General features: G+C 41.9%; 2 protein-coding genes across 2 annotated transcripts; both read left to right on the top strand.

Annotated features, from left to right (window-relative positions):
- Nucleotides 1-31,922: 31,922 nt before the first annotated feature.
- EPCAM (epithelial cell adhesion molecule) lies at nt 31,923-47,951 on the top strand. The gene is made up of 9 exons (XM_047782131.1): nt 31,923-32,274; nt 35,914-36,021; nt 36,303-36,543; nt 37,938-38,003; nt 39,118-39,181; nt 41,033-41,134; nt 42,425-42,625; nt 45,257-45,301; nt 47,492-47,951. The coding sequence occupies exons 1-9, from the start codon at nt 32,199-32,201 to the stop codon at nt 47,531-47,533; spliced, it is 945 nt and encodes a 314-aa protein (XP_047638087.1). The 5' UTR covers nt 31,923-32,198; the 3' UTR covers nt 47,534-47,951.
- Nucleotides 47,952-54,116: 6,165 nt separating this feature from the next.
- MSH2 (mutS homolog 2) lies at nt 54,117-134,967 on the top strand. The gene is made up of 16 exons (XM_047782130.1): nt 54,117-54,415; nt 62,566-62,720; nt 66,708-66,986; nt 68,166-68,312; nt 71,343-71,492; nt 71,976-72,109; nt 85,232-85,431; nt 97,891-98,000; nt 118,600-118,723; nt 120,403-120,553; nt 121,971-122,068; nt 124,667-124,912; nt 126,487-126,691; nt 128,846-129,093; nt 131,215-131,390; nt 134,504-134,967. Exons 1-16 carry the CDS (start codon nt 54,205-54,207, stop codon nt 134,672-134,674), a joined length of 2,805 nt encoding a protein of 934 aa, XP_047638086.1. The 5' UTR covers nt 54,117-54,204; the 3' UTR covers nt 134,675-134,967.
- Nucleotides 134,968-144,179: the final 9,212 nt, after the last annotated feature.

Raw genomic sequence — 144,179 nt, 5'->3', positions numbered from 1 at the left:
TTCCACATTGGGCTCAACTCTGAAGCGGGTACAGTTCAAGAACCCATGAGCCCTCATGGAGGTTTCTACCCCCTCCTCCCAGGAGCCACCTTCCCTGTCCACGTCATTCTCGTGGGCTTTTACTGGATCATTTCAATCGTCCCACTGCAACTGTGCAGTATGGAGCAACACTGCATGCTTGAAAGGGTGATGCCAGACTTTATTACACACTCCCATGCAAACTTCGGTGTGTCATATTTACATATGCACTGGCTCTTCCCAAGGAACTCAAAGCCATTTATGGTCCCTGTCTCTCACGGGAGCGCGGAGGTGGAGAAGATTCATTCTTTCTGAGGGAACAAACAGGAAGAAACCTCCAGGCTGTCTTTGGTGTAAGAGTTGTCCAGCGTCAGTCATGGCCAGCAATCTGCTTTGTAGACAACATTTCGAGTTGATATGTCTAGGGCCATTTTTTGAAGTATGTGTGGGATGATCAGCCTCACTCCAGAGCCACTGTTGTGCTATTGAGTTAATAAAGCTCCTTAGGGAGTTCCCATGGCAGCTCAGCAGGGTTTGAATCTGACTAGTATCCATGAGGACGTGGGTTTGATCCCTGGCCCTGCTCAGTGGGTTAAGGATCCCAAGTTATTGTGGCTGTGGTGTAGGCCAGCAGTTGCAGCGCCGATTCAATCCCTAGCCTGGGAACTTCCATATACTCCAACTGTGGCCCTAAAAAGCAAAATTAGTTAATTAAAAGACTACTGAACTTGAGGAAAGACTTATCAAAATTTTCCAAAGTTGGAGTTCCTGTTGTGGCTCAGCAGTTAACGAACCCAACTAGCATCCATAAGGATGCGGGTTCTATCCCTGGACTCACTCAGTGGGTTAAGGATCTGGCATTGCTGTGGCTATGGTGTAGGCTGACAGCTCCAGGTCCAGCTGGACCCCTAGTCTGAGACTCTCCGTATGCCACGGGTGCGGCCCTAAAAAGACCAAAAAAAAAAAAATTCCCACATTTGCTACCATTTAAAGTAAAAATTAATAGGGAGTTCCCTTGTGGCTCAATGGGTTAAGGATCTGGTGTTGTCACCACTGTGGCTCTAGTTACATTTATGGCTCAGGTTCGATCCCTGACCCAGGAACTTCTGCATGCTGAAGGCACAGCCAAATAACAACAACCAACCAATCAATCAAATAATCACAATGTCTTATGGGGTTTGTAACATAGGTATAAGTAGGATGTGTGATGTTGGTAGCTTAAAGCATAGGAGAGGAAAAATGGAAATGCATCATTGTGAGGTACTTATATTTTACATGGAGGCATATGATAACATTTGAAAGTATTCTGGGATGCGTCATTTAGCCAAGGTTGCACATACAGTAGAGCTGGGATTCCAAACAAGGATTCTAGGATATGGCACTATGGCACAATGGGATCAATCGGCGGCTTGGGTGGCATCTTGGAAGCACTGGGGTGCAGTTTTGATCCCCAGCAAGCAGGATAGGTTAAGGATCTGGCATTGCCAAGCTGCGGCTTAGGTCGCAACTGCAGCTGGGATTTGATCCCCCACCCAGGAACTCCATAGGCCAAGGGGCGGCAAAAAAATAAAATAAAAAAGGATTCTAAGTGGTGGAGTCTCTCATGGAAAGAGAGGATGAGAGAACAAACTTACACAGCCTGAGATTCACACATGCTCTAAGACAGAGTTTCACCAATGGCTGTGAGAATTCAGTGCTTTCATCCCTGTAAGGGGTAGAATTATGTCCCCGAAAAAGATAAGATCAAGTGCCAATACCTGTGCCCCCTCCCCCCCGCCCCAAACCTGTGAATGTGACTTCATTTGGAAACTGGGTCTTTTGCTGATGTAAGCAAGTTAAGATATGGTCCACCTGGATTGGGGGGGAGGGTCCCAAATCCAATGACAGTATCCTTATAAAAAGAGGAAATTTGGACGCAAAGAGGGATGACACAGAGAAAATGCCACGTGGCAGTGGAGGCAGAGACTGGAGTAATTACGCCTATGGGCCAAGGAACAGCAAGGACGGCCACCATCACCTGAAGCTGGAAGAGACCCAGAAGGACCCTCCCCGGTGGCCCTCAGAGGGAGCATGGCCCTGCTAACACCCGGATTTCAGACTTCTAGCCTCCAAAACCATGAGATAATCCATTTCTATTATTTTAATCTCTAAGTTTGCAATAACATCATATGGCAGCCTTAGGAAACTAATACAGTCCCTAAAACATTCTTTTCCCTGATGTCCCCAATCTTTACAAAGTTAAAAAGCTCTGAGGTTTCCAGGCTTAAAGTGAATGTTGAAAGCCAGGCTCTATATTGACAAAATAAACCCGCCTCAGGAGCTAAGAACCATGAAAGAGGGAACTGGTTGGACCGGTTTGCTCCTAAACCCAGTGACTTTAATCCCAACCAGGTCGAATGGTAAAGTTAATGGATTCAGGGAGTGAGCCCGAGCAGCTGGGTGGTGTGTGTGTGTGTGGGTTTGTTCCTGTACTAGGCCCTCTGGGGAAAAGCTGGAGCAGTCAGAAGGCTTGCATCTTTGAAGAGCTCTTTCTAACAGGACTGGCCGGAGTGCAAGGTGTAATGGCATAGGTGAGTGATGCGTCAAGCTGTGAGTAACAGGCTGCAGGGGGTCAAAATCGAGACAGTGATTCATTCCACCCCGAGGAGGGTCAGCCAGACCACTACTCAGAGGAGGAGGAGGCGATTGTCACCAAATAATGCCTGACTGTGGAGTCCACAGCCACTGGGGAGAAACCTGTTTTATGAGTTGATCAGAGACAAACAGAGGAAAGGAAGTCTGCCAGGAATGCCAGTGTTCTGGGGATGGGAGGGTATAAAAACTATCCATGCCCTGCTTGAGTGGGGACAACTGGCTAGGCTCTTGGAATCTTCCCTTCTGGTTTGCCACTTAAAGTCAGTGTTCCTCCCACCTTCTGCAGAGGATGAGGAAGGTGGCAAAGGTGGGGAAGGCACAGGGGCATGTGGATCTGTTCATGACCCCTGAATATTTTGTTCAAGAGTTGCCGGTGCAGGAGGTCCCGTTGTGGCTCAGCAGTAAGGAACCAGACTAGTAGCCACGAGGATGCAGGTTGGATCCCAGGCCTTTCTTAGTGGGTTAAGGATCCAGTGTTGCCGTGAGTGAGCTGTGGTATAGGTTGCAGACGCAGCTTGGATCCCGATTTGTTGTGGCCATGGTATAGGCCGGCAGCTGCTGGTCCATTTCAACCCCTAGCCTGGGAACTTCCATATGCTGCAGATGCAGGCCTAAAAAGACACACACACACACACACACACACACACACACACACACACACACACACACACGCACACACGAGCTGCTGTAAGGAGGGGTCAAGCCCTTGTCTAAGGTGCTCAGTTTCCAGGGTAAGAATATAGCCTACATGTCCAAAAGCTCCATCTGCTCTGCTCGTAAGTGACGCTCCTTGGCCATACTTGGGCCTTCCCAGTGGTCATGGCCCACAGTCTGGGAAAGGTCACCCAGGGAGGAGACCATGTCAGCCCTGAAACAGATTTGACCCTTTGCGGGGAGGAATTTTCATGTCCCAGAATGTGGTCTAGAAGGGAGGCGAAGGTTCCAATGGGCATATTCTCTTAGTCCTATTAATCCCTCACCCCATGGGGATGGGACATGGCTGGAATGGGCCTAGAGCAGGACCCTCTAAAGGCTGGGACCCCAAGCTGACTGACCCTTAGATTTATTCAAATCCAAAGTAGAACTGAGTAGGAGTGCTCTTTTTTTTTTTCCCCCATCTTTTTGCTTTTTCTAGGGCCACTCCTGCGGCATACGGAGATGCCCAGGCTAGGGGTCTAATCAGAGCTGTAGCCACCAGCCTACACCACAGCCACAGCAATGCAGGATCGGAGCTACGTCTGCAACCTACACCACAGCTCATGGCAATGCCGGATCCTTAACCCACTGAACGAGGCCAGGGATCAAACCCGCAACTTCATGGTTCCTAGTCAGATTCGTTAACCACTGCAGCACGGCGGGTACTCCTGGGTAGGAGTGCTCTTAAACTTAACGTGAATTAAGTTTTTTTTTGTTTTGTTCTGATGGCTGGATGAAATAATCAATCATCCAATAGCCTATATGAAGAATATCATGGAAGCTAACTTATCTGAGGCAATAGTTCTCAACTGGAGGTGATCTTGCCCTCCAGGGACATTTGACAAAGTCTAGAGACATTTGGGGTGTCACAATTGGGGGATGCTACTGGCATCTAGTGGGCAGAGGCCAGGATGTTGCAAAATATCCTACCTTCCTACAATCCTATAGGACAGCCCTGCCTCCCCCAACAAGCAATGATCCAGCCCCAAATATCAGTAATGCTAAGGGTTTGATAAGGAATTTTTAGTATTTTTGTTGCAGGAAGGGGGACCATTTTCAGGACGCCAAAGTGGGCTCTTGTCTAACATTCAGAAATGTATTGTCTGAAGAGACAAACTTGCTGATTTTATGGGGAAGGGGTCCCCAGGCAGAGAGCAGCGGGGTAAGGGAACCCAGGAGAACTGATTTGCTATGGGGCCCCCTCCCAGTCAGTCTTCAGGGTAGCACCTTGTTCCTTATCACGGCCTCCTGCTGTGAGATAACTCCTCCCACCTAGATGGGCCATTTCAGTCAATGGTCCCCTAACTTGAGCAGGTGCATTTGGACCTGCCTGCTGCAAGATGCTGAGCCTGGAAAGTATAAGCTCACAAGCAGTCAGAACTCCTAAAGAAGGACACAGAGTGACTGCTTCCAGAAAAAAATGGACCCGTAGAAGCAGAAAAACAACTTGATGGTGAACTTGGGACTGTACTGTTGACCTCAGCAAATGGACTTGAGGCTCCTCCATTAGCCATGCGACATTCCCTTGAGACCAACCTGTCCTGAACCATGGGTCCCCTTTCCTTGTGCAACTCTGTCATCGCCACCACCACCACCACCATCCCCCTTGTCTTTGGTCTTCGCAGGAGCAGCTCTCGTTCAACTAAATCTCCAAGGCTGAAACTAGTTGGCTGAGTTTTCTTTACAGCCTAGCACTATGGCTCACAGTGTGACCATTTCTTTATCAGAGTGTACCCCTCAGGACACAGACAGAATTTGGACTTAGGTCTGTGCAGTCAACTAGTACAATCTCCCCAGAGCAGCCAAGAATCTGGGAGGGATGCTTTGGGCAACATTTTACCAACTGTTTGTGGCTTCCCTTTCATCCAGAGGAGGAAATGCCGCTCAGAACCAGTTGAGTTCTAAACACCAACCCCGGAGTTCCCGTCGTAGCTCAGTGGTTAACGAATCCGACTAGGAACCATGAGATTGTGGGTTCAGTCCCTGGCCTTGCTCCGTGGGTTAAAGATCCGGCGTTGCTGTGAGCTGTGGTGTAGGTCTCAGACGTGGCTCAGATCTGGCATTGCTGTGGCTTTGGCGTAGGCTGGTGGCTACAGCTCCAATTCGACCCCTAGCCTGGGAACCTCCTTATACCGCTGGAGCAGCCCAAGAAATGGCAAAAAGACAAAAAAAAAATAAATAAATAAACACCAACCCCGTCTGCTTCTTCCCCAGGTTCCTGACAACTTTTTAAGCTAAGAATACTTCAGCCCACTTAAGTAATTCTTCTAGATGTAAACTAATCAGTAGCTGTGTTCACGCTGAGCCTGTGAGCAGGACGGACCAAGTTCACCACCACCTCTTTGTCTACATCCTAGGGCCTGGGATCCCTGGTGGTCTAAAAGCTTTTCAGGTTCCTAAACCTTCCTCTATTTGCAATAATATTTTTCTCTGAAATTTTTCCCAGTAATTAAGCAAAAAAGTACTTTTATTTATTTATTTAATTTTTTGTTTGTTTTTAGAGCTGTACTCGTGGCATATGGAGGTTCCCAGGCTAGGGATCGAATTGGAGCAGCAGCTGCCGGCCTACACCAGAGCCACAGCAACACAAGATCTGAGCCACATCTGGAACCTACGCCACAGCTCACGGTAACACCGGATCCTTAAACCACTGACCAAGGCCAGGGATCGAACCTGCAGCCTCATGCGTGTTAGATTCGTTAACCACTGAGCCATGATGGGAATTCCCCAAGATGCACTTTTACTGACACAGTCAATTCTTAGTTATTCTAGGAGGAATCCTCCCGTTTTAGAAATCACCAGCTTCTTTTTTCCCATTGTTCTTCATTCATTCATTCATAAATATCAGGCCCTTAAGCTTGGATGTGAGGGGCATTTTCCTGTATAATATTATCCAGGTGACCCTGAGATGTGACATTTCAATCAAGGAAGGGAGAAAATTGTTAATGAAATATGTGCCATGCCATTTCACCAGTGTGTAAACAACATCCAAGGGAAATAATTTTTTTTTTTTTTTTTGCACTTTAGGGCTGTACCCATGGCATATGGAAGTTCCCAGGCTAGAGGTAGAATTGGAGCTGTAGCTGGATCCCCTGAGCAAGGCCAGGGATCAAATCCGAATCCTCATGGATGCTAGTTGGATTAGTTTCTGCTGTGCCACAACAGGAATTACCACAAATAATTTGTTATACTTCAGTTATTTGGGTGATACATGAAGGAAACTTAAATATGATAGAAAGAGAAGAGGATTCTGAGTGCCTGGTTATTTCTCAAAGCATGTTGATCTGGTGTGCATTGCCTATGAGGATTTTGTTTCTGAGGCACCACTATGGGAACTCCCTCTTTCCTTTCTTTTTTTAGGGCCACACCTATGAAAGTTCCCAAGGGGTTGAATAGGAGCCAAAGCCACTGCCCTATGCAGCCACAGCAACACCAGATCTCAGCTGCGTCTGCGACCTATGCCACAGCTTGAAGCAACACTGGATCCTTAACCCACTGAGCAAGGCCAGGGATAGAACCTGCAGCCTAATGGATACTAGTCGGGTTCTTAACCCACTGAGCCACAAGGGGAACTCCCACATCTGTCTTTAAAGATGTGAGAACTGGGAGTTCCCGTGGTGGCGCAGTGGTTAACGAATCCAACTAGGAACCATGAGGTTGTGGGTTCGGTCCCTGCCCTTGCTCAGTGGGTTAACGATCTGGCGTTGCAGTGAGCTGTGGTGTAGGTTGCAGATGCGGCTCGGATCCTGTGTTGCTGTGGCTGTGGCGTAGGCCAGTGGCTACAGCTCCGATTGGACCCCTAGCCTGGAAATCTCCACATGCCGCAGGAGAGGCCCAAGAAATAGCAAAAAGACAAAAGAAAAAAAAAATGTGAGAACTGGAATTCTCATTGTGGTGCTGCAGAAACGAATCCGACGAGCAACCATGAGGTTGCAGGTTTGATCCCTGGCCTCTCTCAGTGGGTTAAGGATCTGGCGTTGCTGTGAGCTGTGGTGTAAGTCGCAGGTGCAGCTCAGATGCCATGTTTCTGTGGGTCTGGCATAGGCTGGCAGCTGCAGCTCTGATTCAGCTCCTAGCCTGGGAACCTCCATATGCCGTGGGTGCATCCCTAAAAAGCAAAAAATTAAAATTAAAAAATTTAAAAAATAAAGATCTGAGAACTGCTAGTGAGCATCAGTTTTATGGAGAAGTGCAACAAAGCTTTCTTTCTGCAATAAGAATATATTAGCTTATGGAGTTCCTGTTGTGGCTCAGTGGTTACCATGGAGGTTGCAGGTTCGATCCCTGGCCTTGCTCAGTGGGTTAAGGATCCGGCGTTGCCATGAGCTGTGGTGTAGATTGCAGACGCGGCTCAGATCCGGCGTTGCTGTGGCTCTGGTGTAGGCCAGCAGCTACAGCTCCGATTAGACCCCTAGCCTGGGAAGCTCCATATGCCACGGGAGCTGCTCAAGAAATGGCAAAAAGACAAAAAAAAAAAAAAGAATATATTAGCTTAATGTTGCTTTTTTAAAAACGTTTCCACTGACCTTAAAAACACAGAAATCTAAGAAACTGGATTCTGGAGTTTGAGGATGTGGGAATCCCAGGATTTTGGACACACAGCTATACGGACAACAAAAACAAAAGGGAAATGAAAAAAAATAGGGCAGCTGCCAGAAAGACAAGAATCCTGGTCTCTGCAGGGAGCCTGGGGACAGCTAGGAACACAGCCCCGTTTGGGCCACGTGACCCTTCTCTCAGTCTCCCCCGGGGCCTAGGAGACAAAGGATGGGAGGGGGCTTGAGGACAAAGAGCTGTAGAAACCAGCCCTGGGGTGAGAGTTTCTGCTCTCGTTTTTTTATCTCACAGAAAGGAAGTTAAAAATTAACCCAAGCTTGTAAGAGGACTCCAGTCTGTAAAGGTTGGGTGGAGACCTTTAGGGATCCCTGCTCCTCCAGTCTGTTGGCTGTGCCAAGACCAGAGAGTGGAGAAAAAAGGCGTTCACAACAAACTCCAGCCCCTGCCCTTCCGCCCAGGAGGGTCTCCCCTCCCACCTGCTGGGATCTCTGGGCAAAACCCTCCCCCTCCCTCCATCTAAGCATTTGCGCCTTCCGCCCGCGGTGCCTGGGCTGAATGCAAGCCTCACAGAAGAGAAACTGCAAGAGAGTGTCACTTGACAGCCAAATGGTGGCAAAGGAGATCGTTTGTTGTTGTTGGATGTTGTTCAGAAAAATGCAAACATCCTGTTGATGAGGGCAGCCTAGAACCCAGGAGGAAAGAAGGACTGAGATTCAGGTCTCTGCCTGGCGGTGGAAACTGTTTCCTCTGGGTACAGTGAAATTGGTTCCTCTAGCATCATATTTATGAAGATAGTCATTATTCGGAATGTTTCTCTTCTCTCTCTCTCCACCGCCCCCAACACCTCCGTATGTGCTGACTGCTAGGTGCAGTTTAGAAATCAAACCCCCGCCAAAAAAAAAGTGGGTTAAGGATCCAGCGTTGCCATGAGCTGTGGTGTAGGTTGCAGACGCGGCTCGGATTTGGCGTTGCTGTGGCTGTGGCATAGGCTGGCAACTACAGCTCCTATGAGACCCCTAGCCTGGGAACCTCCATATGCTGTGGAAGCGGCCCCTAGAAAAGGCGGAAAAAAAAAAAATCTTATCTCTGTTAAACAGACTCTGAATTTAAATTTTGGAGAAAAGGAGTAAAAATCTCAGTTCTACAGCTCTGGTTTGAATTTGTCAAGTCTTTTTTTTTTTTTTTTTGGTTTTTAGGGCTGCACCTGGGGTATATGGAAGGTCCCAGGCTAGGAGTTGAATCGGAGCTTCAGCCTATGCCAGCCACAGCAACACAGGATTGTTAACCCACTGAGCGATGCCAGGGACGGAACCTGCATCTTTATGGATACTAGTTGGGTTCGTTACTGCTGAGCCACTATAGGAACTCCTCAAGCCTTTTTTTTTTAATTTATTTTTATTAAAATATAGTTGTTTACAATGTGGTGCCAATTTTTGCTGTATAGCAAAATGACTCAGTCATACATACTTACCCTTTTTTCTTTTTTTTCTTTTTTTCTTTTTTTTTTTGCTTTTTAGGGCCACACCTTCAGCATATGGAGTTTCCCAGGCTAGGGGTCAAATTGGAGCTGCAGCCACGCCAAGCCTATGCCAGAGCCACAGCAACATGGGACCCGAGCCACGTCTGCCACCTGCACCACAGCTCACTACAACACCGGATTCTTAACCCACTGAGCGAGTGAACCTGCATCTTCAGGGATCCTCGTCGGGTTCGTTAACCACTGAGCCATGAAAGGAACTCCTACATTTTTTATATTATTTTCCATCATGTTCTATCCCAGGACCTTATTGCTTATCCATTTTAAATATAACAGCTTGTATCTACTAACCCCAAACTCCCAATCCATCCCACTCCCTCTCCCCTAGTCCTTTTTTTTTTTTTTTTTTTTGGCCTTGCCTCTGGATATAGACATTCCTGGCCAGGGACTGAACCTGTGCCAAAGCAGTGAGTTGAACCACAATGGTGACAATGCTAGATCCCTAACTGCTAAGCACCAGGGAACTCCTATTGAGTCTTTTTATCAGTGGTTTTCTCTTGGGCTCCCACCAGCTCTCTTCCCCTCTGATTTCTCTTCCTGCTGAAGGAGAGGAATCTTGGAGTTGCAGGCTCTCCTGATCCTCTTCCAGTCCTAGCATGAGGATGTCCATCCATACAGGCAGCCTCTTAGAAGTGGCCCAGTAGGCAGGTGTAAGGAAGCAACATGTTATATGTTTTCTCTGGTTGCTTATTAGTCTATCATTAGCTCTAAGGGCACCATTTTCCTTTCATTTTTTTTTGAAATTGAGATGTAATTTACAAACAATAAAATGCACAGATCTTAGAGGTAAGGTTTAGGGAGTTTTGACAAATGCACATACTAGTGTAACGCACACCTCTATCAAAATAAAGAATGTTTCCATTACCCCCCTCACCCCGCCCACCCTGCAAATTTCCTTATGCTTCTTCTCAGTCACTCCCCTCCCAACCTCGATCCTGGCCAAGGAAACTTTCTTCTGATTTCTTTCACTTTAGGTTGATTTTGCCTGTCTTAGAATTCCACATAAAGGGAATCATATAGGAGTTCCCGTCGTGGCGCAGTGGTTAACGAATCCGACTAGGAACCATGAGGTTGCAGGTTCTATCCCTGGCCTTGCTCAGTGGGTTAACGATCCGGCGTTGCCGTGAGCTGTGGTGTAGGTTGCAGACACGGCTCGGATGCCACATTGCTGGGGCTCTGGCGTAGGCCGGTGGCTACAGCTCTGATTCCACCCCTAGCCTGGGAACCTCCATTTGCCGTGGGAAGCAGCCCTAGAAAAGGCAAAAATAAATAAATAAATAAATAAATAATAAAAATGGAATCATATAGTACGTAATCTTGTTATCTGGCTTTTATTGCTTAGCAAGATGTTCTGAGAGTCATCCATGTTGCTTTAAAGGTACTTTTGATAACAACCCCCACAATTTATTGGGTTCCCCCCTTCCCCATGTGGAGGCTGATTTTAGGCACTGTGCTTGTGTTGAGAACATGTACAGCTTTGTTCTGTGTCAACTTAGCTGAGCTGGAACTACGGAATTCCCTTCCCTGTGTATTCCAGGTAAGCATCAGCTGCAAGGAAAATTTGTGTGGTGTTTGAAAGATGTACAAGGAGCAGCAGCCACGTTCTTCATGCTCTGAAGGTAGAGGTGGGGCACCGGGCACTGAGGCAGTTCTCACACTCTGCTAGTTCACGGGCATGAGGCAGTGCCCAGCCTGTGGCTCTGCCAGCTCCAGCCAGTGCTCCCTTGGCTTCTCCACCATCTGGGTCAAGTGTGTGTGGCTCCAGTGAAGGTAACAGCATCTCTGGCAGGGCACCCATTGCATGAAAGTGGCAAACATCAGACCTGGGTTTTAGTTTGTCCTCATGAGTTCCTGCTGTTCCTTGCTCTCTTTTATGTCCAGCTTACTTTTCTGTCAGTACAGGGACCTACAGAGACCGAAGGCTCAACACTAGATACATTGGCCACAGCCCTGCTGTCTTCTGCCAGTTTCCACAATGGTGCAATTGTGTATAATCCCCATGATACCTTCTTTATTCTGTATCATTCACAACGTGTCTGCTACTCTGCTCAGATTCTGATGGATTCAGGAAGAACTAGAAGTCAGGATCCATGTGAGCAGTGCATCCAACATGAAAGCCAGCCTTCTAGCACCTTAGATTTGGAACTCAGCAGTCCTTTGCCGGGGCTACCTCTTGGGCTCTGAGAACCCCTGGAAGGGCTCCACCTCTGTGTCTCCCAGCACCAACGCCCACCCGTGTTTCCCATCTTCCCACTGCCTTCCCTTCACTACACTTGCTCCTGGACCTCATTGAGACTGCCTGCCTGCCCTCGACTGCTCCCTTTTATCCCAGTCCACAGCCTCCTTCTGGCTTCGCTTTATTGCTTCTCCAGGCTACACCTCATAGACAGTCACCTGAATGTCTTCGTTGCCAGCAGCTTTAATGCTGTTGAAAAAAAATTTCTAAACTTGGAAACTAAGCAAGAGGACGGCTCCATGTCCTGCCCATATTTAGCAGGGTTAACAGGCCTATCCATGATTATTTAGTTATCTAGAAGAAAGAAATCCAGGGAGTTCCCGTCATTGTGCAGTGGTTAACGGTGCAGTGGTTAACGAATCTGACTAGCAACCATGAGTTTGCGGGTTCGATCCCTGGCCTTGTTCAGTGGGTTAAGGATCCAGTATTGCTGTGAGCTGTGGTGTAGGTCGTAGACGCAGCTTGGATCCTGGTTGCTGTGTCTCTGGCGTAGGCCGGCAGCTACAGCTCCAATTAGACCCCTAGCCTGGGAACCTCCATATGCCACAGGAGCAGCCCTAGAAATGGCAAAAAGACAAAAGAAAGAAAGAAAGAAAGAAATCCAAGTTTGCTAGTTACTACTGATTACATCCCAGGCACTGTGAAATTACATGTTAATTTACTAATTTTTGCCCAGTAGAGATGCACAAGATTTCTGTCCAGTGGAAAAGATACACTATGGTCTTGTGCCCTGTTGGCCATCAGTCAGTTCTGTATCTAACTCAGCCAACATATTCCAATATTCTTTTTTTTTTTTTTGCTTATAAATACCCAGTTTCTCATTGCTTTTGGAACAAGCTTTACCATCTCACTGGTTCCCTCATTAACTGATTAATCTTGGATGCATGTTTATTTCATATTTATATCAGCATCACATCTTTAAATTTTAAAAAATATAGTTTGACAATACCTTCCCTCTGTGTCCATTTGGAGCATCAGCTGTATAAACCACCCACATACAACGGTATGTGTCTGGCCATTTGCACCACACTGTTCTGGGATGTGGTTTTCCTCCAGCGGTGTCCAGCAAGGCCAGATGTGGATCAGGCAGTCATGGTTGCTCTGCAGTAGCAAGAACTATCTCTATTTCCCATATCTTCACCTTCTTCCTTGACTCCTTCCCCTCAACCACCAAATATGCTCAAATTTTGCCCATGTTTAAAAAAAAAATATTCTTGAAGTTCTTGTTGTAGCTCAGCTAGTTAAGAACACAATTTGTATCCAGGAGGATGCGGGTTTGATCCCTGGCCCTGCTCAGTGGGTTAAAGATCCAGTGCTGCTGTGAGCTGCAGTGTAGGTCGCAGACGTGGCTGGGATCTGGCGTGGCTGTGGCTGTGGTGTAGCCTGGCCACTACAGCTTCGATTTGACTCCTAGCCTACTTCCATATGGCATGGGTGTGGCCCTAACACAAACAAACAAAAAAATCATTCTTGACCTAAGTGCCTCCAAGAAAACACCATGGTTGCTGCTTCGGTTATTACACTTTTTTTTTTTTTTGCTTTTTAGGGCCACACCCCCAGCATATGGAGGCTCCCAGGATAGGGGTCGAATCGAAGCTGTAGGAGGTTCTGACCTGTCTGGCAGGATCAGTAAACGTTTCTTAGCGAGAAGAATGATCATACTGATATTTGAAGGATGAGCAGGTATTAATTAGACAAAATTGAGGAGGCAGGACATTTTGGACAGGGGGCAGAGCATCAGCAATGCCCCTGAAGGAGTGGGGTGGGGGGCAGAGTGTGCCGGAGGAGGGGAAAAAAAGACTAGAGTGATAAGGGCTCCATGGGGCTGGACAAGGAGGCAGGGCCCCACCACCAGGGCCCTGGCTGTGTTAGGAATTAGGATTTCATTCTTAGAGCAATGGGAGACCCCTGGAATGGGGATGGAGGAGATATATGTTTTGGAAGATTCTTTGGTGGTTGTATAAAGAATGAGCCTGAGAGGAGTTCCCATTGTGGCGCAGTGGAAACGAATCCGCCTAGGAACCATGAGGTTGCAGGTTAAATCCCTGGCCTCCTTCAGTGAGTTAAGGATCTGGCTTTGCTGTGAGCTGTGGTGTAGGTTGCAGACATGGCTCAGATTCTGAGCTGCTGTGGCTGTGGTGTAGGCCAGTAGCTGCAGCTCTGATTCAACCCCTAGCCTGGGAACCTCCATATGCTGCAGGTACAGCCCTAAAAAGAAAAAAAAAAAAAAAGAGTCTGAGGGGTACAGGAGTGGAGGAGTGGATTAGGAACGAGTGGCTAGTTGAGACCCAGATTCAGTTGATCCCTTGACTGACTACATCTTTATCTCACACCATGCTCTCTCCCACACACACCTTCATCCTCCTCCAGTCCTCCTCGGAGGTCTCAATTCCCCTTTTCTCCCTCTATCCCAGCCTTTATTTTAGTGTATAATTATTGTCTCCTTCCTTAGCCTGAGCACTTCTCAATGGCAAATGACTGTGTCTCCTTCAGCCCCTCCCTTCCTCACTTTCCCTCCCCGCCCCCTGCCACTACCCAGTGTTTTTAGCCTGATGATAGATGCATAGAAAAATGTCTGTGGACCTGAAGTGTATCTTCCTCCAGTTTTCACCCCAAGGTCAGGGAAAAGCTGTGCTCATTGCCTCCACCTCTTCCTCTCCCGTTCGTTCCCACCTGCTCTGCCCCCCACATACACCAGGGAAACTTCTTGCTAAGGTCATCACAGCCTCCTGGTGGCCAAACATGATGGACAATATTAGTTCTTGTTTTAGCTGCCCATTAATTTCTTTCTTTTTTCTTTTCCTTTTTTTTTTTTTTTTTGTCTTTTTAGGGCTGCACCCACAGCATATGGAGGTTCCCAGGCTAGGGGTCGAATTGGAGCTGTAGCCGCCGACCTACGCCAGAGCCACAGCAATGCCAGATCCGACCTGAGTCTGTAACCTACACCACAGCTCACGGCAACGCCGGATCCTTAACCCACTGAGCAAGGCCAGGGATCGAACCCGCAAGCTCATGGTTCCCAGTGGATTCGTTTCCACTGCGCTACAATGGGAACTCCAGCTGCCTGTTAATTTCTTTCAACTGTTCCTCCCTTTTGAAAACCCCTCCATCCTAGTCTACTCCACAAGGCCTCTCTCTTCTGGTACTTTAACCCTCTGATTGTTTCTTCTCAATAGTCTTTAACCACCCTGGTTCTTCCATCTGTCCTTCAAATTGGTGTTCCCAGAGGGCTAGTCTCAGCTTTCTTTTCCTCTCTTTCTGGGTGATTAATTTACACACACTTACAATTTCATTTAGGACTTTAGATCTTGATGACTCTAATATCGCCTCATCTATCCATCCTAAAACATTCTTCTTCGCTCCAGGCATGTGTTTGCAACAGCGCACTAAATGGCTCTACCTCAGTGTACAACAACCTCCCGACTCAACGCTGAACTCATTCTCCCTTTAGAATTCACTGCCAAAGCTGCTTCCTTCCCTTTAGTCCTGGTCTCTGTAAACGGCACAATTATCTACCCCGTCCTCATGTGCAGAAACCGAGACTCCTCCGATATTGCTCCTTTTTCTTACTTCCTACATCCTGTTGACTCTGCCTCTCATAGGTCTGCGCCCTCTTCTCCAGGACCTCCTCCCGGTCAGCATCAGTTCAGGTCTTTGTTTGCTCTCTCCTTTTCTATGGTCTCCCTGCCCCTCCAATCAGTCCTCTGTACGCTACCAAAGGAATTTTTCCACACATGTGACCTCAGCACTCCCTGGATTAGTCACCGCTTAGATAAAATCAAATGCCCTTAACCTCATCCACTTGGCCTCTACTTCATCCGGCTCTCATTATCATGTATGCACTCTTCACTCAGCGGCATTCAACTACCTTTAGCTTCCAAACTGTCTCACCATGCCGTGCCCCCATCTTTAGACTTTGTATAAGCTGATCCCCCTGTTCTTTTCTTTTTTTAACTCTTTACCTTTTTTTTTTTTTTCTTCAGGGCCACGGGTGCGGCATATGGGGTTCCCAGGCATAGGGGTCAAATCAGAGCTGTGCCTGCGACTGGCACCACAGCTCATGGCAACACCGGATCCTTCACCCACTGAGCAAGGCCAGGGATGGAACCTGCATCCTCATGGATGCTAGTCGGGTTCGTTAACCCCTGAGGCACAACGGGAACTCCTGCCCCTCTGTTTTGAATGCCCTTTCCCCGTGTGTTGACCTGACAAAATTCCTGTTCGTCTTCAGGACAATTTGAGCATCTTCTTATCTGAAAAGGCTTCACTGTGCTCTCAGGGTAACTTGACATTTCTAAACCATACCACGTACCTTCTACTGCCGTCATCTTGACCTGCCTGAGTCCTGACTATGAATTCCTTGAGCTGCCTGACCCTGTCAGGTATGGAAAATATTTGATATAATGTTAAATATTCAATATACAAAACTATATACCATGTGATCAAAAATTTTTAAACGAAATGTTCTGCAACATTCTAAATATGAATAAGCAAATATTCTAGAAAAATAAATACATATATCTGGAATTATGGGTAATTACGGTTTTCTTCTTTTTGTATGATTTTCTTCTCTATGCTTTTAGATAGTCTTCCAAGCATATATGTATTTTTTAACTATAAATCATAGCATTCCCACTGTGGTGCAGCAGGATCGGTAGAGCACTGGGACAGAGGTTTGATCTCCAGCCCTGGGTTAAGGATCTGGCATTGCCACTGCTGAGGCATAGGTCACAACTACTGATCAGATCTGATCCCTAGCAGGGGAATTCCATATGCCACAGAGCAGCCAGAAAAGAAAAAAAAAATTATAAATCAGCTTTGGGATTGTTTTTGTTTGCTTGTTTGTGTTTGTTTTTGTCTTCTGCCTGCTGTGTGCCCCCTGGGGGTATACAGAATTTCCTGGGCCAGATATTCAACACGTACCACAGCAGTAACAATGCCAGATCCTTAACCACTCGGCCACCAGGGAACTCCTTGGTTGTTTTGTTTTGGGTAACATCTGATTATCAATTGATTTAAAAGATTGATTTAAGCATCTGCAATGATGACTTCAACCTTGACTTCTGGTTCAGTACTGATGGAACTGATCTGCTTAACAGTCTCAGACAGACTGTGCAGGACAATGAGCCGCTTGTGGATTTTCATCTGAAAATGATCCCAAGTCTTAGAACCTTCACCACAAGTAGTTTTCTCTGTAGTTACTCTCAGAGTCTTAGTAGGCATCCAGAGGAGTCCTTTCACTTTGAGATTGTTTTCCTTTGTGCCTCCGATCAAGTTAGCACTTACCTTCTCCAAAGACTTCACGTTGCAATTGGTTAGAGTGAGTCTAACTCAGTGAGTGAACTGACACCTCTGGCTCCACGGGAGTCTTTCTGGTGTCTTTAATAGCCATGGCTGTGGCACAGCTTGTTCCTTGGTGAGAGTGAGCTTGTGGCCAGGGCTCCACTGTAGCAGTGACCAGCGACTGTGTCTTCCTCAAAAAGCCAGTTTTGTTTTTTTCGACCCAATAGGATTGAGAGGAAGCTCAAGTCTACGTAGAGATGAGATCCATCAAGAAAAGCTGACTGCCCAGCAGGTGTCTGCTGTCGATCTTCACCTCTAAGTTTCACATCTACTGGAGATGCATCAGTTACCAGCATCACTAGGAAACTGCTTCCATGGAGTTCCTGTTGTGACCCAGCAGAAACGAATCTGACTAGTATCCATGAGGACGAGGGTTCAATCCCTGGCCTGGATCAGTGGGTGAAGGATCCATTGTTGCTGTGAGCTGTGGTGTAGGTTGCAGACTCGGGCTCGGATCTGACGCTGCTGTGGCTGTGGTGTAGGCTGGCAGCTACAGTTCCGATTTGACCCCTAGCCTGGGAACCTCCATATGCCGCGAAAGTGGCCCTAGAAAGACAAAAAAAGAAAAAAAAAAAGGAAACTGCTTCTAGCAGCCGGGCATCACTCTTGGGCAGTAATACGCTGGGTTCCTGCCTGCTCTGCTATGCTCTCCCACTCTCTCTACTCTTGGGAAACGACCTGACTGCCCTGCCTGTGTTTATAAAGTGAAGGCAGTCATGGTAATACCTGACATCGATTTCAAAATAGGAAAGTCCCCTGTACAGATGAGTGCTCAATTACAAGCTTCGTTAGGAGTTGGTCAGAAGTTAATAAGTGCCAGAGTTTATCTGATACACAAATAAGCATTTCTGTTAGCCTTCATGACTTACACATAAACTTTAGGGTTGACAACAGCATTCAGTGAATTAATGCACATATTCAAGTTATGATTTCACAAGTTTTTGAAATGTTGTCGTTTAAGGTCTAAATTGTTACAATTTCTTAGAATTGGACTTGCAGGAGTTCCCGTCGTGGCGCAGAGTTTAACGAATCCGACTAGGAACCATGAGGTTGCGGGTTCGATCCCTGGCCTTGCTCAGTGCGTTAAGGATCCAGCGTTGCTGTGAGCTGTGGTGTAGGCTGCAGACTCGGCTTGGATCCTGCGTTGCTGTGGCTCTGGTGTAGGCCGGCGGCTACAGCTCTGATTCCACCCCTAGCCTGGGAACTTCCATGTGCCGCAGGAGCGGCCCTAGAAAAGGCAAAAAGACAAAAGAAAAAAAAAAAGAACTGGACTTGCAGGAGAAATTAAAATATAATAATATGGTGCTTAATTGTTAGCCAAAATGCTCTCTCAGGTGAAATGCATACTCACTGGTCTGCCATGAATGTGTTCAAATCAGAATCACTTTCTTTGCTGGTAAGGAGAAGGTCAGTATCCGGACCGAACTTTGGAGCCCTGAAAGAAAAGCAATTAACCTCCCCGGAAAGCTTCTTCTTAGGATTTGTTTAGAAACTTCCCAGAATTTTGGCACCACAATGTATCTTTCTTTTGGAAAGCTCAATGGTGTACTTGTATCATTGTCCGGTATTAATAAGTAGCTCTTTATTTTTTAACTTCACCTGTGTCTGATTTCTCCCAACCAGGCTGGAGGTTCTTGAGAACAGGCCCTGTCTTTTACTTCCTGGATGCCATTAAAGCTTAGTACAGAGTTGTATAATTTAAGCACTTAGTATTAAGCATAAGTATTAAGTAAACAAGTTACAAATTAATCCCATTTCAAAGCCCTGTGCTTTACTGAAAAGCCACGCTAATGTGTGCTCAAGGACAAAGATTTAATAAAATGATTGTATTGCCATGCAAAGACAAAAAAAAAATGCTAACTTAAACACTTCCCTCAAAGACATGCTTCTGTGCCTAAGATTCCTAACATCATTTGCATCTTTTGCATAAAAATGGTCTCAAGAAGGCCTGTATTAAAGTGTAAATATCTAGGAGTTCCCGTGTGGCTCAGTGGATTAAGAACCCAACATAGTGTCTGTGAGGATGCAGGTTAGATCCCTGGCCTCGCTCAGTGGGTTAAGGATCCGCTGTTGCCACAAGCTGTGGCATAGATCTCAGCTACAGCTCCGATTCAAACACTAGCCCAAGAACTTCCATATATCGCCGGTGTAGCCATAAAAAGAAAAAAAAAGTAAATATCTAACCTGGGAGATGTCACTCACTGGCACATTGTCTTTAATAGTTTCCTAGCAGGGAGGCTGGGCCTAGGATTGTGTCCCAGGAAAGAGCCAGAGAACCTAGCGTCCCACTGGGTTGGGGTGCAGACTGGGTGGACCACCCCATTGTCAGCTGTGACAGATGAGGGGTGGAGCCTAGAGCAGGAGTCCACTGGGCTGGGCCTCTGTAGGGTAGGGCCAGGAGTGCCTAACCAGGCCAGAGGGCATCTCCTGAATTCATCTGTAGCACAGAGCCTTTGCAAACTAACCCAGCACTGCTGGGTATGAACCAAGTATTAGAGTGATTGCCCATGACCAAGAGGGACAAGGGACTGGCCCAAGGTTACACTCAGAGTGTTGTCTGACTGGGGACCAGGAGCTAGGTCAATGCTCTTTGCAGGCTGCTCGACTTTCAGAAATGAGTGCTGATTCGGAGTTTCCTTCGTGGTGCAGTGCAAACGAATCTGACTAGGAACCATGAGGTTGCGGGTTCAATGCCTCACTCAGTGGGTTAAGGATCTGGTGTTGCCGTGAGCTGTGGTGTAGATCGCAGACGCAGCTTGGATTTGGCGTTGCTGTGGCTGTGGATAGGCTGGCGGCTGTAGTTCCGATTAGACCCCTAGCCTGGGAACCTCCACATGCCACGGGTGTGGCTCTAAAAAGAAAAAAAAAATAAGTAAGTGCTGATTTCATTGCAGTTGCAATGAGAACCAATGCAGGAAAGCAGTAGAGAATCAATCTGGGAGGGTTTTATTTACTTACTTATCTATTTATTTTGAAGCAAAGAAAGGTTTATTATAGGGGCAAGCAAGAACGGTGGCTCATGCTCAGAAACACAAACTCCCAGAGGGCTTTGCAAACTTAAGCCCTCAAGAGTGTGGTGTGGCCCTTGACCCACAACCAATATAATGTCTTTTTTTTTTTTTCCGTCTTTTTGCCATTTCTTGGGCCACTCCCACAGCATATGGAGGTTCCCAGGCTAGGGGTATAATCGGAGCTGTAGCTGCCAGCCTACACCAGAGCCACAGCAACTTGGGATCCGAGCCGCGTCTGCAACCTACACCACAGCTCACGGCAATGCCAGATCCTTGACTTACTGAGTGAGACCAGGGAGTAAACCCTAATCCTTATGGATACTAGTCAGATTCGTTTCCACTGTGCCACAACAGGAACTCCCAAGGTTTTTTTCTTTTTCTTTTTTTTTTTTTGGCCTCACCTGCAGCATGTGGAAGTTCCCAGGCTAGGGATCAAACCCAAGTCAGAACAGTGACCTGAGCCCCTGCAGTGATAACAGTGGATCCTTAACCCACTGTGCCACAAGGGAACTCCCAAGATTTTCTTCTATCAGCGGTCTGCTAGGGTGGTGGGCAGGAGTCAGAAGTCATCAGCATCCCAAAGTGAGTGGGAAGGTCATGGCTGCCAGACAGGGTTCTCTCCCCTCTACAAACCCCCAGCAGGAAGCAGACAGGGAGGGTTCCTATGGTTAAAAGGGCTTGGCTGCTTTATCACCTTCATTCTTATGAGCGTTTTTTACAACAAGGAAGCAAAGTACAAAATATTTTATAGCCTCTGGGTTAGAAAGTACGACATCTCATTTCTAAGAATGAAGGCCCCCTGTAAAGATAAGGCCTAGAACTCATTTGTGCCACAAATGTTTATTTCGCTAAGTTTTGGCTTCTAAGACATAAGCTTTGGGGTTGATGGCACTGAAGCTATGCAGTATGGGGAAACAGTATGGGTTTTGGGGTCACACAGACCTTGGGTTAAGCCTTAGCTCCACCTTTCACCAGAGAGATTTGGGGCGTGACTTTGCTTAACCAGTTCTCTCATTTGTAAAATGGAGATAAGCGATACCTCTCTGTGAAGATTAAATGAGATAATGAAGAAAGCACCTTATGAGTATGGACTGAATGTTCATTTTCTTTGCTCTTCCTTCCTTTTTTTTTTTTTATTTCCCCCCTTTATTTATTTTATTTTTTGTCTTTTTGCTATTTCTTGGGCCACTCCAGTGGCATATGGAGGTTCCCAGGCTAGGGGTCTAATCGGAGCTGTAGCCACTGGCCTACACCAGAGCCACAGCAACTCGGGATCCGAGCCGCGTCTGCAACCTACACCACAGCTCATGGCAACGCCGGATTGTTAACCCACTGAGCAAGGCCAGGGACCGAACCCGCAATCTCATGGTTCCTAGTCGGATTCGTTAATCACTGCACCACGACGGGAACTCCTGCTCTTCCTTTCTAAATGGTCAGCTGAATTAACAAACCACTAAGGAAGATTTCTGACCATTGGCCAAATAAGGCTCTGAAAACCCTTGAGGGTAAGATGAATCTAAAAAATAAGCTTAGGGGAGTTCCCGTTGTGGCCCAGTGGTTAATGAATCCAACTGGGAACCATGAGGTTGCGGGTTTGATCCCTGCCCTTGCTCAGTGGGTTAACGATCCGGCGTTGCCATGAGCTGTGGTGAAGGTCGCAGACATGGCTTGGACCCCACATTGCTGTGGCTGTGGCGTAGGCCGGTGGCTACAGCTCTGATTGGACCCCTAGCCTGGGAACTTCCATATGCCGAGGGAGTGGCCCAAGAAATGGCAAAAACAAAAACAAACCAAAAAAACCCAGCATCATTTTATCTCTTCTCCTCGACAATTGGTTCTGAAAAACCGTTAGATAATTTTGGATCCCCTTAAGGCTTACTCATAGGCCAACTCTCACATCTTTGCCCCCAAGCATGCATCAGATAAACTTACCTGTGCTTTTTTTTTTTTTTTTTGTCTTTTCTAGGGCCACTTCACGCAGCACATGGAGGTTCCCAGGCTAAGGGTCGAATAGGAGCTGTAGCCCCCAGCCTACACCACAGCCACAGCAACGCAGGATCTGAGCCGCGTCTGCAACCTACACCACAGTTCACAGCAACACCGGATCCTTAACGCACTGAGCAAGGTCAGGGATTGAACCCTCAACCTCATGGTTCCTAGTTGGATTCGTTAACCGCTGTGCCACGATGGGAATTCCTTACCTGTGCTTTTACATGGACTATTTCTACAGGGGTGAACCAGTTTGGGGACACAAAGACGGAGCTGTGGCTGTGTTCTTATCTATATTTGGGTAATTCCACCAGTTAGCAAGCTCCATTCAACATACCTGCTGCTTTCTCCTACAAAGCCTTTTGTCCCTAAGTATGGAAGCAAAGTGTGATATCCTGCATGTTAAGATGGCTTCCTAACCCTTCATCATTCTGAGATAGTCTTTGAGTTATTTGCAGCCTTTACACCCACATGCTATTTTTTTTCTGGGCTGTCTTTTTGACCAAAGGGGAGGTAGAAATTGGCCCTTAACAGTGCTCCAACTGTGTAAGGAGACTCAACTTACCACGCATCAGCTCCTAGCTGTATTCTAGCAAGTTCTGCCAGCTGCTGACCATGGGCGGGGGAGTTCTAACTGTAGGTTTGCTCTCTACAGGACTTTGCTTGTTTGTTTTTGTCTTTTCTAGGGCTGCACCCTTGGCATATGGAGGTTCCCAGGCTAGGGGTCCAATGGGGGCTACAGCTGCTGGCCTACACCACAGCCACAGCAACACAGGATCTGAGCCATGTCTGCAACCTACACCACAGCTCATGGCAATGCCAGATCCTTAACCCACTGAACAAGGGTAGGGATCGAACCCGCAACCTCATGATTCCTAGTCGGATTCATTTCTGCTTCGCCACAACAGGAACTCCCCTACAAGACTTTATATCACCATCACCACCATCCTCCCCACCCCTATTGTAACCTGCTGCTAGTTCACCAGATTAATCCTGTGTGGAAACGGAAATGTGGTCATTACTTTATCACAAAACTTTCCTACAAACTCCTGGAAGTTCCCCTTCTTTTCTGACAAACCAGGAACCAAGAAAGACGGGACATATCCTCCCTTACCTCTTCTCTATCCGCTTCTTTATTTCCTTCTTTCACTTCCTTCTACCAATTCAAGGCAATCATTCTCTTACTCAGGCAGCCCTCAGTGACTACTGATCCTTAGCATAAGGACAGGGGACAGCCTGGACTCCCCGGAACATTATCAAACTGGGTACATTCTGAGTCAGTATTGTGTACAGTGATGTGCGTTGTATGTGGTTCAGCTGGACTCTGACACTTGATAATTCATTCATCCTGCATAGGAGTACCAATGAAATGAAGTTTGTGACACTTAGTTCATTCTTATCATACATCTTGATTTTCTAGGGACATCTTAGGAGTTCTTATGGGAACACACAGATAATTTTAGAAAGGAAAGCAATCTAAGTGTGTGGTTTTTTCCTTTGTGGTTTCCTTATCATGCCTTGCATGGTAGAGAGACACTCACTGCCTGTGGTGTCCTGTTCCCTTCCTCTGCCACCCGTCCTTTCTCTGCCAGTGAACCGTGGCTCACATATTTCATCTCTTGCCAAATAAGAGTCCTCTCCTTGCTGGAGACTACAGGTGGGGGCGCAGTGGGCCTAGAACCCAGGGGAGCAGACTTAGGGGTCCTACCTTAGGGGTCTCCTACTTAGGTCTCAGGTCCTAAGACCCCTGTTCAAAAAAAACCTGCCAATGCATTCGTTCTCAACTAGCAACACGAGAACTTAAGGCTGCAGTCCTGTTGGACCCTGTCCAATTACCAGGAGAAAGAACTTCCCCACAATGGTTCATGTATACTCTGTTGCTTCAGAGATGTCACTAAACTGTCTGAAAAAAAAAAAAAAAAGCTCTCAGGTTTCATAAGGGCTATTGCCAACACCATAAATGACCTGTCATAAAGACCCCACCCCTCTCCGAACCTGATAAGGCAAAGGTTAAGGTCCATCTCTGTTAGCTACACTCTTATTTCCTTCTGTCTAGGCCAGAATACAATTTCTGGAACAAACCAGTTCCTCTCTTAAGTGTCTCTAAGAACACTATATTCTTTTTACCACTGTTGAATGGTTAAGTTGGAGTTTCCATCATGACGCAGCAGAAACAAATCCGACTAGGAACCATGAGGTTTCAGGTTGGATCCCTGGCCTCGCTCAGTGGTTAAGGATCTGGCGTTGCTGCGAGCTGTGGTGTAGGCCGGCAGCTGTAGCTCCAATTTGACCCCTAGCCTGGGAACCTCCATATGCTGCTAGTGCAGCCCTGAAAAGCAACAACAACAACAACAACAGAAAAAGAATGGTAAAGTCATATGCAAAGTAAATGCACGGTACTTATTAATGATCATGACTTACTCATTCAAGTGACTCATGCATTCATTTAGCTAAGATGGGTCACCCCATGGCCCCTACTTTACCATATCCTTTCAGAGAGACCACATCTCCCACTCCCAAGATTGCCACCACCACCACACTGTGGGGGCGGGCCATCACCGTGAAGCTCCTGGACCTTCTTACTAACTATTCAAATCCACACAGCTCAGGCTGATTTCTGATCTCCCTCCCAGAATGTGTTAGACCAATCCCATCATGCTTTCTATCTCATTCTCCTCAGTTACTGCCAGAAGAACAAGCCCTCTGGGTCAACATTGGCCATTCATCCCAGAATCCCCAAGCATCTCCTAATCTACTCCATCCCCTCCCTGCCCTCCCCAAACTCTTCCACCGTGCCCTTTCCAACTCCAGATCCATCACTATCAAACATTCCAGTAGCCTCCTCTCCTTTGAACATTCCCTCCATGTCCTGGCAGTAAGTGGACCTGTCAGTCCCTGATTATCCCATCTGCTGTGTCGCCCTTTCAGCTAGAAGGTACTGACATCCCAGGCACTTGAGGACCAGGGGGGTGTGGTAGCTGTGCTGCTTGTCATTTCCAAGTGATTTCTTTCCTTCCCTGCTTCTGAACATCCAGCTCCTTTGAAGCCCCATCCTACCCTCTCTTATCCTTCCAGCTCACGCACTCAAGAACTCCTATGGTAACCCACTGAGCAAAGCCAGGGATTGAACCCACAACCTCATGGTTCCTAGTCAGGTTGGTTATCCACTGCACCATGATGGGAACTCCGTTTTTCTCCCTGTCTCAATGCAGTCCCTCCTTCAGTTATTCCTGGTCTCCCCACCCCATCAGTCTCCCCTCTCTCCTGGATCATTTAATCACTAACATATAGAAACATGTTATAGTCTCCCTCAGATCAATAAGAACCTTCCTTGAGCCCTCATGTCTCCATTTCACTATCCTATTTCTCTCATTATCTTGGAAAAAAATTTTGCAAGAGTTACCTGCATCTTTTCTCCCTCCTTCCCTCTCCTCTTTCTCTCCCCACCTCCAGCTCCTCCTCCTCTTCTCCTTCTTCTTGCCATACCTGAGACATGTGGAAGTTCCTGGGCCAGGGATAAAACTCACACCACAACAGTGATCCAAGTTGCGGCAGTGACAATGCCAGATCCTTCACTTGCTGAGCCACAGGAGAACACCTGTTCTCTCTTCTTCTTTTTAGGGCCACACCCATTGCATATGGAAGTTCCCAGGCTAGGGGTCGAACTGGAGCTACAGCTACCAGTCTACGCCACAGCCTCGGCAACATGGAATCTGAGCCGCGTCTGCGAACTACACCATAGCTCATGGCAACGCCAGATCCCTAAGCCTCTGAGCAAGACCAGGGAAGGAGCCTGCATCCTCATGGACACTAGTCGGATTTGTTTCCGCTGCGCCACGATGGGAACTCCGTCTCTTCTTCTTGACTGCTATTTCCTGTCAATATCTCTCCAAGATGGCTGAGATACCACTGGAACGACCAAAGCCAATGGACTCTTCTATGTCATCTGTCTTGATTTTTCAGCAGCATTCAGTACAGTTGACCATTAACTGTATTTTGAAAACACTTTCCTCTTGATTTTTGTGATACCCCTCCTAGCTTATTCCTGCTCGGTTGGCCACTGCTCCTCCATGTTCTTTCCTTGCTCCTCCTCTTCATTTCAACCCCTAAGTGATAGATTACTTGTCCTGAACCCTTTTTTCTCTATCTCCACTCTCTCCCCAGTTGCTTCATGTACTCCTGTAGAATTTAGTCTTACATATGCTACACCCTACTTGACATCTCTGTTTGGTTAAAGGATCACTTGGATTTCCCCATCCCCAACCCAAGTCCTTTCCTTCCCCTTGTTGGCAAATGGCACCATCATCCCCCACAGCTGCTTAAACTAAGAGCCAAGGACTCATCTTTTTTTTTTTTTTTTTTTTTCCGTACCCATAGAAGTTCCCAGGGCAAGGATTGAACCCATGTCACAGCAATGACCTAAGCCACAGGCAGTGATAACACTAGATCCTTAACTGTTAGGCCGCCAGGAAACTCCAGGAGTCACCTTTGATTCCTCACCCTCATAGCCCACATTGGCATTAGCAAGTCCTCTTTGCTCTAACTCCAAAAATCTCTCTCTCAGGCATTGATACTTCTCTCCATCTTTACTGCCACCATTTCTGTTCAGGTTAACGTGATTTCTCACCTGGGTGAAGCCATAGCCTTTCAATCCATCTCCCTTCTCACACTTGGCACACTTACAATGCATTCTCTACAAAGCACCTAGAATGTCTGTCCCTGCTTCTCTCCTTACATTGGGATAAATGTCAAGGAGTTCTTTTTGAGACTCACTGGGTTAAGAACCTGACATAGTGTCCGTGAGGAATCAAGTTCGATCCCTAGGCCTCACTCAGTGGGTTAAAGATCTGGCATTGTCACAAGCTGTGGTGTAGGTCACAGATGTGGCTTGGATTTGACCCCCTAGCCTGGAACTTCCATATGTCGCAGGTACAGCCATAAAAAGAAAAAAAAAAAAATGACATGCTTGTGTACATCTTAGATCATAAGAAATCTACCAAAAAAAAAAAGAGCTTCTAGAACTGATAATGAATTTAGCAGGATATAAAGTCTATATAGAAAAGTAGGCATTCCCGTCTTGGCGCAGCGGAAACGAATCCGACTAGGAACCATGAGGTTGCAGGTTCGATCCCTGGCCTCGCTCAGTGGGTTAAGGATCTGGCGTTGCCATGAGCTGTGGTGTAGGTCTCAGACGAGGCTCAGATCTGGTGTTGCTGTGGCTCTGGTGTAGATCTTATTGGACCCCTAGCATGGGAACTTCCATATGCCGTGGGTGCAGCCCTAAAAAGACAAAGGACAAAAGACAAAAAAAAAAAAAGTAAATTGTATTTATGGAGTTCTGACTGTGGCGCAATAGGATAGGTGGTATCTTGGGAGAATTGGGACATTGGTTCAATATCCACCCAACAGGAGTTCCCATTCTGGCTTAGGGGTTAATTAATCTGACCAGTATCCATGAGGACATGGGTTCCATCCCTGGCCTTGCTCAGTGGGTTAAGGATCCAGCGATGCCATGAGCTGTGGTGTAGGTCGCAGACTCGGCTCAGATCTGGCCTTGCTGTGGCGTAGGCCCGCAAGGGGGGTTTGCTGAGTGGTGGTCCGATTAGACCCCTAGCCTGGGAACCTCTATATGCCTCGGGTATGGCCCTAAAAAGACAAAAAGACAAAAAAAAAAAAGAATCAGGATGAAGAAAGGAGCTTCTATTTTTTTATTTTAAGCTTCGTAGTACCATTTGACTTTTATACTATCTACATGCATTTCTTTGATAAAAGTAAAACCTTATTGTATTATTTTAAATTATAATAGATATCACTTAATAAGCATCTACACATTAATGTCTAAACAGTGTGCTAAGAGCTTATTATGTATTGCTTTATATTTTACAAAAGAATTTCCAGGATAGAAAGACACAAAAGGATTTTTTTCATGGTTAGGCATTTTGCTTTGGAGACAAAGTTAATTTTTTTAATGACAAAAAAAATGACATGATAAAAAATTATATACAAAAAGATACGCATATGTAGGAGTTCCCGTCGTGGCGCAGTGGTTAGCGAATCCGACTAGGAACCATGAGGTTTCGGGTTCGGTCCCTGACCTTGCTCAGTGGGTTAACGATCCGGTGTTGCCGTGAGCTGTGGTGTAGGTTGCAGACGCAGCTGGGACCCAGCGTTGCTGTGGCTCTGGCATAGGCTGGTGGCTGCAGCTCCAATTCAACCCCTAGCCTGGGAACCTCCATATGCTGCAGGAGCGGCCCAAGAAATAGCAAAAAAGACAAAAAAAAAACCCAAAAAACATACACGTATGTAATAAGGCAGACTCTGACTATACAAATGCAGGCTATTTTTATAAACCTAATCCAAACTAAGTAATATAAGAGTACAACCTGTGAAACCAGGTTCTTTCGGATCTGTGAGAAGTCATGAACAAGTAGCCTGAATACTAAACTGTTAACAAGGATTATCTAGCAGACAGAGGGGTTTGCTGAGTAATGGTCAAGAAGAACGTTGCTTCTTCATTCTAAATTATACACTATTGTTTTCTACTTATGTATTATTAATGAAAAAACTACAATTTAAAAACCAGTAATCCTTTAAAGCAAATGTTTACACATTATACTTTCCACTAGCCATCTGCAAAAATAATATTCATTCCATTCTAGCTTTCATTAAATTACATCACACACACACACTCTAAAATTTATGTTATGAAACTATGCTACAGAATATTAAATAAGTAATTTTCTTAAATAGCATCCCCATTTTTTTTTCTTTTTAGGGAACATGATACTAACCTTTCTCCAACTCTGTTTATATGTAACATATCTTTTTGACTTAGAAGCGTCTGTTAATATTGAAGAAAGTAATAACAAAATCTCTATTCTAGCAATACTTTGGATTAACACATTACGTCTTTTCTTAACCTGTTTCTCTCCTTTTCTATCCATTCTTTGGCTTTCCTGTTGGTTTTTAAATTGGGTTCTTAATTGATGGACTACAGGAATTTAGTAGAAAACTTTAGATACAATTTTAAATCTTGTATTTCTTTTTTAGTCAGATATTATATATCAAATTGACTATTGTGAAAATTAAAAAGCAACAACTGTAAAATTTAAGAACACTTTTAAGAGTATACTTGGGTAGGAACTCTTGCAAAAATATTAAGAAATGTTCTTAAATATGGCACTGGAACTACAAAAGATTCACAAAGCATAAAATGAGAGCAATGACAAATTGAGAAGGTGTTAAAGAGCTATAAAAATAAACACTTACCTTGGATATATACTCAGATACTATGAGTCAGACTGGTGTGGTGTTTTGTCATTTATTTAATAATCATGCTTACTCAATTCACTTTATTGAAATTAACAATGTAATAAACAGCTGTCAGGTTATAAAAAGATGAGGTTTCTTTTGATTAGGTAACAGATTTAGAACTGGCAATGGAACATTTTGCAAACAAAGCCATAATAACCAGTTAGATTAATCTTGAGAAAAGTATGTCTAATTTCAGGGTTGGCAGTGTGCAACTTCCTGAAAAGATCCAAAATGCAGAAGATATTGTTCCTGATTTGATAGTATTACTCTTTCCACTTAAAGATTTTTTAAATTATGTTTTTATTTTTGGCTGTGCCCATGGCACGCAGAAGTTCCAGGGCCAGGGATTGAACCTGCACCACAGCAGCCACCCAAGCCACTGCAATGACAATGCCAGATTCTCAACCTGCTCTGCCACAAGAGAATTCCAGAAATTCTTTAACCTATCACGAAGTCCCAAAACTAGGTCTTGCTCAGATTTACAGGTTTAAAACATTGATAGGATTTCCTTAAGATGTCAATAATCAAATAGTTAAATAGGTTATTTAATGTCCAAGTAGAATCACATTATGCTGATATTTACTGTATCAGTGTGATTATTTACATTAATCAAATAGCAATGGGAGAGTACAACACACAAATTATTGCTCTGTAAAAGTATAATTTTTGACTTTATATTTGTAAAGATTAATCAAATTTAGTTGAATCTTTATTTTTTCTCTTTTTTTTTAGGGCCTCATAAGGGCATATGGAAGTTTGTGGGCTAGAGGTGCAATCCTGGCCTATACCACAGCCACAGCAATACCAGATCTGAGCAGTGTCTTTGACCTACACCACATCTCACGGAAACACTGGATTGTTAACCCACTGAGCAAGGCCAGGGATGGAACCCGCATCCTCATGGATGCTAGCCGGATTCATCACTACCGAGACACGACGGGAACTCCATTTTATTTATTTTTTGTAATTGGGCCTTTAAATTGATTTTTCACTTTTCCTTTTTTGAACACTTTCTCCGATGATTCAAACAGAAAACAAAACTTTAAAAAAAAGCAGAAAATAATGATATTGCAGCTAACAAAAATAATACTAAAAATACTTAATACTTTACTAGTTTTTTTTCTTTAAGGGCGGCACTGGGCCATATGAAAGTTCCCAGGTTAGGGGTAGAAGAGAGCTGCAGCTGCTGGCCTTCACCACAGCCAAAACAACAGCAAAGTCTGATCCAAGCTGTGTCTGTGACCTACACAATAGCACCTGACAACTGGGGACCCTTAACTACAGAGGGGGGTGAGAGATTGAATCCACATCCTCATGGATACTAGTTGGGTTCTCTACCGCTGAGCCACAATGGGACTCCCAGTACTTTAATAGTTAATAAAAGCTTCAAGTTATTACAATTATTCCAAGAGTGTAACGACAGCATGTTGTAATTTGAATTCATTTGCATTGAAATAAATTATTGTCCTTTGTTTTCACTTCCCTATATTTTCAAAGTACTCATCAATATTATTCTCTAATATTAATCAAAACCAAATAATCTCAGTTCCCAGCATTTGGTTCTATGGGAACACCTTTCCTTACACCTTCAAGTAATAAAAATACTCAAAAGAAATGAAAACTATACATGCCACCATATATAAAATAGATGTATAGCAGGGACCTACTGTACAGCATAGGGTAATCTACTCAGTATCGTGTAATGACTTATATGGGAAAAGAATCTGAAAAGGAATAGTTATATGTGTAACTGACTTACTTTGCTGTACACCTGAAACTAACACAACTTTGTAAGTCAACTATACTCCAATAAAAAAAAAATTTTTTAAGGGAGAAAAGGATTATTGAGAACAATTATAAAGAACACATAGGAGTTCCCTTCGTGGCGCAGTGGTTAACGAATCCGACTAGGAACCATGAGGTTGCGGGTTCGATCCCTAGCCTTGCTCGGTGGGTTAAGGATCAGCGTTGCCGTGAGCTGTGGTGTAGGTCGAAGACGCGGCTCGGATCCTGCGTTGCTGTGGCTCTGGTGTAGGCCGGCGGCTACGGCGGCTACAGCTCGACCCCAAGCCTGGGAATCTCCATATGCCACGGAAGCGGCCCTAGAAAAGGCAAAAAGACAAAACAAACAAACAAAAAAACCCAAAACCACACACACAAATGTGTCATCTCTAGATCTAGGGAGATTTTTTTTTTTTCTTCCAGTTTTAAAGGAATAAAATTAAACGGCCAGGTAAGGTCAAAGGTCTTTTTTTTTTATTGCGGTTGGGAAGGTTCTCTGGCTTCCCTTTGTATTCCACTTCCATCTTCCTCTTCCCAGCCCCTTCACTCTTTCCCCCAAGCCCTATTCTTCAAGGTTTCAGTGTCGTACTTTCTCTGGTAAAAAGAAAGTCTCAGTATTTTCAAACTTTCTCCGTGGCCACCGCAAGAGGAAGCACCTGGCGGCGACTCCGTTCCAGCGCACACCTGGGAAGGGGGTGGCTCCCCTGCGGCCGCGCCCTGAGTGGGGGGAGGGGACGGGAACCTGTGGCCACCTCCTCCCTCCCGCCCCGGGCGGTGACTCATCGAGAACATGCCCTCAGAGGTGAGCAGCCGCGGGCAGGGGCTGGGAGGCGGGGCCACCAGGTCGGCCAAGTCTGCTCCGCCCCGCCGCGCGCCCAGAGCGCGCAGACGGTCGGCAGGCTCGCATCTTTCCTCCAGCCCCAGGGCACCTCGCCGCTGTCCTCCCGACGCGGGCCCACGCCTTCTAGGTTTCCTCACGCCGCCCCGCCGGCCAGCGAGCGCCCGGCACCCCACTCCGTCGGGGCGTCCTCCCGCGAGCCCCCGGCCAGCCTCGTGTCCCGGTCCTCGGCGCCCGCGCAGCATGGCGCCCCCCCAGGTCCTCGCGTTCGGGCTCCTGCTCGCCGCGGCGACGGCGGCGGTGGCCGCGGCCCAACAAGGTGAGGAGTGGAGTTGTGGGGTTAGGAAGACCGGAGGGTGGCGACCCTCAGCTCCCAAAGCGGAGACTGTAGGGAAGGGGCGGGCGGCCACGCTTTCCCGCCGAGAGACGGACGGCGCCGGGCTGCTGGGGCCCAGGCCCTCTGCGGTGGGAGGCAGCGGGAAGGCGTCCACCTGCGCGGGCTGGAGGGAGCAGCCTCACTTGGCGCTCTGCGCGCCTCCCTCGGGAAATGGCTCGGCCAAGGCCGGAGGGGCAGACAGGGAACCGAGTGGCAGCGGACCTGGACTCCTCGACGCGCCCACCCCCAACGGCCCAGGCGCACTTGGGATTTTGGCGAGGCGGAAACTTGCTCCGGCCGCGAGGGGACTCCTGCGACAGCGACCTGAGGCCCCGCCCCTCCCTGGGCACCTGCGGCGGGCCCCGGATGTGGGTCTCGGGCGGGGATAAGTGGCTAAGGTGAGGCCTCCGGGGCCGTTGCGCACCTGTGCGCGGGAGGACGTCCTCCTGGGCCTAGACTACGAGGTGTGTGGGTCTTTTCCCTTTAAGGATCGTATCAGGAACGAGCAGTTTATTGTAGGGAACCCCGATCGAGCGATAATCCTAGAGTAAAAAATATCGGCGTAATGCCACCACTTAAAGAGAATCCTGTAGTTAATAATAAGGTATATTTTTCTTTAGACATTGCTCTAAACATTGCCCTAAGCCTCAACACAGTTTTATATCTTAATTTTTCCCCTATATAATATCCAGAGTTTTTCGTTCTCTTTAGTTTTGAAAAGCACAGGTTTAAATTGTACAGAGCACCCTATAGCCTAAAGGTCGTACTGTTAATCCAAAATGTTGGACGTGTAGGTTGATTCCAGTTTTTCTTACTCGGGAATAAACATCTTGGCTGCCATTTTTTGATTTATTTGTAAGGTAGTGGCTAACAGTGAAGTGTCAGCCAAAGCTTTCTGGAAAGACTTTTTTTTTTTAAAGGGCCTCAGCGCACCTGCCCCCGCCCCCCGCACATAGAAGTTCCCAGTCTCTGAGTCAAATCGGAGCTGTAGCTGCTGGCCTACACCACAGCCAGAGCAACGCGGGATCCCAGCGGAGTCCGGGATCTATGCCACAGCTCAAGGCAATGCGGAATCTGAGCCGTGTCTGCGATCTGAGCCACAGCTCACAGCAACAGCAATGACAGATCCTTAAGCCACTAGCGAGGGATCAAACCTTGTCCTCATGGGTGCTAGTCAGATGCGTTTCCACAGAGCCACAATAGGAACTTCTGGAAAGGCTTTTATATCCTCCCTCCCCCACCCCCCAACTGGCCTAATTCATTATACTTTCAAAATAATGCAGTTAGGTCAACTCATGTTTTTCAGCTTCAGTCTGAGGCTAAATACTTAATCTTACATTGCTTTAAAGTGATATTCTGTAGGAATATGTTCGGAAAATCTGTACCTGCTTGGTCTCTTGTATTTCACATAGTTGAAGCGTAAATATGTACTCTGAGCAGGTATAGCATATTGCTGCATAGGATTTTAACTCTTTGAGGACAGCCATTATACAAAACTGAGTTTGGTGCTGGACAGATTATATGGGTGGTTCATAATGATTATACTTTAAACAGTAAAATTAAAGTCAACCTGAGATAGGAAGGATCAATATAAAAATTCTTTGGTCTGTCATAACAGGTTTTTGTTTTTAATGATTGTACTTGCTTAGCTAGACAAGTAAAAGAAATTAAATGGGGTTGCCAATTTTAAGTTAAAATGAACTTTTGAGATAGTCAAAGATAAAACAGTTAAACTGACATCAGTACCCAGGATGGGCTGCCTAATAGCACTTTCAAATTGAGTGCTAGGTTTTAATTTAGTTAGGAAACCTGCATACAGAGGTGTCTCCAAATACAACTGAAAGTATGATTTTTCTAAGACATAGAGTTACCCAAGGGTTGAATATGTGCCCATTAAGGTTTTTTTTTTCCCCCCTTTGGTCTTTTTGCCATTTTCTTGGGCCGCTCCCACGGCATATGGAGGTTCCCAGGCTAGGGGTCCAATCAGAGCTGTAGCTGCCAGGCTATGCCATAGCCACAGCAACATGGGATCTGAGCTGCATCTGCAACCTACACCACAGCTCACAGCAATGCCGGATCCTTAACCCACTGAACAAGGCCGGGGATCGAACCCGCGACCTCATGGTTCCTAGTCGGATTTGTTAACCACTGCGCCACAACGGGAACTCTGGTGCCCATTAAGTTTTAAAACAAGCATCTCTTATTAAGAAAATGGGTGAGAACAGAAGGGAAAGGTGAGTTAGTCACAGATCCTAGAACTGGAAATGCTGATTTTGGAGACAAGTCCAAGACTGACAGGCAGGTGTTTATCTAGCAGGACAAGAGAAGGAAGGAAGCTGAGTCTGGGAGTATTATGAAGGCAAAGCTGAATCTGGTGTTTGGAGGGTTTATTCCTGGTTTAAAAAATAAAAATGGGGGAGTTCCTGTCGTGGCTCAGCTGTTAACAAACCTGACTAACATCTGTGAGGACCCAGGTTTAGTCCCCGGCCTCGCTCAGCAGCTTAAGGATCCAGCATTACTGTGAGCTGTGGTGTAGGTTATAGATGCAGCTCAGATCCCATGTTGCTGTGTCTCTGGTTACAGCTCCAATTTGACCCCTAACCTAGAAAACTCCATATGCCATGCATGTAGCCCTAAAACAAAACAAAACAAAACAAAAAATAAATAAAAATGGGAATGTGTGCAAATTAGACTGTCCATACCATTTTCTTTTTCTTTTTATGGCCGCACCTGTGGCATTTGGCAGTTCCTAGGCTAGGGAGAGAGCTAGAGAGAGCTCCAGCTGAGGCCTGTGTCACAGCCATGACAACACCGGATCCAAACCACATCTGTGACCTATGCTGCAGCTTGTAGCAACACCAGAACCTTAACCCACTGAGTGAGGCCAGGGATAGAACCCTCACAGAGGGTATCAAGTCCAAATCCTCACAGAGACAGTATCAGGTCCCCTACCTATCGAGCCATTGTGGCAATTCCTAGCCCGTGTATATAATATTTGTAGTATTTAACATGGTGTCAGCCTCTCAAATTATAGCTGAAAAATAAAACATTCAGGACTTTTTTTTTTTTTTTTTGGTCTTTTTGCCTTTTCTAAAAGGGCCACTCCTGTGGCACATCGAGGTTCCCAGGCTAGGGGTCTAATTGGAGCTGTAGCCACCGGCCTACGCCAGAGCCACAGCAACTCAGGATCCGAGGCGTGTCTGCGACCTATACCACAGCTCATGGCAACGCCGGATCCTTAACGCACTGAGCAAGGCCAGGGATTGAACCCGCAACCTCATGGTTCCTAGTCGGATTTGTTAACCACTGTGCCACGACAGGAACTCCAGGACTACTTTTTTTTTTTGACCATGCCTACGCATGTGGAAGTTTCTGGGCCAGGGATCAAACCCACGCCACAGCAGCGACCAGAGCTGCTGTCAGTGACACCAGATCCTTAACCCACTGTGCTACAAGAGAACTCCCAGGACCTCTTTTTAAGGCTATGTGTCCCTGTAATTTGGGTACTGTTGCCAGAGCATAATTTAGCTGGGACGTCAGAGTTGGACCTTCATTTTTAAACTGGATTTTTTTCTTCCCCAGGATGTGTGTGTGAAAACTACAAACTGACCACAAACTGCTCTTTGAATGCGCTTGGTCAGTGCCAGTGTACTTCAATTGGTGCACAAAATTCTGTCATTTGCTCAAAATGTAAGTAGAATATCATCATTGCCTTTAAGCTTTATTTTGACCTACACTTCTTGAGTGGATGTGTCTTGACGTGGGAAGTGTTTTTTGGCCTCAAATCAGGATCACGTTATTTTGTCAAAATTATTTCATCTCTGCAGCGTCTTAGGATTTAGAAAGGGACCATGGGAATTTGTATGTCTACCATAATCCTTGGCCATGGGAGTTTGGAGTAAACTAAATTTTTTTTCCTTGAGCATAAAACTGCAGTTACTTTTCAGTTTGACATTAAGCTTTCTTTTCAGTGGCTTCCAAATGTTTGGTGATGAAGGCAGAAATGACTGGGTCAAAGGCTGGGAGAAGACTGAAACCAGAGAATGCTATCCAGAACAACGATGGGCTCTATGATCCTGACTGTGACGAGAATGGGCTCTTCAAAGCCAAGCAGTGTAATGGTACCTCCATGTGCTGGTGTGTGAACACTGCTGGGGTCAGAAGGACCGATAAGGACTCTGAAATATCCTGTTTGGAGCGAGTGAGGACCTAGTGAGTTGGGGTGGTGCCTATGTATTATTTGTTTTCACACTTTTCAGATTTGCTTGATTAAATTTTTTTTTTTTTTTTGGTCTTTTTGCCTTTTCTAGGGCTTCATTCGCGGTGTATGGAGGTTCCCAGGCTAGGGGTCTAATTGGAGCTGTAGCTGCCAAGCCTATGCCAGAGCCACAGCAACGCGGGACCCGAGCCGTGTCTGCAACCTACACCACAGCTCACGGCAACACCGGATCCCTAACCCACTGAGCAAGTGCAGGGACCGAACCCGAAACCTCATGGTTCCTAGTTGGATTCGCTAACCACTTCGCCACGACGGGAACTCCCCAAATTTAGTTTTGAGTATATAATATGATTTCATGATTTAGATTTCAAAAGAGAAAAGAGTAGACAGTGTAAAGCCCCCATCCCATCTCATTCTCCCACCTTCTCAGTTTACCTCCACTGAACTAATGGTCACCAGTTTATTCCACAACTTTCCAGAGATCTTCTGTGAATTTACTAGTGATGTATTTTTTTATTTAAAAATTTTTTCTTATAGTAGCATGCGCAACATAACTTTCCTTTTACATTTCTACTTAGCACTGTTCAGTATTTTAAAGTTGGATTAGTGCTGAATGTATATGAATAATTTAAGCTATTTGCTCACATTTGCTCATTTATGATGTTTTAAAGCAGGATAGGGTTGTTTTTAGAGATTTTGTAATAAAAAGGAATGGAAACACATTCTAGCTAGCTTAAGCCAAAAAGATTTTATTGGGAAGGACTAGAAACTGGAAAGTTGTCAAGATCAAGGCAGGCAGTCTCTCCACTTCCGTCTTCTGGAGCCTCATGGCCACTTCTGTTTCTCTCAGTGCCTTTTTGTCTCTTCACTTGAATATGGCCCAGCATGACCAGCTAAGCCTTAGCTTTATGTGGTCTTGGTTGTGGTGGCCAGAGGGTCTATGTCAGAAAGGATGAGTGGGTTTTTTTTTTGGTCTTTTGTCTTTTTAGGGCCGCACCCACAGCATATGGAGGTTCCCAGGCTAGGGGTCTAATTGGAGCTGTTGCTGCTGGCCTACATCAGAGCCACAGCAACGCCAGATCCTACACCACAGCTCATGGCAACACCAGATCCTTAACCCAGTAAGCAAGGCTAGGGATTGAACAGACAACCTCATGGTTCCTAGTCGGATTCATTTCTGCTGTGTCATGACGGAAACTCCAGAAAGGATGAATTCCTTATGAACAATGTGTGAAAGCCAAGGAAGGAATGAAGGACATATGTATAGAATAGACACTTTTTCTGGTAATTCTGTAATTCTACTTGGGAATTTTGATAATTAGCTTATTAAGGAAATAATATAAAAGTCTGAGTTATTGGGGTCAATCTGTTTTTTTTTACTTTTTAGCTGGATCATCATTGAACTAAAACACAAAACAAGAGAAAAACCTTATGATGTCACAAGTTTGCAGAAGTAAGTGCTATTAAATGCCTTATATTTGCGTAGTTGGTACTCAGATCTTCTATCTTGTCCTATTAGATAAGCTAAAATGAGTCTCAAAGCTTTTTCATATTTCCAAAAAGTAAGATACTATAAATAATATTTTTAACTTTAAAAAAGAGATGCGAGAATCATAGAGATTCCCATAGTATCCTTCACTCGTTCACCAAAGAATATATTGCCACATTTTCTTTTTATGTGTGTCTACTTTCTATATCCATTTGAGCATGTATCAGTGTTTCCCCCAGAACCATTAGAGAGCCAGTTCTGGATATCATCATCATCATACATCTTGACCCGTAAATGTTGTGGTATATGTTTTCCTAGGAACAGAAGGCATTCTCTTACGTAACTACTGTACAATTATCAAATTTAGGAAATTTAACGGTAAACCACATTCTGCCAGTTTTCCCAGTGTCCTTTGTGGCAGTTTTTTCCCCTTGGACCCAGGACCCAGTCTAAGGTCCTGCATTTAGTTGTTGTTATAAGTGTTTGGTCTCTTTAAATGTGGAACAGTGCCTTGGCCTTTCTTTGTCTTTCATGACACTGATTTTTTTTTTCCCATAAAATTTAAATTTTTAATATTTAAATTATAACCCTTAACATTGATATTTTTTGAAGAGTATGGGCAAGTTGTTTTATAGAATGTCCCTCAATTTTGGATTTGTCTGTTTCCTCATAATTAAATATAGGCAATACACTTTTGACCGAAAAACTATTTAAGGTGATTTGTGTCTGTTTCAGTACTTTGAGGGGGGAGGCACATGGCATTAGCTAGTCCTTTTACTCCTGATGTTAACTGTGGCAGGTGGTGTTTGCCAGGTTGCTCCACCTCTTCATAATTAAATATAATCTGTAGGTACTTGGCTACTGTGTAAATATCCTGTTTCTAGTCAAACTGGAACTCAACAGTTTTTGCATCTACTATTCTGAATCAGTTATGATGATAGTTGCAAGATGGCATAAAATTTTTTACAAGTTTGGTTTATGACAATTCTAGACCTCGAGCTATATGCTTTGTTAAAAATAAGTTTCTTAATGTTGTGTAGGACAGGCTTTTAAAAAACAGCTTTTTAATTATTTACAGGGCACTCAAGGAGGTAATCACGGATCGTTACCAACTGGATCCCAAATATATCACAAATATTCTGGTAAGATTTTTTTTTTTTTTTTTCCTTAAGCAAATGGGCTTTAACAGAAAGTTGGTTGGACAGTTTAGTTTGGGTATTTTTTTTGTTTATTTGGACAATACTCAAAGCATGTGGAAGTTCTAGGGCTAGTGATTGAACCTGTGTCACAGTGGTAACTTGAGCCATAGCAGTGGCAATACCGATCCTTAACCTGCTAAGCCACAGGGAACTCCTAGGGTATGATTTTTGATAGTGGTTTGAATTGCATTTGAATAAATTTTAGCCCTAAGCACTTATTCCTGCAAATCCCCTATTGTTGTTTTCCTTTCACTGTCTTTGAAAATCTCGGTTTACCCTTAAAGAAAATGTAATGTATCTTAGTATCCCCAACACATGCCAGTCTTTTTACTCTGGAAAAGAGTTCTGTGGTTGCTTTTGGCAATTCTTTCTTTAGAATGCTTTGTTCTATTTTCTCTGGGTTTAGCAGTTAGTTTTTAACTAGCTGGCCCTTCCTTAACTCTTAAAACTCTGGTCAAAAAAGACAACTCTGATTGAAAAATAGTGTGATGGAAATCTTGCAAGACAGAAAATTGAAGTCATTTTTAAAATTAACTTTTTGGAAGGGGTATACATTTTTGCTTCCTAAAAGCAGCACATGGTAAATATTACTGGGTTTTGGATTGTATTTCTTTATTTTAATTTTAATTTTAATTTTGGCCATACCCATGGCATGTGGAAGTGCCTGGGCCAGGGATCATATCCCAGCCACAGCAGTGACAAGAGCCACCGCAGACAATGCTGGATCCTTAACCCCCTGAGCCACCAGGGAGCTCCAGGATTGCATTTCTTTAGCATTTTACATTAAAGTAGTTCAAATCAAATAAGATACTTTAATACTTTGTTTTAAAATTTAAAAATTAAAAATTTTTCATGGGTGGAGTTCCCTCTGTGGTGCAGTAGATTAAGGATCTTCTTTGTTTCTAAGGCAATGTGGGTTTGATCCCCAGCCCAGTGCACTGGTTTAAGGATCCAGTGTTGCCATAGCTGTGGCTTGGACTCAATCCCTGGCCCAGGAGTTTCCATACTGATGTGGGTATGGCTGAAAGAAAAAAAAAAAATCTTTTCAAGGGAATTTCCACATGTTGTGGCTATGGCCAAAAAAATTTTTTTATTTAATAAGTAAAATCTTTTCAGGAAAAGAACATTTTCTCTTTTTCTTCTTATTCTTTTTTTTTTTTTTTTTTTTTTTGCTATTTTAGGGCCACACCTGCAGCATATGGAGGTTCCCAGGCTAGGGGTCCAATTGGAACCTCAGCTGCCAGCCTACACCACAGCCACAGCAAAGTGGGGTCCGAGCTGCCTCTGCAACCCACACCACAGCTCACGGCAACGCTGGATCCTTAAACACTGAGCAAGTCCAGGGATCAAACCCACATCGTTATGGATACTAGTCTGGTTGGTTAACCGCTGAGCCACAAAGGGAACTCCAGAAAATTTTCTTTTGAATAGAAAATTGTAATCATATTTGGTTGCATTGCTATTTTAATTCCCTTGGGTAGATTTTAAAAACATCTCTAGGATTTTTAAATTATTAGTGATATGGAGTTCCCCAGTGGCTCAGCTGGTTAAGGATCTGGTCGTGTCACTGCTGTGGCACACGTTCAATCCCTGGCCTGGGAACTTGCATATGCCATGGGTATGGCCAAAAAGAAAAATAAAATTATTAGTGATAAACTCAGTTACCCACTAATGGAAAGAAACATTCATACATGTAGATTACAGGAAAAAAATCAAACAGCAAATATTCTGATTATTGATCAATGATATTCCTTGGTTATATTGTTAATTTGTATTTTTCATTTTTCCCCCCAGTATGAGAATGATATTATCACTATTGATCTGGTACAAAATTCTTCTCAGAAAACTCTGAATGAAGTAGACATAGCTGATGTAGCTTATTATTTTGAAAAAGATGTGAGTATGATCTTCATTTTATTTCGGTGTTTAGAAATGTAATATGTCTATCATGCCTCAGTGAATTCAAGATTATTTTATCTATTTCTCTATTAACAGATAAACTATATGAATATTCTCAAGTAATTCTCATACTGTGATTTTTGTCTTCCCTTTTGTTCACATGTACTTTCTCACTTGTTTGTATATTTTTGTCTCATCACCAAATTGTTCTGCCTAGAATATCTTCTCTCTTATGATTCTTCTTACCTCCTTGGCAGTTAGTTTGTGAGTATAGCTTTCCCCATGAACAAGAGACTATGTAAAAAATGCCGTGTGACTGGTACAATTAAAATCTTTGTTTAAACAAATTTACCGTATGTATACTATAGTGAGCTGTTTTCTTTTTCTTTTCTTTTTTTTTTTTTTTGCCTTTTCTAGGGCTGCCCCCACAGCATATGGAGGTTCCCAGGCTAGGGGTCTAATCGGAGCTATAGCCACCGGCCTATACCACAGCCACAACAACGCGGGATCCGAGCCGTGTTTGTGACCTACACCACAGCTCCCGGCAGCACTGAATCCTCAGCCCACTGAGCAAGGCCAGAGATTGAACCTGCAACCTCATGGTTCCTAGTCAGATTCATTAACCACTGTGCCCGATGGGAACTCCCAAGTGAGCTATTTTCTGATGAAATCTTGGATTTGCTTCAATCTAAGCAGGCCTAGGAGGAGGCTGGGTGGTCTGGGAGGATAGAAAGAAGAATAGATAGAATAAGGTTGGCCATGTGTTTATGTATTATTGAATCTGGGTAATAGGTGCGTGGCACTTCATTATACTTCTTTCTGCTTTTTTTTTTTTTTTTTTTGTCGTTTCTAGGGTCGCATCTGCGGCATATGGAGGTTCCCAGGCTAGGGGTCTAGCCACTGGCCTACACCAGAGCCACAGCAACTCAGGATCCGAGCCGCGTCTGTGACCTACATCACAGCTCATATGGCAACGCTGGATCCTTAACCCACTGAGTGAGGCCAGGGATGGAACCCACAACCTCATGGTTCCTAGTCCAACCTCATGGATCCTTAACCACTGAGCCATGATGGGAACTCCTACTTCTTTCTACTTTTTATAGATTTTAAAATTCTCTGTAGTAAAAGTTTTTGTTTTTGTTTTAATGTTTCAGTGGATGACATTGTTATCACCAAAACCATAAAAGATTTTGGCTGCAGTTCTTTTGGAATATGATTGGCGTGTAACTCTATATAGCCATGGTAGGTTTTCTTAAATATTTAAAATTTTTCTCCTTCTCAATATAGGTTAAAGATGAATCCTTGTTCCATTCCAAAAGGATGGACCTGAGAGTAAATGGGGAACTACTGGATCTGGATCCTGGTCAAACTTCAATTTACTATGTTGATGAAAAACCACCTGAATTTTCAATGCAGGGTCTACAGGCTGGTATTATTGCTGTCATTGTAGTTGTGGCGATAGCGATTGTTGCTGGCATCATTGTGCTGGTGAGTATAGGACAAGTAAAATTTCATTTAAGGGTCTGTCCTTTCAAGAAAGGTGATAATGTGAAAAAGCCGTAACTGGGTTTCAAGACCCATTAACGAAACAAAAATCTTCATTGTTTATAATTCTGTGTACTGAATGAATCTATTGCATTTCTGGTTGTAAGATAGTCACTTTGTGAAGCAAGAAGGGATGCTGATCTGGAGTTCCCGTCGTGGTGCAGTGGTTAATGAATCCGACTAGGAACCATGAGGTTGCGGGTTCGGTCCCTGCCCTTGCTTGGTTAACGATCCGGCGTTGCCGTGAGCTGCGGTGTAGGTTGTAGACGCGGCTCGGATCCCACGTTGCTGTGGCTCTGGCGTAGGCCGGTGGCTATGGCTCCGACTGGACCCCTAGCCTGGGAACCTCCATATGCTGCAGGAGCGGCCCAAGAAATGGCAAAAAGACAAAAAAAGAAGGGATGCTGATCTGAGGAAAGCTTGTAGCTGAACACGTCACGGGTCAGCTACGTTGCCATCAAATAGCAAATGTCCTTCAGTTGTCCTCACTGCACACATTCCGACACTCTTGCCAGGACTAGTGCGAAATACCTGAACTCCCAAACCATTCAGTGGGATGAAACTATAGAACACAAAATTAAGGTTAACATACAGAAAGTTAAAGTGGAAAAATAGGAAGCAGTAGTTCTAAGGAAAAGATTAGTAAGTTGAATTTAGCAGTGCTTCATGAGACTATTATCACCTGAACAGGCAGGATTTGTTCTAGATATGTAAGCTTGCCTCAGCATCAGGAAATCTTACCAGAACAACAGAATTTAGAACGTGACTTGAGAGTATATGAGAACTTACATTTTCGGTTCAGTGGAATTATCTCACCGGGTTCTCTATCTGGAAGAAAACAAAAGTTGGATTCCTGCTTCACCCTACCAGGGCTGGCCATGCTGCTCAACTGTGTGAGTGGCACATTCTGCAGCACGGCAGTGGGAAAGGAGTCAGGCAGTGCAACTGTGTTCAAACACAGATTTTAGATGGACTATCATTCAAAGTGGTGAAAAATAAAACAAGTCTCAAAATGAATTTAGGGAATGTTTGTACAACCGAGTAAGGCAAGAAATCTGGAATCCATGAAGGAAGAGATACATATTTGACTTATATTGAAATTAAATATTTTGTATGGCAGGGATACTGTAAAATGAAGAATGTCAATGATAGACTCAGGGAGAATATTCACTTTGCATAAAACAAAATAGGTGGGAGTTCCCGTCATGGCTTGGTGGAAATGAATCTGACTCTGAAGATGTAGATTCGATCCCTCGCCTCGCTCAATGGGTCAGGGATCTCTCGTTGCCGTGAGCTGTGGTGTAGGTCACAGATGTGGCCCGAATCCTGCATTGCTGTGGCTGTGATGTAGGCTGGCAGCTGCGGCTGGGCTTTGACCCCTAGCCTTGGAACCTCCGTATGCCTTGGGTGTGGCCCTAAAAAGCTAAATATATAAATAAAACAAAAAAGGTTATTATGCATACTATATAAAGTGTTCTTACAAACTGATGAAGGAATTAAAAAATGGTAACAGGTGTGAATGGACAGTTTATAGAAAAGGAATTCCAGATGGCAAATACGTGATGATAGAAATCTGATTGTCCTGATAGAAATGAAATCACAAGTCTACAGGTCACAACCTGTGCATACATCCAGAGGAGAATGGATGAGTAACTGGGGTATCCATGCTATGGAACAAAGTGGCTGTTAAAAAAGATTTCAGTTTATAGCTTTTGATCTGGAAGGATTCCTGTGATAGTGGTACAGGCTGTTCGAAGAGGGAGATGATATTGCATGATCTCACTTTTTTAGACCAACAAAAACTTATTTGCATATAAACATATGTTTGTATTAGGATGGAACATGATGTGGAAGAATGCACACTAGGCTGTTAAGTTTCACTAAAGATTATTTAGTGTTTTCCCTGTAAAAGAAACAGTGTCTATGGATAGATTTTAAAATTAAATTTGTTCAGGAGTTCCCATTGTGGCTCAGCAGGTTACAAACCAGACTAGTATCCATGAGGATTCAGGTTTAATCCCTGGCCTTGCTCAGTGGGTTAAGGACCCAGCATTGCCGTGAGCAGTGGTGTAGGTCGCAGATGCAGCTTAGACCCCAAGTTGCTGTGGCTCTGGCGTAGGCCGGCAGCTATAGCTCTGATTTGACCCCTAGCCTGGGAACCTCCATGCCTTGGGAGTGGCCCTAGAAAAGGCAAAAAGACAAAAAAAAAAGAGTAAAATTAAATTTGTTCAGGAGTTCCCATTGTGGCTCAGTGGGTTACAAACCAGACTAGTAGTATCCATGAGGATTCAGGTTTAATTCCTGGCCTCCTTCAGTGAGTTAAGGATCCGGTGTTGCTGTGGCCGTGGCCTAGGCCGGCAGCTGCCCTCTGATTCAACCCCTAGCCGGCAGCTGCCCTCTGATTCGACCCCTAGCCTGGGAACTTCCATATGCTGCAGGTGCAGTCCTAAAAAGCAAAAATAAATAAATTTGTTCAGATCAGAATTATGTCCATTAAAAGCATATATGTCACTTTAGACTAATTTTTTGTTTGGGTAGCAGTTCTCAAATAGTAATCATATTTTTTCCATTTAGATTGTTTCCACGAAGAAAAGAAGGGCAAAGTATGAGAAAGCTGAGGTAAGTGGGTTATTTCATTAAAAGGCTCTTAATCACTAAACCTTCCAGACACTGATGGGTCTCAGTTACACTTGAGTCCCTTTATCATATCATCTTTAGGGTCTCAAGAGTCTCATGATGCCGAATTCTCTTGCGCAAGTTCCACAGCAGACCAGAATATATTGATTTCTGCCTCAGAATAGTGGATACGAAGCCTATGATTTTTATTTTACAAAGAGTCAACAATTAGTAGAATCTTTGGGAGGCATACTCTAGATTCACATTAGAGAAACTCAGTGTGGTTGATAACCTGATATAATAACTGTCTCTATGCCAGAGACATAATAATCATTAAAAGTGAACTTGGGGAGTTTTCCTGTGGTTTAGTGGGTTCAGGATCTGGCATTGTCATTGCTATGGCTCCAGTTTGATCCCTGGCTCAGGGACTTCCACATGCTAGGGCGGGGGTGAACTTGGGAATTCCCTGGTGATCCAGCAGTCATAACCTGGCACTTTCACTGCTGTGGCCTGGGTTCAATCCCTGATCTGGGAACTGGGAACCCACATCAAATTGCTGCCAGAAGAAAAAATAAATAAGGTGAACTAGTACTAAGTAGTCCTGTACACTAGGTGTGGAAACCAAGTATGAGATTTGTTAGTGTGTTTCAGTCCCTTGGAATTGGCTATGAACACATTTGTCAATAACGTTTTCAGAATCCCCACCGATTATTATTATTTTTTAGGCTGTGCCTGTGGCATGCAGAAGTTCCCTGGCCAGGGATCGAACGTGAGCTACAGCAGTGACAATGCCAGCTCCTTAACCCACTGAGCTACCAGGTGCTCCTCCCCACCAACTTTTGTATGTTTATTTGCAATTTATATGTGCTATATAGTAATATTTTACCAAATAGCACAGAAATGTAACCATACTGAAAAACATCCAGTAGAACTACAAAGTTCTAACATTAACTTCCCATGCCACAGTCAGTCATCTGGCTTACTTGGTTTGGTGACCACAGGTCTAGGGGATGGACTATCCCTGAACTGAATTGTATCCCGAAAGTGGGAATGACAGTGTAGTGTTGTGGTTAAGGGGAGTGTAGACCTGGGTTTGACCACTTAATAGCTGGGTGAGTTATTTAACTTCCTTTAAGCCTCCGTGTTTCCTTTGTCTAAGATGGAGATAATAGTAGAGGACGTTACAAAGATTAAACAAAATCGTCTGCCTAAAGTGTCATTCCCAGGCTTGCCACACAGCAAGATGTTTACCAGTTGTTGTAGTTGTCATCATCTTGTCTCAGTTCTTCCTATAATTAATTGTGTGGCCTGAGACAAATCATCTAATTCTGAACTTCAATTTCCTCACCTATAGAATCAAAGATTGATAATAGAAAACGAATTGGGGAGTTCCTGTTGTGTGCGGCTCAGCAGAAACAAACCCTACTAGTATCCATGAGGATGTGGGTTTAATCCCTGACCCAGTTTAGTGGGTTAAGGATCTGGTGTTGCTGTGGCTGTGGCATAGGGCAGCAGCTGCAGCTCCAGTTTGACTCCTAGCCCGGGAAATTCCATATTGCCGTAACTGCGGCCCTTAAAAAAAAGGAAAAAAAGTGAATTAAATTGGTTATTCTTAATGTAAGAATGGTATACATTCAGTAAAAATCTTACCCATTCTTTTGTTTTGCTTGTTAGGGCCATACCTGCAGCACATGGAGGTTCCCAGGCTAAGGGTTGAATCAGACCTGCAGCTGCCGGCCTACACCACAGCCACAGCAATGCCAGATCCAAGCCACATCTGTGAGCTACACCACAGCTCACAGCCTCACCAGATCTTTAACCCACTGAGTGAGGCCAGGGCCATGCTGGATCTTTAACCCACCAAGTGAGGTCAGGGATCAAAACCTCAACCTCATGGTTCCTAGTCAGATTCATTTCCACTTTGCCACAACAGGAACTCCCTTACCCATTCTTAAAGATGTAGCTTTCCTGCTATATCCACCTGTCACTTTGGCCATCTTATGTCTAAAAAGCAATTTTTGAATCATGTACTCAATGTGTGCTTCCTTGCAATATACCTTTTGAAAGATTTTTAAGTCATAAATGTGGAAGAGAATTTTCTTGCTTTTCTCTTTAATTTTAAAGCTATTTTCCAAATGACCAAAAGCCTGGAAAATTATTAAATATTTTTGTCTCTTTTTCCCTCTATTTCAGATAAAGGAGATGGGCGAGATGCATAGGGAACTCAATGCATAACACCGTAATTTGAGGGGTAACTACAAGAAGGGAAATTAGCACAGGCTCAGATTACTAATGTGTGGGGCAAAGAGAAGATCTTTGAGGACCACTATTGTGTTAGTTAACATCGTATGTTTGTGATAGTTAAACCTGCATTTAAAATAAAAGCAGCTTGAAATTGACTTTACTAATCTTAAAATTTGACCACAGATGTCATAAGTATGCAGATTTGATATTAAACCCAGCATTTGGACTGCATAGTTTGAATTATTTATGCCTAGCATTGAAAGGTATGCATTAAATATGCTTCCACAGTAGAGTCTGAATGACTACTGTCTTACCCATTTGTGATTAAATGTTTGCCTTTCTGTTTACTTTGAGTCTTGTACATATAAACTTTTTTTATGAACTACAAAATAAAACATTTAAAAAATGATTTTCCTAACTTTATTTGAATCCTGTTGAATCAAATTTCATAGAGTACCTATAAGGCAATAGGTTAAGAAATACTCTGATGTTCGCTACAAATTAGAATTTGCATGAGTCCTTATGATCATGTATATTCAATATAAAATGTATAACCTGTAGTGTGTAATTTCTTTCCAGGAAAACCAAACTGTTTTATTCTGAACGCATCTAAATTTCTATTTTAGACAAACTGGTGTTTTGGTAGACGCTTAATTCCTTGAGACAGAATTTATGGATAACATTATGAACCATGAATTCCATGGTTGGTTAAATTAGAAGCAACAGTTTTTCAACTGAATAATTATAGTGCATCCACGTTGTATTTTATATGAAGTTAAAGTATCCTGAAATATTTTGCTTTTGATAGGAAATTTTTAAAAGAACATTAAAGAAAATAGAAAAACTAGATTCAAACAGTTACCTATGATTTTTAACCCTTCTGTAGTATATGAAAAGAACATTAAAGAACATATAAAAACTAGATTCAAACATTTCTATGATTTTTAACCCTTCTGTAGTAGGCAGAATTCTAGAATGGCCCCCAAGATTTCTTACCCCGGATATATTTGCTCTATGTAATCCTTTTCCCTAGAGTGTGGGCAGGGTCTGCGCATATGATGGGCTATCACCCCCAAGATTGTCCTGTGGCAAAGGTGAGGGGATTTTGCAAATGTATTAAGATCCCTCAGGAGTTCCTGTCATGGCTCAGCCATTAACCCAACTAGCATCCACGAAGACCCGAGTTTGATTCCTGGCCTTGCTTAGTGGGTTAAGCATCTGGTGTTGGTGTGAGCTGTGGTGTAGGTTGTACGTGAGGCTCGGATCTTGAGTTGATTTGGCTGTGTCGAAGGCCAGCAGCTACAGCTCCAATTCGACCCCTAGCCTGGGAACCTCCGTGTGTTGCGAGTGCAGCCCTCAAAAAGACAAAAGACAAAAAAAAAAAAGATGATAAATGTTGTAATTTGTTAGGCACCAACAAAAAGTAGTAGAAAGTAATGAGAACTTTAAAGACAATAGGAATAGCAGATGTAAGGAAAAGCCACCACCCCAGGGCTGAGACTGCATGGAGAAGAGACCCTCTACTTCAGCCAAGCCCCATGCCCTGAGCTGGTACCCAGACCTTGTGGGTGAGGAGCTGGTGGCTGCTGAAGAGCCGAGAAGTTGCTGGGGTGCTACAATGGCAGAACTTGTTGAAAACCTCTCTTGGGGAACTTGCTGGAAAAGTTTGCCCTTGAGGGCGGGAATCATCAAACTACACATGGCAACCTGGTCCACCACCTGTTTTCACACTGTCTAGGAGCTAAGAATGGTTTCTGCATTTTTAAGTGGTTGAAAAAAAATTGAAGGAATGTTTTATGATATGTGAAAATTACATGGAATAAAAGTTTTATTGGAACACAGCTTATTGTACTCATTTATTGGGACTCAGTATTATACTCATTATATATTGTGTGTGGCTATTTTGCACTCCTGTGGTCATTGAGTAACTGACAGATCAAATGGGAGGCAAAGCCTAAATATTACTTTAGTCCTTTACAGAAAGTTTCCTGATGGAGAGCTGTTCATAGGGAGGTGGCATGCCATGGAAGACACTGTCTAAAGTTGCCTTTTAGAGCTGGGAGTGTGGGGGAGGCGCTCAGGGAAGCTGCTGGTGACTGTCTAAGGTTGGAGTAGCCCTGGTGCTGCAGGAGCTGGGCACTGGGGAAGCAGCAGGCGTCACAAGGGACACAATACCCTTTCCTCTTTCAGTGTCTTTCCAGTGCCCTCTATCGGCAGAGCTTCAGAGCAGGCACAAAGGGTGACTTTGGAGCTAGGAGGCAATAAATCTGTAACCCGATGCCTTCTAGGTTCTGTCCTAACTCTTCCGAAGCCACTCCTGCTAAAAGTAAACGTTGACCAGCTAATAGCCAACTTCCCCAGTGCTGAATTGTTTGATCTCTCCACAGCTCATCACCACAATGACTACCCCATTTCCTACCCTTGTGTGTTGCCTTCACATTTTCTTTGGCTCCACTGGCTTTAGTCCCCACCCCACCCCCTTTAATTTTTGTTTGTTTTTCTTCTACTGACTCTGAAATAGCGATGTTCCCAGGGTTTATCCTCTTATATTTCCTCTCCTCTCCTCTTGTTTTCTTCCTGGAGGATTTCATCATTCCATTGCTTTAGTTACCGTCCAAACCTAGATGATAACAAATAGCATCTCTATTCTTGGCCTTCATCCTGAGTTCTCCACCAAACTATGTTTCACTTAACTTGCCATTAATGATCTCAGCATCTTCCTCCAAAAACCTGGTTCATCTCTTATAGTCTCAGAATCTGTTAATGGCTTTGTCACCATGTAGCAAGTTCTTTATTCTCTCTTATCTTCTCCATAATTTTAGTCACAGACCCTGTCATTCTCCATCAGGAGTAAATCTGCCTCTAATCTGCCTTCTCTTACGCATTTTCACTGATGTCTTTGCCATCAATCTATTCCCTCTCTAACCCAAATCCCACATTGCTCCCAGAATGATTTGCCTAAAGCTGATCATAGCACTTTTCTACCCCTCCCCCTGCCAGTCTAGCCCTGAAATGGATACTCTTTGCCCTTTTTTCGGCCCAGCATCCCATCCCCTCTTCCATCTGGGGAGAATGCTATGGAGCCAGTCTCCACCTCCCTCTGCCCTGAGCCTCCAGGGTACAGGAACGCCCATCTAGGACTTGCAATCTTGTGATAAAAAAGAACAGTTGGGAAAGCTCTCATAGGCAGGGATGGGCTGAGACCAATGGCAGCCACAGGACTGTTCAGGGCTGGCCTCCCAGGCCTCTAATTTACGATCACTGCCTGGCCTCCATTGGTCCCTCCTTACTGTCCATTGCCATTACCCTGTTCTAAAACTACCACTTGCCGGAGTTCCCGTCATGGAGCAGTGGTTAACGAATCTGACTAGGAACCAGGAGGTTGCGGGTTTGATCCCTGACCTTGCTCAGTGGGTTAAGGATCCGGCGTTGCTGTGAGCTGTGGTGTAGGTTGCAGACAAGGCTCGGATCCCAAGTTGCTGTGGCTCTGGCGTAGGCTGGCAGCTAGAGCTCCTGGTTAGACCCCTAACCTGGGAACCTCCATATGCCACGGGAGTGGCCCAAGAAATGGCAAAAAGACAAAAAGTAAATAAATAAAAAATAAAATAAAATAAAACTACCACTTGCCTGGATTAATGTAATTTTTGGCTTCCCTTAATACCAAGCTTTCTTCACTCTCAATCCTTCTTCTGTATTATTCCCAGAACAATTAAAACAGTCACAATCTACCTTATGTCCCATTATACTCCAATATATCCAATTTTGCTGCATTCAGGGTTTTCTTCCCGTTCACCAAGTGTTCCTGTTCCTCAGCCTTTTATACCTTGCTTGAGTTTGACCATGCCTTTATGTTCTTTACGTTTTTTTAAATTTAATTTTAAAATATTTTTATTTTTTTAACTCAAGGTGTAGTTGATACACAATATTATCAGGTATACAATAGTGATTCACAATTTTTTAATTTTGTTATTTAATTTTTTAAGTCACAATTTTTTAAATCTCACCTTTTTATTTTTTTGCTACACCCATGGCATGCAGAAGTTCCTGGGCCAGGGATCCAACCCACACCACAGCAGTGGCCCAAGCCACAGAGCGGCAAGGCTTGATCCTAGCCACTAGGCCACCAGGCCACCAGGGAACTCCTAAAGGTTATATTCTTAGGTTCTTTCTTATGTCTGGAATATCCTCTACTTAGTCAAGTCCCAGCTTGACATCCCCTTCTTTCATGGAGCCTTTCTTAACACTTCAACCTCAGTTCTTTCTACTTTCAACATGAAGGGCATCAGGATATACTACCCACCAATATGCCACTTGAGCATAAGGATTATTATTATTATTTTTAGGACCTGCATCTGAGGCATACGGAGGTTCCCAGGTGAAGGGTCAAAACAGAGCTGTAGCTGCCAGCCTACACCTCAATGTCAGATCCGAGCTGCATCTGTGACCTATACCACAGCTCACAGCAATGCTGGATCCTTATCCCACTGAGCGAGGTCAGGGATTGAAACTGCATCCTTGTGGATGCTAGCCAGATTTGTTTCTGCTGAGTCACTGTGGGAATAAGGATTATTTTGAGCTAAAGGCATCTGAGAGTCAACAGATGGAGAAAAAGCTCTCTTGCCTCTGCCTAAAAGGAGGGCATAAATTTCCCTTTGTGAAGGTATTTCCCCTGAACCATCACCAGAAATGGAGCAAAAAGAAAAACAGGCATGTGAAACAGGAAAGGGGACAGATGCACTGACACTCAAGGCCACGTTATTACACAGAAGTGGTTATTGTGGAGTTCCCACTGTGGCGCAACTGGATTGGTGACATCTCCTCTGGAGCACTTCGATGCAGGTTCAATCCCCAGCCTGGCACAGTGGGTTAAGAGCTGGCGTTGCCACAGCTGTAGTGTAGGTTGCAACTGCAGATCGGATCTGATCCCTAGCCGGGGAACTCCATATACTGCGGAGAGACCAAAAAAAAAAAAAAAAAGTGGTTATTTTGATGCAGAACTCATTCATTTACAAACATTTCCTGTGCACCTAATACGTGCCAGGCCCTCTGGTGCACAGATGGTTAAGCTTACAGAGCCTGGAACTCTAGCTCTATCACTTACCATTAGCTCTGTGACCTTGGGCAAGCCACTTCACATCTCCAGGTTTCAATTTCCTTACTGTAAAATAAGAGTAACAATAGCTCCCAACACTTAGAGTTGTGCAGATTAATAAAACAGTAAGCACATGTAAAAATAGTCAATAAGTGCTAACAAACATTAGCCATTATTATAAATGAACATACTCATCTATGCTCTTTCCAGGTGTTTAGTAAGAGAGGCGAACAGATATGTCTAAACCAATGCTGCAAATATTATAATAGAGATGTAACTACAATGGCACTCCAGAAGGTAACAGAACCAATTACACCTGGGGGGACTGCAGGGCAGGGCCCTTCCAGAGCAGAGGGACAAGTCTGTGTTGGAGCCACATGTGTTGAAAGGGAAGGAAGATTATTGCTCCAGATCAAAGAGTTGGGGTAAGAACAGGGGGCACTGCAGGGAGTGGGAAATATAGTCAGCAGTCAAATGGTTCAAACTCTCTGCTTCTGAAGCTATCAGAGCGTCCAGGGAGCTTTCTTGAAACATCTCAAGACCCCATCTTCCAAAATTCCAACCCATTATATGTGGGCGGGGCCCCAGAACGCCTCTGAAAAGCCCCCAGGGTAATTGTGCTGCTGAATCAGGGTTTGGGGGACTGCTTTTCTGGGTGGACGGTGAGCCAAACAGGAGAGTGCAATGGCTTTTGTAAGGCAGCTTACTATGCAGGACATATCCTGATCTCCAAGTCTTTGTTCAACATTAAAAAACAAAGAACAACAACAAAAAACACGGATCCCATTTTTATTTTTCACCTAAACACGTTATCTTCTAACAGTTTACTTGCTGCAAGTTTACTTAGTGTATTATCTGAATCCATTCATTAGAATATAAGCTCAACCAAGGCAGTGGTTTTTTTCTTTCCTCAGATCCTAGAAGTCTGGAACACAGTAGGTCTTAAGTTTTTGATTGAATGAATCAATTAAGGAATGGACCACACGAGAATTAGGCTAGTACGGAGCAGTAGGGAGGTTGTGGAGAAGAAACCTCTAATATTGATGTAGGCAGTTTTGCCTGAAAAGGAAAAGGGACGCGATTGGAGAGAGGGGCACAGGTCTAAAAAAAATACCGATAGAGTGGAAGGCTAGGTTTTCCTTGTTTTCAAGTTTCTTTCTGATTTCATGCTCTTGCTTCCGGGGCAGATAATATATTTAAAACCTGCCAGAATGTCCCACCTGGTCTTCTAATCTAGTTATCTCTCCACCTGGTTCCTTGCTCATGCATGTAGAAAACCCGGAGAACTGAACTCTTCAAAGGATGGGCTTCTGGCAGGGTCGGCGCTCGACCTAGGCTCAAGCATGCGCAGTAGACAGAGTCACCAGCGTGCGCGGGAAGCTGGGCCGCGTCCGATTATGATTGGCTGTCACGGCGCACTCCCACCCACCGAAATACAGCGCTGAATGCTGATTGGGTACCTCCGCAGAGGCTGGACGCCGCACGGGGGGCGAGGGAGGGGAGGCGGGAAACAGCTTAGTGGGTGCGGGGTCGTGCAGTTCCCTCAGGCTGTCGGCAGAGAGATTCCGAAATGGCGGTGCAGCCGAAGGAGACACTGCAGCTGGAGAGCGCAGCCGAGATCGGCTTCGTGCGCTTCTTCCAGGGCATGCCTGAGAAGCCGACCACCACGGTGCGCCTTTTCGACCGGGGCGACTTCTACACCGCGCACGGCGAGGACGCACTCCTAGCTGCCCGGGAGGTGTTCAAGACCCAGGGGGTGGTCAAGTTGATGGGGCCGGCAGGTGAGGGCGCGGACCGCATGGGCTCTGGGGGAACCCCGCGGAGGGGGCTTCTTTCAGGAAGTGGGAGGTGGGGAGGCACTGGGGCGGGGACTTTGGCGCTTCGTGGGGCACTGCGCTTGCTCCTGGTCGAGTGAGGCGCCACCCACCGTCTGCCCTGGGTCTGCCCCTCTGCAGCTGTCCTGAATGGGAACTGTAACAATCACTTGGTTGCCAGGCTTCGAGGCGTTTTAACACATTGTTCTATTTAATTTTCCTGCAGCCGGCGTGGGTGTCTGCTTCTCGGCCCGGGCCCCGCCTTGGCCCAGGGGATCTCATCGCACACCGCCGCCAAACCTCTTTATCACAAATTCCAGTCCAGGAGTGAGATTTAGAATAGAAGGGGTTTGGGGAGACCGTTTTATGTCACCAACGTGATTTTGCTTGTTGGGCGAATGTGGTTTATACCGCTGTTCAGCGCAGGGTTCTGTAGTGTCTGCTGTTGATAGGCGGTGTCGCCAGGTGGTCAGGACCTCGGACTCTGGAGCCAGATTATCTAGAGTCAAGTTGCGGCCCCTCCACTTATTAGCTGTGTGGCCTCGGGCTAGTCCAGTATGTCTGTGCTTCCTCTCGGCATTCAGTGCCTTCCATGACCCGTCCTTATGTTTCTAACATCTCTCTCCCTGGAAAGCTACAAACTTCTCAGCCTCTGTGAGTTAGATGTTCTCGATGTTTTTGTTAATCGTTTTTTTCCCCTGCCCGCGTTGTGATGATGGAATGAACATTCTAGGAGGAGTAAGACATAGTACTGCCTCTGCCACATGCAGATGGGATGTTACTGACAAAAGATGTTCTTTCATTAGGTAGACATTCATTGAGTGCTGCCGGTATCAGGCAGGGTTATGGACACCAGGGGTACCTAGATGGAAAGGCAGTACCATATCCCCGCCTTCACAGAGCTCCCCCTAGTGGAGAGCAAGGCAGAAATAATTCCAATTCCAGGTCAAGAACTGTGGAGGATGATCCACAGCAAGTTGCTGAAGAGGCATAGAGGCAGGATTGCCCATGACTGGGCATGACGGGAACTGCGGGAGTTCCTGTTGTGGTGCAGTGGGAAACAATCCGATTAGTATCCGTGAGGATCCAGGTTTGGTTCCCTGGCCTCGCTCAGCGGTTTAAGTATCTGGTGTTGTGGTGAGCTGTGGTCTAGGTCGCAGACGTGGCTTGGATCTGGCGTGGCTGTGGCGTCGGCCGGCAGCGGTAGTTCCCATTACACCCCTCGCCTTTGGACTTCCATATGCCAAGGGTGCGGCCAGAAAAGCCAAAAGAAAAAAAAAAAAGGCATTATATGAAGGCTAAATTTCATTTGAGTCCTGAAGGAAACCCTGTATCCATTGGCAGTCAATTCCCCTTTTCCACCTGTCTTCCAAACCCAGGCAACCACTAATCTGCTTTCTGTCTCTAAATTTGCTTATAATATTGGTCTTTTGTGAATGACTTCTTTCACTTAATTTTTTCGTTTTTATTTTTGTCTTTTTTTTTTTTTTTTTTTTAAGGGCTGCTCTTGTGACTTGTGGAAGTTCCCCGGCTAGGGGTCAAATTGGAGCTGCAGCTGCTGACCTACACCACAGCCACAGTGACACGGGATCCAAGCCTTGTTTGTGACCTACACCGCGGTTCATGGCAGCACCAGATACTTAACCCACTGAGGGAAGCCAGGGATTGAACCCTCGTCCTCTTGGACACTAGTCGGGTTTGTTACCGATGAGCTACGATGGGGACTCTTAATATTTTCAAGGTTCATATGTGTTATCAGTACTTCATTTCTTTTTATTGCCAAATAATATTCTATTGTATGGACATACCATCTTTTGTTTATTCATTGGTTTATGAACATTTTGGTTATTTCTTGAACATATGCTTTTAATTTCCTGTACCTGCTTTTTTTTTTTTTTTTGTCTTTTTGCTATTTCTTGGGCCGCTCCTGCGGCATATGGAGGTTCCCAGGCTAGGGATCCAATCAGAGCTGTAGCCGCTGGCCTACGCCAGAGCCACAGCAACGCGGGATCCGAGCCGCGTCTGCAACCTGCACCACAGCTCACGGGCAACGCCGGATCTTCAACCCACTGAGCAAGGGCAGGGATCAAACCCGCAACCTCCTGGTTCCTAGTCGGATTCGTTAATCACTGCGCCACCACGGGAACTCCCCTGTACCTACTGTTAACTTTCCTATCATGCCAGTGATGTGATGAGTCTTTTGTGGTGGTCTGGATCCCATATCCTCTTTTCATAGATGGTTTCCTGTTGATCATTTCTTCTCTCTTTGACTGGTTCATTCTGTTGGTATTTAGACTTAGTCGTATCTTTTTACATACTTTTACTCTTCAACAACTAGTGATACGTTATTATAATAAAGCCTTGTGAGATGGGTTAGTATCTAGCTTCAGTTTATAGATAAGGAATCTGAGTCACTGAAAAGGAAGTCCTTTTGCATCCTTTGCTGCCAGAACTCAGCTTAGAAGCCATCTTTTCTTAAAAGCCTTTTTTTTTTTTTTTTTTTTGTCTTTTTAGGGCTGCACCCATGGCATATGGAGGTTCCCAGGCTAGGGGTCTAATCGGAGATGTAGCCGCTGGCCTACGCCACAGCCACAGCAACGCAGGATCCAAGCCACATCTGCGACTTACACCACAGCTCACGGCAACGCCGGATCCTTAACCTGCTGAGCAAGGCCAGGGATCGAACCCACAACCTCATGGTTCCTAGTCGTATTCATTAACCACTGAGCCACGACAGGGACTCCTTGAAAGCCTTTCTTAAGGTCCATGTTAAGTCTTACCTGGTTAGCTACCTCTGTTAGGTCCCCCACTCCCCCTACCAGGATCTTCTCCCTACCCTAGACACAGCCACAACACCACCACAGCCACAACAACGCCACATCTGAGCCGTGTCTGTGACCTAAACCATGGCTCATGGCAACGCCGGATCCTTAACACATTGAGCAAGGCCAGGGATTGAACATGCATCCTCATGGATACTAGTTAGATTTGTTTCTGCTAAGGCACGATGGGAACTCTGACACAGCATTTATTCTATTCTGTTGCCAATGGACTGAAAGCTCCCAGAGGGCAGCAAGTGTCTTAACTAGTCTCTGCCTCTGAATCCCAGCACCTGGTGCAGTGCCCACTTGTGGCAAACACATTGTCAGCTGAATGAAGATGAGGCCTCCAAGTTGTTCTGTACCAACCTTTGGTTTTTCTTCTATGCCAGGTGGAGGATGTGTAGCTCTCTCTTCCATTTCTCCTTACTTTACACTGGGAGGTCAGTCTTACTTCCCAGCTTTCAGACTTATAGCCAAGCTCTTCACCAGGAGCACAGATAATCTACCATCTGAAATTATCTGTAAATAAAACTTAAAATGCTTTGCCACCCAGTGTGTCACAGGAACTCCTTTGAGAGAAATAGTATCTTTGGAGGATAACCTGGATGGCTGGGCAGGCTCTCTGTAGATTAGTAATGGAAGTAGGGGAGCCCATGGGAGGAGGGGAATCACCTCTTTTGCCTCTTCACCCACCCCCTCTTAAGAAACAGGTTCTCTGTTGTGAACCTGTTCCTGTTGAGTGTGTCTGTAAAAAGACTGAAGTTTGCTCTGGATCCCTCTGCCCTGGGCCAGGCAGATGACATCGATGTGCAAAGTAGTCAGTAATAGGGAGATGTGGTGCTTGTGGTTCTGAGAGTACTTGCTAAGCATTCCAATGCCAATGCTTCAGTGCTGGGTGTTCTACTGGACTGATTCAGGAACTGTTTCAGAATTAAGGGCTAGACCAGTGTTTTCTTCCCTCTCCTCAGAATTGTTTTTGCTGAGTTAGACTTCACATTTTGTACCCCCCCCCTCTTTTTCTTTGGCCACGTCTCTGGTGTGTGCAAGTTCCCAGGCCAGGAATCAAACCCATGCCATAGCAGCACCCCAAGCTGCTGCAGTGACTATGCCAGCTCCTTAACCCTCTGTACCACAAGAGAACCTCACGTTTTGCCTTTTATTTATTTACTTATTTTTCTTTTCATGGCCATACATATGGCATATGGAAGTTCCCAGGCTAGGGATTGAATCAGAGCTGTAGCTGCCAGCCTATGCCACAGCCACACCTACAACCTACGCTGAAGCTTGTGGCAGTGCCGGGTCCTATGTCCATTGAGCAAGGCCAGGGATCAAGCCCACATCCTCACGGACAGTATGTTGGGTTCTTAACCATTGAGCCACAATGGTAAGTCTACACATTTTGCCTTTTAAATGAAAGGATAATATAACAGTTGAAACTTATTGCTGTATTCATCAGAAGTTGCTGACTGATATTTGCAGTGACATTTATAAATGTCTCTGGGAGAATTTGATTTTGTATTAACTCCGGTTCAGTGTTTTCCTTAAGCAAGTTTTTTTTTCTTTTCTTTTTTCCATTTGGCCACACGTGCAGCATTGGAAGTTCCTGGGCCAGGGATTGACTCTGAGCCACACCGGTGACTTATACCACTTATCCCCATTGCACTGGGCCAGGGATCAAGCCCTTGCCTCAGCAGCGACACAACACTGGATCCTTAACGGGCTGTGCTACGGTGGAAGCTTTTTTAATGATAATATTCCATCATATGAATAATGTTATTTATGTAGAATTCAACTGGATAGGCTGATAGGGTGTCCAGTCATTCTGGTTTACTAGAGACTGAGGGGGCTCCTGGGATGCTGGACTTTCAGTACTAAAACTGGGAGAGTCCTGGGCAAAATGGGATGAGTTGTTCACCATGTGTGCTAGGCAAAAACAGGAAATAATTTAAATAGAGCCTATCATTCCACTGAGGTTTTAGCCCGGAGTGAGTCTTAATTGGGAGGTGTGTGTCTTTTGCAGCCTGGAGGGGCTTAGATCCCACGTATGCCTCTGAGAATGTGAGTACAGGCTTTGCTGAATGAGTAGCATTCAGAGTAAGCAATTTTCACGCAGCTTGCTCTCTAAATACAAGCTAAAGAAACAGCAGTCTGTTCAAATCTGTAAGGAAATGTTGCTGTGTTAAACTTGCTGAGTTGAAAACTGGCCTAAATAGAGTTTTCTTAAAAGTTTGAATTAATTGCCTATATTTTAAAGATTTGGGGGGGTTTCATGAAAAAAATTCAGATTTTGAGCTTCTTTTAAAATTCCGCGAATTTTTGCACTTGAGAATTCCTTGAAAGTCTGGAGTGACCAGGCTGACCTCTGCTCTCTGGCCTTTTCAATGGGAAGCTTCTAATTTCCTTTATTAAATGGTTTCCATTCAAAATGCAAAAAAAAAAAAAAAATTCCTCGGAGTTCCTGTCGTGGCTCAGTGGTTAATGAACCTAACTGGGATCCATGAGGATGCGGGTTCAATCCCTGGCCTCACTCAGTGGTTTAAGGATCCAGCGTTGCCATGGGCTGTGGTGTATGTTGAAGACACAGCTTGGATCCCACGTTGCTGTGGCTGTGGTATAGGCCAGCAACTGTAGCTCAGAATCAACCCCTAGCCTGGGGAACTTCCACATGTGACGTGTGCGGCCCTAAAGAACAAACATAAAATAAAATTCTCCACGGTTGGAAACTGGATAAATTAGTGGGTTGGAATTGATGGCTTCTTCTCCTGACCCAGTGAGTCTAGGTTTTTCCTAAAGCCTGATGTACTTTCCTCCTTTTGTCACCATTCCACATTCCATGTGGTTTTTCTTTCTTTCTTTTTTTTGGCTTTTGTCTATTTAGGGTCACCCTCGAGGGGTCCCATCAGAGCTACAGCTGTGGCCTACACCACAGCCACAGCGACATGGGATCTGAGCTGCATCTGCAAACCTACACCGCAGCTCACAGCAATGTTGGATCCTTAACCCACTGAGTGAGGCCAGGGATCGAACCCATGTCCTCATGGATGCTAGTCAGGTTCATTAACCACTGAGGCAGGATGGGAACTCCTCCAGGTTGTTTCTTGAAGTCACTTGTCATCTGTCATTTGTGTTTTCGTCTTTTGGTGTTCTCTGCTCATTTGATACCTGCCTGGTTTCTGTAGATAAATGTTTGCCACTTCTGGATTAGATCATAAAGAATGTTCTAGGGAGTAAGTTTGGAGAGACAAGATTTGAGCCAGTTGTCAGAATGTCTGTGACAGTGAGGATTCTTTTCTAGTACTTAAAACTAATGAACTGATACTGAAAGTATCAGCTGTGTTTTGCTATACAAAACAATCATGTTATTTAATTAATCTTTAAGCTTATTTCTATTTGATATTTGTACTTGATATGATCTGTTAAATTAGGTTAACTCTTTAAGATCTAGAATTGTCAGAATAATCTACAGGTATATTCTGGATTACCTTTAGGTGATTAATTGGTATTACCTATGTTATATGAACAGTGAGTTTTAATTCCATTTGATGATGTAGGTGATTTTATGTATAAAGAAATTGGTATATACAAATCAAAACTAGGGTGAAACACTGTATTGCATCTAAGACGGGTTCTCAACTTTGGCACTGTTGATGTTTTGGACTCAAGAACTAATTCATTGCTGTGAGGGGCTGTCCTGTGCATGCTTAATAGCATCCCTGCCTCTGCCTGCTAGATTCCATTATTACTCCCTTTCCCCCAGTGGTGACAACCTAAATGTCCCCCAGACATTGACAGATGTCTGTGAGGGGAGCAAGATCATCCCCAGTTGAGAACCAGTGATGTAAGATGAAGACCAGAAAGTCTGAAAACTCTGTGGACTGAATAGGGGAAATAGATGCACTCATACTTTATGGATGGTAGGGTTCATTGGCACAGCCAACCAACAGGCAATGTCTATCAGAATCACACATATTATCCTTTGATAAAACCAAGTTGGAGGGTTTTATCTCACAGATATACTGTTTGGAAAATGAAACACAAGGTTATTCATGCACCATTTTGTAATAATAAAGGTTGGAAACATATATGTCTATCAGTAAGCTAAGTGAATTGTAGAAGTTCCTTAGAGTCTTTGGAACATTTGCAGCTGAAACAGGAGCTGATTATGCACTGATGAAACTTTCTCCAAAATACTATATCAAAGTTTAAAAAAAAGAACAGTGTGTGTAGTACACAATTATTTATGTAAAAGGGAAAAACCGGTGCTTTATATTTGCATATGTGTGCATGCGTAGACTGAACATTTTCTATAAACTGGGAATGCTTGGGGGATGAATTAGATGTATGGGGACAGTGGTGAAAGGGAAGTTTCCTTTGAACATTTGAGGTTTTTTTTTTTTTTTTTGGTCTTTTTAGGGCTGTACCTGCAGCATTTGGAAGTTCCCAGGCTAGGGGTCAAATTGGAGCTGTAGCTGCCGGCCTATGCCACAGCCACAGCAACACAGGATCCGAGCTGCATCTGCGATCTACACCACAGCTCACAGCAATGCCAGATCCTTAACCCAGGGAGCCACAAGGGAACTCCCCCCTTTTTCTGATCTGTTTGAGTTTTGATTTGTGTTTCTCTAATAATTAGCCGTGTTTAGCATCTTTTCATGGACTTATTTGCCATCTGTATTACATAAGACTTAAAAAAAATTTTTTTTTTAATCATAGGGCCGGACATGCAGCCTATGGAAGTTCCCAGGCTAGGGGTTGAGTCAGAGCTGCAGCTGCCAGCCTACACCCCAGCCACAGCAATGCAGGGTCCGAGCTACGTCTGTAACGCACACCACAGTTCATAGCAACACCAGGTCCTTAACCCACTGAGGGACCAAACCCGCCTCCTCATGGATACTAGTTATATTCATTTCCACTGAGCCACAATATAATACCTTATGTAAAAATTTTATTCAAATTTGTGAAAAATAAATAGGGGACACGTAGGAAAATATCTGTTTACTCGTTTTTTATCTTTGTATCATCTCCGTTTTTTATTTTGATATGTAGGGTCCACGGGTATATGGATGTGTGTGTGTATCTACACCACTTTATACCCTTCATCTGCTAAAGTCCCTAGGATGTATAATAAGTACTTGATAAGCAGTTTATTGAGTGAATGAATTACTGGGAGAATAACGTAGCTTGAGGAGAGAGCATTGTCTTAGGTCTCGAACACGTAGGACTTCAAATCCTCAAATCTGTAACAGGGTTTTTTTTTTTTTTTTTTTGTAACGTGTTTTTAATATTTCTCTTTAGGAGCAAAGACTCTGGAGAGTGTTGTGCTTAGTAAAATGAATTTTGAATCTTTTGTAAAAGATCTTCTTCTAGTTCGTCAATACAGAGTTGAAGTTTATAAGAATAGAGCTGGAAATAAGGCCTCCAAGGAGCATGACTGGTATTTGGCATTTAAGGTAATTATCTTCCTTTTAAATTTAGTTGTGTTTTTTAAGAGTAGAGAAAATAAAAATGTGAGAAAATTCTGTGTTGCTTTAATATTTTAACCAGGCTGTGACAGTAAGATGCTTTCAGAAACTCTAATATTCTTTAGCATGTGTTTTTTAAGATCAGTTTAATAGCAGTTCAGAAATTCAGTAAATCCTTATTATGAGTATGAGTACTTTGAGTTTTGTCATTGTCCCTGAAACCTAAATAATAAATAGCCTTTACGTAAAGCTGAATACCCAAGATTTGGTTTTACTATTTTCGAAATAATATCACACAGATTTACATATCCCAAATATCTCATTTATAGACATTTGTAATGTGTTCATATCTTTGTATGTGTCTTTCATTAGATTGTATTTTTTTTTTTTTTTAAGGTCTGAACCCGTGGCATATGGAAGTTCCCAGGCTAGGGGTTGAATTGGAGCTGCAGCTGCTGGCCTGTGCCGCAGCTACAGCAACTCGGGATCTGAATTGCATCTGCGACCCATGCTACAGCTCACAGCAACACTGGATCCTCAACCCACTGAATGAGGCCAGGGATTGAACCCTTATCCTCATGGTTACTGGTCAGGTTCTTAACCCGCTGGGCCATGGTGGGAACTCCTATTCTCCAAAGGGGGTAAATATGTGGTACAGGGTACAGTGCTATGGGCTTTAGTTGGGCAATCTCATTTCTTTTGTCCTTTGTCCCTCTAGGTGACCTTGACAGATTTCCCAGCCTTCTTGTGTATCTTTTTTTTTTTTTAAGAAACATGGCATTGGCATGTGGATGTTCCCAGGCCAAGGATCGAATCTGTTTCTTTATGAATAGTAAAATTAGAAGGTTTTTAAGATGTTTTCTGACCTGAAAGTCCTATGAAAGTCTTTTGTGAAGTTTAACACAGTATTTAAACATTTGATGTTGGTGCTGCTCCAGATATAATATTCTTCAATATTAGTTCCATATTGCCTCCCCCTCAACCCCCACCTTTGTAAATTTAGACATTTACTGAAGAGTATATCTGAGAGAATTGAGCATTCTACTGTAATGGAGTTTCCTTGAATTTTCATTGTTACTTTTTTTTTTTTTAAATTTATGGCTGCATGCGTGGCATATGAAGTTCCTGGGTCAGGGATTGAATCCTAGTCCAAGCCACAGCTGTGACCTATGGCACAGCTGCAGCAACGCTAAATCCCACTGCACTGGGCTGGGGATCAAACCCATGCCTCTGCAGTGACCCTTGCCATTGCAGTTGGATTCTTAACCCACTGCACCACAGTTAGAACTCCTCATTGCTAGAATCCCTCATTATTGAGAAGAGTGGAACTTAGGGTTTTATCTTATGTTTTGAAAGATTTTAAGGAAATTGAGGGTATAGCAAAGTGATGTTTTTCTTTCTCATTCATCACAAAATTCGGTTGGCAGTAACCACCAAAATGTGGAATTGTGACTGTCAGCCCATCGCACCTTATCTCCTTTGCGTAACAACAGAATCCTTCCAGATGAATTGTTTTTATTTCCTGTCGGGGAAAAAAAAAATCTTAAAATATGTTTCTTTATCGGATTAGAAGGTAGTATCTTTATCCTAATATTTTAAGAAGTTCAGATCTAAAACTGCTAAAACATTTTACAATTTTTAGCTCTTTGATTTTATTGTAAAGTATTAGTGATATTCGGAGTCGTTGACGTCTAGGATTGTCATGTCCTCCCCTCCCCCCATGTTCTCAGTAGTATGTTCAGAGCAGGAAAGGACCTTAGATACAGGCTAGTTCAGAAATTATCAGTCTAATCATTTTCAAGAACCCTTGAGACCCAATTTTATTAGATACTGATTCACGTTTGAGGGTTTTTGAAGGTGTGCTTCATAACCTGTGCTTGTAAATCCAAAGCATATGTGTGAAAATGTGTTCACATTTGCCGTTGAATCAGTGCTTTGAAAATTTGAATATCATATAACACAAGTTGGTCATTTCATTTTTTTTTTTGTATTTCTCCTTTTAATTTTTTTTTATTTTAATTTTTTTGTCTTTTCTAGGGCCACATTCGTGGCATGTGGAGGTTCCCAGGCTAGGTGTCTAATTGGAGCTACATCTGCCAACCTATGCCACAGCCACGCCATAGCCATGGCAATGCCAGATCCAAGCCGAGTCTGTGACCTACACCACAGCTCATGGCAATGCCGGATCGCCACAGCCACGCCATAGCCATGGCAATGCCAGAACCAAGCCGAGTCTGTGACCTACACCACAGCTCATGGCAATGCCGGATCCTTAACCCACTGAGCGAGGCCAGGGATCGAACCGCAACCTCATGGTTCCTAGTTGAATTTGTTAACCACTGAGCCATGATGGGAACTCCCCATTTCATTTTTAATCTAGATTTTGTTTGTTTATTTATTTATTTATTTTATTTATTTATTTTTTTTGCCATTTCTTGGGCTGTTCCCACGGCATATGGAGGTTCCCAGGCTAGGGGTCTAATCAGAGCTGTAGTCGCCGGCCTACGCCAGAGCCACAGCAACAGAGTCACAGCAGCGCGGGATCCGAGCCGCTATACCACAGCTCACGGCAGTGCTGGATCCTTAACCCACTGAGCGAGGACAGGGATCGAACCCGCAACCTCATGGTTCCTAGTCGGATTTGTTAACCACTGAGCCATGACGGGATCTCCTTGATCTAGATTTTAATCAACAATCCAAGGAGTTACAGGATATTCAGAACCACATTTTGAAAAGGTAAAACAATCATGATTATGATGCTAAAGACAGTTAAGAACTGTTGATGGCTTCTGGTTGCTTAAATTTTGCTGTCACTGTGCTTGTTTGGACTATTTCTGACTATCTCATGGTTCATCAGTTGCCACAGAAATGCCTCATGTTAATAACAACCTGTCAGCTTCCGATCATGTTGAAGAACTGTCACCCACCCACTTATCACAGGTGGAGCCAAAAGCAAAGGAACTTGACCCTTTAGTTAGCTTGTACGGTCTTAAAGACACTTGTAATCTTTTTGAAATATCGAAAATAGATCAAGGACCCTTTATTTGGAAATTGTTGATCTAGAACAGTTTTTGCATTTTACAAATAAATACATTGATGTAGAGAGATGACTATCCAAGGTTAATATTTAAGCTAATAATACTGCTGTCTTGTGTAGTAAGAGTGAAATTGCACTCTGAAAATTCTGATATGTGCAGCCAGTAGGTTAGTTTGGCAGAATGTAGAAATTTAGGCATACTGTTCAGAGGATTATCACTTTGGGTGCCTTAATGATGATGTGAATGAGTATAAGCCTAGCTGCCAAATTTCAAACTGAAAATCACTTGGATACTATGATTTTTATTTTATCTTATATGTAAATATAAATATATACATATATTTTTGTCTTTTTGTCTTTTCTAGGGCTGCATCCGTGGCATATGGAGGTTCTCAGGGTAGGGGTCTAATCGGAGCTGTAGCCACCAGCTTACACCATGGCCACAGCAACACGGGATCCAAGCTGCGTCTATAACCTGCACCACAGCTCATGGCAATGCCGGATCCTTAACCCACTGAGCGAGGACAGGGATTGAACCCACAACCTCATGGTTCCTAGTCGGCTTCATTAACCACTGAGCCACAACAGGAACGTCTATTTTATATTTTTATATTTTTTATTTTTGTTTGTGCCCATGGCAAATGGAAGCTTGTGGGCCAGGGATCAAACCCGTGCCACAGCAGTGACCCATGCCACTCCAGTGACAATGCCGGATCCTTAACCCACTGCAGTACAAGAGAACTCCGATTCTGTTATTCTTAGATATGCCCAAGTGTTCTGAAAATAATTGGAAAAGTAGGGAGGGTGCCTTATAGGAAATGTGGTAATGATAATTGGAATACTGAAATAAAGTTCTTTTAGGTTGGGTAATTTTTATTTGCTAGTAAAATTTTAAAGTACATTCAGCAGTTTCTTAAAATTTTTCTTCATTTGCTTAGGCTTCGCCAGGTAATCTTTCTCAATTTGAAGACATTCTCTTTGGTAACAATGATATGTCAGCTTCCATCGGTGTCGTGGGTGTTAAGATGTCTACAGTTGATGGCCAGAGACAGGTTGGAGTTGGATATGTTGACTCCATACAGCGGAAGCTAGGACTGTGTGAGTTTCCTGATAATGATCAGTTCTCCAATCTGGAGGCTCTCCTGATTCAGATTGGACCGAAGGAATGTGTTTTACCAGGAGGAGATACTGCTGGAGACATGGGAAAACTGAGGCAGGTAAGGGAACTGAGTCTAGTAATAGGGAAGAATCCAAGGCTAGGAACGGTTCTAATTAACATATTACTCCTTTATTTAAGGAAAAAAATAACGTAAAAGTAAAAAAAAAATTTTAAATCTAATTACAACAATGTTTTGAGGAATGTCTTGATGTTTGACAGAAACTTTGTGTCTTGGTTGTTTGTCTGTCCTTTTTTTAGGGCCACACTACGGCATGTGGAGGTTCCTAGCCTAAGGGTTGAATCGAGCTGTAGCTGTTGGCCTACACCACAGCCATAGCAACTTGGGGTCCAAGCCGCATCTGTGACCTACACCACGGCTCATGGCAACGCCAGATCCTTAACCCGCTGAGCAAGACCAGGGATCGAACCCACATCCTCACGGATACTAGTCGCATTTGTTTCTGCTGCACCTCAACGGGAACTCCTGATAGTACTTCTTGTTTAATACTTGTCCTACCTCAGATCATTTCCTCCTCACCACCGCCCCTCCCCTCCCCTTCTTTCCAAAAGAGTAACTAATGCCATCTTAAAGGGATCACAGTTGGTGAAAGGTGAGCTTTCATAGCTGGGGAGGTGCAGGTTGAGGGAGAGGTAACTTAGGACCATTTAAAAGAAAATTGACTGTTTTAGCATAAGTATATCATATAAGATGCAATTCTTCTGGATTATTTTTTAATAGTTCTAGTGAAACTTTAGCTTCTTATTTTAACAAAATTCTGAGTGTGCTGTTTATTTGTATGTCGTTTATTATTTAGATATTTAAGGGGTGTTGTATCCCCTAAAGATTCTTTTCCTCTTTTGGGCCCCAAATACCATAAGAACTGCTTGAGAGACGGTAAACCTATGATGGGTATTTTTAGTGTAGACAGTATCTAGGTAACTTTCTCCAGGTGTTATTTCGTTAAAGAGTTTTTATTATTGATGCTGTTCCTTGAAAGCTTTATGCGAGCCTGATTTTTAGAAGTTTCCATGAAAATTTCATATATAGATTTTTAAAATACATGTTAATGCGTAGGTTACCAACGTCTTCTTGCATGTTGTGTAAAAATTTAATTTAGGTTAATAATTTGTTATTAAGCTGTTGTTACTTTATATTTTTCAATGATATTGCTTTCCTTTTCTTATTGCTTTCTCATTCCTTTTCTTCTACTAATTTAAAATATTTCTTATAAAATAGGTTATTCAGAGAGGAGGAATTCTAATCACAGAAAGAAAAAGAGCTGACTTTTCTACAAAAGATATTTATCAGGACCTCAACCGGCTGTTGAAAGGCAAAAAGGGAGAACAGATGAATAGTGCTGTGTTGCCAGAAATGGAGAATCAAGTATGTAGATTACAAATGTGAATTTACTCTTAAATGGTGACTCTTTAGAAGGTTACCTCTGTCATCTATATCTCAAAGCTGAAACTGTGGATCACTAGTAGGCAAGCTTACTTTGTCTATGATGAAGCTTATGAAAAACTGAAGGAATGACTAGAAAAATTTAAACGTAACCTTAAATATAATTTTATTATATTTCTACAACATGTATCCTTGGGATGAGGAGTTTATTGTTGTATTGGTCTCACCTGAAAGAGCTTGATTCCTGTCCACCTAAGCAGGTGAGGTACGGTATTTGTTTTAGGGGGAAAAAGATCTCTGAGTTTTATGAGTTCCCGTGGTAGCTCATCAGTAGTGAGCCTGACTAGTATCCATGAGCATGTGAGTTTGATCCCTGGCCTTTCTCAGTGGGTTAAGGATCCAGTGTTGCTCGGATCCCCCATTGTTGTGGCTTTGGTGTAGGCTGTCAGCTGGAGCTCTGATTTGACCCCCAGCCTGGGAACTTCCATATGCTGCGGGTGTGGCTGTAAAAAGCAAAAAAAAAAAAAAAAAGTTTTATAATGTATGAGTTAGGGAGTCTTTAATAAATCACTTTTCTGAGAGGTATTTTCATAATCTGTTTTAAAGGATTGTTACAGAGATTGGGAAGTAATAAGAGTAAAAGTATACACAACATACTTGCCTAATCAATGTTACGTTTACACAGTTTGACTCAAAAATTGGCACAGATGATGTATGTTCAGTGGTAGAAATGAATATGCAAACAATGTAACTTTTATGGGATTTTCAGTGGTTGAAGTTTATCTTCAGTGTTTCAAATCTTCTAGGTAAATATGGCTTGAGAGATGTATATTTACGGTAAGAGTAGAAACTTGATGGGTTATTTGTGGATCACTGATAAGTAAAATGAAAAATTGTTTGATGGGTTATTTGTGGATCACTGATAAGTAAAATGAAAAATTGCTTATTTATGTAAACAGAGCAAGCTATAACGTCTTATAATTTTCAGAATTGATTTCAAACTGGAATAAACTGAGACTATTATGATTTTACAGTGATTATTTATCACGTAATAGTCTGATCTTTATAAATTAAGTTTATCTGCTTTACATTTTTATGTGTGACATAATCAAAAGCCAAAATATGTGAGCAGTCATTCCTGTATAGAGATTTCTTGACTTATGATGCTTCAACTACAGTTTTTTTTACTTTACAATGGTATGAAAGTGATATGCTTCAGTAGAAACTCTGCTTTGAATTTTGACCTTTTCCTGGGTTAGCAGTATTTGGTAAAGTCTTCTTATGATGCTGATTAGAGCAGCAAGCAGGCAGAATATTGAGCGGCAGCTCCCAGTCAGCCATGGGATCACAAGGGTTAAACCACCGAACTATGCTATACCCATAGAACCATTCTGTTTTTTTAGTACGGTATTCAATAAATTATGAGTTATTCAACTTTATTGTAAAGTAGGCTTTGTGTTAGATGGTTTTGCCCAGCTGTAGGCTAATGTAGGTGTTCTAAGCACACTTAAGGCAGGTGAGGCTAAGCTATGCTCTTCAGTAGGTTAGGTGTATTAAATGAATTTTCCATTTGAGATGGGTTTGCTGGGATGTAACCCCATCATAAGTCAAGCAAGATCTGTTTTAGAGAAACTTACTTCATTGTTGAAAATTGAAAAAGAAGCTTTCAGGGATACTAAAAGGTGTTTTTTTTTTGTCTGTGCCTTGTGTTAACATGGCAGGAGATTCTTTTCTTTCTTTATTTTTAGGGCCACACTGGAGGCATATGGAGGTTCTCAGGCTAGGGGTCGAATCAGAGCTACAGCTGCCAGCCTATACCACAGCCACAGCAATACCAGATCCGAGCCGTGTCTGCGACCTGTACCACAGCTCACAGCAACACGGGATCCTTAACCCACTGAGCAAGGCCAGGGATTGAACCCTCGTCCTCATGGATGCTAGTTGGGTTCATTAACTGCTGAGCCATGACGGGAACTCCAGCAGGAGATTCTTTGACAGTCTTATATATTTGTTAAAGTTTGTCAAAGGCAGGTAAAATCTTCAGTTAGGAAATATATGTACACTAACAGTGAATCTAGTATCCATTGTAAGTAGAATTTATCTTTGGGCTATCAGTTTGATGTCCTTTGCTTCTTTATTTAGTGTTTAACAACATTGGCAGTTTATTTAAACTTATTTAAATATACATATAGGAAAGTGCATATGTCATAAGTCATAAAATTGTAAGTATCCAAATACACAGCATCCATGAAAGAGTATAGTATTAGTATTAGGATATTAAAGACCCCCCCCTTTTTTTGTCTTTTTATCCTTTTAGGGCCACACCCACAACAAAGGGAGGTTCCCAGGCTAGGGGTCGAATTGGAGCTGTAGCTGCTGGTCTATGCCACAGCCACAGCAATGCCAGGTCTGAGCCAACTCTGTGACCGACACCAAAGCTCACGGCTATGCCGGATCCTTAACTCACTGAGTGAGGCCAGGGATCACTCATGGTTCCTAGTCGGATTTGTTTCCGTTGTGCCAAGATGGGAACTCTTTAAAGACCCTTTAGATGTTTCCTTCCAGTTGTTACCTCTATCAAGTGTAACCCTGGTTCTTACCTCTGACAGTGTGGATTAGTTTGGTTTCTTTCATTCAGTATTATGGCTGTAAGATTTATTTATACTGTTGCATGTCATCGTGGATTGTTTGTGCTTGTATCTGTTGTTGTGTAGTGCTCCACAGTGTGAACATGCCAGGCTTTATCTGTTTTACTCTAGATGGACTTCTGCATGATTTCCACTTTTCGCAATTATAAATAGTGTTACCGTTACAGTAAGTTTTCTTTCTGAAAGTCATTTTCTAGTCTTAAAAGGTTTATTTAAACTTCATCTGATTTTCTTGCTTTGGATTGGGAAAGAACACAAGGGAAAATGATAGTGCTCAAGATTTATTTTCATTTTGCTATTTGTTTACTAAAAATCTCTGGAATTCTAGAAATAGCCATCTTTTGTTTTAAATTCTTAACCTTAGGTTGCAGTTTCTTCATTGTCTGCTGTAATCAAGTTTTTAGAACTCTTAGCCGATGACTCAAACTTTGGACAGTTCGAACTGACTACTTTTGACTTCAGCCAGTACATGAAATTGGATATGGCAGCAGTAAGAGCCCTTAACCTTTTCCAGGTAAAAAAATACATGGATTGAAAATATTGAATGGTATAAAAGTGTTTCCTTTGATACATATATTGAAGACTCTTATTAAGGAACTTAAATATTTTGAAATGATATCATACTTAAAATAGACAAATAGTTTAGAATTATTATATTTTTCTAATTGCAAGCTGTATAAATAGTATTTGTCCTAGCTTTATGGATAATTGTGTATTAACTGCAGCTTTTGAAAATTAAATCCTAAAAAGTTTTATGTCTAAAACTGCAGTAAATTATAAAGTGGCTTTGGTTTAGGGAAAAACATAGAGTAGAAAAATCAGATCTAACAGGTTGAAAGTTTGATTTTAGGATGAGAAACTTTTGTGTACATTTCTCATTTAATATTTGAAGAATGTTAAGTGTTCTTGTTCCCAAAATTACTTAATCATTTTTCATGGCATAGTAACGTTTTCCTAATGAGCATGCCATTCTTCTGTTTCATTTTTCATTCACTAGGGTTCTGTTGAAGATACCGCTGGCTCTCAGTCTCTGGCTGCATTGCTGAATAAATGCAAAACCCCTCAAGGACAAAGACTAGTTAACCAGTGGATTAAGCAGCCTCTCATGGACAAGAACAGAATAGAAGAGAGGTATATTACTCACGTACACTTTTGTAAGCTCTGAGTAACTTACTCCATGTGCTTATACTACTTGTTGTAACATGCAATTTGGCACCTATATTTTATTATTTTATCATCTAACTGCCCAGAAAGCTAACAAAGTAATAGAGTAGCAATGATTTAGATAGGTTAAATAACTATTTTTTTTTTTTTTTTTTTTTAGGGCCTCACCCAAGGCATATTGAAGTTCCCAGGCTAGGGGCTGAATTGGAGCTGTAGCTGCCGGCCTACGCCACAGCCACAGCAACGGTGGGATCCGAGGCTTGTCTGCAACCTACACCACAGCTCACGGCAGTGCCGGATCCTTAACCCACTAAACAAGGCCAGGTATCAAACTTGCATCCTCGTGGATACTAGTCAGATTTGTTTCCACTGAGCAGTGATAGGAACTCTCCTTGTTTTCTTAATAATGTTTTTTTTCCCCACTATGAAAAGGTAAAGTTTTATTAGAGAGATGGTGTGATAATGTCCCTGAGCATGAAGTTGGGAGTCAGATTACCTTGGTTCATGTTAAGGCTCTACTTACTAGCTGTGTCATATTTGGTGTTATTCAACTTCTGTGTGTCAGTTCATTTTTAAAATGACAGTAATAACACATCCACATCATAGGGTTGTTTTGAGGATTGATGATTTTATGAGGATAATGATTTTATCATTATTATCTAATGAGTTAATATGTATAATGTACTTTGAACAAGGTTTGGCACATAGGTAGCATGTACTCTATTATTCTAGAAAGAATTTAAAGCAGCCTGTGTATTTCAGAGAAATCTTTTTATTTTTTGGGCACACTCACAGCATATAGAAGGCCAGGAACTAAACCCTAGCCACTGCAATGGCAGTGACAGTGCCAGATCCTTAACCCATTGTGCCACAAGGGGACTCCTCAGGAAAACCTTTAAAATTGAGGGGAAAAAAGTTATATAGTTCTGCTGTCCTAATATAATTAGTATAGGAGTATATTTTATTTTTATTTTTGTTTTTAATATATGTTTTAAACTTCTCAGTGAAGTATAATGTACATAAGAGCACAAATCCTAGGTATGCAGCTTGAAGGATTTTTACAAGGTGAACACCTTGGTAACAACATACAAGTCAAAAAACAGCATAACTAGCATCCTGGAAACTCCCCTCAGTTCTCCTGATAGTTACTACCGCTCTTCACTCCAAGAGTAGTCACTGTCCTTCTGATATCATAGGTTAATTAGTTTTGTTTGTTTTTGAATTGTATGTAAATACTTTTTTTTTTTTTTTTGGTCTTTTCAGGGCTGTACCTGTGGCAAAGGAGGTTCCCAGCCTAGGGGTTGAATCAGAGCTGCAGCTGCCTGCCTAAGCCAGAGCCACAGCAGCACCAGATCCAAGCCGTGTCTGTGACCTACACCACAGCTCATGGCAATACCGGATCCTTAACCCACTGAGTGAGGCCAGGGATTGAACCCACGAACTCATGGTTACTAGTCGGGTTCATTAATCACTGAACCACGACGGGAACTCCTGCATGTAAATAATTTTGAATAGTGCACTCTTATGTTTGACAGTTTTTAAAAAAAACATAGCTATAATCCTAATAGTTTTGTACCCTAGTTTTTTTCTACTAGTGCCTGTCGTATTTTTTAGTCCTGTTCATATTCAGTATTTTAAATAAGTACATGATATCTTACAGGATATACTTTATATTTTTCAATAATTAGGTTATTTCTGTTGACCTTATTGTGTACCTAATGTATTCAGTTTGTTAAATTAAGATAAATTGTCAGAATGGGTAAGAGAGTCAGTATTTTTATGGCTTTGATGTTGTGAAATTGTTCATGAATTTGAATACCTATGAATTCTGAAGGTATACAAAAGCATGATGACCCTTGATTATATATATGGGACTATACATATGCCATGCAAACATAATCGATCAGTTTCATAAGACACCGTATAGATAATTACCAAGCTAAGTCTAAAGGGTCTTCCAATAAAAGTAACAGGGAGTTCCTGTGTGGCTTAGAAATGAATCTTACTGGCATTCCTGAGGATGCAGGTTTGATCCCTGGCCTCAATCAGTGGGTTAAGGAACTGGCGTTACCATGAGCTGTGATGTAGGTCGCAGACGTGGCTTGAATCTGGTGTTGCTGTGGCTGTGGTGTAGGCTGGCAGCTGTAGCTCCAATTTGATCCCTAGCCTGGGAACCACCTTATGCCTTGGGTGTGGCCCTAAAATAAAATAAAAAAAAACAAAACAAAACAATCACGAGGTTAGAGAATTGTGAGTATGTTGATATTTCATTGAAAATACAGGAGTTCCCGTTGTGGCACAGTGGTTAATGAATCCGACTAGGAGCAATGAGATTGCGGGTTCGATCCCTGCCCTTGCTCAGTGGGTTAACGATCCGGCGTTGCCGTGATTTGTGGTGTAGGTCGCAGACGCAGCTCAGATCCTGCGCTGCTGTGGCTCTGGTGTAGGCTGGCAGCTACAGCTCCAATCAGACCCCTAGCCTGGGAACCTCTATATGCCACAGGAGTGGCCTAAGAAATGGCAAAAAGACAAAAAAAAAAAAAAGAAAGAAAATACAGAAGTTGAAATGCTAGGGCAATTTTCTGAAGTCTGGTTTGTTGGGAAAGAGTGGGATTTAGTAACTTCAGAAGTAGGAAGGCTTGGAGGAGTTCCCACATGGTGCAGCAGGTTAATGACCAGGTATTGTCTCTGTGGTGGCATGGGTTTGATCCCCAGCCTGGCTCAGTGGGTTAAGGATCCAGTGTTGCCATAGCTGTGGCATAGCTTGTAGCTGTGGCTCGGGTTCATTCCTTGGCCTGGAAATTTTCATATGCCACAGGTGCAGCCAAAAAAAAAAATTTGGAAGGCTGGATTACTTGCATGTAATTGAGGCAGTTTGCAATTTTTATTTTAATTATTTGTGAATAAGTAACTATATTTACATGTGTCAAAATCGACCAGAACGGACCAGAAGGCTATTCGGGGATGGGTCTCTTACTTGTGTTTCCCAGTTTCCCAGGACCCTTCCTCAGTGCCTCTGTTCACAGCTTCAGGGACGCATTTCCTGCTGTGCGTTATGTGAATTGCCAACACCTGCCCTGGGAGCAGCCGATCTTAATCAGTTTCTTGAGTATCCTACCATGGAAAGTCTGTACCTAGACAAATAAAAGTTTGTCCTTTCTCATCTTTTAGCTTTTCTTAAAAAAATATTAGGTAATTTAAATAATTCTTGGAGTTCCTGTTGTGGTGCAGCAGAAGTGAATCTGACTAGTATCCAGGAGGGTGCAGTTTCCATCTCTGGCCTCGCTTAGTGGGTCGGGATCCGGAGTTGTTATGAGCTGCAGTGTGGGTCACAGACCCGGCTCAGATCCCGTGTTGCTGTGGCTGGGGCATAGGTCAGCTGCCACAGCTTTGATTCAACCACTACCCTGGGAACTTCTGTATGCCACAGGTGTGGCCTAAAAAGCAAAAAAAAGAAAATAAGTAAAATAAAATTAAAAAAAATAATTTTTAAGCTCTAGGTCATTGGTTGTATTTTTAACTTTGGGCTTGTGGGAACAGAGCATGTGTCAGTGGTGCTTTCTGGCATAACAGCTAGAGCATGAATGTAATTAGGCCCTTCAAAAAAACCTCAGATGTCACCTATTTACTATTAGTAAAATAACAAATTACTTAGCAAGATATCAAAATTTGGCTTTCTTCTTTTTTAAGTGTAAGTAAAGGTTACTTTCATAGGACATAGCAGTAATTTCCAAAATCCGATGGCCTTCCAAGACTTATTAATTGGAAATAACATTTGTACGAATGGCTTTATGAGTCAGAATATGATCTGCTTTTCTGCACTTGAGGGATAAGAGGAAATGTTTCTTCTTTTTATATATATTTTTGGTCTTTTTAGGGCTATACCCTCGGCATGTGGACGTTCCCAGGCTAGGGGTTGAGTCAAAACCACAGTCGCAGCCACACCAGATCCGAGCCACATCTTCAATCTACACTGCGGCTTATGGCAATGGCGGATCCTTAACCCACTGAGTGAGGCTAGGGATCAAACCTAGTCAGATTCTTAACCCCCTAAGCCACAATAGGAACTCCTCTGCTTTTTGCCTTGGGAGAATCTTTTTTTTTAAACCAGCAGTTAGGAAGACCTGTGGTTTTCAAGGCCAGATACTTGAAAGGAATTCCACAGAGTAGGAAGAAAAAGTTATACTCCTTAAGGCAGGCTTTTGTTGGGATATTCTCCTTTTTTTGTCATCCTTTCTTAACTCCACCTACTGTGGTATCTCAAGCTTTTCTAGTTTAAACCTTCCCGAGGTTCTCAGGGCAAATCTGTTGTTTCCCTCTCTAAGCATGTCAGGCTGATCTTTCTTCAGAATTACACATTAAATCAAGTTTTTTCTCTTTCTTACTGTCATTGTTTTGGGGTGATTTTCCAGAAGAGAAGGTTGTGGAACTCTCCATCCTCTTGAAACTCTAAGTGAGAAGTTAATTTTAAAGTATGTGGCTGTGGGGTGAATTCTGCTAAGGAAACTGAAGACATCTCTTTTCCTTCTGTTTTATTAAAGCAGACATAGTGACAGTTGTGACTAGATCTTTGAGTTCGATGCATACATCTTATCCAAGACTATAGCCCAGGGACAGGTTCAGGAATAATGATGAAATTAGGATTACTTGGAAGTTCCCCTGTGGCACAGCAGGTTAAAGCTCTAGTGCTGTCACTGCAGCAGCTTGGGATCTTCTACATGCCACAGGTGCAGCCAACCCTCCCCCCCCCCAACACATACACAAAACAAAAGAAAATAGGATTACTTTTTTGAAAGTTGTTTCAAGCTATTAGAAGGAAGAGAAGACTGGTATCTACTTTATGCCTGGCACTTTGCTAAGTATCCCAGGTTCATTAGCTGTGACACGGTGGAGACTGGCTTTAAAGCTAGGCTGGCTTGAGTCCAGAGCCTATGCCACTACTGAACTATATTTCTTGCCTTTATCAATTGTATTTACTTTGTTTCAAGTTGGAGTTTAACATCAGAAATGAAATGGGAGTTTCCTGTTGTGGCTCAGCAGAAATGAATCTGACTAGCATCCATGAGGACACAGGTTCCATCCCTGGCCTTGCTCAGTGGGTTGCCGTGGCTCTGGCGTTGCTGTGGCTATGGCGTAGGCTGGCAGCTGCACCTCCGATTTGACCCCTAGCTTGGGAACCTCCATATGCTGCAGGTGTGGCCCTAAAAAGACAAAAAAGAAAAAAGAAATGTATTGTTTTGGCTTTTATTTAAGTTATATACATGGAATCCCTTTATGTATTATAGTGCTTATTTTTCCATTCATTAAAGCCTATTTGAGAGTTCGCATTTTGGCTCAGCAGTAACTAACCTGACTAGTATCTGTGAGGATGTGGGTTCGATCCCTGGCCTCACTCGTGGGTTAAGGATCCTGTGTTAAGGAAACTCCTTTTTTTCTGTTTTCTGGGCTAATCTGTGGTATAGGTTGCAGATGTGGCTTGGTTCTGGCATTGCTGTGGTAGTGGCATAGGTTGGCAGCTGTAGCTCCCTTTTGACCTGGGAATTTCCATATGCTGAGGGTGCAGCCCTAAAAAGACACACACACACAAAATAAATAAATAAAGCCTATTTGCACTGAGACTACAAATACTTTTTATTTATTTTTATTTTTTATTTTTTTGTCTTTTTGCCTTTTCTAGGGCCACTCCCACGGCGTATGGAGGTTCCCAGGCTAGGAGTCTAATCGGAGCTGTAGCTGCTGGCCTCCGCCACAGCCACAGCAACATGGGATCCGAGCCATGTCTACGACCTACACCACAGCTCACGGCAATGCCGGATCCTTAACCCACTGAGCAAGGCCAGAGATCGAACCCGCAACCTCATGGTTCCTATTCGGATTTGTTAACCATTGCGCCATGACAGGAACTCCTACAAATACTTTTTAGCTAATAGCTTAAATAGTTTAATCTCCAGTGAGAATTGATATGTTATTAGCTTTTAGAAGTGATTTTCTAGATAGTTCTTCCTTTTGTGTTTTATCTAACAATCAAATTAGAAATTATAGTTAAAAATGCTATCCATATTGCTATTTTTTTCACTTATTTTCTAGTGGGTCCCAAGAGTCCTCATGTTTGCTTAGGGACTATTGTTCTTATTTTTGGTATCTTTCTGTAGATTCATCTGAAGCCTTGGTAATTTTCCCATGTTTTTTCAGTTAGACTTCTTCAAAGAACATTGAATATATGTTAGCATATGAAGTAGTTCACTCCTGAAATTGCTGATACAATCATATGTGTATGTTGAATTTGGTGTTCTCACTGCCCTCTAGTTAAAATTGAATATTTCTTTTTATGTGAAATTTAATATGATTAATGTAGAAGTCTAATCTTATTAAAAATATGTCTCTAAATAAAAGTGACTCCTATAAATGTAGAGATGATGGTGCTACTTATGGGATAATATGTCTTGCTTCCTAAATCAGTATACTCCCAGGGTTTCTAGACTTCTCTCCAGGCTATATTAAGTATCTTCTTGTGCAAGGATATCTTTAGTTTGTAGTCTGTATTCTGTGCAGACTGAGAGGTCTGGAGGTCATACAGTGAGTGTAGTTTCTTTAAAACAACAAAGCGTTACTCTGGCCTCTGAGGAAGAGCAGGAGAGCTCTCACTCCACTGATTTCCCACCACCATTTTCTCTGTTTCCAAATCAAGTTTAGTGGAAACTCCTTTTTTTCTTGTCTCTGGGCTAATCTGCTGGTCCCTTTGAATTTTATTTGCCTTTCGATCCAGTCTGCACCACAAAGGCAGCCTTTTTACCAGTGCTTTGCTGGGGGGCCATAGACCTTGCCCTGTTGGTTCTTTGTCGTCCTTGCCTCTTTTCCTTGAGCTTTCTTTGCTGGAGTTGCTGCAGGTGTGACCCTAAAAAAAATAAATTTCAGTTTCAAAAGGTTTTAAAAAAAAAATAAGTTGCCAAAGTTGTCTTGTGGTGCAGCAGGTTAAGGATCCAGTGTTGTCACTGCTGTGGCTTGGGTTGCTGCTATGTGGGTTCGATCCCTGGCCTTGGAACTTCCACATGCTGTGGGCATGGCCAAAAAGAAAAAAATTATTAGTGATAAACTCAATTACTCATTAATGGAAAGAAATGTTAATACATGTAGATTATAGAAAAAAATTGAACGGTGACTCTTCTGATTATTAAACAGTGATGTTTGTTGTGGAAGATCACACAGTACTGATTGGACCCACTGTACTTTCAAGCTGTCTAGCTTTCACGCTGCCTGGTATTACTTTACTTACCTGGCTCATGGCCGTGACCATTTCAACATTTTTTACCCTTTCCCTTCAGCTGCCTGCTGCATGTAAGCATATGATCTCAATGATTGTTACAGTCAAAAAATGTATCTATGTATGTTCAGCCTTTTACTCCCTGGCTCTTTCTCAGAAGAGGAAATAATGCTATTTCCTTTCCAAAGCCAACCTTTCCATTTTGCCTCTGGTTATAGTTTTTTTTCCTTCCCATTCCTCTGCTTCAGTTTCCTTCCTGTGCATCCTGTGCTTTTCTTCCTTCCAGTCTCTGCTATTGCTGCCCCACCCATCCTTCCCAAATATTTTCCTGAAAATTCTGTTTTTAAATCCCCTCTATTCAAAATATAGACAGATGAAATACTCCCTAAATGTGGTTCCCCAGCTCCCATAGGAGTCCTCTGCTTTCATATTCGTATCCCATTTCATTGCTTTTGTATTTCACTTGTAGCTCAGCACTAACTGTGAATTGGAACGTGTCCTTCTCTTCCGATAGACTGAATATTCCCTGAGAGCATGTTCCTCTCTTTTATATTTTGCCATGCTTTTTTCCCCCCTTTTGTAATTTTCTCAAGCCTACCTAGCAGATTATCTGCTATTTAATGTATCAAATGAGTGGTCCTGTCTCATTATGTCATGTGAATATCAGATAAAGAAGAGACTCGGAGTTCCCGTTGTGGGGCAGTGGAAATGAATCCGACTAGTATCCATGAAGATATGGGTTCAATCCCTGGCCTCACTTAGAGGGTTAAGGATCCCACGTTGCTGTGGCTGTGTTGTAGGCTGCCAGCTGAGACTCTGATTTGACCCCTAGCCTGGGAACTTCCATATGCCATGGGTGCGGGCCCCCCAAAAACAAACAAACAACAAGAAACTGACTCAAAAACTTATAGTTTAGGTACCAGATTTGGTTTTAGCCATATAAATATCCTGTCATGAAAGTCTGCTCAACTGTTTTTACAGTAAGAGATCAGAGATGCTAGTTTTAAAGAATGGACAGAATGTTGATTTACTAAAATGCCAAAAATTTTAAGATCGATTTCATGATTTTTTTCTTTTGGAATTTTAGAGATTAACTGACCCTAAAAATTATCTTGTATTCCAGTCAATTTGCAAATTAATATATCAAATTGTGATAGCTGAGTAATGCTGAGTAGGATTGACAGATATTTTCTGCTATGCCAACAATAACTTTAGTACTTCCGAAATTGTGATTTAAAAGTGATTGTCATGGAAACAGTTAGTAGAACAGTCTTTTTAAAAAAACCTTTTCTTAGCCAGAACACAAACTAATACTGTAATTATTTCTGAAATGGCATATCAAATGGATTTGTGAAACTAGCAATTTTTTAGACTCTTAATGATATCCAGACCAAAGACTGAGGGGGCTGTGTATCTTGCCTCATGCTATGTATTTTAGAAGCTTTTTTATTCCCTTGCTATTTCATGCTGTGCTCATATTGGAACTTGATGCTCTTGAACAGTGTTGGTTACTTGTGATTCTGTGGTCAGTTTGAGAGGGAACAGTGATAAGATACTTGGAACAGGAAAGAAGCATAGGGAGATTCTTGATCAGAAATACTTTTTTTCCTTTCCGGGCTGCACCTGTGGCATATTGGTGTTCCCAGGCTAGGGATTGAGTCAGAGCTGCGGCTGAGGCCTACACCACAGCCACAGCAACACCAGATCCAAGCTACCTCTGTGACCTACCCCACACATTGCAGCAAAGCTGGATCCTTAACCCACTGATTGAGGCAAGGCATTGAACAGGCATCCTCTCAGACACTATGTTGGGTTCTTTCTTTTTTTTTGCTTTTGCTTTTTAGGGCCATACCTACAGCATATGGGAGTTCCCTGGCTAAGGGTCGAATTGGAGCTGCAGCTGCTGGCCTACACCACAGCCACAGCAACATGGGATCTGAGTCACGTCTGTGACCTACACTACAGCTCACAGCAATGTTGGATCCCTAACCCACTGAGGAAGGCCAGGGATTGAACCCACATCCTCATGGTTACTAGTTGGGCTCGTTACCACTGAGCTATGATGGTGGGGGGGACTCCCTATGTTGGGTTCTTAACCTGCTGAGCCACAACAGAAACTCCAGAAGTATCTTCTCTATGGATTCTTACCATTTACTGAGAGTGGCCTAAAGATAAAGGGAGTTCCCACTGTGGCACAACGGAATTGGCAGCATCTCTGTAGCACCAGGATGCAGGTTCAATCCCAGGCCCAGTGCAGTGGGTTAAAGGAGCCAGCACTGGTGCAGCTGCAGGAATTGTTATTGCAACTGTGACTTGGAACTCATCTCTGGCCCAGGAACTTCATGTGAAGAGGGGCAGCAAAAAAAAAAAAAAAGCATAATAATTTTTAAAAAAGGGTAAAAGAAAAAGATAGATGAGGAGGTAGGTCAGCCAGCATTAGGTTTCCTTCATCTTGGATCAAACTTGGAGAAGCCCAGTTAGAACCAGAGGCTTAGGTAGCAAGGCCCAGATTCACGTTATTGGATTGTGTGGTTTGGCTACATCCCTTACTCAGTTTTGCTTTGTTTTTAAAATCTATAGTACAAGCCATAGAAATCTTTTTTTCTTTCTTTCTTTTTTTTTGTCTTTTTGCCATTTCTTGGGCTGCTCTCTTGGCATATGGAGGTTCCCAGGCTAGGGGTCTTTTTGGAGCTGTAGCTGCCGGCCTACACCAGAGTCACAGCAACTCGGGATCCGAGCTGCGTCTGCGACCTACACCACAGCTCACGGCAACGCCAAATCCTTAACCCACTGAGCAAGGCCAGGGATCGAACCCGTAACCTCATGGTTCCTAGTCGGATTCGTTAACCACTGCGCCACGATGGGAACTCCCATAGAAATCTTTTTAAGAGCATTAAGTGCCTGAATTACTCTCTTTATAGCCTGTGACTGGTTCTTAATACAAGTTTAGTAGCAGATTCTGACTGGTGTGAGATGATACTTAGTAGTTTTGATTTGCATTTCTCTAAAAATCCGTGATGTTGAGCATCTTTTCATGTGCTTTTAGGCCATCTGTCTGTCTTTTTTGGAGAAATGTCTGTTTAGATCTTCCGACCATTTTTTAATTGGATTGTTTGTTTTAACCCTTGAAACCCTAATCTCTGGCCAAAAAAAAAAAAAAAACCCCAAAAAACAAGTAATGGTCCATTTCTTCTTGGGAGACTTAGGCTTTAATCTTCCTCTCCTAAGAAGGCAAGGGTGGGTAAAACTTAGACCCACCCAGCAATTAGTGTTCTACTGATTTATCCTATTTGAAATGACCCATGATTTCTCTTCATTTAACTTAATTTAGTTTCAGGTTACCAAAATCTGGAGAGGCTCTTATAGATAGACATGCCCAAAATATAAATATTTCTATAGTTTCCCTAAAAGCTCTGTTTTCTCTCTCACTCTTAGAGATCATATAAGGTTAGAGTTCCAGAAAGCCCAAATAGATTATTAACATCTTAAAAGCACAAGAAATACCAACTCCTTCAAGACAGAGAGCCTAAACAATTACAGAAGACTCATCTTGGTACTATAGTGGGGCCTTTAGGGACCATTATTCTCCAAACCTCTTGGCAGCCCTTATTCTTGAAGGACAGGCACCATAGGGCCCCACATACTAGCAGACAACCACCCTAGGTTCTGGGATCAATCCTGTAACTTTTGGGCCCCCCATGATAGTGGACAGCCACCATGGGATCATGCCCACAACCTTTGGGCCCCACAACTTTCCATTCCCTGTCCCTGTCTCTGTGCTCACAGGAGTTTCCTGTCTCCTGGTTGGCTCCGCCAATTGTCGGGCTGCACCCACAGGTCCGCAAGGCCCTGTGTTTGCCCAGCTTCAAGACTGAAGAAAGAGCCTGGAGTCAGCAACAGAGATTTCAGTGGTGTAATGGATGGGGGATCTTATACATCTCAAGCAAGGTCCCAGAGTGATACCTTACCCTACCTGCAGCAGATAGCAAGCAGGACGTGGTGACAGCTTTCACTAAGGGGATGTGTTTTAAGGAGGATATTTTGCCTCCTGCGATATTTGCGCATGTGTGCGTTGGGCCATAATGATAAAAACATATTTCTTGGAGTTCCTGTTGTGGCTCAGCAGTAACAAATCCAACTAGTATCCACAAGGTCTTGGGTTTAATCCTTGGCCCTGCTCAGTGGGTTAAGGATCGGGCATTGCTCCGAGCTGTGGTGTAGGTCACAGACCTGGCTCAGATCTGGCGTTGCTGTGGCCGTGGAACAGGATGGCAGCTGCAGTTCTGGCTCGACCCCTAGCCTGGGAACTTGTATATGCTGCAGGTGTGCCTCCCCCCCCAAAAGACCCCACGTATTTCTTGCTGTGGATTACAGGGAAAAGATGGAAAGTCACTGACTCCAATACATTACAAAAGCAGTGTGAGCTGTTTATAGTTTTTTTTTTTTTTTTGTCTTTTTAGGGCCGCACCCACGGCATATGGAGATTCCTAGGCTAGGGGTGTAATCAGAGCTGTATTTGCCGGCCTCTGCCACAGCCACAGCAACGCAGGATCTGAGCCACATCTGCGACCTATACCACAGCTCATGACAACGCTGGATCCTTCACCCGATGAGTGAGGCCAGGGATTGAACCTGCAACCTCGTGGTTCCTAGTTGGATTCTTTTCCACTGCACCACGATGGGAACTCCTGTTTATAGTTCTTGAAACAAGATTCTTATATATTGATTTTTGGGAAGTAATAAACTTATTTCAATTTTTGTTAGAAAATTTTGGCTTTTTGCTCTGAGGTAATTTTAGAATATACTTTGAATTTATCAGACCTTCTGATAGAATAAGTATTGGATTTGGCAGCGTTCTTGGATTGTAATTCTCCTTCATTTAAGATCATTATTTACATGTGCAATAATGTGTCAGTATCAACAGTGTCCCAATAATGAGATTCCTCTTTTTAAGACGCCAGTTTGGAGTTCCTGTTGTGGTTTAGAAGGTTAAGAACCCGACTGGTATCCATGAGGACATGGGTTTAATCCCTGGCCTCATTCATTGGGTTGGGGATCTAGTGTTGCCGTGAGCTGTGGTGTATGTAGTTCGCAGACGAGGCTCGGATCCTGTGTTGCTGTGGCTATGATGTAGGCTGGCAGCTCTGGCTGCAATTCCACCCCTAGCCTGGGAACTTCTTTATGTGCCAGGTACTGCCTTAAAAAGACAGAAAGACAGACAGACAGAAAGAAAGGAGGAAGGAAGGAAAAGAAAGAAAGAAGGAAATTTCAGTCAAACCCGAGTCCTCTTGATACTGAGCCATGATGGGAACTCCAAATAATGTCAGTTTGATGAAAGGCAAACAAAATTGGTGTTTGTTTGCTTTTTAGGGCCACACTCTCGGCATATGGAGGTTCCCAGGCTAGGGGTTGAATCGGAGCTACAGCTGCGGTCCTACACCGCAGTCATAGCAATGCAGGATCCCAGCTGCGTTTTTGACCTACACCACAGCGCATGGTAACGCCGGATCCTTGACCCACTGAGCAAGGCAAGGGATTGAACCCACAACCTCATGGTTCCTGGTCGGAGTCTTTTCCGCTGTGTCACGATGGGAACTCTGTGGGTATGTCTTAGTATTATGTGATACCACCTAACTAATCAGAAACTGCTTAGATCACACTGTTGTCGAAGTTTCCGTCCTCCACAAAAAGCTGACGTTTCAGAATAAATTCAAGCTTCTTACAGCGAGCTTTTTGAGTTTATCTAGTTGAGGCATATATATACCTTGTTGACAGATTTTAATTTCATACTAAAATGCTAAGGTTAATTCCAGTATAATTTATTTCAGATTAAATTTAGTGGAAGCTTTTGTAGAAGATGCAGAATTGAGGCAGAGTTTACAAGAAGATTTACTTCGTCGATTTCCAGATCTTAACCGACTTGCCAAGAAATTTCAAAGACAAGCAGCAAACTTACAAGATTGTTATCGACTCTATCAGGGTATAAATCAACTCCCTAATGTTATTCAGGCTATGGAAAAATATGAAGGTAACAAAATGATTTTGTTTTTGTTTTCCTTCCCTCTCAGTCTACTTAACAAATGTGCTATCCTTATAAAATTGATTCTCTGACTCATATTTATTTTTCTAATAACAGGTTTGTATTGACCTTTAGCTACATTGAAGAAGCCAGGAGTCGTGAGACAATTTAGAATTTGTTTTTTTCGAAATGGATATTAGGGTCGTGGGGTTTATCAATAAGCCTGTTGCACTAAGAGTAGCAGTTGAACAGGGTTTGATTATTGAAGAAGACTCACAGGACCCCAAATGACAGTGCTTACAAATGTATGGTTTATTACAGAAAAAGGATGTAGTCTAGCAGCCGTGCTAAAGTCAGGATAATCCATCACAGACAAAGACTGTCACAGCAAGGAGGCCAGGGAGGTCAGGTTCAGTTACCTGTGGAAAGGTCCTTAGTGAGATGCACCTCCTCAGATTAGGGACCACTCATTTGCACAGAACACTTTGGAGTTGGAGAGCCTAAAATGGAATCTTGCTGGGCTTTTTTAAATATATTGCTGGTCTTGTGGGTGTAGTCCTGTTCTGTGACTGGCTTCCATGGCAGAGCTTCTTGGGGCCTCACTGAGACCAGGGGCAAATCATCAGTCACAGACAATGCTGATGAGCTGAATGAACCACTGTGAATGTCCTTGGACTTATGATTACAAAACAATATGATTAGTATGTTTTATGCCTCTACCAGGGATCATTGCCATGTAGAAACTTTAAGAAAACAGTGCAGGCTAATTCCAGGCCTATTGGAATTAACCCTTCCAGCACATTGTGAAGGAAGGTTAAGATAGAATGTCTTGGTGGTAACAGTTGAAGTCAGAGTGAAGTTACCTGAAGAAAGTAAGAAAAGTCGCCTATTAGTTAACCAATATAGGATTGGTGGATAAAAGCAACTTGCTCTTCAAAGCATGGTTTTTACATGAGTATGTTTCTACAACAAATATCTTAGTAAGTCAAAGTTATATGTCTGATACATATAATATCCACTGGTGGCCTAACAGTTAAAGACTTGGCATTGTCACGGAAACTGCCCTTTCAGTATTATGAGAAAGCCATATAAATATTTTCATGGGTAGACTTTACAAAATATGATGACAGGTACAAGATAAGTATAGATTTAATTTAAATTTTATGGTAACCTTTCCTCTTATTTATCTAGCAAAGTGTAAAAGGGTAGCTAGCTGCTTAGCTTTTTGGGGTACCACTGTATAAAAAGTATTCTGATTCTAGTCAGGGTTTCTCATTAGACTGATACGGCTTAAATGCCCTTGCATTTACTTCCACCAAAGGGAAATTAAAGAAATGGTCTTTAATCTTTTTCTGTATCACGTATGTTTAGTGTGGTTTAATTTCCTGCTTTGTGCCTCTATTTCCTCATCCTATAAATGATTATCTTCTGTTGCTTTGATGTTCGGACTCTGTCTCTTCTGGCCTCATTTCAGTAGAATCAGCTGGAAGAGACAAGGGGGTTGACCAGCATCAGGGATGTAATCTGAATGTAATCATGGAGACAGGCTCTCTAAACAATTCACTCTTAACCACCTAACATCAGCTGTTTTTAAATTTTTTTCTTTCTTTCTTTCTTTTTTTTTTTTTTTTTTGGCCACACTCACGGCATACAGAAATTCCCTGGTCAGAGATTGCACCAAGCCTTAGCAGAGACAATGCTGAATCCTTAACCACTAGGCCACCGGGGAACTCCCTATGCTACGTTTTCTTTATCAGTTGTCTGTTGATGGACACCTAGGTTGCTTCCTTATCTTGGCAATTTTAAATAATGCTGCTAGGAATATTGGGGGTGGATCTTGTTAAATTGGTGTTTTTGTTTTCTTCAGATATATACCCAGCAGTGGAATTGCTCGATCATATGGTAGTTCTATTTTTAGGGTTTTTTTTTTTTTTTTTTGGTACTGTTTTCCATAGTGGCTGCACCAATTCACATTCCAGCCAACAGAATACGAGGGTTCCCTTTTCTCTACATCCTTGCCAACATTTGTTATTTGTGGTCTTTTGGTGATAGGTGTGATTGTACTCTGACAGATGTGAGGTGATATCTCATTGTGGTTTTGATTTGCATTTCTCTAATGCTTAGCAGTGCTGAGCATCTTTTCATGTGCCTTTCTTTTTTTTTTTTTTTTAAACTAGAATGGCATTTTGTGGAGTTTAGTACAGCTCCTTAGCCTGCTGATTTCATAGAAAAGGCCGTGAGGGTGATTTATGAGGAAAAATCAAATGCCCTGTGTTTAAAAGTAAAATCATGAAATTATTAAAATTTTTTAAAAATATATTTGCTGGAGTTCCCATTGTGGTGGAGCAGAAATGAATCCAACTAGGAGCCATGAGGTTGCGGATTCGAACCCTGGCCTTGCTCAGTGGGTCAAGGATCTGGCATTGCTGTGAGCTGTGGTGTAGGTCGCAGACGTGGCTGTGATCCTGTGTTGCTGTGGCTGTGGTGTAAGCTGATGGCTACAGCTCTGATTTGACCCCTAGCCTGGGAACTTCCATATGCCATGGGTACGGCCCTAAAAAGCAAAAATTAAATAAATAAGTAAAAAATAAAAAAATATATTTGTATATTGCTAGAAATTGAATGTGTTCTGCTATCTTGTGATGGTTTTGGTTTTGATTAACTCTCAGTTTAATATTATTTTAATGTTATTCCTGGAGAAGGTAATAAAGTAAATTCACAGACAGCAGAGGGCAGCAACAGTATAGAAAGTAGATTCGCGTTGAGTGATAAAAGCTCTCCTCTAAATAGTCTTTCTCCTATAACAAAAAGCTATTTGAAAAATATACTTGGCATCCCTTATTTCTCATGTCTTTTTTTTTTTTTTTTTTGCCACACCAGCGGCATATGGAAGTTCCCAGACCAGGGATCAAATCCAAGCCAAAGCTGTGACCTACACATCACAGCTGCAGCAGTGCTGGATCCCTAACCCACTGCACTGGGCCAGGGATCAAACCCACCCTGCTGTAGAGATAACATTGAATCCTTAACCTACTGTGCCATAGCAGGAGCTCCTATTCCTCATGTCTTTTAAAATTAAAAAGTGAGGAATTCCTTGGTAGCTCAGTAGGTTAAGGATCAGGTATTGTCACTGCTGTGGTGAGGGTTCGATCCCTGGCCCGGAAACTTCTGCGTGCTGTGATTGGGGTTAAAAAAAAAAAATGTTGGCGTTCCCGTTGTGGCTCAGCGGAAATGAATCTGACTAGCATCCATGAGAATGCAAGTTCAATCTCTGGCCTCGCTCAGTGGGTTAAGGATCCGGCATTGCTCTGAGCTGTGGTGTAGGTCGCAGATGCAGCTTGGAACCCATGTTGCTGTGGCTGTGGTGTAGGCTGGCAGCTACAGCTCTAATTCGACCCCTAGCCTGGGAACCTCCATATGTCTTGGGTTGGGCCCTAAAAAGCAAAAAAACAAACAAACAAACAAAAAACAACCAAAAAAACACAAACAATTCCTAAGTATCCAGATTATTTTGGTCCAGAATTTTATTGTAATAGCTGTCATACTGCTCACATCCAAGTAATGATCCTTTTCTGTTTTAATATATTTAAAAACCTTACGTGTGATGTTTTCCCTCCCCTAGTCTGTGCATCCTCTTCATTGAACCCATATTAATCTTTCTGAGCACATCTGATCATGTCATTTCTTCCCTCGGGTTCTGAACACATTAATTTGCTTCCCACAACCTATCAGAAGAAGCCCCATTCCTGTGCCCAGCTGCCTGCTGCTACTTCTCAGTCAGCCCCCCTTATACTCCCTTCCCTCCCCTTGTCCTCACTGTCCTGGTTCCCTGTCTCGACTGCTATGGTCTCTGCTGCATGTTTTCCTTTTGTCTTAAATGCCCTTTACTGCCGTGTCCACTTGATGAACCCCTGCTAATACTAAGATTGAGCTCAAATGTCACCCTTTCTGTGACACCTTCTCCGACCTCCTCATGCAGTTAGAGGTTTTTTCCCCTCTGGTTTTCATAGCACCTTGTGTTTATCTCCCTTGCTTTTTAACCCTAAATAAAACATAGTAAGTTAGTCTCATAATAATTCCCCCTTTTAATCTGATGGCTCAGTTTCCTTCTAAATGGGAGGTAAGGATATGAAAGCAATTTATTTGGCGTTTCTGAAAAGGAATCCGTTTTACTAATGTAGCACTTTTTAAACATTAACCTATAAAGCTATAATTTAAGATCTGGTTGGATTTTGTACTTTCTTTGAACTTCTTTCTTTAAATTTCTCTTTATTAGTTTATAAAAGCAGAGTAAATTCTTTGTAGTAATTATTCTACCATCCAGAGGTAGTCATTATTAATATTTTTGTATATTTTGTTTGTCTTGAAATAAAATTGGACACAGTTTGCTATAATAACTTACTTTGACAATGAAGACTTGTTCTAATGTAGTTCATATATTAGGAAACAGTTTGAGTATAATGTAAATTTTGTGTTTCTTGTGCACATTTTGCCCATGGGAAACACTGGATGAATGCCGAAAATTGCACACAGCTGAGCCGAGCGGTGTAGGAATACACAGAATGTACACACACACACACACACACACCCTCAAATATCTGCCCTGACTTCAGTTCACCTTATGGGCCACACTCATTGGCGTTTTGTGTTAGAACTTTGCTTCAGACGACTCTCACCATTTCATAGTAACTCTCAAGCTGCAGCGTTTTCGAAGTCCACCTTCATAATTAAATATCTTGTCTTTTGTGAGGTAAAGTGCATTATTTATTGTAGTATTTATGCATCGTTTATCCATTTAATTTGTGTAAAACTGTATAACTTACTTTGCTCCTCTCCTTTAAAATTTTTTTTTTTTAAATCTTTTTCTAGGGCTGCACTCTCGGCACATGGAGGTTCCCAGGCTAGTGGTCTGATTGGAGCTGTAGTTGCTGGCCTACACCAGAGCCACAGCAACGTGGTATCTGAGCCACATCTGCAACCTACGCCACAGTTCACGGCAACGCAATATCCTTAACCCACTAAGCAAGGCCAGGAACCGAACCCACAATCTCATGGTTCCTAGTTGGAGTCATTAACCACTGAGCCACAATGGGAACTCCAAAGTTTTATTCTTTTTTATTAGAGTTGATTTACAATGTTCTTGTCAATTTCTGCTGTCACAGCAAAGTGACCCAGTTATACATACATACATATATATATATATATATATATATACACACACATTCTTTTTTTTTTACATTATCCTTCATCATATTCCATCACAAATAGTTAGGTATAGTTCCCTGTGCTATACAGCAGGATCTCATTGCTTATCCATTCCAGATGCTGTAGTTTGCACCTACTAACCCCAAACTCCCACCCCCTCCCCACCTCTGATGTTTCAAATTTGTGTTTTTCTGTTAGTGAATTCCTAAAACTTTTTCTGGGTCAGGTCAACTCCCAGTCTAACTCTAGAAGAGAAAACTCTGTTTATCTTTTTATCCATCCAGATTTTTGCCTGCTTGTCTGCATTTCAATGGCAAATAATTATATATTGACGAATTGCTTTTCCAGGAAGGTTTTACTAATTTACACTTCTAGTCACAAAGTTTATAACATCCTCACCAGCACTGTTTTCTGTTTTTATTTTTTTCTTTTCTTTTTTGGCCAAACTTGCGGCATGCAGAAGTTCCTGGGCCAGGGTTCAAACCCTCACCACAGCGGCCATCCAAGCCACTGCAGTGACAATGCCAGATCCTTAACCCACTGAGCCACCAGGGAATTTCCACTTTTTTTTTTTTTTAACGGTGATTAGTTAATACATCTTGTTGGAAGTGTTTAGTGGAATTGGGGTGCAAGGTCATTTGAATGGAAGCACAGAAATGCAGAGATAATAGGACTGTTGGCTCAGAAATAGAACTGGGAAGTGAAAACTTATTAAAGGTAAGATTGAAGATGGTGAAGGTAATGATCTAAGTATTAACGGGAGCACAGGAACAAAGACATTTAAATCAAACTCTAACAAGGTAAGATGAGAACATTGCCGTAAGAATTGATGTGTGAGAGGAAGGAAAAATAATGTTAGGAGGTCGGGAGTGTAAAGGAAAACTGCCTTTCCCCTGTCCTCACATCGTTCTGAGTCTTTCTCCAGTATGTCTCCTTTAGAACTGACACACAGCACTTCACCTCTGGTCACCAAACGTGTGCAGGTTTTCCCTCAGACCAAGTGATTTTCTGTGTCTGTGACACTTCCTGGGTGTTCGACGGTTTAACTCAATTCTGACTGCCTCTCTGGAGACGGCATCAAAACCCACAAGTTAGGGGCTCAATCCCACAAGATTGGCACCCCCCCCCCCCAACCCCCACCACACACACTTAAGATGCTGGTCTCAAGCCCAGGTATAACCTGTGCTTCTGACCAACCGGTTATAGATGAGGTCCCGGTGACCCCTGCCTGGGTTTAATTAATTTGCTAAAGCAGCTCACAGAACTCAGGAAAAGACTAATATTTACCCGTTTATTGATAAAGGAGACAGGCGAACAGCCAGATGAAGGGACACACAGGGCGAGATTGGGAGGGTCCTGAGCACAGGAGCTTCTGTCCTGAGGAGTAGGGGGGCATCCCCTTCCTGGTGTGCATGTGTTTGCCCACTTGAAAGCTCTCTGAACCTACCCCCTCCCCCAACCACTGGGATTTTGGGAGGCTTCCTTATGTAGACATGATTAACTCCATTTCCAGCCACTCTCCCCACTCTGGATGATGAGGTAGGGGAGGGAGTGAGGGTAGAGCTGAAAATTCCAAGCTCCTAATCATGGTTTGGTCTTTCTGGTGACCCGCCTGCATCCAGGAGGTATTCTGGAGCCCACCTCCGGTCACCTTATTAGAACAAAAGATACTCCTACTTCTTTTATCATGTAGGAGATCACAGGGCTTTTATGAGTCTTGTGTTAGGAAGGATCAAAGACAGATACTAAAGTAAGAGATGCTCCTAGTGTTCTTATCACTTAGGAAATTTACAAGAGTCTTAGGTGCTTTGTTTCAGGAACCAGGGCAGGGCGGGGCAGAGACCAGTATATATTTTCTGTTATCTCACAGAGACTAGCTTAGTGTAAAATGATGCTCTTAACTAGTCAGTGGAATCAGAAGAAGAAGTCCTCATGGGAAAGAAAATTATTGTTTTGTCAAAATGATAGTAGTAGTAAAGGAAAACAAGGGGTGTCCAAGGAAGTATTTGCAAATGAAGGAACCAGGACAAGGGGCTGTGCTCAACAAAAGGGACCGTGTGACCACAGAGTCTGAAGAGAAGATGAGTAAAGGGAGAGGGCCTGGGTGCTGAGGGAGGATGAAAGGCTGAAACTATGGGGTGGCAGTGAAGGAGTAACGGAGATGCCCCTGTGTTGCAGGTCATTATTCAGAGCGATTAAATTATTTCGGTATTTTACCATGATTCACTGGCACTTCTGCTGTTGGCTTCTTTGCTAATTTGGTAATTTGTTGGCTCCAGCCTCATAGTTGGTGAATAATGTAACCTTTCATTAGTAGCATCTTGCCAGCCTTTTTCCCACTTACATGGATTTTTAAATCCATTTCATAAATATATTTAAGGGGTCAAGTAAAGTTTAATTATACTTTAAGTTTCTGGATTGGAATTAATAATACAAGAAAACTATGTTAAATAGTCAAGGGCACGTGGGTGTAGAATAAATTTTTAAATCTTTGTTCATTGAAACTCATATCTGTTTATTGGCATTTACCCAAATATTTATAAGAACAGGAATATTAGTACTAACTTTATAACTAACTGTAGACTTAAGGTGGGTTTTCCCAGTCATAGACTATTTGGAAAGTCTGATTCAGTAGATTTTGTGACTAGTGGTAGGCCTCGGAGCTGAGTTAGTGTCAGGAGGACACATGTAGGGAGACACTGCATATCTGTTATCCAGAAGTATCCTATAGTTCATTTTCATTTTAGTGTTACTTGCTCATTTAACTTGATTAGAAAGTCTTAGTATCTTTTTCTTAATTATTTTGCCAGCCATTTCCAGTTACTTCTCAGTTACATTAAATAAAATGTAAAAGATTTGTGAGAGAAAGCATTTACCAGTAATTTAGGTGCAGTTACAGCCAGTATACCTAGCAATCTCACCTTGGCCAGGCACAGATCTAGGAAAAGATCTTGTGATGGGAAGTAGAGTGCCTGGAATGTCGTTGGTGTCTGCCTGTGGTGGATGAGACCAGGCATTGCAAACACAGGTGTTTAAAGGGGCCCAGCAGTTTATAGATATCTATTTTGGATATTAACCCCTATCAGATAAATGGTTTGCAGCTCTCCTCTTCCATTCCATAGGTTGGTTTTTCACATTGTTGTTTCTTTCTCCTTTTTTTTGTCTTCTGTACCCACCAACATTTAGAGGTTTCCAGGCCAGGGATTGAACCTGTGTCATAGCAGCAACCCGAGCTGCTGCAATGAGAACACCAGGTCCTTAATCTGCTGCACCACAAGGGAACTCCATCACTTTGATTTTCTTTTGTTGTGCAGAAGCTTTTTGGTTCGATGTAGTCCCACCTGCTTATTTATTTATTTTTTTGTCTTTTTGCCTTTTCTAGGGCCACTCCCGCAGTATATGGAGGTTCCCAGGCTAGGGGTCTAATCGGAGCTGTAGCCGCCGGCCTACACCACAGCCACAGCAACACAGGATCCGAGCCACATCTGCAACCTACACCACAGCTCACGGCAATGCCGGATTGTTAACCCACTGAGCAAGGCCAGGGATTGAACCCACAACCTCATGGTTCCTAGTCGGATTCATTGACCACTGTGCCACGACGGGAACTCCCCCACCTGCTTATTTTTAATTTCATTGTTCATGCTTTGGGTGTTATATCTAAAAAATTGTTGCCAAGACTTATGTCAAAAGGCTTTCCCCCAATGTTTTCTTTTAGGAGTTTCATGTTTTCAGGTCTTAAAAATTTAGACATTTAATCCATTTTGAGTTAATTTTTCTGAGTGGTGCAAGGTAAAAGTCCAGTTTCATTCTTTTACATGTGAATATCTAATTTTCCAGCATGGTTTATTATAGAAGATTCTTTTCTACATTGAATATTCAGCACCATTCTTGAAAATGAAATCTGCAAGGAGTTATAAATGAATCTTCAGGGGCTGACAATGAATTGAGTTCTTAGAGAAATTATTTAATTTGATTACCTGGTCATTCCACATTTTGATGCATCTGAGAAGCTAAAAATTATTTCCCTGTGCAATCTTTGGCATTTTGCTAGTTGACTATTGTGCATATCAGAACTATGACCAGTGACTGATTGCTTCATCAATCCCTTCATAAAATCATTAGTTTGGCATAAAGATATCAGTTGCTTACTTTGTGCTAGGCATCGTTCTGGTAGGTACAGTGGTAGATGAGACAAGTGAGGTCCTTGTTCTAATGGCGTTCTGTAATAGTGGAAGGGTAGAGGGAGGCAAACAACAAGTAAATCAGTAAGAATTTCATATAGTAGTAAGTACAATAAAGAAAGCACAGGAGTTACCGTTGTGTCGCAGTGGTTAACGAATCCGACTAGGAACCATGAGGTGGCAGGTTCGGTCCCTGCCCTTGCTCAGTGGGTTAACGATCCGGTGTTGCCGTGAGCTGTGGTGTAGGTTGCAGACGTGGCTTGGATCCCGTGTTGCTGTGGCTCTGGCGTAGGCCGGCGGCTATGGCTCCGAATGGACCCCTAGCCTGGGAACTTCCATAGGCCGCAGGAGCGGCCCAAGAAATAGCAAAAAAAAAAAAAAAGAAAAAAGAAAGCATAATATTTTAATATGACAGACACACATTAAAGGCTGGGCCAAGAAACCACTAGGTATGGTAGTTAAGGACAGCCTCTATGGAATGATGACAAGGAGTCAGCTGTTAAGATCCAGGGGAGGCCAGTGGGGCCAGCTAGTGAAAGTGTCTATAGCTTGACCTGTGAAGGAGTGAAGCTAGGGTGATTAAACATAGAGCTAGAGGATAAGGGCACTGTTAGGAGGTGAGGCTTGAGGTTCTTAACTTTTTCTGTGCTGTGGACCTTTTTAGCTTCTAATAAAGTCTGTGAATCCTTCTCACAATAGTGTATTTAAATGCATAAAATAAAACACAGAGTTGCCGCAGGAGCGGCTCAAGAAAAGGCAAAAAGGCAAAAAAAAAAAAAAAGAACACATAGAGTTAAATAAGAAACCAATTATATTGAAGTATACTTAACCAAAATATAAAACAAATTCTTGAGAAATATGTCCTTTTTATTAATGCATTAAATAACATGATTTGAGTGAAGTTCTACTCATTTCTTTATTAAAAAAAATTTTTTTTTCTTTTTTGGGCTGCACCTGGGCATATGGAAGTTCCCAGGCTAGGGGTCTAATCAGAGCTGCAGCTGCTGGCCTGTGCAACAGCCACAGCAACTTGGGATCCAAGCCGCATCTGCGACCTACGCCACAGCTCACGGCAACGCTGGATCCTTAACCCACTGAGTGAGTCCAGGGATCGAACCCGCAATCTCATGGTTCCTAGTCAGATTCGTTTCTGCTGCGCTGCAGCAGGAACTCTGAGCTATTATTTTTAATTAAAACCATAACTAGTTGAGGAAGGAAAAAAACCCAATTGGAAATTGGCGATTGAGGCTAGTACAAATTACAAATACGGGAAGGAATTCAAGATGTTAGTGAAGACTTGCAGGATATGGAGCAGGTGAGAAGAGCCCTTAACTCGGAGAAGTGCTGCAGCAAGGTGGGCCTGTGTGTTTGAGGGGCTACAGGACATGTTGGGGATGATAGGTTCTGAAGTTTATACAGGTATTTCTGTAATAATCCTGCTTGTATTTTCTTGGAAAACCTTACCTTCAATGTCTTGTGCTGGAAAACAGAACTCACAGAAAAAATAAATCAGGTAGAACTCAACTTCTATGAAAATTTTAAAATGAATAAAATTTAGGAAGCATTAACAGACTTCAATAAAAACAATAGCCTCCATTGCATTTGTACTCAGCACCAGCATCGGGTGACTGTTTGCATCCTTCAAGTCTGGGGCTCCTGTTTCCTCCTTTCAGATAGATGCCCTTTGAGAGTATTTTTTTTCTAACAACGGTCAGTTTCAGCAAAGTTAAAAAGATCTGAACCAGGGTATATAGAATTCAGTTAAAAAATAAAATTTAAACACTGGCAAATGTTTTTGTACTCAGCCTTTCCACACATTTTAACAGTAGAAAGTATAATGGCCATTAAGCTAGCTACTCTGAGGTCTTTGTGTGTTGCTAAGCTTAATCTTTAATTGGATGAAAGCCTGCCCTTTTCTCTTCAAAACTTTAATGAGCTAGGGAAAAAAATGATTCATGAATCAATACCACTACTGTTTTGCTGCCATCTTTACCAGTAGCGTATGAGCTAATTCAGAATAAAGAACTAGGCATTGTAGCAGCACAGACATTATGTGGGCAAAGTGTTGTTTATAGACTAATGTTTCACACATACGTACTATTTTCTAAATATGTCTAGATACTGTTGTGATTAATAATAAAATATGAGTTCTTGTAATGGTTTTGCACTGACTTCCATCCTAGCTTTTTCATCCTTTTCTCAATCAGAAACTACCGATACTTCTGGAAAAGGTTGGAAACAGTTGCTTTGGTGTGAAATGCAGTATGCTAGAGATCACTTGCGGAGTTCTTCTGAGGGAATGTGTTAGAGATCAAAAAAAAAAAAAAAAAAAAAAAATCCTTGTGTTAAAACCAGTAATAATACATGGTAACTCTTGCCGAGCTTCTGTTAAGTGTCAAGTAGTATACATACAAAGTGTTACCTCGTTTATTCATCTTCTGGGTGGCTGTTATTATTACTCCCATTATAACAGACAAGGAAAAGCAGGCTCCAGATCACAGAGCCAGTTGGTCCCAGAACAAGGATTGGCTCCTAGATCTCTGCTTATGCCTTTCACACTGTAGACTCTACAGTTCCCTTCTCACATAATTCCCAGCCTATGCTCTTCAGTAGCATCAAGCAAAGTTCCAGTGTAAATACTTGGCTTGATTTAACCTCTGTTAATTGGAACACTCTATTGTTCATGGAAATTAGGGCTTTATAAGGTAAGTTAGAGGTATTTTATTTTAATGACTCCGACTTTGGGTTATTAAATCTATAAAGAAGTGCATTTCGGTTGGTTGTAATTAATGTCACATTTCTGCATCTGTGGTACCTCTTATGAAGGAGATTACAGACATGCAGGGGAGGCAGTGTTTTATTGGTAGGAAGCTTTGAGTGCCAGATCACCTCGCTCTCTCTGCAGGTACTAAACACATTTGAATTAAGATACCTGAGTAGTAGCTTCAGAGATTTGCTGCCCTGTTTGTGCTTTTTGGATCAAATGCTTCTCATTACCACAGTCAAATTTTCATGATTTATAGTTTTCTATTTTAAAGATAGGACCTATTTATTTGCTTTTATTTTTGCTTTCTTTTAGGACAACATCAGGCATTGTTGTTGGCAGTTTTTGTGACTCCTCTTATTGATCTTCGTTCTGATTTCTCCAAGTTTCAGGAAATGATAGAAACAACTTTAGATATGGATCAGGTATGCAATATCTTCTTTGATTCAAGTAGCAGAATAGTTTTGAAAAGCCAAGGCACATCAGAAAACTTTTCAGAGTTCTCTTTTTAGTATTTAATTTTGGCACTTTTGCAAGGTACCTTTGAGACAGTGGATGTAAGATTAAGAGATGGGAAAAGGTTTTTAAACTTTTTTTCCCTTCATAACAGTCATTTCAATAGATGCAAATGAAAAAAGTTTTTAGGAGCTCCCTGGTGGTTCAATAGGTTAAGGATCCAATATTGTCACTGCCGTGGCTCGGGTTTGATCCCTGGCCCAGGAACTCCGTCATGCTGCAAGTGCCACCAATAAAAAAAAGGTGTTTTTTTTTGTTTTTTAAATAATCATTTCAGTGGATGAAAATTAAGAGAGGGAGTGACTATTGGGCATAAGTGGTCTGGTTAAAGGAAATTTCATAAATAAAATATCTCACATTTGCAAGCTGAGTTATGTTTTAATTCCGAGAAAGAAGGAAAGTTATAGTCACTGGGAAAGGGGAGAGGATAGAGGTAAAATAAGGAACATAAGAGAAGTCTGCCTCTCTCGTTTGTTTTCCATGTAGATGCAGGGAGGGTTAGCGCATGTGTGTGTCTGTCTCCTGAATAGTTGTTGATATACGAAAAGTTAACCGTGACTGTAAATACTAATATGTTGACATTTTTCTACACTAAACTTCCTGTTAAAAATGATTGTGCGGGGAGTACGTGCTTACATTATTTTTATTAAAAAGTAGATTCTTTGCATTCTTCTTAATTAGATTTATTAGAGTTAACATTTGCCATATGTGATGTTGGTTTGTTTTTACTGGATCACTAACTTTAAAGAAATTAAACCTCATTTACTCTGTGCTTTTTGGATTTTAGAAGCACATGAGTGTGTGTGTAGGTATAAACGCTTTTCTGGTAATACTTTTGTCAGTGATAGGGCACTCTTCCATTTACTTGTCGGTTAAGCAGTCAGAAAACTTTCTTCATTCATCCTTTGTTTAGAAAAACTTGTGTTTTAGCTCTTTTTCCTCTGTAATGCTGCTTTTAGTAGAATGGTTTTAAGTGCACCACTGCGATCATTGGGCGGCAGAAATACTGTTCATCTGGACATTGAACACTGCTCCCTGCAGCTGAGGGTGTGGCCTTACCTGTGATTGGGCAGAGCTGGATATTTGTAAACATCCCTTTAAGTGAAAGTATGTAAATGTGCAGCTCATGATGGCTAACGAAAATTCTAATTAAAATAGGTGGGAAAACACAATTTGAGCATTTCTGTATTCCCACAGCTGTACACACTTGAAGAAACCCAGAGGCCAGGCAAAGCTCTGATGAAATGCTGCAGCTGATTTTGCCCTTGTGGCCACCACCACCATGGAGTTGCTATCTCCCTGCCTTAACACTGTGGGTCTCAACTGAGTGCCTATCAGAATGACCTGGTGGGCTTGCTAAACCAGATTGCTGGGTTCCATTGCAGAATCAGATTCTTTAGTTCTGGGATGGGGTTGGAGAACGTACATATCGAACATACACCCAAAAGATGCTGCCTGTCTGGGGACCGAACTTTGAGAACTACTTAATACCCTTAAAGTGCAGTCAGATCTCAAAGTGAGAATGAGTGTGTGATTTCTTCCCACCATTTTGTAACCTGTCTGAAGTGCTGTCCTCTCGGGCAGTCACGGGGCATTATCTGGCCCCAAAATTGGTTTGTATAGCTGAGAATGTTTAAGGGTTTCTTAAAATTTGTAGCCCCCCTGTCAGTGTACAGATTGCCCTGCAGCTATCTTCTTATCTGGCCTGTTGGCCTTCACACCTTTATAGCCTGCCCAGCAGATGCAGAGGCCCTGCCTTTTAAGCCCACCCTCTTCCTCCCCCTTCCCCCACTTTTGGACAGTAACAGTTGTTTTTCTGCAATAAACAGTTTTATCTTCATCATGTGCAAGATAATAGCCATATTACTATGATGATTACAAAAGGTAGCAGAACGATAACATCTTGGATACTTTTACTTTATATTAAGCCTTTGGTTTTTTTTTTTTTTTTTGTCTTTTTGCCTTTTCTAGGACCGCTCCCTCGGCATATGGAGGTTCCCAGGCTAGGGGTCTAATCGGAGCTGCAGCCACCGGCCTATGCCATAGCCACAGCAACGCCGGATCCGAGCCACGTCTGCGACTTACACCACAACTCAGGGCAACGCTGGGTCCTTAACCCACTGAGCGAGGCCAGGGATCAAACCTGTGTCCTCATGGATGCTAGTCAGATTCATTTCCACTGAGCCATGACGGGAACTCCTATATTAAGCCTTTGGGATCCCTCCCTCCCTCTCTTCCTTCCTTCCTTCCAACTATATAGATCCAGCCCTTGGGACATATATGTGCTTGACAGCAAATAAGCCAAAACATTCTCTAAAAAATGATGATATACAATTGGTGGGATTTGTTTGTTTTTGGCCATGCCCGTGACATGAAGAATTTCCTGGGCCAGGGATCAAACCACCATAGTGATCACACTACATCCTTAACTTGCTGAGCTACCAGGGGTTTCCACTTGGTGATTTATTGACCTCTCCTTTGTAGTTTTCATATAGTGTGCTTGTGGATAGTTTTTCAGAAAGATATTGAAAATACTAGAATCCAAGTTCCCTAGTGGCCTAATGGTTAAGGATTCAGCGTTGTCACTGCTGTGGCTTGGGTGAGTCCCTGGCCTGGGAACTTCTGCATGCACGTGGCAGAAGTTAAATAAAATAAAACACAGAGTATAAATTTTTTATTTTTATTTATTTATTTTTTTGTCTTTTTGCTATTTCTTGGGCTGTTCCCTCGGCATATGAGGTTCCCAGGTTAGGGGTTCGATTGGGAGCTGTAGCTGCCAGTCTACACCAGAGCAGCAACGCTGGATCCGAGCCGTGTCTGCAACCTACTCCATAGCTCACGGCAACGCTGAATCGTTAACCCACTGAGCAAGGGCAGGGATCAAACCCGCAATCTCATGGTTCCTAGTCGGATTCGTTAACCACTGCGCCACGACGGGAACTCCAGAATATAAAATTTTTAAGTGTTTTCTTTTGTCTTTCTTCCTTTCTTTTTCTCTCTTTTGCTTTTTAGTGCCACACCTGCGGCACATGGAGGTTTCCAGGCTAGAGGTCTAATTGGAGCCGCAGCTTCTGGCCTACACCACAGCCACAGCAATACAGGATCTGAGCCACATCTCTGACCTACAACACAACTCACGGCAATGCCAGATCCTTAACCCCACTGAGCAAGGCCAGGGATTGAACCTATATATATATCTTCATGGATACCCATTGGGCTCATTACTGCCGAACCAAAACGGAAACGTCCTTAAATGTTTTTTTTATTATTTGATGATTTTCTCCTCACAAATGTAACACATGGTATTAGAACAGGTGAAGCCATATGACGCAAATATACAGGCAGAAATGACCATCCTTGATATGTCTCCTTCCATCTTTTCAGATGAACAAAATTAGTAGCCTGGTGTGCTTCCTTCATCAACTCCATTATGTTATCCTTATTGTGGGTTAAGGATTTTCACTTTGATCTGAAATGCTTAACACATATCTGTTATACTAGAATTTGCTGTGACTGTAAAATAGTAGTCATTGTTAATTCTTGAATGATGCTGTGGGATTAGAGTGTTTTAAGATTTTATAAGTATCTGGAAGAGCTTGGATTTTGGGAAGGTAAGCAGTGCAGTTGGAATGATATAGACTGGAAAAGAAGAGGTACTTTGTCCTGATTTCATTATTGTCACTTTAGGTATGACCAGCCCCAAGTTTTTAATCCAGGAAAGTAGAATGAATATTAAGTAGTTAACTTTGTAGAGGAGAAAAAACTTCTCTTAGGTTCATTGTTTAGCGAACTGCCTAACTAAACTGACAAAAAAAAAAATGGCAAGAGAACAGATTTTTTAGTTAACCAAAGAATGTGTCTCAAGGAAGCTGTTAGACTTTGGGACTTATATAGTATCTTAATAGAGGACGGGAAAGGGAGAAAATAAATGGCTTTTAGGAAAGATAAATGAGCCTTTTGGAGAATAGATGGAAGATATGGTAGTTTTATTTGACTTCCCTGGTTGTGAGACTTTTGACAGTTGAATTATTTGTGCTTTTTAAGGAGATAAGAGAGTTCAGAAATAATGTCTACTCTCAGATGCTTTCATCTCAGTGTAATTTTTATGCCACAATAGCATATTCTGGACCCCTTCACATTAAATACTGTGGTGATAAGTCGTGAGTTGTGGGTTTCTTTTCTTTTTTTCTGAGTAGATTATTTGAGATTAAACTTAATATCAATTAGGACTCTTTATTTTGCTGGTAACCTAAAACTCAGTATACCTTGACTTCTAAAATTTAAAGTCTAGAGATAGGGTATGCTTTGCTTAGAGTTGCTTTATTCAGCAGCTTAGTGAGGCCATCCAAAGGACCTAATTTCTTAGTCTCCTTTATTTTTTTATGGTTCTAATTTTGACATAAGATTGATTCCTCTTGACTGTAGGATGGCTCCCTACCAGTAGCAGTTTGTGCCACATCCCAAGAGTCCTGCAGTTTGCCTTGATGGAACTGTTTAAGCAGTGATGTGGCCAGCTCAATAGAACATGCAAACTAGTGCATTTGGAGTGGATAAGCAGTGAGATCCTGCTGTATAGCACAGGGAACTATATCTAGTGACTTGCAATGAAACACGGAGGATAATGTGAGAAAAAGAATGTGTGTATATATACATACACATGTATGACTGGATCACTTTGCCATACAGCAGAAATTGTCAGAACATTGTAAATCAACTATAATAAAATAAAATAGGATGTGGTGGTTGACTTAAGATAACCAGGGGTAGATTATTTCTCTAGTTGGAGATTTACAAAGTAAGAGCACTATCAGGAAAGGGAAGGAGGGAGATAACTGTTATAAGACCCCCCCAGCTGTGTCTCCTAGAATTCTGTCCTGTAACTGTAGGCTTTCCGTTTTAGGATCTTTTAAATGAATCAGATTTCTAGTTAAAACCTGTTCTGGAATCTCTAGGGAGTTGACCTAGTATAATAATCTTCTTTATTCTCAGTTACAAGTCTTCAGACTTAGCTTGGGTTATAAGGTGAATTCAACCCTTCAATGTCATTCTAGATATTTGTAATGAGTTGAGGCATTTCAATTACATGACTCAGAACCACTTTGAGAAAACCTCAAGAGGATATCAGTTGTTTCGTGTATGATTTCATATTTTCCAGCTCTGCACCTAGGAGTTCATGTGATGAAGGGAACAGTCATTTATATGAGTGGGTTAATTTTTATTTTTTTCTAGGCTTAGCTTTTTATTTATTTCTTATATATAATGATTTCTATTTTTTCCATTATAGCTGGTTTACAGTGTTCTGTCAATTTTCTACTGAACAGCATGGTGACCCAGTCACACATACATGTGTAGGCTTAGCTTTTTATATAAATGCTTAGATGTTTTTGTAATATCTTTTTTTTTTTTTGGTCTTTTTGCCTTTTCTAGGGCTGCTCCCGCAGCATATGGAGGTTCCCAGGCTAGGGGTCTAATCCGAGCTGTTGCTGCCGGACTACACCAGAGCCACAGCAACGCAGGATCTGAGCCGTGTCTGCAACCTACACCACAGCTCACGACAACGCCAGATCCTTAACCCACTGAGCAAGGCCAGGGATCGAACCTGCAACCTCCTGGTTCCTAGTCAGATTCGTTAACCACAGCGCCATGTCCGGAACTCCAGATGTTTTTGTAGTATTTACAGATTTTCTATTTTTTTTTGTTTGTTTTTTTGTTTCTCTTTGTCTTTTTGCCTTTTCTAGGGCTGCTCCCGCGGCACATGAAGGTTCCCAGGCTAGGGGTCCTATCGGAGCTGTAGCCATTGGCCTTTGCCAGAGCCACAGCAGCATGGGATCCGAGCCAAGTCTGTGACCTACACCACAGCTCATGGCAACGCCGGATCCTTAATCCACTGAGCAAAGCCAGGGATCAAACCCACAACCTCATGGTTCCTGTCGGATTGTTAACCAGTGCGCCACGACGGGAACTCCCAGGTTTTCTATTTTGAAGTAAACACAGAGCAAAACTACCCCAACAGGGTTCCAAAAAATCAATTATTTTTCTTGAAAATAGTAAACAATAGTATGGAATTCCCTGTGGCTCAGCAGGTTAAAAATCTGGTGTTGTCTCTGGTCATTGCTGTGGCTTGGGTCCCATCCCCGTCTGGAGAACTTCTGCATGCTGTTGGCATGGCCAAAACAAACAGGTAGGCAATATTAGTTTATTGGGTGATTTGAAGATGTATTACATTTTTTAACCTTTTTATATATATTTGGACTGTTTTATCTTGAGTCTTAGTTTTCACAAATACTTATTTTTGATAGTTCATCTACTATTGGAAAAGTAGTAACTTCACATAAATTTTTATTGAAAATACTGGGACAGAAGAAATTGAGATATATTTTAAAAGCCGCAATTGCATAATCCTGATACAATTATATTATTGAGTAAGTTATAAAGATACTGCATATAAATGCTTTAAATTTTTTGTTCTTGGGGGAGTTCCTGTTGTGGCTCAGTGGTTAATGAATCCCACTAGGAACCACCAGGTTGCAGGTTCGATCCCTGGCCTCAGTGGGTTAAGGATCGGCATTGCCATGAGCTGTGGTATAGGTTGCAGATGTGCCTTGGATCCCACGTGGCTGTGGCTGTGGCTCAGGCTGGTGGCTACAGCTCAGATTAGACCCCTAGCCTGGGAACCTCCATATGCTGAAGGTGTGACCCTAGGAAAAGGCAAACAGACAAAAAAAAAAAAAAAGATGCAGGGTGGCAGATTGTATAAAACAGCAAGAGCTTACAAGATTCTGCCTACAGGGCTCACCTTAGGGCAAAGCTTACAAGTTGCTGCCTACAGGGCTCACCTTAGGGCAAAGGACACATACAAATTAAAAGTGAGGGGATGGGGAGTTCCCGTTGTGGCGCAGTGGTTAACGAATCCGACTAGGAACCATGAGGTTGCGGGTTCGGTCCCTGCCCTTGCTCAGTGGGTTAACGATCCGGCGTTGCCGTGAGCTGTGGTGTAGGTTGCAGATGCGGCTGGGATCCCGCGTTGCTGTGGCTCTGGCGTGGGCCGGTGGCTACAGCTCCGATTCGACCCCTAGCCTGGGAACTTCCATATGCCTCGGGAGCGGCCCAAGAAATAGCAACAACAACACCAACAAAAAAAGACAAAAAAAAGTGAGGGGATGGAAAAAGATATTTCATGCAAATGAAAAAGACAGGAAAAGCAGGAGTTACAATACTCATATCAGACAAAATAGACTTCAAAACAAAGGCCATAAAGAAAGAAAAAAAATTTTTTTTTGTTCTTGGAAACAAAAAGAAGTACAAAAAAGGGAAGTATTCATATTCTACCACCTAGAATTAACTGTCAAAACATGTTGACATTTTTGCTTATAATTATCCTTTTAAAAACCACACTTTTTGTAAAACTGATAACCTATATAAAGCATTCAAACAGTACAGAAAGGTAGATCAAAGTTTAAAATATCCTCCACAACTACCACTCCAAAATAACTGTTATTAACATTTAGTCTCTTCTGAAGTATGGGCAGTATTGAAGGTTTAGAGGACAGATATTGAAATTTTGTGTTTTAGTCCCTTACAATGAAGTATTGTTCCACTCAAAATCCTAGCAGTGCCCCCATTGAGAGACAGCTAGTGTTACAGCTAATGGTCTTTTTATGATTATGTACAGACGGATGCATAGATAAATTAGAGAAAGGAGCTCATACTTCAGATGTTACTTTTATTTTTATTTTTTATTTTTTTTAGGGCCGCATCCACAGCATATGGAGGTTCCCAGGCGAGGGGTCCACTTGGAGCTGTAGCCGCTGGCCTGTGCCACAACCACAGCAACGCAGAATCTGAGCCGTGTCTGTGACCTACGCCACAGCTCATGGCAACACCAGATCCTTAACCCACTGAGCGAGGCCGGGATCAAACCCGAAACCTCATGGTTCCTAGTCGGATTCGTTTCCGCTGTGCCACAAGGGGAACTCCACTTTTAATTTTAAAAGGATCCAACCTATTGTAACAGGAAAAAAATTGTGGGAATTGTTGAGCTTCAGATGAATGCTTTTTTTTCACCAGTAGAGCAGGAAAATAATCTAAAACATAGGTTAAGAGAAACTTAAATAATGGGAGTCCCCATTGTGGGTCAGTGGAAACGAGTCTGATTAGTATCCAAGAGGACACAGGTTCGATCCCTGGCCTCTCTCAGTGGGTTAAGGATCAGGCATTGCTGTAAGCTGTGGCGTAGGTCAACAGACATGACTTGGATCCCGAGTTGCTGTGTGGCTGTGATGTCGGCTGGCAGCTACAGCTCCAATTCAAACCCTAGCCTGGGAACCTCCATATGCCGCAGATGTGGCCCTGAAAGGAAGGGAAGGAGGAAGGAAAGAAGGAAGGAAGAAACTAACTTAAATTAGCAGTTCCCATTGTGGCTCAGAGAGTTAAGACCCTGACTAGGATCCATGAGGATGAAGGTTCAAGCTGTCACATGCTGGGTGTAGGTTGCAGACTAGGCTGGGATCAGGTGTGGCCCTGGTGAAGGCTGGCAGCTGCAGCTCTGATTCCACTCCTAGCCTGGGAACTTCCATATGCCACAGGTGTGGCTGTAAAAAGAAAAACATAAATTAGAAGGAATATGAAGATAGGAGATTTCAATGTTTGAATTTTGGAGAGTAATAATTACCTGCTCTGAAAGTTGAGCAGCTGATCATTCTTATGTATGTGCTTCCACAGAACTTCCCTCATACCTCTAGGTTTTTAATTGTTATATTTTTACATTGCCCAGGTCTAAAATATGCACAATATGTCTATAGCCTTAAGTCTAGTTGCCAAGCTGTCTAATGTTCATGTTTATATGTAAATAGGTTCAGTGCTCACCATATCCTTTTACCACGGCCTCTTCATTCCTGAGTTTATTCTTTTGTCTTTTTTTTTTTTTAGGGCCACACCCCTGACATATGGAGGTTCCCAGGCTTGACATCGAGTCAGAGCTGTAACCTCTGGCCTACAACACAGCCACAGCAACTCTGCATCCAAGCTGAGTCTGCGACCTACACCACAGCTCACAGCAATGCCGGATCCTTAATCCACTGAGGCCAGGGATGGAACCTGCATCATGGGTGCTAGTCAGAGCCACAATGGGAACTCTCATTCCTGAGTTTAAAATGTTTGATTCCACTTCTATGTGGCTAGATTTGTTTTTCAGGTGATTTGAGTTTTTTAAAAATAAATTTTTTTTTTGTCTTTTTCTTGAGCCGCTCCTGCGGCATATGGAGGTTCCCAGGCTAGGGGTCTAATCCGAGCTGTTGCTGCCGGCCTACACCAGAGCCACAGCAACGAGGGATCCGAGCTGCGTCTGCAACCTACACCACAGCTCACGGCAACACCAGATCCTTAACCCACTGAGCAAGGGCAGGGACCGAACCCGCAACCTCATGGTTCCTAGTCGGATTCGCTCACCACTGAGCCTCGACGAGAACTCCAAAAAGAAATGTTGATGGATGTTGTAGTCCTTGAATTAGTTCATGATTAATAAGAGTACCTGTCTTTCAACTTTATTCGCAAACAAATCATTATTATAGTTACGGCTTTCCTAAACTTTGATGGTGATGCACTGCTGTCTTCTGACATTTGGTGTTCATGTAACGTCTCTTACTGCTTTGATTTACTGCCACTTCCTCTGCCCCACCCCCTCCCCATCCCTGCGTTCCAAATGGTCTGCTCTTCCTGCCTGGACTCCTGAAGAATTACTTGTTCCTGTTTTCTTCCCTTCCTCCCTTTCTTTTCCCACTTCCAACTAACCCCTTTCCTATCTGGCCCCCTAGGTATTTACCCTTTATTCCTTCCTTCCCCTTTCTTTATTTCTATGCACTTCCTTTCTCAGTTTCTCCACTCACGTCCTTCTTTTTGAGGTATTTGAAAAGTTTAAAATTTGATTGTAAAATACTTGTCATACTAATATAATCAACATTTGTATGCTCACTACAAAATCTTGTTTGCATACATCCCTCCACAGAATTTCATGCTGTCCTGGAATTGGTATTTATCATTTTCATACATTTCATTACTGTAATATGTACTATTGGTTATTTCTAAACTTTATAAATAATACTGTCTTGTCAGTATTTTGGCTGAAATTGCACTTAATTTAAGGATTAACTTAGAGGAGAATCAATATCATTGTAATATTGAGTCTTTCTATCCATGAACATTATATCTTCGCTTTTTTTCCTTTCCAGTGATTACATTTTTGGAGGTGAATTTGCATAAATTTAACCTTTTTTTTTTTGGCCATGTCCGTGGCATGTGGAGGTTCCCAAGCCAGGGATTGGATTCTTGCCATAACAGTGACAACGCTGGATCCTCAACTGCTAGGCCACCAGAGAGCGCCTACAATTAACCATTTTGTAATAGTATTATGAAATAGTAGCATACTATTCATTGGTATTTAGTACATTTACACTGTTGTGCAACCACTACCACTTAGTTTTAAAGTATTTTCATTACCACCAAAAGAAAACCCATACCCATTAGCAGTTACTCTTTGACATAAGTTCCCCAGATGCTGACAACCAGTAATCTACTTTTTGTCTTTGGACTTGCTGTTTCTAGACATTTCTTAAAAATGGAATCATACCATATGTGACCTTTGTGACTGGCTTCTTTTACTTAGCATGACATATTCAAGGTTCATCCACATTGTAGCTTGTATCAATACTTCATTCCATTTTATGGCTCAATGATATTCCATTGTATAGATATATTGTTTATTCACTTGTTGATGGGCATGTAGGTTGATTCTACCTTTTGGCAATTATGAATCGTACTCCTTTGAACAGTCATGTACAGGTATTTGCTCGGTTCTTTTTATGTATACACCTAGTAGTGATACTGCCAAGTCATATAATAATTTAATGTTTGACTTTTTGAGGAACCAGTAAACTGTTTTCCATAGTTGCTGCACCATTTAACAGTCCCACTAGCTATGAGGATTCCAGTTTCTCCACGTTGTTGATAATACTTGTTATTTTCTGTGGGCTTTTTTTGTTTTTTGTTTTTCTTTTTATGGCCACACCTGCAGCATATGAAGCTCCCAGGCTAGGGGTTGAATCAGAGTTGCAACTGCTGGCTGACGCCATAGTAACGGCAGATCCGAGCCACATCTGCACCCTACACTGCACCTTGTGGCAGTGCTGGATCCTTAACCCCACTGAGTGAGGCCAGGGATCCAACCTACCTCCTCACCAACACTATATCAGGTTCTTTACCTGCCGAGCCACAACGGGAACTCCTATTTTGTTGTTTCAATAGCCATCTTAGTTGGTGTGAGGTTGTATTTTATTGTGGTCTTGATTTTCATTTCTCTGGTGTCTAATGATAATTAATCATCTTTTCATTTCGTTGTTGATCATTTTATATATTCTTTTTCTTTTCTTTTTTTTTGTCTTTTTGCCTTTTCTAGGGCCGCCCCCATGGCATATGGAGGTTCCCAGGCTAGGGGTCTAATCGGAGCTGTAGCCATCAGCCTCCGCCAGAGCCACAGCAATTCAGAATCTGAGCCACATCTGTGACCTTCACCACAGCTCACGGCAATGCCAGATCCTTAACCCACTGAGCAAGGCCAGGGATCGAACCTGCAACCTCCTGGTTCCTAGTCAGATTCGTTAACCACTGTGCCACGACAGGAACTCCCATTTTATATATTCTTTGAAGAAATATCTATTCATATCCTTTGGTCATTTAAAAAATTTTTTTAAGTTTTTTTTTTTTTTTTTTTTATCTTTTTAGGGCTGCACATACGGCGTATGGAAGTTCCCAGGCTAGGGGTTGAATTAGAGCTGTACCCTCTGACCTACGCCACAGCCACAGCAGTACCAGATCCAAGTTGCATCTGCGACCTATATCATATTTCATGGCAACACTGGATCCTTAACCCACTGAGTAAGGCCAGGGATTGAACCTGCGTCCTCATGGATACTAGTCAGGTTGATTACCGCTGAGCCATGATGGGAACTCCCTCCTTTGCTTATTTTAAAATTGAGTTATTTGTTTTTCTGTTGTTGAGTTGTAAGCTTTCTATTTATATATGTATATTTTTTGGCTGCACCTGGGGCATATGGAAGTTCCTGGGCCAGGGATTGAATCCAAATCACAGGTGTGGCAACCCCAGATTCTTAACCCACTGTGGTGGGTCAGGGATTGAACCCAGCTGCCATAGAGGCCACACTGGATCCTTAACCTGCTGGGCCACAGTGGGAACTCCCTCTTTACATTCTTAATACTAGACCCTTTTCCTAGGAGATATATATTTCTTTCTGAGTTTTTCTGTTGCCAGAAGTTGTTCATGCTGATTGCGTGTTATTTTAATTTTTTAATTTTTATTTTTTATGGCTGCACCCATAGCATATGGCAGTTCCCAGGCCAAGGAATGAATCTGAACTGCAGCAGCAGCCTATGCCACAGCTAGAGCAACCTGGATCCTTTAACCCACTGTGCTGGGTCAGGTCCTTTAACCTTCCACCACAGCGATCTGGGCCACTGCAGTCAGATTCTTAACCCACTGTGCCATAGTTGGAACTCTACTTATTATTTTTGAAAGCACTGCTGTATTTGCAGATAGATTCCCTATTTATTTTCAATATAATTTGTTTATGCTTCTCCTGACACTTCCCCCTTTTCATTGTTTGTTAGGGAATGTGTTACTTTTAAAATCCCGTTTTGTATCTTTTTTTTTTTTTTTCCATTAAATTCCATTCTTACATATATATATTTCATCTATTTTGGTTTCTTTGCAACCTCTTAGTTGAGTGTTCACTGGTTTTCCAGCCTGTTCTTTTTTAGTAAGCATTTAAAGATTATACTTTTCCTTCTCTGTGTTTTAGCCAAATGAATTCTATAGATTTTCAGTTGCAATTTCTTATTCAATTTTAGTCCTTTAATCCTTTATCATGTGATCTTTGGTTTGTCATTTGCTTAGAAATTAGTTTTTAAAATTCCAAGCTTGTTTTATATGTCAGTTTCATAAAAGTTTTACGTGTATTTGTGGATTATATGTACTCCCTAATTTTGTTTGCACAGTTCTCTATATGTCCATTAGATGAAGCTTTAGTTATTTTGTTCATGTTGTCTGGACACTTGCTAATTTTTGTTCTGCTGAGTTACTGAGAAATGTAGATTTCTTCATATAGTTTAATTCATTCATTTTTGCTTCACATGTTTTCAAGGTACAGAGCTGTCTTTTTTTTTTTGGTGGTGAGTTGAACTTTTATCATTTTTTAGGGACATGTAAATGAAAGTAATGTTTGTATTATGTAACAGTTGCTTGGGACTTTTTTTGTCCAACAGTAAGAATGCAATGCTAGAGTCCTTTTTTCGTTTTTACATGGTATACCTTTTTCTGTCCTTAGTCTTTATGGTTTAGGTAAAACTTATGGCTTTTTTATTTTAAAATTTAATTTGATAATCTTTTTTTTTTAAGTGGCAATTTGGATTTATTTCTACCAAATTATTTTGTGATTCCTGTTCTCCCTGGTTCTTGTTTCCCATTCTCTCTGTCTTTTATATAATTGGGTTTAAAAAATTGCCATTTTTGCCTCTTCTCATGTTCTTCCTCTGTCCTCTTACACATGACTGGTTTGAAGTTATTTACAGTTTTTTAAAAATGTGTATATTAACTCATCAAAGTCAGAAACCTATCAGCATCTTCTCATTTGTCCCCCCAGATACTAGGACCTTAGGATACCTTAGATTCTTCATTATTGACTGGTTTTTTTTTTGTTTGTTTGTTTTGGTTGTTTTGGTCTTTTTGTCTTTTCCAGGACTGCTCCTGAGGCATATGGAGGTTCCCAGGCTAGGGGTCTAATTGGAGCTGTTGCTGCTGGCCTATGCCAGAGCCACAGCAACGCCAGATCTGAGCCATGTCTGCGACCTACACGACAGCTCATGACAACGCCAGATCCTTAACCCACTGAGGGAGGCCAGGGATCGAACCGGAGACCCCATGGTTCCTAGGCGGATTCGTTTTCTGCTGCGCCACGACAGGAACTCCTGGCTGGTGTTTTAGTTCTATCTTTTTTACTCCTTAGATTTCACTTTCTATAGTCTCTAGATTTGACTATGTGCTTAGCATTTTCTTTGCTGTCCATTTCTTCTCCCTGGGTATTCTCTAGGAGTTCCTTTATTGAGGGGTCTGTTAGGTTTTGTGTGTTAGAAAATGTCCATACTTCACCCTTGTTCTTGTAAGGATATTTTGTCTGGTTGACCAATTCTACATTGACTGCTGCTTTTCCTTAGTACCTATAAATTGTGTTGTGCTGCCCTTTGGTTTACCCTATTATTGTTTCTTAGACTTGGTCCCAGGTATTGGTTCCTTTTTACTATTCTGGGTCCAAAAGAGGATTTCTTTTTTATTTTTCCTATTTGGATTTCCTCTGTTTTCTTAATCAGAGGATTCATGTCTTTTATCAGTTCTGGAAAATTATTAGTCCCTATCTTTCTGAATGTTGTGTTCATTCTGTTTTTCTAAAGCTGTGATAGGACAGGTGTGTTAGGCTTTCACATTCTTTTTCTGCTGTGTGTCTATGCTGCTCTCTTTGTGATTACTTCAGATGGTCTGATTTTTCAGTTCTAGTAGGTGGTTGTTCTTGTTGTTGTTTGTTTTTTGTCTTTTTGCCATTTCTTGGGCCGCTCCCGTGGCATATGGAGGTTCCCAGGCTAGGGGTCTAATTGGAGCTATAGCTGCCAATCTACGCCAGCCTACGCCAGAGCCACAGCAACGTGGGATCCGAGCCACGTCTGCAACCTACACCACAGTTCACGGCAACGCCGGATCCTTAACCCACTGAGCAAGGCCAGGGATCGAACCTGCAACCTCATAGTTCCTAGTCGAATTCATTAACCACTGCGCCACGACGGGAACTCCCCGGTTTATTTTTTTTATTTTTTTATTACTCAAATGAATTTATCACATCTGTAGTTGTATAATGATCATAGCAATCTGATTTCACAGGATTTCCATCCCACAGCCTAGGCACATCCCCCCCACCCCAAACTGTCTCCTCCAGAGACCATAAGTTTTTCAATGTCTGAGAGTCAGCATCTGTTCTGCAAAGTTCAGTCTGTCCTTTTTTCAGATTCCACATGTCAGTGAAAGCATTTGATGTTGGTGTCTCATTGTATGGCTGACTTCACTTAGCATGATAGTTTCTAGGTCCATCCATGTTGCAAAAAATGCTGGCATTTCGTTCTTTTTAATGGCTGAGTGATATTCCATTGTGTGTATGTACCACATCTTCTTGATCCACTCCTCTGTTGATGGACATTTAGGTTGTTTCCATGTTTTGGCTATTGTAAATAGTGCTGCAGTGAACATTGGAGTACATGTGTCTTTGCGAGTCGTGGTTTTCTCTGGGTAGATGCCCAGCAGTGGAATTGCTGGATCAAATGGTAGTTCTATGTTTAGTTTTCTGAGGAATCTCCATACTGCTTTCCACAGTGGTTGCACCAATTTACATTCCCACCACCAGTGTACTAGGGTTCCTTTTTCTCCACACCGTCTCCAGCACTTATTGCTTATAGACTTTTTGATGATGGCCATTCTGGCTGGTGTAAGGTGGTACCTCATCATGGTTTTGATTTGCATCTCTCTAATCATGAGTGATGTTGAACATCTTTTCATGTGTTTTTTGGCCATCTGTGTGTCTTCTTTGGAGAACTGTTTAGATCTTCTGCCCGTTTTTTGATGGGGTTGTTTGTTTTTTTTTGGTATGGAGGTGCAGAAGTTTATAAATTTTGGAGATTAATCCCTTGTCAGTGGATTCACTTGCAAAGATTTTCTCCCATTCTGTGGGTTGTCTTTTTGTGTTGTTTAGGGTTTCCTTTGCTGTGCAGAAACTTTGAAGTTTGATTAGGTCCCATTTGTTTATTTTTGTTTTTGTTGTCAATACTCCGAGAGGCGGATCTGAGAAGATGTTGCTGTCATTTTGTCAGAGAGTGTTTGGCCTATGTTTTCCTCTAAGAGTTTGATAGTGTCTGGTCTTATATCTAGGTCTTGAATCCATTTGGAGTTGATTTTTGTGTATGGTGTTAGGGAGTGTTCTAATTTCATTCTTTTCCATGTGGCTGTCCAGTTTTCCCAGCACTGCTTATTGAACAAGCTGTCCTTTCTCCATTGTATATTCTTGCCTCCTTTGTCATAGATTAGTTGGCTGTAGGTGCATGGGTTTAATTCTGGGCTTTCTATCCTGTTCCACTGATCTATATGTCTGTCTTTGTGCCAGTACCATGCAGTTTTGACGATTGTTGCTTTGTAGTATAGTCTGAAGTCCAGGAGCCTGATTCCTCCAGCTCCATTTTTCTTTTTCAGGATGTCTTCTGTACTTCCAAACAAACTTTAAAATATTTTGTTCGAGTTCTGTGAAAAATGTCCTTGGTAATTTGATAGGGATTTCATTGGATCTGTAGATTGCCTTGGGTAATATAGTCATTTTGATAATATTAACTCTACCAATCCACGAGCATGGTATATCTTTCCATCTATTTGTGTCATCTTTGATTTCTTTCATCAGTGGCTTATAGTTTTCAGAGTACAGGTCTTTTCTCTCTTTAGGGAGGTTTACTCCTACGTATTTTATACTTTTGGATGCGAGTTCTAGTAGGTTGTTTAACAATCCATGTTTTTTTTTTTTTCCTTTATAGAAATTATTTGGTTTATTCCTGTGTCTGCGTATTCTTTTTTTTTTTTAAGTTTTATCTTGTTCTTTGCCTATCTGTTCCATTCTCTATTTATACTTCTTTAAACATTTAAAATGTACTTAATATTCCATCGCTAAAATTTTCTTGGCTTTAAATCTGCTCCTTGCCTTTTTTCTTCTGTCATACCTTTTTTTTTTGACTCTCTTACTCTTGGTGGCTTGTTTCCTTGTTTGTTATGTATAGATTATGAATCCTCATTTATCTGGTTTCTTTCTATGCACATCATACAGGTAAATCATAGATCTCAGATAAAATTTGCTTCTGCTCTTGCTATATACCCTGCAACACTTTTAAAGTTAATTTCTCAGCCTGAAGCTTTCTGCACTTGTTAGGGTGAAGATTTAGCTGCTGAAAAAGAAACCTCAAATAAGTAACAGTGGCTTAAACAGGTACAGGGGTTTAATTTTCTGTCATGACAAGGTGGGGAGAGCAGCACAGGGCTGGCAAGGTAACGCCACTGTTTCTGCCTCCTGGCTCCTCCCTTATTTCTCCCACATCATTAGGATGTTGCCTTCATCTTCAAGGTTCAGGATGGCTTACTACCTTATCTTCTTTCCAGCCAGTGGGAGAGGACAAATTCTGGAAATAGTACACCTCATTTCTGTTCACGTTCCATTGGTCAGAATTTGATCATATGTTCACAGTAGCTGCAAGAGAATCTGGAAAATGTAAGCTTTGTTCTTAGTAGTTCTGTGCCTTGTGAAAAGTTGTCAGTTCTGTCATTGCAGAAGGAGGGCATCACGGAAATGGCCACAACCAGCAGCCTTTTTCACTGCCAAGATAAATGGCAGACATTTGAAATCCCAACCCCAGTGAAGGCAGGCTTTATTCACATTGTCAGAGAAATTCTTTTTTGTTTGTTTTTTTTTTTTTTTTGCTTTTTAGGGCTGCACCTGTGGCACATGGAGGTTCCCAGGCTAGGGGTCCAGTCAGAGCTGCAGCTGCTGGCCTATGCCACAGCCACAGCCACACAGAATCCGAGCCAAGTCTACAACCTACACTACAGCTTACGGCAACACCAGATCCTTAACCCACTGAGTGAGGACAGGGATCAAACCCGCAACCTCACGGTTCCTGTTGGATTTGTTTCCGCTGTACCACAGTGGCAACTCCTATCATGCACTAAGTTTTTAAAATGGTCCCCCAGCCTTGCTTTATGCTGGGGACTCTCCACTTCCCAAGAGCTCAGACATCTAGTTTTCTCTAATTTAACTATATATTTATTTGAAAAAAAAATGCTTATAGTATTTTATCTATTATTTCAAGATAGTGTAGCTTTTGGGTTTTTTTTTTTTTAAAGATCTCTAGTATCTCCCATATTTATTTTCTCCTCTAATTACTTTAATCTCTCATGTGAATTCTCTCTGGTTTTATCAAGTCTTTTCTGTGTCAGTACAGGTAATTTAATTAAACAGTATCTCTTCTTTGTTGTCTTTATTTGTGTGGTTTTTTTTTGTGTGTGTGTTTTGTTGTTGTTGTTGTTGCTGTTGTTGCTATTTCTTGGGCCGCTCCCGCGGCATATGGAGGTTCCCAGGCTAGGGGTTGAATCGGAGCTGTAGCCACCGGCCTACGCCAGAGCCACAGCAACGCGGGATCCGAGCCGCGTCTGCAACCTACACCACAGCTCACGGCAACGCCGGATCGTTAACCCACTGAGCAAGGGCAGGGACCGAACCTGCAACCTCATGGTTCCTAGTCGGATTCGTTAACCACTGCGCCACGACGGGAACTCCTATTTGTGTTTTAATAGCATTGTTAGGGTCTGACCCTTTCTCATCTTATTTCTTGATTTCATTATCCCATTTTGGAGTTCTAAGCCTGGGTTTATTTTGTTCTGTTTCCTTTGTGTAGTCTGATGTAATGGATGTGTGTTTCTGGTGCTAGGTAGGTAATATTGGAAAGATAGCTTGTAGAGCTCATGTGTTTGTTAGAACACCTCACTTCTAGGTTAGAACACTTAGTTGAGTGATAATATTATCTTACCCCAGATCATTTGGGAGAATAAGGCACTGCTGAAGGGTACCCCATTTGGTGTGTGGCCTAAGAGTATTTCATAAGTTAGAGCTGTCATCACTTCCCCTTGCTTCACTTGGGTCTCCCAGCAGCACTTTCAGAAGAGTATTCCCCCATCTGTGGAAGGAAAATGTAAGGATACCCTTCACCTTTCTTCTCTCCAGATTGGGATTATTAGTGAGAATTCTCACCAGTGGATTTCTGGAAGGTGGGAGTGAAGATAGGAACTCATCCTAGCTCTGTCTCACTTCTCTTTAAGTTTCACTGGAAAAAAGGCAGTTCTAGCATTGTAGCATTATTTTTTTCCTTGGAGTTATCATAAGTTTTGGTCCTTCTTTCTAGATCATGTTCTTTGTGTGTTTAAATAACTATATAATATTCTTTTGATGTACCATTATGCAAATATTGTGATGATTTATTATTTCCAGGTTTTGTTGTAACAGATAAATCTGTAGAGATTTTATTCATCCCTGTGTTGTTTGCTTCTGTTGCATTATTTCCTCAGATTGAATTCCTATGAGTAGAATTGCTCTGTCAGAGTATAACATATATCCTGAGTCTTGTGGCATATTGCTTTTTCTTTTTTAAAGGTTATAACAACTTAGATTCTCACCAGAAATGAAAGAGTATGCTAATTTCACTGTAGCCTCATTAGTATTTGGTAGTTTTTTTTTTTTTTCCTTAAAAAAAAAGCTGTAGAATAATATCTTAAGGCTGCTTAAATATTCATGTCTTTTATTGTTATGGAGCTTTAGCAGTTTTTATGGGTTTAGTTTACTATTATTTTCTCATTTGTGAGTTGTATGTTTTTAAGCTTGCCCATTTAATGACTTGATATTGTTGTCATACATGCAAACAAGTGCCTTTTTATAAAATGTCAACCTTTACTTTTTTTTTTTTTTTCCCCCTGCGCTTTAAGGCCACACTCGTGACACATGGAGGTTCCCAGGCTAGGGGTCCAATTGGAGCCTCAGCTGCTGGCCTACACCACAGCCATAGCAACGAGGGATCTGAGCCGGGTCTGTGCCCTACACCACAGCTCATGGCAACAGTAGATCCTTAACCCACTGAGCAAGGCCAAAGATTGAACCCACATCTTCATGGATACTCATGGTTTGTAGCCCACTGAGCAACAAGGGGAACTCCCTTGTTAATAGTTCTTAATGTCTATAAGGATAGACTTCACTCTCTATAAAAATATTCTTTAAATATTTTTTGTTTAAATTTCAGTCATTTTGTTTTATTTTAAAAAGGATTTCAAGAGCTAACTTTTTGAGATTCCTAAAATGGATCCTTGGTTTGGGCAAAAGCTACACATTCTGTTACAGTCTTTGAACATTATTTAGGGAAAAATGCAAATAAAAATAATGAGTACTGGGTGTTCTCTTGTGGCACAGCAGGTTAAATATCCAATGCGTCACTGCAGCAGCTTGGCTTCAGTCCCTGGCCTGGGAACTTCCACATGCCAAGGGCATGGCCAAAAAAAAGAATGCTATTAGTGACAGAAGCATTATTATTAGCACTATTGTCTGTTTCATGTGAGTAATTTTTATATGTCTAGAGGTGTAAGCTTCTAATAAATAGAACTCTTTACATCTGTTAATAAATAGAAACTCCACATAGTTGTGACTAACTTAGGGATAGTGAATCACTTAACTCAAAACGTTAGTGAAATTTAAATAAGCAAAATACTTTCATGATTTCCATCTTTACCTATCATTGATAACATTTAGCTACTCTTTGTTCTGTCTGTAGGTGGAGAACCATGAATTCCTTGTAAAACCTTCATTTGATCCTAACCTGAGTGAATTAAGAGAAATAATGGATGACTTAGAAAAGAAGATGCAGTCAGTATTAATAAGTGCAGCTAGAGATCTAGGTAAGAATGGGTCTTTGGAGGTTTGAATAATTCTTGCATCTGTATAGTATCCACACTGGAGCCAGAATTACTTTTATAGAAGACACGCAGTTGATCATGCCACTTCCTTGTTTAAAGTGCCAGCCCCTTTTTCTACTGAATAAAATTAGAAACACTTAAAGCTTATGTGCAGTGTTCTTTATGTCTGGATTCTAGCCTTCCCTTCCAGATTCATCTCTTACTAATTTCATTAACCCAGGATGACCCCATGTTCCTGCCAAATAAATCACCTGATATGCCTTTGCGTCAAGTCTTTTAAATAAGACCTGTTTTAAATGTTACCTCCTCTATAAGCCTGATTCTACTGGAAATAAATAATTCACTGCTTTGGCTTTGGGGTTCCCAAGTACTTCATTAATATTCACCTAAGGAGTTCCCATCATGGCTCAACGGTTAACGAACCTGACTAGTAGCCAAGAGGACTCGGGTTTGACCCCTGGCCTCACTCCGTGGGTTAAGGATCTGGCATTGCTGTGAGCTGTGGTGTAGGTCACAGATGCAGCTCAGATCCTATGTTGCTGTGTTTGTGGTATAGGCCAGCAGCTGCAGCTCCGATTTGACCCTTAGCCTGGGAACTTCATGTGCCATGGGTGCGGCCCTAAAAAGACACCCCCCCCAATCAACTTAAAAAATTACTAGTTTTAAATTTTCTAGATTATTAATTCTCTAGTTAGTCTCATATTATTTTCTTTTTTTGCTCTGAATTTATAAACCTCTTTGTTCTGAGCATCTCACATGTATGCTGAACAAATAAATCTTAGCATAGTGGAAGACCCCTCAGAACAGTAATACTCTTGTATATGTCTGTGTCAACATAGACAAAAAAATTTACAAATAGCTTCCATGGAGAGTCCATATTTGGACTAGATCCTAGATTTAAGAATCTTTCCCTTGAAGGAATTGAAATTTACCCTCCTCATTTCATATGTCTGTGTTCTGTCTGTGGTCTCATTCCTTCCTGGTCTTTAGTTGTTTGCTGCTTCTAATATTCCATAGTCATGCTTTGGCAAATAGGTTTGTGGATACTGTCTCTTTTGGGGTCTAAAGATCACATTGATTAATGAGTTCGAGGACAATCATAAAAACTGGAAAATCTTAAGTTCATAGTATAGCTGGTTGATTGTTGCTTATTTTGTGGTTTCCTACACTTAGCACAAAGTCCATGTCCTAGTGTTTTTGTTTTTGTGTTTTTAAGCTTTGTTATCAGAGTCTTAAGTTTTTGTTTGCGAAGTGTATTTATTTTCTTGAATTATATTTTATATTAGTTCCAGAGAAATGTTTCAGTTAACTAAAGAACCCTCATGCAGAACTCCTCAAGGGCAGTGGTCTCTCCTCATGCCCACAGCATCTAGAACAGGGTGTGCCCCCAGTGCTGTGCTCTGCTGCTTTGTAAGGCCTCCGCATCACAAGCCAACATTACTAAGGGCATCTAGTATTTTATAGATATCCTTAATCCATGTAGTCTTTAAGCAAAGTGGAAAGTTAAGTGGGGTGCAAATCTTTCCCAGTTGGGTAATATTAATAATTTCCAGTATAGTCATGCAATAGAAGTATATTTTTTACTATTTAGATTTAAGTATTTTAAACATTTACATTGAAAGACGGCTGTCATACTTTTTCTCTTTTTCCTTATCATGAAGGTTTGGATCCTGGCAAACAGATTAAACTGGATTCTAATGCACAATTTGGATATTATTTTCGTGTAACGTGCAAGGAAGAAAAAGTCCTTCGCAATAATAAAAATTTCAGTACAGTGGATATCCAGAAGAATGGTGTTAAATTTACCAACAGGTTTGTAAGCGTATTTTAAACTAAGTCTTTAATAGTCCCATGAAACTATTCTTTGATGAAATGTGAATGTACTATGATATGGAAGTTTTAACTTATTTATGTTCATTGATATAAGGCATAAGGTAAGATTGAAGCTTTTTTTTTTCTTGCAAGAGGTTGATCAGGTATCCCAACACCATTTGTTGGTTAAATAATTCATCTTTTCCTCAATGTCTGAAATGGCACTTTGGGTCTTTTACTGGGGGTGGTGGGGGGTGCACCTGTGGTGTAGGGAGGTTCCCAGGCTAGGGATTGAATTGGAGCTGCAGATGCAGGCCTACGCCACAGCCATAGCAATGCAGGATCCGAGCCGTGTCTGTGACCCATACCACAGCTCATGGCAATGCCGATCCTTAACCCACTGAGAGAGGCCAAGGATCAAACCCACATCCCTATGGATCCTTGTCAGGTTCGTTACCACTGAGCCACAATGGGAACTCCCTTCAGCATTTATTATTTTAACCTGTAATTTTTGTTTTCTCTTTAAATTGCTCAAGATTGTTTTCAAAACATTTTCCTTACTTTGACAACTTTGAGTATCAAAAGACAGTTTACTACAGTAATGAGAGAAACTGGTGTGTGTGTGATTTAATTTATTGAAGTACAGTTGATTTATAATATTAGTTTAGGAGTATGGCTAGCATAGTGATTCAGTATTTTTATAGTTTATACTCCATTAAAAGTTATTACAAGATAATGGCTGTAGTTCCCTGGGCTACACAATACGTCCTTGTTGCTTATCTGTTTTATACATAGTATTTTCCATCTCTTAATCCCATACCCCTAATGTGCCACTCTCCCTCCCCTCCTCCCACTGGTAACCACTAGTTTGCGCTCTATGTCTCTAAATTTGTTTCTTTTTTGTTGTATTCACTACTTTATTTTTTAGATTCCACATCTAAGTGATACTGTACAGTATTTCTCTAACTTATTTCACTGCAGATGTCAGTATTTCATTCTTATAGCTGAGTCACACACACACACACACATCTTTATCCATTTGTTGATGGGCATTTGAGTTGCTTCCATATCTTGACTGTTATAAATAATGTGTTTGTGAGCATATTTTAAAAGGGGGATGGCCTCTATCCTAAATAAGGATGAAGACTTACTCTATTTAAATATTTTTGGAAAGATAACAAATCAGAATTTTACTCAAGGCAATTGTTATAGCAAGAATTGTGTCAGCGGGCCGTTCCAAACAACATAAATGAATTTCAGCCACATCTGCCCCTAATGAGTTGCCCATTTTCTACTGATTTCCCTTTTATTGTTTTGATGCTTTATAGGGTGATAGTCTGGATATATTTTATGTAGTACAGGTTGCCTTCAGTGGATGCTTTAATATTCTTAATAATATCATTATCTTGATTTGTAGTAAATTGACTTCTCTCAATGAAGAGTATACCAAAAATAAAACCGAGTACGAGGAAGCCCAGAATGCCATTGTTAAAGAAATTGTCAATATTTCTTCAGGTAAATTTAATAAAAGCAATAAATTAAATGTTCTGAATATGACCTGGTTTTTGGTAATAGAGAAAACATTGGAATGTTTGAAGAGTGTTGTTTTGTTTTTTAACTGTTACACAGTGTGACTGTTTATTATATTAAGCTCCCTATGAAATAATGTGTGCTGTGTTGTGGTAGGAAAATTAACTGGAAAATTACTCCTGAACCTAGAAAGATGAGCTCGTGCAGTCCAAGGAATGGGAATATTCTGAAAAACAAAGACATGCAGAAAAGCACAAAACTTTCTGTAGCTGTAACAAGGAAAAGAAACACCAAGGGTTATAAGGCACTGATAGCTTAGATTACCCCTGGGCTCATGCTCTAGGTTATAGAAGTAAATACTACTGAAAAGCAAATAGAAATTACATAGGAAGCAAGCCTTTTTCGATGCTATGTGCCTTTTTATAGATTTCCAGAGTCTATTTTAGAGGGCACTATTAGAGATGATTTGTCTTATAATTGAAGGGACAACACATAATTCTGTAAATTGTTTTACAATTATGAATTTTTCTAGTAAATTAGAAACATAAAACTTTTAAAGTATATTTGTGTTGAGATGAATGAGATTTGTAAAGATTACATTTTTGCTTGGTTGTATCAGACAGCTATAGCGTGGTAATTTTCTAGTTGAATTATGTTCCTGAACCTAGACTGCATTTTTAAGGACAACACTACATATCCAACCTGAGAATTTCTCTCAAAAATAACACTAAGTACTTATTCATGGCTTAAGCCCCTAGTAGGTGAAAGCTGCTAGACTTCAACATTTAAATGGAAGGTTTTGTGTTTGGAGTCATCTTGAATTTAAATGAAACTTCTTCTTAGTCTAATATATACATTATAAACTACCTTTATTAAAAATGTAATGGGCTATTTTTTGTAGTTTTCTGTCTTGCTGTTTAATCAGAAAAGGTGATGCTCTTGAGTGCAAGGCGATGTGAGATACCAAGTATAGACTCTTGGTTAAGAGGCTTTTGGTTTTCTTTTTTATTATTATCATTATTATAAACCTATTCTTTGTTGGTATGTTAGAGATTTTATAAGTTAAAAGTAACTTTAGTAAATCTTCCACTAGTATTTAAGTAATTCTCACAGGTTCCTGTTGCTACAGGATACGGTAATGTGAACTCTCCCCCTCCCCCCTTATTTATTTATTTATTTATTTATTTATTTTTGTCTTTTTGCCATTTTTCTTGGGCCACTCCCGCGGCATATGGAGGGTCCCAGGCTAGGGGGTCTAATTGGAGCTGTAGCCGCTGGCCTATGCCAGAGCCACAGCAACGCAGGATCTGAGCCGTATCTATGACCTGCACCACAGCTCACGGCAACGCCGGATCGTTAACCCACTGAGCAAGGCCAGGGACTGAACCTGCAGCCTCATAGTTCCTAGTCGGATTCGTTAACCACTGAGCCACAACGGGAACTCCCTCCCCCTCCCCCCTTTTTTAATAGATATATAAATAGGAATGAATTTAAAAGTGGTGAAACAGTAAGAATTATTTGTTTTTGGCTATTAAGTTCATTTTTATTTTCAGAAAATCTCTTTTATGGGGAACAAGGGAATCAATGATGAGTCAAATTTCTTGCCATTTGATTAAACTCATAATGTTGTATTTTTCTAAAATTAAACACTGTTATCTTGACTGTCTCTTGAAGCTTCTGACACATTGATGTCCATGTGATAGTTCCACACGACGCATGTGTCTGTTACACCAACCCCTCCAGCCTATTAAAATTTTAGAATCTCTCCTGAAGAACTTGATCATTTTTATTACCTAATCATGCTTTGCCTAGCACATGTCAGGAACTGTTTAGTGTATGTAAAAGCTTTTAGTTTGACTGCTCTAGCAGAGTGGAATCTTGTTGAAAATGTTTTAAGTGACAATTATAGATCTAAATTTATGCTAAAATTTAACTGCCTAGAAAAAAAATTCAAGTAGCAATCTTGCCAGTCACATTATATCTTATAACCTGGTGTTTGCAGGTTTCTTATGATAATTGTGAAATGCCATCCTGGTTTCCGACTCTTAAAATTTATAAGTGCACTTCAGATATCACTGCACCTTGCTTTTTTCACCTTATTGATATATCATGAAAGTTTTTCCATTAAAGCTTTTTCTTATTTAGTTTTATTGTAGGTTTTTTCGGTTTGGTTTGGTTTGGTTTTTAAAACCTCTACCTAATTTCTTTATATAAGCAGCTATGGGTTTTTATATCTTAATGAGTTTTGGAAAGGAGGGCATCACACTCAAGTTCTAAAATCTGTTTGTAGATACCATGGGGAGATGTGACAGCATATTTTTAACCTCATGTTGTTTTAGGTGTTCCGTTCAAGTTTAGTTGTGGCAAACCTGTGTTAATTTTTTTCAATTATATAAGTTTGGAAATGGATTTGGAATTCTCAAATGGGAGAGTGTTAAATTCATTCTTATAGCTGCTTATATATTTTAAAAATATTTTATGTATATATATATATATATATATATATGTATACACACACACACTCACACACACACTTATTTTTTTCTCATTCAGTATTCCTATGAACATTTTGTTTTTATACAGGCTATGTAGAACCGATGCAGACACTCAATGATGTGTTGGCTCAGCTAGATGCCGTTGTCAGCTTTGCTCATGTGTCAAATGGAGCACCTGTCCCATATGTGCGGCCGGTCATTTTGGAGAAAGGACAAGGGAGAATTACATTGAAAGCATCCAGACATGCTTGTGTTGAAGTTCAAGATGAAGTTGCATTTATTCCTAATGATGTTCACTTTGAAAAAGATAAGCAGATGTTCCACATAATTACTGGTAAAAAACCTAGTTTATGGGCTTTCGAGGGGTATTTTATGTTGAAATGGAATTATGTGTTTGTGTGTATGTATTTTTTCTTTTTGCTTTTTTTACCTCTACCTGGGCCACATAGAAGTTCCTAGCCTAGGGGATGAATCAGAGCCACAGCTGAGGGCTGTGCCACAGCCACGCCAGCACCAGATAGGAGCCACATCTTCGACCTATTCTGTAGCTTGCAGCAACTCCAGATCCTTAACCCACTGAGTGAGGCCAGGGATTGAACCCACATCCACATGGAGACAATGTTGGTTCCTCAACCCACTGAGCCACATTGGGAACTCCTGGAGTGAAAATATATTTTAAGTTGATGAAGAAAATCCTGGTCCTTGCTGTTAGAAAAAGAATGCTATTCATGCTAGTTAGTAATATATTAATAATATATGAATGAACGAATTAATGAACAGTGAATGAACAGAATGAAACCAGTGTTGCAGGAGTTCAGCACATTTAAAACTGAACATCTTCATTCTCAAAACTCACCCTTGGACTAGACCTTTCAACAGTGAGGTCATTGAACATCAAGCAGAATTAGCTAGTGGAATGGCCTCAGGGTAGCAACTCTTTTAAAGATGTAGGAAGCAGGAAAAAAGTAGACTTGCTTATAGGCTAATGTAGCGTGTCTCAAACTAAAAGTGTCTTGAGAGATCTTAACCAGATGCTAGAAAAGAAAAGTGTTGGGGTTGGGAGTGGTGGGAGTATTTCAGCAAATATATTTGGGAAATAATGATTATATTTTATTTCCCCAGATTTTCAGGTTCATACTAATTGGTAAATTGTACATTTTCCAAATGTAGAGTCGTGGTTTTGGGTTTTAGTGTGGAGTTTACTTGATTTGGAATATATGATCATACTGATCCATTCGCTGATAGATCCATTTATTAATTGAATTATAGTGTTTAGGGAGTTACCATTGTGGCCCATCGATTAACGAACCCGCCTTGCATCCATAAGGATGAGGGTTTGATCCCTGGCCTTCTCAGTGGATTGAGGATCCAGCATTGCCGTGAGCCGTGGTGTAGGTTGCAGACGTGGCCCGGACCCAGCATTGCTGTGACTGTGGCATAAGCTGGTGGCTACAGTTCCCATTGGACCCGTAGCCTGGGAATCTTCATATTTGTGGGTGTGGTCATAAAAAGACAAAAAAAAGGAAAAAAAAAGAATTACAGTGTTTAGTTAATTCATCATATAGGCCCTGTACTACTTTTCTAAATGTTATAATTATCCTACAGGCAGCTTTGTGAGTTGTGGGGAAATGTCTATATGGTCTTTCTAGATCATAGTCAAATTGTAGGTAAGATACATTTTTCATGGGTTCTCTTGATGAAGGGCCTAGCATAGGCTTGTCTGAAGAGAAAATATTGTTTCAGGGAGTGGTGTCGATGCCTTTGGGCAGCTGTGGTCTGCTTTCTTGCATACCGTATCACTTGATCCAGGTAGTGAGTCAGTAATGTGCAATTTAGGACTAATAGTCAACTTATTAGTAGCAACAATGAGTTAACACTCTTGACTTGTTGGTATAATTTATTTTATAGGTCCCAATATGGGAGGTAAATCAACATATATTCGCCAGACTGGGGTAGTAGTTCTTATGGCCCAAATTGGGTGTTTTGTGCCATGTGAATCAGCAGAAGTGTCCATTGTGGACTGCATCTTGGCCCGGGTAGGGGCTGGTGACAGCCAACTGAAAGGAGTCTCCACATTCATGGCTGAAATGTTAGAGACTGCTTCTATTCTCAGGTGAGTGCAATTCCTAGTCTCCTAAAAGTGGAAATGGATGGCCCTGTCCTGTGAGAAGTAAATCTGCAGGTTTATCTATAAAGCGTCTATGATCTTTTATCTAGGTTAATCATTTTTCTGTGAGCTTTATGCACTTTTTTATTTTTTTCTGTTAATTGCCACACCTGAGGCATATGGAAGTTCCCAGGGGTAGGGGTTGAATTAGAGCTGCAGCTGCCAGCGCAACCCCAGATCCAAGCTGCATCCATGACCTACACTGCAGTTTGCGGCAGTGCTGGCTCCTTAACCCACTGAGTGAGGCCAGGGATTGAACCCACATCCTCATATACAGTATGTTGGGTTCTTAACCCTCTGAGCCACAATGGGAACTCCCCTTTATGCACTTTAATCTTGAAAGGGTGATTGATGATAGTTGTGGAAGACTTCTTTGATTTTTTTTTTTAAGTTGTCTTCTTAAGGTTTCTAGTAATTGTTTACCTTTAAATCCCCCCACACCCATACTTTTGCTTATGCTGTTCACACTATCTGGAATGGTCCTCTTTTGCCCTTTTACCCAAGTCCTTTCTAATCTTTATAGGTCCTTAATGACGGAAATTCTACTTCTCTGATGACTTTCCTTGTTATGTGAGCCTAAGGTCGTGGGTTTCTTTGAATTCTTAGACTGCCTATAATTTATTAGCTTTTATTTTACAGATTATGAAATCTCTTGTCTTTGCTTCATTTTTTTAGGAGCTTCCTTGAAGACAGGGAGGCACTGCCTTCTGTTTCTTGGAGTCTTCTAAAGTACTCTGTATATAGAACATCCTTAGAAAATTATGTGTTGATTATTATTTGGGGAATTATAAAACCAATACACATGTTTTTAGTATAGTAATTAGTCAACAAATTAATATCCACAACCTAAAAGATTAAATAAGCAAAAGGTGCCAGTGGCATTTTATAGAGAAAGAAAGGAATGACCAATAAGCACATGAAGAACTATCAGATTCTCTAATTAAAAGAAAACTTTCTCTCCGCTTACATTTGGTTAAAGAGAAAAGAAGGTGCTAACACCTACTACTGGTAGGGCTGTGGCAGGCACCCAGATTTACACGCCCACCAGCCATGTATGCAAGTGTTCATATCACCACACTCTTGTCCCATCTTCATGTGGTATTATTATTATTTTTTGATTGTCAAGAAATGAATCATAGCTGCCTTAGTTGAAAATTCTTAGATCATAATTAGTGTGATTGGTAATTTAAAAAATATTTATTCACCATTTGTTTCTGATGATGTCAATTCTTTGTTCGTGTCCATGGCCATTTTTTTTTCTTTCTTTCTTTCTTTCTTTTTTTTTTTTTTTGGTCTTTAGGGCTGCACCCACAGCATATGGAGGTTCCCAGGCTAGGGGTCAAATTGGAGCTACAACTGCTGACCCACAGCCCACACCACCACCAGACCCAAGCCACATCTGCGACTTACACCGCAGCTCATGGCAATGCCAGATCCTTAACCCACTGAGTGGGGCCAGGAATTGAGCCCCTCCCTGTCCTCATGAATACTGGTTGGGTTTGTTACTGCGGAGCCACAATGGGAACTTTTTTTTTTAATGCCCATTTTCCTAGTTGAAGTTCTAGTGCTTTTCGGTGACTTTGTTGAATTTTTGTGTATATTAAGATAATCTGGGGAGTTCCCCTTGTGGTTCAGCAGGTTAAGAACCCGACATAGTATCCATGAGGATGTGGGCTTGATCCCTGGCCTTGCTCAGTGGGTTAAGGATCCAACATTGCTGTGAGCTGTGGTGTAGATTGCAAACACAGCTCAGATCTGGTGTTGCTGTGGCTGTGGTGTAGGCCGGCAGCTGTAGCCCCTATTTGATCCTTAGTCTGGTAATGTCCCATATTCCACAGGTATGGCTGAACAGGGGAAAAAAAAAAAGATAATCTGGAAGTTTCCTTGTGACTAAGCAGGTTAAGAATCTGGCGCTGTCACTGCTGTGGCTCTGGTTCAGTCAGTGGCCTGGGAACTTCCACATCCCATGCGCATGGCCAAAAAAAAAAAGATAATTTGTTACATTTGTGGCACATTTTTCTCATTGTATTGCTTTAATTTTGTTTTTTGCATTAACACATACTGTGTCATGGGAAAAGTTCATGTAATTATGTGTTTCAGGTCTGCAACCAAAGATTCTTTAATAATCATAGATGAATTGGGAAGAGGAACCTCTACCTATGATGGATTTGGGTTAGCGTGGGCTATATCAGAGTACATTGCAACAAAGATCGGTGCTTTTTGCATGTTTGCAACCCATTTTCATGAACTTACTGCCTTAGCCAATCAGATACCAACTGTTAATAATCTACATGTCACAGCACTAACTACTGAGGAGACCTTAACTATGCTTTATCAGGTGAAGAAAGGTGAGTGCGTACCACTGGTGTGATGTAAATTCAGTGTTCCTATCCTTGGACTCATTAGTAACTGTCTTAGTCTACATTAGGATGAATTACTGATGCTTTGACACAACACACTTACCTCTTAATTTAGTCTAGGGACAGGGACATGGTATATTATCTATATTTCTTTGTCTCATAGTAGAACCACTCATTTCAAAACAGTTGCACAAAGAATAATCTACTCTTGAGCATCATCACAAGGATGCTGTACTCCCTCCATGGCAGCTTGTTTTCTTGTCAAATTAGCTACTAGGTAGTAACTACTGGGTAATAAGCTTTGACCTACTAGGGCTCCAACTGCTACTGTTTAGCAAATTTTTTTTTGTCTTTTTAGGGCCGCACCCGCAGCATATGGAGTTCCCAAGCTAGGGGTTGAATCAGAGCTGTAGCCGCCGGCCTACACCACAGCCACAGCAACGTGGGATCCGAGCTGCGTGTGTGACCTACACCACATCTCACAGCAATGCCAGATCTTTAACCCACTGAGCAAGGCCAGGGATGGAACCTACATCCTCATGGATGCTTGTTGGGTTCGTTAACTGCTGAGCCACAACGGGAACTCCAGTAGATTGAAATAATCTGATTATCTTTTTAAGTATTATATAAACAGGTTGACTTAAAGCTGGGGTTTCCAGAAATCTTGAAATTGTTAGTAGTTGCAGGGTAGGAAATGACTTATTTGTTGGTATTTTCATCCTTTGAGAAGAGTTTGTCATTAGTGGGTCTAGCAGCTAATCAGATGACTGAGTTGATGAGATGAACACACTATAAGGTTTTTATTGCTTTAACATTTCACCAATCATCAGAATAGCTTTTTTGGAAGGCTTTCTGATTTTCCATGAACACATTTTTCTGCATTGGTGCATATAACTGAAATACTATTTTTGATTCTTTGTTGCTTATGCTTCATAGAAATCTTTTTGAGTTACTCTTTGCATTATTGTGCTTGATAGAGAATAGAGATAGTCTTAGTTGGACCTGGTATTTAGCATGAAGTTGAGGTTTTGCTTTTTAAAAGTTTTTTTTTGTGATAAAGAGATGGGTTCAGAATATTTAACAAGACCAGATAAAGTTTGGAGAAGACAGGAATAGGTTCAGCCTTCACCATGGCTGTTTACCAAACATTTGCTGCTTTTTTGTTTGTTTCTCTAAGTTGTGCAAAATATCCAGCTCCAGAATGCAGAGTATATATAACTAGGCCAAAAGAAAATTGACAGTTGAGGCAGAAATGGGAGCTCCATGATAACTCTTCGAGCATCACTTTTGTTAAGCATTCATTAGGAATGTCTTAAGTCAGTTCTTCTCTGCAAATGGGCATGAAAATTACCTACCTAGTCTCTAAATCTACTAGAATATATTTTGTTGTGTTTTTTATCGTTTTAGGGCTGCACCTGCGGCATTTGAAATCCCCATGCTAGGGGTCTAATCGGAGCTGTAGCCACCGGCCTCCGCTAGAGCCACAGCAACACCAGATCTGAGCCTCGTCTGCGACTTGCAACACAGCTCACGGCAATGCTGGCTCCTTAACCCACTGAGCGAGGCCAGGGATTGAACCTGTGTTGTCCTCGTGGATGCTAGTCAAATTCATTTATGCTGAGCCATGAGAAGAACTCCTACTAGAATATATTTGGATCAGAAGTTTTATTGTCATTTGAAATATATTTTGAATTAAATTCTCCTCCTAGTTAGTGACACTTAACATTTACCTTTTTATCCATAGTGTGTTAGTTCCTCCTTCACGAAATGAGAAAAACTTAGAGGTGCTGCATTGATTAATATTTCTTGAAATTCAGGTATTTGCCTAGGCCTTTGAGGAATATCTATCAAGTCTTTTCTCTGCTGTTTTTATTTTTCCTGCTACGTTTGTCAAGGATAAAATAGAGCATTTGTGCCAAGTCATAATCACTTTTCATTGGAGGCTTAATTAAAATTCCTTTATCTAAGTTACTCTGAAACATTTGGCTGATGTATTTGAAACAATACCAAATTAAGTTTCCTAATGACAAAGTGAGAAAGATAAGCTCCACTTACATAAATTGCTATGTCTTCCTATCCTGCCCCTCACACTTCCCAAATTTCTTGTAGGTGTCTGTGATCAAAGTTTTGGGATTCACGTTGCCGAGCTTGCTAATTTCCCCAGGCATGTAATAGAGTGTGCTAAACAAAAAGCCCTGGAACTAGAGGAGTTTCAGAATATTGGGGCACCACAGGAGCGTGATGAAATGGAACCAGCGGCAAAGAGATGCTATCTGGAAAGAGAGGTTGGTCAGATTATTTTTGTAGGTTTTTTCCCTTTATGATTCTTTTTTTTTTTTTTTTAGTTATTATAGTTGATTTACACTGTTGTGCCAGTTTCTGCTGTACAGCATGGTGAGCCAGTCATACATATATACACACATTCTTTTTCTCGTCATGTTCTATCCCAAGAGATTGGATATAGTTTCCTGTGCTGTACAGTAGGACCCTATGTGATTCTTATGTTTACTTACTGATCATGCATCATTGGCTTCCACTTAGATTTCTTTGCATGGCAAAAAATCCATCTCTCATTTTGGTTTTACCACTACAAATATTTGCACGATTGAAAGATAGCATTTCAAGTACTAGATTTTAAACGTAGGGGGATAGGAATATTAGTGTAGGCTTACAATACTTAGTTTAAAGGCATTGTAGAGGTCTGTGTACATCTCTGATTACTTATAAACAAATAGGGCAAGTCCAGTTAAGTTTCGTCTTTACTCGGTGCTTAGTTAAGATGATAAAGGAGTGGACGTAGTTCCTGCCCTCCAGTTGTTCAGAAACCAGGCAGGGAGGTAGTAATGTGGAACATGTCCTAGAGAATATGACACATGTTTACTCAGGACAAATCTCTGTGGGCACAAATCTTTGTGGGAGAAGTGGATCTTAACTTGGGCCTTCTGAGTGGTGAGTGAAATTTAGGCATTCACACAAAAAGGTATAAGCATATGCCCAGTGTATTTTTTTAAAAATTAAAGGATATACTTTTCGGTAATTAACAATGAAAGAATCTTAATTCACTTCTGGGTCCTGGTAGCGTTTACTGAGGTTATGCATAATGTCACATGTTTAGCTTTTACTCAGTGAATTTTTTGTTCTTATTTGAAGGATAGACGATGTTACAGTAATATCTTTTAAGCTTTTGAGCTTAAAAGATAAGGTTGTATCTGTTGTACCTATACAAGCAGGAGAAATGATAAATTTGTTTTCAGGAATGTTTTATGACCTCTAATAGTTTTAAGTATATTGCTTTCCTGGATATGAAGTGGTCTTTATTTGTGTCAGCCCCACAGCTATCAGTGACCCAGGATTAGGTTAGACTTTTTTTTTTTTTTTTTGTCTTTGCTATTTCTTTGGGCCGTTCCTGCGGCATATGGAGATTCCAAGGCTAGGCGTCCAATCGGAGCTGTAGCCACCAGCCTACGCCACAGCCACAGCAACGCGGGATCCGAGCCGAGTCTGCAACCTACACCACAGCTCACGGCAACGCCGGATCGTTAACCCACTGAGCAAGGGCAGGGACCGAACCCGCAACCTCATGGTTCCTAGTCGGATTCGTTAACCACTGCGCCATGACGGGAACTCTTTTTGTGTGTGTGTGTGTGTGATCTTTTTGACTTTTTAGGGCCGCACTTGCAGCACATGGAGGTTCCCAGGCTAGGGGTCTAATTGAAGCTACAGCTGCTGGCCTCCACCAGAGCCACAGCAACGCCAGATCCGAGCCACGTCTGTACCTACATCATAGCTCACAACAATGCTGGATCCTTAACCCACTGAGCAAGGCCAGGGATCGAACCTGCAACCTCATGGTTCCCAGTCAGATTTGTTTCCACTGTACCACGATGGGAACTCCCAAGGTTAGACTTCTTTATATAATCCCTGGCTTTTGATTAGAGGAAATCATATACTTTCTGTTTTGTTTTGGTTTTTTTGCTGCTCCTATGGCATTCGGACATTCCCAGGCCAAGGACTGAGCCTATGCCATGGGCAGTGACAATCCCAGATCCTTAACTGCTAGTCCACCAGGGAATTCCTAAAGTCATATACTTTTGATAGTATTAATTCTAATGAATTTTTTTTTTTTCCATTTTTGGCTGCCCTGTGGCATACGGAGTTCCCAGATCAGGGATCAGATCCAAGCCACAGTCGTGACCTAAGCAAGATCTGCAGCAACACCAGATCTTTAACATACTTTGCCAGGCTGAGGATCAAACCTGCCTCCCAAGATACCACTGATCCTGGTGTACCACAGCAGGAACTCCAATATTGATTTCAGTGAATTTTGAAAAAAATTCTAAGCTGCAGGAGACATTTAACACATGATTATCGATGTTAATCTAGATTTTATTTTTATTTGAAAAAAGGCACTTGTTATTTAATAGAGATGTATTTTTTTCTTTATCTTATCATTTGGATTATCTGTCTTTGACATTTAAGGTACTTATTACCAACTGGCTCCCTGGTGCAGTTCGGCTTCATACGCAGGGATAAACATTACATCGTTTGCCAGTTACTGGTCTTAGTACTTTATACGTAATAACTCTTTAATCTCACAGCAGCCCCTTGTGTGGTTGATAATATGATTGTCCCCATTTTACGGAGGAAGAATGTGTGTTAAGGAATTTGCCCATGGGTCACATGGCAAGTAATAATCATGTTCTTTAGAATGGCAATAACTAGGGCAGTAAAACAAAGAAAGAAGAAACATCTTGTGTGTGTGTGTGTGTATTAAATTTCCAGTGACTGTTTATATCTTACAGTATATGTAAACCTTGAGTTCTTTTTTTCCCCCAGAAGGCTATTTATATATCTATAAGTGCTGAGGGATTTGGGAACTACTAAAATATTCAGCCTCTTTGTCATTAGCAGCTGAAAATATTTTTATGACTACCCTTTTGATGACTTGCTATGATGAAATGTGGTCAGCTAAGGGTTTTGCTGTAAATTCTAGATGGCGCTCACTTAAAATTTAAAGAATGTTTAGGAGTTCCTGTCATGCACAGTGGAAACGTATCCGACTAGGAACCATGAGGTTGCAGGTTTGATCCCTGGCCTCACTCAGTGGGTTAAAGGATCGGGTGTTGCCATGAGCTGTGGTGTAGGTTGCAGACGCGGCTCGGATCCCGCTCTGCTGTGACTGCGGTGTAGGCCGGCAGCTGCAGCTCAGATTCGACCCCTAGCCTGCGAACCTCCCTATGCTGCGGGTGCAGCCCTAAAAGGACACACACACACACAAGAATGTTTAAATATCGGGTGGCATATTAGATTGAAATTTAATGAAACAATTCATTACTATTTAATGTGACTTTTAGAGAAGTCATTTTAAAGACTAATGGAACGTTCATGTGTTTTTCAGCAAGGTGAAAAAATTATTCAGGAGTTCGTATCCAAGGTGAAGCAAGTGCCCTTTACTGAAATGTCAGAAGAAAACATCACAATGAAGTTAAAACAGCTGAAAGCTGAGGTGATGGCAAAGAATAATAGTTTCGTAAATGAAATCATTTCACGAATAAAGGTTACTACGTGAGAAAATGCCCTTAATGGAATGAAGATAATATTGATAAGCTCTTGTCTTGTAATGCTTTTGTATTGTTTTATATTAACCCTTTTTCTATAGTGTTGGCAGTTGATGCTAATGGGATATCAAGGCAATAAAATATTTAGTATACTTTGCTCTATACTTTGCTCTACCTGAGTATATTTTCAAAGAACTTTATTTTGAGAAATTAAAGCTGTAATGAGGAATACTTAAATGGACATGGGCAATATTAGACGGTATGCTGGATTTTATAAATAAAATCATGTAGTGTTTTAATATTTGATATGTATTCTATTTCTTTGTAATAGGACTTTAATATGTACTTAACTCCCAAATGCTGTGGAAACAAGTAGCTCAGAGGTTTTGTGGGAAAGAAAGGGATCTTAAAGCTAGAAGGAACCATGGAAATCATTTCCCCAGTGTCCATCTGTTGGCAGGAGCCACGTTGGCTGCATATGCATTAGCTAAGGAACTTATGATAAAATCCAGAGTCCTAGTGTGATCCTCCACCCCAGCTGCCAGTCTCCCATCCCCGGTCTGTGATGAGACTTAGAAATCTGGATTTTAACAAAATTTTTCAGATTGGGAACCTTGATTAAGTCTACTTTTATTTTTCTAGGTGGAGAGGTTAAGAGTTTAATGGCTGATCCTGCTGAACATGAGAAGAAAAAGACAATCTTTTAATAAATGGTGATTAGATGATAGGGTATTTATATAGGAACAAAATGAAATTGGACCCCTATTCCCCTGTCATATAAAAATCCAGTGAATTTTTTACCTAAATGTACAAAGCAACACTACCAACTTTTTTTAGTGTTCTTTAGAAAACAATACAGGAGAAATTTTATGAATATTTAGGAAATATGAAATTAACTTCAGGAGAGATTTCTTTTTTTTTTTATAATCAGCATTTTATTTATTTATTTATTTATTTTGTCTTTTTGCTATTTCTTTGGGCCGCTCCCGCGGCATATGGAGGTTCCCAGGCTAGGGGTCCAGTCGGAGCTGTAGCCACTGGCCTACGCCAGAGCCACAGCAACTCGGGATCCGAGCCGCGTCTGCAACCTACACCACAGCTCATGGCAACGCCGGATCATTAACCCACTGAGCAAGGGCAGGGATCGAACCCGCAACCTCATGGTTCCTAGTCAGATTCGTTAACCACTGCGCCACGACGGGAACTCCCAGGAGAGATTTCTTTTTTCTTTTTTTTTTTTTTATTCTTTTTTAAATTTTTTTTCTCTTTTTGTCTTTTGTTGTTGTTGTTGTTGCTATGGCTATTTCTTGGGCCGCTCCCTCGGCATATGGAGGTTCCCAGGCTAGGGGTTGAATCGGAGCTGCAGCCACCGGCCTACGCCAGAGCCACAGCAACGCGGGATCCGAGCCGCATCTGCAACCTACACCACAGCTCACGGCAACACCGGATCCCCAACCCACTGAGCAAGGGCAGGGACCGAACCCGCAACCTCATGGTTCCTAGTCGGATTCGTTAACCACTGCGCCACGATGGGAACTCCCCAGGAGAGATTTCTTAAGTCATAAACACCATCCATGAAGTTTAACACACTTGGCTTATTGAAATCAAGAACTTTTCATTAAAGGCATTACAAAGTGGAAAGACTGTAACATGGGGGTTGGGCACTGACCTCCGTGCAGTCAAATCCATGTATAACTGTACAGTCCTGCCATATGCACGGTTCCACATTCGTATATTCAGCTACCTATTGATCATGTGGTATTGCAATATGTATTTATTGAAAAAAACCCAAGTCAATGCACACATTTCAAAACAATGTTCAAGGGTCAACTGAAGATCTATAATGGGAGAACACATTGGTACCACATAAAATATCAAAGAATTTATATCCAGAATCTATAAAGAACTGTAAAAATCAATAAGCAGACATAGCTCTGAATACATCTCATTAAGAGAACCCAGTTAAGGCAATGGATCTGAGTAATTTTCCAAAGAAGAAACACAAGTGGCCAGTAAGCACATGAAAAAGATGCAGGATGTCATCAGGGAAATGCACATAAAAACCACTGTGAGCTACCACTTTACACCCATAAGAATGGCCAAAATAAAAAGACAACCAGTATTGATGAAGATGTGGAGGATTCGAAACTCTGCCACACTGCTGTGGAAGTGTAAAATGGTATATACACTTTTGGAAAACAGTCCGGCATTTCCTCAGACAAACGTAAGTGTTATCAGATGACCCAGTATTCCATTCCTAGGTGTATATCCAAGAGAAAGAAGAGAAACACAAAAAGTGGGGACAACCCAAATGTCCATCAATGGATTATTGAATGAGTATATAAAATACAGGTTATCTATACAATGGACTATTAATTGGCCATAAAAGGAATGAAGGACTGATACATGCTAAATAAAGCTAGAATGAGCCTTGGAAACATTAGTGAAGAAACCAGTCATAAGAGTATGTAAACACATGACTCCGTTTATGTGGAAGTCCAGAATAGGGAAAGCTATAGAAATAGAAAGTAGATAAGCAGTTGCACAGGTCTGGTGGATGAGGAATGGATTGGTCGGGAGGTGATAGGATAGCTAAAAGTATAGGTTTTCTGTAATTTGAAGAAACATGCACCCCAGTGTTCATTGCAACATTATTTACACTAGCCAAGACATGGAAGCAACCTAAATGTCCATTGACAGAAGAATGGATTAAAGAGGATGTGAGATATATATATATATATATATATATATATATATATATATATATATATATATATATATATCAGCCATATGGATACTACTCAAGCATAAGAATGAATGAATACTATTTGCAGCAACATGAATGAACCTAGAGATTAAGTGAAGTAACAAAGACAAAAAGCATGTATTTCTTACATTTGGAATCTAAAATATGACACAAATGAACTTACCTGTGTATGTATATTTTCCAATTATAGTTTTGTCTGGATATATCCCCAGGAATGGTATTGCTGGATTATATGATAACTCTTAGTTTTTAAAGGACTTCATACTGTTTTCCATAGTGGCTGCAACAATTTACATTCCCACCAACAGTGTACAAGGGTTCCCTTTTCTTAGATAAAACTTAAGAGACATCTAGAACAAGACAGGAAGTCCAGTCTCAGCACTTTTATTCAAAATAGTTTGGAAGTCCTAGCCATGGCAATCAGAGAAGAAAAAGAAATAAAAGGAATCCAAATTGGAAAAGAAGGAGTAAAAAACTGTCATTGTTTGCAGATGACATGATGCGATGCATAGAACATCCTAATGCTACCAGTAAACTACTAGAGCTCATCAGTGAATTCAGTAAAGTTGCAGGATACAAAATTATTAATACACAGAAATCCATTGTGTCTCTGTATACTAACAATGAAAGATCAAAAAGAAAAATAATCCCATGTACCACAGCATCAAAAAGAATAAAAAAAAAATTTTAAAAAAACCTAGGAATAAATCTACCTAACAAGGCAACAGACCTCTGAAAATTGTTAAGATAGTGATGAAAGAAATTGAAGATGACACAAACAGGTGGATTGGAAGAATTAATATTGTCAAAATGTATATACGACCCAAGGCAATCTACAAATCCAGTGCAATCCCTATCAAATTACCAGTGGCATTTTTTTTTTTTTCTTCACAGAATTAGACAAAATAATTCTAAACTTCGTATGGAAACACAAAAGACCCAAGTAGCCAAGGCAATCCTGAGAGAAAAATGGAGCTGAAGGAATCTGGCTCCTTGATTTCAGACTATACTACAAAGTTAGAGTTACCAAAACTATAGTATTGGGACAAAGGCAGAAATATATAGATCAGTGAAACAGAGTAGAAAGTTCAGAAATAAACCTACACACCTATGGTCAATTAATCTATAACAAAGGAGGCAAGGGTTTAAGTGGAGAAAAAGTGTCTTCAGTAAGTGGTGTCAAGAAAACTGTATAGCTACACGTAAGAGTGAAATTAGCATTCTCTAACACCACACAAAAATAAAACGTAAAATGGATTAAAGACCTAAATGTAAGACCAGATATTATAAAATTCCTAGAGGAAAACATAGGCAGAACACTCTGGCATAAATCGCAGAAGTATCTTTTTGGATTCATCTCCTACAGTAATGAGAATAAAAACAAAAATAAATGGGACCTAATTAAATAAAAGCTTTTGCATCACAAAGGAAACCATGAAGGAAGACAGTCCATAGAATGGGAGAAAATTATTTGTAAATAAAGCAATAAGGGATCAATCTCCAAAATATACAAACAGTTCACGCAGCTCAATATCAAACAACCCAATCAAAAAATGAGATCTAGAAGTTCCCTTTGTGACTCAGAGATTAACGAACTGGACAAGGAACCAGGAGGATCCCTGGCCTCACTCAGTGGGTTAAGAATCCGGTGTTGCTATGAGTTGTGGTGTAGGTTGCAAATGTGTTTTGAATCTGGCATTGCTGTGGCTGTGGTGTAGGCCAGCAGCTACAGCTCCGATTAGACCCCTAACCTGGGAACCTCCATATGGTTCAGGTGCAGCCCCAAAACAAACAAACAAAATAAAAGATCTAAATAGACATTTCTCCAAAGAAGACAGATGGCCAAAAAGCACATGAAGAGTTGCTCAATATCACTAATTTTTAGAGAAACACAAATCAAAACCACAATAAGGTATCACCTCACACCAGTCATCAAAAAGTTTACAAACAGTAAATGCTGGAGAGGGTGTGGAGAAAAGGGAACCCTCCTACACCATTAGTGGGAATGCAAATTGGTACCACCACTGTGGAGAACAGTATGGAATTTCCTTAAAAAACGAAATCTAGAACTACCATATAACCCAGCAAGCCCACTTCAGGGCATATATCTAGAAAAAAACATAATTTAAAAAGATACATACACCCCAATGTTCATTGTAGCGCTATTTACAATAGCCAAGGCATGGTTGCAACCTATATGTCCAACAGACGAATGGACAAAAATGTGATTATAAAGGAATATTACTCAGCCATAAAAATGAAATAATGCCATTTGCAGCAACATGGAGGGACCTAGAGATTATCATACCAAGTGAAGTAAGCCAAAGACAAATATCATATGATATCACTTATATGGGGAATCTGAAAAAATGATGCAAAAGAACTATTTACAAAGCAAATAGTTTGACAGACTATGAAAACAAACTTATAGTCACCAAAGGGGAAAGATGGTGGGGGTGGGGGATAATAAATGAGGAGTTTGGGATTAAACATATACACACTATTATATATAAATCAGATAATTAACAAGGGATACCACAGGAAACTCTACTCAATATTCTATAACGCCTAAGGGGTAGAGAACTGAAAAAAAATGGCTATACATATATGTATAACTGAATCACTGTGCTGTACACCTGAAACAAACATAATATTGTAAATCAAGAATACTCCAATATAAAATAAAAATTAAATTAAAAAAAAAGTTCAGGCATTTTACCCAAAAGGAAATCTAAATGATCTAAATCAATAAAAACGTCTTCAAGCACCAGTCCAAAAAATGAAAATGAAAACCACGTGGAGTTATACCCTCCTGACTCTGCCCTCCTCACCAGACTGATGCGCATTTTTCTGGCCACACCAGTGCAATGCAGAAGTTCCCTGGCTGGGGATTAAACCCACACTATAGCAAGGGACCTGAGCCATAACAGTGACAACGCTGGATCTTTAACTGCTAGGCCATCAGGTAACTCCAGATTGATGATCATTTAAAATGTGAAAATATCAGAGTTCCTGTCATGGCTTAGCAGAAATGAATCTGACTAATATCCATGAGGACGCAGGTTTGATCCCTGGCCTTGTTCAGTGGGTTAAGGATCAGCTGTGGTGAAGATTGCAGACCTGCTCAGATCTTGCATTGCTGTGGCTATGGCATAGGCTGGTGGTTACATCTCCAATGCGACCCCTAGACTGGGAACCTTGAGATGCCATGTGTGCGGCCCTAAAAAAGACCAAAAAAAAAAAAAAAAAAGTGAAAATGTCAACTATTGGTGAGGATGTGGCCCAACACTGTGTAAGAATAATACAGTTGGGGAGTTCCCGTTGTGGCGCAGTGGTTAACGAATCCGACTAGGAACCATGAGGTGGCGGGTTCGATCCCTGGCCTCACTCAGTGGGTTAAGGATCTGGCATTGCCGTGAGCTGCGGTGCAGGTGGCAGATGCGGCTCGGATCCAGCATTGCTATGGCTCTGGCGTAGACCGGCGACTACAGCTCCAATTCGACCCCTAGCCTGGGAACCTCCATATGCCTCGGGAGCAGGCCTAGAAATGGCAAAAAGAGGAAAAAAAAAAAAAAGAATAATTCAATTGGAAGCGTGCATGTGACTCAGGAATTCTCTTAGGTGCATCTTCTAGAGAAGCTTATACACACTGTGCTATGATGGGTGTACAGGAATGGTTTGTGAGGGACCCAAACTGGAAACACCCCAAAAATGAAAACGAACAATAGTTACCAAAAAACCCATAAATGGAATCTTAAAGACAGATAGCAAAATAAATCACAGAATAAAACAATACAGTTTTTCTCCCAACTATACAGAGGTGAAGAATAGGTAAATACTGTTTAGTGGTACATTCATAGGGTAAGACTATGATTATTGCCAAACTATGTCATTATATTTTAATTATTTTGGTATTTGAACAAATAAAAATTTAAGGCCAATATGCCCTTTAAAATGCTCATCTTAACTTACCACACCCTTTTTCATCATCACTGATAACTAAGAGTAAGTTACATCAGTTTTTCTTTTCTGGATATCAAAAGCTTAGGGAAAAGGCACATTTATAGAGAAAAAATTTAAATGTGGACATTTGAATTGGTTTATAAAAATACAATTTTTTTTAGTATTTGGAAAAATGGAAAATGTTTTAAATACAATTCAAAAGGCAGTTTTAAAAGTCTAGTGAGATATTTCATCACCTGGTTATCCCTGAACTCGTGTTTTTAGACTGCTGCACCAAAACATGTATGAAATGGAAATTAACCGTGGTTTTAGCTGTTAGGGCTAGAAGAAGTGGGGTGTGTGTAGGGGGGTGTTGATTCTAAGAAATCGTGTAGTCCCTCAAGCTCTGGTAAATCAGGCTGCTTTCATTTCTCTAAAAGAGACTTAATGTTTCGTTCTAAGACGGTTTTGAAAATGAAAAAACACATCATAGACCTGTTGTTTCAGATGTTTTAGACTTAAGCGGTGCTTATTACATGAATATGCTAATGAAGCTTCCAGGCTCCTTCCTTTTGGAATGGTAGATGGAAAGCAAAAGATAAACTAATTTCTGACCTGTCAAAAGACAGTTGCATTTTAACATTCTAATTGCAGTGTGCTTTGGTTTTTCTTCTCCACTCAAACACGTACTTGGAAAATACCAGAAAAAAAGCTGAATCTATAAATATTATCCAAGATTTAGAATTCATCCATACTGTTACCATGAAATCCGTTGGCCACATAACCACGTTTCTGAGAAAATGAAAGGCTTTTTTTTTTTTTTTTGCATTCTTTAAAAAGTTAGCACTCAGAATCCATCCAAGATGCAATTGTTTTTATAATTAGATCGTTTTCCCTTAAAATACTCTTTGGAGGGTAAAAATTGTAACAGAACAGAAGAAAGATGTTTTAGAATATATTTAAAGGATAACTTTTCCCCTAAAATCTTAACATTCCACATACTAAGTAGCACATCCTGTTAGACTTCATGAGTATTAAATGCATCTTCTATCCTTGGTCTTTCTGCATTTAGCTTTTTTGGGGAAGTATGTTTTTACCCACAGCATATGGTATGAGCTGCTGATTCAGTATTGAGCAGCTCTTTAAAGCTTGTTAGTTATATTCTGTTGATTAAGATGGTGTGCAGAATAGTCAGAAGGAAAACCAGTCCTGGCCTGAAATAAATTAAACGACGTTAATCAGCTTATGGGGAAGAACAAATGAGGAAAGAGGATTTTCATGTACAAAGGAAATCTCTATTATTGCCTTGCTGGGTCAGTGTGTGTGGGTTAAGGAGAGAGGGTGTGCCTGGTGAAGATGATGAAAATGTCCAGAAAGATGCACATATTTTCAGACTAAAACTGGAAGTGGAGCCCAACTTAAAATATCCGTTTTCTGCCTGATGTGCTCCCTATTCCGCTCGCCTTGGTAGAGCTGCTGCTTTCTCTCCTTATTCTGCTCCCGAAGGTACCTACCTGGCCAGCGTGTGGGTGTCTGAACATTGTGGTGCAGAGTGAGGATACCCAGGGGACGAAGTCCCTCGCAGATAGCATCTCTTTGCAGGTAGCCCTGCCTCCTGTTCTCTGAGGAGGGAAATGGGGAGCCTTGCCTTGCCTTTGACACAGCAGCCTCCTCACGGTCCTGGAAGCAACAGTGTTTCATGTGTCAGACAACATTCAGAACCTGATCCAAATTCAATGGATGTTAGCATATTTTCGCTTTGGCGTGTGGTTTGTCCAAACAGAAGTGCCCACACACATCTCTGATCCAGCTATGTGGGAAACCCTGCAGTGGTGTGAACAATATGGGATGCTGGGCAGCCTCCACTGGACCATCCTGATCTTATTTCTAGACTTCCACGCTGTAGCTGCCTTTACTTCACCACTAAAAGGTAAAGAACGAAATTATCAACTCCCTGAAATGGTTAAATTTAGAAGGAAGGAAAATTCTGGTGGTGGACACTTTCTTATTCTAACAGAGTACCAGGGGCCATGAAGTCCTTGGAATTCATTAGAATCAACCAGTCAAGTGCAACCATAGGGAGGAACCCGTGTTATCACACTGTTACGATTGCATTCATTTCCTGGAATTTGGTTGACTCTTATCAACAAACATTCTAATTAGCAGCCACTTTAATTTGATGAATGATTTTTAATGCAGATAGCTTAAGATCAAATTCAGTTAAATCTAATGAAGACAATGCAACTGCTTTCTGTTCAGCCACTGATCTGAGATTTTATAATGCATTGCCCAGCTAGCAATGCATTATGTTTTATCAGTTGTTTCTTGGCATAATGATCAGGACTGCATATTTATTATCAATTTCTAATGTGATGTTTTATTGCTTAAACATTGCCTGCCTCAGCCAAATCCATCATGAAAATGACTTTCCACACTGAATCCTTAATATTACAAAGTAGATGAAGAGTGTGGCAACATTAAATACTTTGGGAATGTCTGAAAAGGGCAAGGTGCTATGCTGGGCTCCTCAAAAGACTTATCCTCTTAAGCGATATTGAAAGGTGGTACTTCTATTATCTGTACTTCACACAGGAGAACACTGAGGCTCAGAGGCTCTGTAACTAGCCCAGGGCACACAGCCAGGAAGTGGCAGAGCTGGAATCTGAACCCCAGCAGCGTGTCTCCAAAAACTGTCTTTTTCTCTGGCATTGCTGTGGCTGTGGCGTAGGCTGAAGGTGCAGCTCAGATTCAATCCTTGGCCCAGGAACTTCCATATGCCCTGGGTACAGCCATAAAAAAACAAAAAC

This window comes from Phacochoerus africanus, chromosome 5 (genome assembly GCF_016906955.1).
Source record: "Phacochoerus africanus isolate WHEZ1 chromosome 5, ROS_Pafr_v1, whole genome shotgun sequence".
In the NCBI taxonomy this organism is placed as follows: Eukaryota; Metazoa; Chordata; class Mammalia; order Artiodactyla; family Suidae; genus Phacochoerus; species Phacochoerus africanus.
Note: the sequence above shows the minus strand (reverse complement) of the source record. Positions and strands in the feature narration are given on the sequence as shown.

Bases quoted from the DNA above. Each gene is read 5' to 3' on its own strand.
- EPCAM (XM_047782131.1), top strand. From the start codon at position 32,199: ATGGCGCCCCCCCAGGTCCTCGCGTTCGGGCTCCTGCTCGCCGCGGCG. The intron at 32,275-35,913 runs GTGAGGAGTGGA...TTTCTTCCCCAG, and splicing joins GGTGGCCGCGGCCCAACAAG to GATGTGTGTGTGAAAACTAC. The intron at 42,626-45,256 runs GTGAGTATAGGA...TTTTCCATTTAG, and splicing joins TTGCTGGCATCATTGTGCTG to ATTGTTTCCACGAAGAAAAG.
- MSH2 (XM_047782130.1), top strand. From the start codon at position 54,205: ATGGCGGTGCAGCCGAAGGAGACACTGCAGCTGGAGAGCGCAGCCGAG. The intron at 66,987-68,165 runs GTAAGGGAACTG...CTTATAAAATAG, and splicing joins ACATGGGAAAACTGAGGCAG to GTTATTCAGAGAGGAGGAAT. The intron at 72,110-85,231 runs GTATATTACTCA...AATTTATTTCAG, and splicing joins AAGAACAGAATAGAAGAGAG to ATTAAATTTAGTGGAAGCTT.